Raw genomic sequence first — 144,179 nt, 5'->3', positions numbered from 1 at the left:
TTGCACCGCATCTACAGAGGTGTGGAGCTCCTGCTCTCTTCCTTAAGCGCCAGGCACACACCTTTGCACCGCATCTACAGAGGTGAGGAGCTCCTGCTCTCTTCCTTAAGCGCCAGGCACACACCTTTGCACCGCATCTACAGAGGTGTGGAGCTCCTGCTCTCTTCCTTAAGCGCCAGGCACACACCTTTGCACCACATCTACAGAGGTGTGGAGCTCCTGCTCTCTTCCTTAAGCGCCAGGCACACACCTTTGCACCGCATCTACAGAGGTGGGGAGCTCCTGCTCTCTTCCTTAAGCACCAGGCACACACCTTTGCACCGCATCTACAGAGGTGTGGAGCTCCTGCTCTCTTCCTTAAGCGCCAGGCACACACCTTTGCACCGCACCTACAGAGGTGCGGAGCTCCTGCTCTCTTCCTTAAGCGCCAGGCACACACCTTTGCACCGCATCAACAGAGGTGTGGAGCTCCTGCTCTCTTCCTTAAGCGCCAGGCACACACCCTTGCACCACATCTACAGAGGTGTGGAGCTCCTGCTCTCTTCCTTAAGCGCCAGGCACACACCTTTGCACCGCATCTACAGAGGTGTGGCGCTCCTGCTCTCTTCCCTAAGCGCCAGGCACACACCTTTGAACCACATCTACAGAGGTGTGGAGCTTCTGCTCTCTTCCTTAAGCGCCAGGCACACACCTTTGCACCACATCTACAGAGGTGTGGAGCTCCTGCTCTCTTCCCTACCACTGGCGCCAAGCACACACCTGTGCACCGCATCTACAGAGGTGTGGAGCTCCTGCTCTCTTCCTTAAGCACCAGGCACACACCTTTGCACCACATCTACAGAGGTGTGGAGCTCCTGCTCTCTTCCTTAAGCGCTAGGCACACACCTTTGCACCACATCTACAGAGGTGTGGAGCTTCTGCTCTCTTCCTTAAGCGCCAGGCACACACCTTTGCACCACATCTACAGAGGTGTGGAGCTCCTGCTCTCTTCCCTACCACCGGCGCCAAGCACACACCCTTGCACCACATCTTCAGAGGTGTGGAGCTCCTGCTCTCTTCCTTAAGCGCCAGGCACACACCTTTGCACCACATCTACAGAGGTGTGGAGCTCCTGCTCTCTTCCTTAAGCGCCAGGCACACACCTTTGCACCACATCTTCAGAGGTGTGGAGCTCTTGCTCTCTTCCTTAAGCGCCAGGCACACACCTTTGCACCACATCTACAGAGGTGTGGAGCTCCTGCTCTTTTCCTTAAGCGCCAGGCACACACCTTTGCACCGCATCTACAGAGGTGTGGAGCTCCTGCTCTCTTCCTTAAGCGCCAGGCACACACCTTTGCACCGCATCTACAGAGGTGTGGAGCTCCTGCTCTCTTCCTTAAGCGCCAGGCACACACCTTTGCTTCACATCTACAGAGGTGTGGAGCTCCTGCTCTCTTCCTTAAGCGCCAGGCACACACCTTTGCACCACATCTACAGAGGTGTGGAGCTCCTGCTCTCTTCCTTAAGCGCCAAGCACACACCTTTGCACCACATCTTCAGTGGTGTGGAGCTCCTGCTCTCTTCCTTAAGCGCCAGGCACACACCTTTGCACCACATCTACAGAGGTGTGGAGCTCCTGCTCTCTTCCTTAAGCGCCAGGCACACACCTTTGCACCACATCTTCAGAGGTGTGGAGCTCCTGCTCTCTTCCTTAAGCGCCAGGCACACACCTTTGCACCGCATCTACAGAGGTGTGGAGCTCCTGCTCTCTTCCTTAAGCACCAGGCACACACCTTTGCACCGCATCTACAGAGGTGTGGAGCTCCTGCTCTCTTCCTTAAGCGCCAGGCACACACCTTTGCACCGCATCTACAGAGGTGAGGAGCTCCTGCTCTCTTCCTTAAGCGCCAGGCACACACCTTTGCACCGCATCTACAGAGGTGTGGAGCTCCTGCTCTCTTCCTTAAGCGCCAGGCACACACCTTTGCACCGCATCTACAGAGGTGTGGAGCTCCTGCTCTCTTCCTTAAGCGCCAGGCACACACCTTTGCACCGCATCTACAGAGGTGGGGAGCTCCTGCTCTCTTCCTTAAGCGCCAGGCACACACCTTTGCACCGCATCTACAGAGGTGTGGAGCTCCTGCTCTCTTCCTTAAGCGCCAGGCACACACCTTTGCACCGCATCTACAGAGGTGCGGAGCTCCTGCTCTCTTCCTTAAGCGCCAGGCACACACCCTTGCACCACATCTACAGAGGTGTGGAGCTCCTGCTCTCTTCCTTAAGCGCCAGGCACACACCTTTGCACCGCATCTACAGAGGTGTGGTGCTCCTGCTCTCTTCCCTAAGCGCCAGGCACACACCTTTGCACCACATCTACAGAGGTGTGGAGCTTCTGCTCTCTTCCTTAAGCGCCAGGCACACACCTTTTCACCACATCTACAGAGTGTGTGGAGCTCCTGCTCTCTTCCTTAAGCGCCAGGCACACACCTTTGCACCACATCTTCAGAGGTGTGGAGCTCCTGCTCTCTTCCTTAAGCGCCAGGCACACACCTTTGCACCGCATCAACAGAGGTGTGGAGCTCCTGCTCTCTTCCTTAAGCGCCAGGCACACACCCTTGCACCACATCTACAGAGGTGTGGAGCTCCTGCTCTCTTCCTTAAGCGCCAGGCACACACCTTTGCACCGCATCTACAGAGGTGTGGCGCTCCTGCTCTCTTCCTTAAGCGCCAGGCACACACCTTTGCACCGCATCTACAGAGGTGCGGAGCTCCTGCTCTCTTCCTTAAGCGCCAGGCACACACCTTTGCACCGCATCAACAGAGGTGTGGAGCTCCTGCTCTCTTCCTTAAGCGCCAGGCACACACCCTTGCACCACATCTACAGAGGTGTGGAGCTCCTGCTCTCTTCCTTAAGCGCCAGGCACACACCTTTGCACCGCATCTACAGAGGTGTGGCGCTCCTGCTCTCTTCCCTAAGCGCCAGGCACACACCTTTGCACCACATCTACAGAGGTGTGGAGCTTCTGCTCTCTTCCTTAAGCGCCAGGCACACACCTTTGCACCACATCTACAGAGGTGTGGAGCTCCTGCTCTCTTCCCTACCACTGGCGCCAAGCACACACCTGTGCACCGCATCTACAGAGGTGTGGAGCTCCTGCTCTCTTCCTTAAGCACCAGGCACACACCTTTGCACCACATCTACAGAGGTGTGGAGCTCCTGCTCTCTTCCTTAAGCGCTAGGCACACACCTTTGCACCACATCTACAGAGGTGTGGAGCTCCTGCTCTCTTCCTTAAGCGCCAGGCACACACCTTTGCACCACATCTACAGAGGTGTGGAGCTCCTGCTCTCTTCCCTACCACCGGCGCCAAGCACACACCCTTGCACCACATCTTCAGAGGTGTGGAGCTCCTGCTCTCTTCCTTAAGCGCCAGGCACACACCTTTGCACCACATCTACAGAGGTGTGGAGCTCCTGCTCTCTTCCTTAAGCGCCAGGCACACACCTTTGCACCACATCTTCAGAGGTGTGGAACTCTTGCTCTCTTCCTTAAGCGCCAGGCACACACCTTTGCACCACATCTACAGAGGTGTGGAGCTCCTGCTCTCTTCCTTAAGCGCCAGGCACACACCTTTGCACCGCATCTACAGAGGTGTGGAGCTCCTGCTCTCTTCCTTAAGCACCAGGCACACACCTTTGCACCGCATCTACAGAGGTGTGGAGCTCCTGCTCTCTTCCTTAAGCGCCAGGCACACACCTTTGCTTCACATCTACAGAGGTGTGGAGCTCCTGCTCTCTTCCTTAAGCGCCAGGCACACACCTTTGCACCACATCTACAGAGGTGTGGAGCTCCTGCTCTCTTCCTTAAGCGCCAAGCACACACCTTTGCACCACATCTTCAGTGGTGTGGAGCTCCTGCTCTCTTCCTTAAGCGCCAGGCACACACCTTTGCACCACATCTACAGAGGTGTGGAGCTCCTGCTCTCTTCCTTAAGCGCCAGGCACACACCTTTGCACCACATCTTCAGAGGTGTGGAGCTCCTGCTCTCTTCCTTAAGCGCCAGGCACACACCTTTGCACCACATCTACAGAGGTGTGGAGCTCCTGCTCTCTTCCTTAAGCACCAGGCACACACCTTTGCACCGCATCTACAGAGGTGTGGAGCTCCTGCTCTCTTCCTTAAGCGCCAGGCACACACCTTTGCACCGCATCTACAGAGGTGAGGAGCTCCTGCTCTCTTCCTTAAGCGCCAGGCACACACCTTTGCACCGCATCTACAGAGGTGTGGAGCTCCTGCTCTCTTCCTTAAGCGCCAGGCACACACCTTTGCACCACATCTACAGAGGTGTGGAGCTCCTGCTCTCTTCCTTAAGCGCCAGGCACACACCTTTGCACCGCATCTACAGAGGTGGGGAGCTCCTGCTCTCTTCCTTAAGCACCAGGCACACACCTTTGCACCGCATCTACAGAGGTGTGGAGCTCCTGCTCTCTTCCTTAAGCGCCAGGCACACACCTTTGCACCGCACCTACAGAGGTGCGGAGCTCCTGCTCTCTTCCTTAAGCGCCAGGCACACACCTTTGCACCGCATCAACAGAGGTGTGGAGCTCCTGCTCTCTTCCTTAAGCGCCAGGCACACACCCTTGCACCACATCTACAGAGGTGTGGAGCTCCTGCTCTCTTCCTTAAGCGCCAGGCACACACCTTTGCACCGCATCTACAGAGGTGTGGCGCTCCTGCTCTCTTCCCTAAGCGCCAGGCACACACCTTTGAACCACATCTACAGAGGTGTGGAGCTTCTGCTCTCTTCCTTAAGCGCCAGGCACACACCTTTGCACCACATCTACAGAGGTGTGGAGCTCCTGCTCTCTTCCCTACCACTGGCGCCAAGCACACACCTGTGCACCGCATCTACAGAGGTGTGGAGCTCCTGCTCTCTTCCTTAAGCACCAGGCACACACCTTTGCACCACATCTACAGAGGTGTGGAGCTCCTGCTCTCTTCCTTAAGCGCTAGGCACACACCTTTGCACCACATCTACAGAGGTGTGGAGCTTCTGCTCTCTTCCTTAAGCGCCAGGCACACACCTTTGCACCACATCTACAGAGGTGTGGAGCTCCTGCTCTCTTCCCTACCACCGGCGCCAAGCACACACCCTTGCACCACATCTTCAGAGGTGTGGAGCTCCTGCTCTCTTCCTTAAGCGCCAGGCACACACCTTTGCACCACATCTTCAGAGGTGTGGAGCTCTTGCTCTCTTCCTTAAGCGCCAGGCACACACCTTTGCACCACATCTACAGAGGTGTGGAGCTCCTGCTCTTTTCCTTAAGCGCCAGGCACACACCTTTGCACCGCATCTACAGAGGTGTGGAGCTCCTGCTCTCTTCCTTAAGCGCCAGGCACACACCTTTGCACCGCATCTACAGAGGTGTGGAGCTCCTGCTCTCTTCCTTAAGCGCCAGGCACACACCTTTGCTTCACATCTACAGAGGTGTGGAGCTCCTGCTCTCTTCCTTAAGCGCCAGGCACACACCTTTGCACCACATCTACAGAGGTGTGGAGCTCCTGCTCTCTTCCTTAAGCGCCAGGCACACACCTTTGCACCACATCTTCAGAGGTGTGGAGCTCCTGCTCTCTTCCTTAAGCGCCAGGCACACACCTTTGCACCGCATCTACAGAGGTGTGGAGCTCCTGCTCTCTTCCTTAAGCACCAGGCACACACCTTTGCACCGCATCTACAGAGGTGTGGAGCTCCTGCTCTCTTCCTTAAGCGCCAGGCACACACCTTTGCACCGCATCTACAGAGGTGAGGAGCTCCTGCTCTCTTCCTTAAGCGCCAGGCACACACCTTTGCACCGCATCTACAGAGGTGTGGAGCTCCTGCTCTCTTCCTTAAGCGCCAGGCACACACCTTTGCACCGCATCTACAGAGGTGTGGAGCTCCTGCTCTCTTCCTTAAGCGCCAGGCACACACCTTTGCACCGCATCTACAGAGGTGGGGAGCTCCTGCTCTCTTCCTTAAGCGCCAGGCACACACCTTTGCACCGCATCTACAGAGGTGTGGAGCTCCTGCTCTCTTCCTTAAGCGCCAGGCACACACCTTTGCACCGCATCTACAGAGGTGCGGAGCTCCTGCTCTCTTCCTTAAGCGCCAGGCACACACCCTTGCACCACATCTACAGAGGTGTGGAGCTCCTGCTCTCTTCCTTAAGCGCCAGGCACACACCTTTGCACCGCATCTACAGAGGTGTGGCGCTCCTGCTCTCTTCCCTAAGCGCCAGGCACACACCTTTGCACCACATCTACAGAGGTGTGGAGCTTCTGCTCTCTTCCTTAAGCGCCAGGCACACACCTTTTCACCACATCTACAGAGTGTGTGGAGCTCCTGCTCTCTTCCTTAAGCGCCAGGCACACACCTTTGCACCACATCTTCAGAGGTGTGGAGCTCCTGCTCTCTTCCTTAAGCGCCAGGCACACACCTTTGCACCGCATCAACAGAGGTGTGGAGCTCCTGCTCTCTTCCTTAAGCGCCAGGCACACACCCTTGCACCACATCTACAGAGGTGTGGAGCTCCTGCTCTCTTCCTTAAGCGCCAGGCACACACCTTTGCACCGCATCTACAGAGGTGTGGCGCTCCTGCTCTCTTCCCTAAGCGCCAGGCACACACCTTTGCACCGCATCTACAGAGGTGTGGAGCTCCTGCTCTCTTCCTTAAGCGCCAGGCACACACCTTTTCACCACATCTACAGAGTGTGTGGAGCTCCTGCTCTCTTCCTTAAGCGCCAGGCACACACCTTTGCACCACATCTTCAGAGGTGTGGAGCTCCTGCTCTCTTCCTTAAGCGCCAGGCACACACCTTTGCACCACATCTACAGAGGTGTGGAGCTCCTGCTCTCTTCCTTAAGCGCCAGGCACACACCTTTGCACCGCATCTTCAGAGGTGTGGAGCTCCTGCTCTCTTCCTTAAGCGCCAGGCACACACCCTTGCACCGCATCTACAGAGGTGTGGAGCTCCTGCTCTCTTCCTTAAGCGCCAGGCACACACCTTTGCACCACATCTACAGAGGAGTGGCGCTCCTGCTCTCTTCCTTAAGCACCAGGCACACACCTTTGCACCACATCTACAGAGGTGTGGAGCTCCTGCTCTCTTCCTTAAGCGCCAGGCACACACCTTTGCACCGCATCTACAGAGGTGTGGAGCTCCTGCTCTCTTCCTTAAGCGCCAGGCACACACCTTTGCACCGCATCTACAGAGGTGTGTAGCTCCTGCTCTCTTCCTTAAGCGCCAGGCACACACCTTTGCACCACATCTACAGAGGTGTGGAGCTCCTGCTCTCTTCCTTAAGCACCAGGCACACACCTTTGCACCACATCTACAGAGGTGTGGAGCTCCTGCTCTCTTCCTTAAGCGCCAGGCACACACCCTTGCACCACATCTACAGAGGTGTGGAGCTCCTGCTCTCTTCCTTAAGTGCCAGGCACACACCTTTGCACCACATCTACAGAGGTGTGGAGCTCCTGCTCTCTCCCTTAAGCGCCAGGCACACACCTTTGCACCACATCTACAGAGGTGTGGAGCTCCTGCTCTCTTCCTTAAGCGCCAGGCACACACCCTTGCACCACATCTACAGAGGTGTGGAGCTCCTGCTCTCTTCCTTAAGCGCCAGGCACACACCCTTGCACCGCATCTACAGAGGTGTGGAGCTCCTGATCTCTTCCTTAAGCGCCAGGCACACACCTTTGCACCGCATCTACATAGGTGTGGCGCTCCTGCTCTCTTCCTTAAGCGCCAGGCACACACCTTTGCACCACATCTACAGAGGTGTGGCGCTCCTGCTCTCTTCCTTAAGCGCCAGGCACACACCTTTGCACCACATCTACAGAGGTGTGGCACTCCTGCTCTCTTCCTTAAGCGCCAGGCACACACCTTTGCACCACATCTACAGAGGTGTGGAGCTCCTGCTCTCTTCCTTAAGCGCCAGGCACACACCTTTGCACCACATCTACACAGGTGTGGAGCTCCTGCTCTCTTCCTTAAGCCCCAGGCACACACCCTTGCACCACATCTACAGAGGTGTGGAGCTCCTGCTCTCTTCCTTAAGCGCCAGGCACACACCCCTGCACCACATCTACAGAGGTGTGGAGCTCCTGCTCTCTTCCTTAAGCGCCAGGCACACACCTTTGCACCACATCTACAGAGGTGTGGAGCTCCTGCTCTCTTCCTTAAGCGCCGGGCACACACCTTTGCACCGCATCTACAGAGGTGTGGAGCTCCTGCTCTCTTCCTTAAGCGCCAGGCACACACCTTTGCACCGCATCTACAGAGGTGTGGAGCTCCTGCTCTCTTCCTTAAGTGCCAGGCACACACCTTTGCACCGCATCTACAGAGGTGTGGAGCTCCTGCTCTCTTCCTTAAGCGCCAGGCACACACTTTTGCACCACATCTACAGAGGTGTGGAGCTCCTGCTCTCTTCCTTAAGCGCCAGGCACACACCTTTGCACCGCATCTACAGACGTGTGGAGCTCCTGCTCTCTTCCTTAAGCACCAGGCACACACCTTTGCACCACATCTACAGAGGTGTGGAGCTCCTGCTCTCTTCCTTAAGCGCCAGGCACACACCTTTGCACCACATCTACAGAGGTGTGGAGCTCCTGCTCTCTTCCTTAAGCGCCAGGCACACACCTTTGCACTGCATCTACAGAGGTGGGGAGCTCCTGCTCTCTTCCTTAAGCGCCAGGCACACACCTTTGCACCACATCTACGAAGGTGTGGAGCTCCTGCTCTCTTCCTTAAGCGCCAGGCACACACCTTTGCACCACATCTACAGAGGTGTGGAGCTCCTGCTCTCTTCCTTAAGCGCCAGGCACACACCTTTGCACCACATCTACAGAGGTGTGGAGCTCCTGCTCTCTTCCTTAAGCGCCAGGCACACACCTTTGCACCGCATCTACAGAGGTGCGGAGCTCCTGCTCTCTTCCTTAAGCGCCAGGCACACACCTTTGCACCGCATCAACAGAGGTGTGGAGCTCCTGCTCTCTTCCTTAAGCGCCAGGCACACACCCTTGCACCACATCTACAGAGGTGTGGAGCTCCTGCTCTCTTCCTTAAGCGCCAGGCACACACCTTTGCACCGCATCTACAGAGGTGTGGCGCTCCTGCTCTCTTCCCTAAGCGCCAGGCACACACCTTTGCACCACATCTACAGAGGTGTGGAGCTTCTGCTCTCTTCCTTAAGCGCCAGGCACACACCTTTGCACCACATCTACAGAGGTGTGGAGCTCCTGCTCTCTTCCCTACCACTGGCGCCAAGCACACACCTGTGCACCGCATCTACAGAGGTGTGGAGCTCCTGCTCTCTTCCTTAAGCACCAGGCACACACCTTTGCACCACATCTACAGAGGTGTGGAGCTCCTGCTCTCTTCCTTAAGCGCTAGGCACACACCTTTGCACCACATCTACAGAGGTGTGGAGCTCCTGCTCTCTTCCTTAAGCGCCAGGCACACACCTTTGCACCACATCTACAGAGGTGTGAAGCTCCTGCTCTCTTCCCTACCACCGGCGCCAAGCACACACCCTTGCACCACATCTTCAGAGGTGTGGAGCTCCTGCTCTCTTCCTTAAGCGCCAGGCACACACCTTTGCACCACATCTACAGAGGTGTGGAGCTCCTGCTCTCTTCCTTAAGCGCCAGGCACACACCTTTGCACCACATCTTCAGAGGTGTGGAGCTCTTGCTCTCTTCCTTAAGCGCCAGGCACACACCTTTGCACCACATCTACAGAGGTGTGGAGCTCCTGCTCTCTTCCTTAAGCACCAGGCACACACCTTTGCACCGCATCTACAGAGGTGTGGAGCTCCTGCTCTCTTCCTTAAGCACCAGGCACACACCTTTGCACCGCATCTACAGAGGTGTGGAGCTCCTGCTCTCTTCCTTAAGCGCCAGGCACACACCTTTGCTTCACATCTACAGAGGTGTGGAGCTCCTGCTCTCTTCCTTAAGCGCCAGGCACACACCTTTGCACCACATCTACAGAGGTGTGGAGCTCCTGCTCTCTTCCTTAAGCGCCAAGCACACACCTTTGCACCACATCTTCAGTGGTGTGGAGCTCCTGCTCTCTTCCTTAAGCGCCAGGCACACACCTTTGCACCACATCTACAGAGGTGTGGAGCTCCTGCTCTCTTCCTTAAGCGCCAGGCACACACCTTTGCACCACATCTTCAGAGGTGTGGAGCTCCTGCTCTCTTCCTTAAGCGCCAGGCACACACCTTTGCACCACATCTACAGAGGTGTGGAGCTCCTGCTCTCTTCCTTAAGCACCAGGCACACACCTTTGCACCGCATCTACAGAGGTGTGGAGCTCCTGCTCTCTTCCTTAAGCGCCAGGCACACACCTTTGCACCGCATCTACAGAGGTGAGGAGCTCCTGCTCTCTTCCTTAAGCGCCAGGCACACACCTTTGCACCGCATCTACAGAGGTGTGGAGCTCCTGCTCTCTTCCTTAAGCGCCAGGCACACACCTTTGCACCGCATCTACAGAGGTGTGGAGCTCCTGCTCTCTTCCTTAAGCGCCAGGCACACACCTTTGCACCGCATCTACAGAGGTGGGGAGCTCCTGCTCTCTTCCTTAAGCACCAGGCACACACCTTTGCACCGCATCTACAGAGGTGTGGAGCTCCTGCTCTCTTCCTTAAGCGCCAGGCACACACCTTTGCACCGCATCTACAGAGGTGCGGAGCTCCTGCTCTCTTCCTTAAGCGCCAGGCACACACCTTTGCACCGCATCAACAGAGGTGTGGAGCTCCTGCTCTCTTCCTTAAGCGCCAGGCACACACCCTTGCACCACATCTACAGAGGTGTGGAGCTCCTGCTCTCTTCCTTAAGCGCCAGGCACACACCTTTGCACCGCATCTACAGAGGTGTGGCGCTCTTGCTCTCTTCCCTAAGCGCCAGGCACACACCTTTGCACCACATCTACAGAGGTGTGGAGCTTCTGCTCTCTTCCTTAAGCGCCAGGCACACACCTTTGCACCACATCTACAGAGGTGTGGAGCTCCTGCTCTCTTCCCTACCACTGGCGCCAAGCACACACCTGTGCACCGCATCTACAGAGGTGTGGAGCTCCTGCTCTCTTCCTTAAGCACCAGGCACACACCTTTGCACCACATCTACAGAGGTGTGGAGCTCCTGCTCTCTTCCTTAAGCGCTAGGCACACACCTTTGCACCACATCTACAGAGGTGTGGAGCTCCTGCTCTCTTCCTTAAGCGCCAGGCACACACCTTTGCACCACATCTACAGAGGTGTGGAGCTCCTGCTCTCTTCCCTACCACCGGCGCCAAGCACACACCCTTGCACCACATCTTCAGAGGTGTGGAGCTCCTGCTCTCTTCCTTAAGCGCCAGGCACACACCTTTGCACCACATCTACAGAGGTGTGGAGCTCCTGCTCTCTTCCTTAAGCGCCAGGCACACACCTTTGCACCACATCTTCAGAGGTGTGGAGCTCTTGCTCTCTTCCTTAAGCGCCAGGCACACACCTTTGCACCACATCTACAGAGGTGTGGAGCTCCTGCTCTTTTCCTTAAGCGCCAGGCACACACCTTTGCACCGCATCTACAGAGGTGTGGAGCTCCTGCTCTCTTCCTTAAGCGCCAGGCACACACCTTTGCACCGCATCTACAGAGGTGTGGAGCTCCTGCTCTCTTCCTTAAGCGCCAGGCACACACCTTTGCTTCACATCTACAGAGGTGTGGAGCTCCTGCTCTCTTCCTTAAGCGCCAGGCACACACCTTTGCACCACATCTACAGATGTGTGGAGCTCCTGCTCTCTTCCTTAAGCGCCAAGCACACACCTTTGCACCACATCTTCAGTGGTGTGGAGCTCCTGCTCTCTTCCTTAAGCGCCAGGCACACACCTTTGCACCACATCTACAGAGGTGTGGAGCTCCTGCTCTCTTCCTTAAGCGCCAGGCACACACCTTTGCACCACATCTTCAGAGGTGTGGAGCTCCTGCTCTCTTCCTTAAGCGCCAGGCACACACCTTTGCACCGCATCTACAGAGGTGTGGAGCTCCTGCTCTCTTCCTTAAGCACCAGGCACACACCTTTGCACCGCATCTACAGAGGTGTGGAGCTCCTGCTCTCTTCCTTAAGCGCCAGGCACACACCTTTGCACCGCATCTACAGAGGTGAGGAGCTCCTGCTCTCTTCCTTAAGCGCCAGGCACACACCTTTGCACCGCATCTACAGAGGTGTGGAGCTCCTGCTCTCTTCCTTAAGCGCCAGGCACACACCTTTGCACCGCATCTACAGAGGTGTGGAGCTCCTGCTCTCTTCCTTAAGCGCCAGGCACACACCTTTGCACCGCATCTACAGAGGTGGGGAGCTCCTGCTCTCTTCCTTAAGCGCCAGGCACACACCTTTGCACCGCATCTACAGAGGTGTGGAGCTCCTGCTCTCTTCCTTAAGCGCCAGGCACACACCTTTGCACCGCATCTACAGAGGTGCGGAGCTCCTGCTCTCTTCCTTAAGCGCCAGGCACACACCCTTGCACCACATCTACAGAGGTGTGGAGCTCCTGCTCTCTTCCTTAAGCGCCAGGCACACACCTTTGCACCGCATCTACAGAGGTGTGGCGCTCCTGCTCTCTTCCCTAAGCGCCAGGCACACACCTTTGCACCACATCTACAGAGGTGTGGAGCTTCTGCTCTCTTCCTTAAGCGCCAGGCACACACCTTTTCACCACATCTACAGAGTGTGTGGAGCTCCTGCTCTCTTCCTTAAGCGCCAGGCACACACCTTTGCACCACATCTTCAGAGGTGTGGAGCTCCTGCTCTCTTCCTTAAGCGCCAGGCACACACCTTTGCACCGCATCAACAGAGGTGTGGAGCTCCTGCTCTCTTCCTTAAGCGCCAGGCACACACCCTTGCACCACATCTACAGAGGTGTGGAGCTCCTGCTCTCTTCCTTAAGCGCCAGGCACACACCTTTGCACCGCATCTACAGAGGTGTGGCGCTCCTGCTCTCTTCCCTAAGCGCCAGGCACACACCTTTGCACCGCATCTACAGAGGTGTGGAGCTCCTGCTCTCTTCCTTAAGCGCCAGGCACACACCTTTTCACCACATCTACAGAGTGTGTGGAGCTCCTGCTCTCTTCCTTAAGCGCCAGGCACACACCTTTGCACCACATCTTCAGAGGTGTGGAGCTCCTGCTCTCTTCCTTAAGCGCCAGGCACACACCTTTGCACCACATCTACAGAGGTGTGGAGCTCCTGCTCTCTTCCTTAAGCGCCAGGCACACACCTTTGCACCGCATCTTCAGAGGTGTGGAGCTCCTGCTCTCTTCCTTAAGCGCCAGGCACACACCCTTGCACCGCATCTACAGAGGTGTGGAGCTCCTGCTCTCTTCCTTAAGCGCCAGGCACACACCTTTGCACCACATCTACAGAGGAGTGGCGCTCCTGCTCTCTTCCTTAAGCACCAGGCACACACCTTTGCACCACATCTACAGAGGTGTGGAGCTCCTGCTCTCTTCCTTAAGCGCCAGGCACACACCTTTGCACCGCATCTACAGAGGTGTGGAGCTCCTGCTCTCTTCCTTAAGCGCCAGGCACACACCTTTGCACCGCATCTACAGAGGTGTGTAGCTCCTGCTCTCTTCCTTAAGCGCCAGGCACACACCTTTGCACCTCATCTACAGAGGTGTGGAGCTCCTGCTCTCTTCCTTAAGCGCCAGGCACACACCTTTGCACCACATCTTCAGAGGTGTGGAGCTCCTGCTCTCTTCCTTAAGTGCCAGGCACACACCCTTGCACCACATCTACAGAGGTGAGGAGCTCCTGCTCTCTTCCCTACCACCGGCGCCAAGCACACACCTTTGCACCACATCTACAGAGGTGAGGAGCTCCTGCTCTCTTCCCTACCACCGGCGCCAAGCACACACCTTTGCACCACATCTACAGAGGTGTGGAGCTCCTGCTCTCTTCCTTAAGCACCATGCACACACCTTTGCACCACATCTACAGAGGTGAGGAGCTCCTGCTCTCTTCCTTAAGCGCCAGGCACACACCTTTGCACCACATCTACAGAGGTGTGGAGCTCCTGCTCTCTTCCTTAAGCACCAGGCACACACCTTTGCACCACATCTACAGAGGTGTGGAGCTCCTGCTCTCTTCCTTAAGCGCCAGGCACACACCCTTGCACCACATCTACAGAGGTGTGGAGCTCCTGCTCTCTTCCTTAAGTGCCAGGCACACACCTTTGCACCACATCTACAGAGGTGTGGAGCTCCTGCTCTCTCCCTTAAGCGCCAGGCACACACCTTTGCACCACATCTACAGAGGTGTGGAGCTCCTGCTCTCTTCCTTAAGCGCCAGGCACACACCCTTGCACCGCATCTACAGAGGTGTGGAGCTCCTGCTCTCTTCCTTAAGCGCCAGGCACACACCCTTGCACCGCATCTACAGAGGTGTGGAGCTCCTGATCTCTTCCTTAAGCGCCAGGCACACACCTTTGCACCGCATCTACATAGGTGTGGCGCTCCTGCTCTCTTCCTTAAGCGCCAGGCACACACCTTTGCACCACATCTACAGAGGTGTGGCGCTCCTGCTCTCTTCCTTAAGCGCCAGGCACACACCTTTGCACCACATCTACAGAGGTGTGGCACTCCTGCTCTCTTCCTTAAGCGCCAGGCACACACCTTTGCACCACATCTACAGAGGTGTGGAGCTCCTGCTCTCTTCCTTAAGCGCCAGGCACACACCTTTGCACCACATCTACACAGGTGTGGAGCTCCTGCTCTCTTCCTTAAGCCCCAGGCACACACCCTTGCACCACATCTACAGAGGTGTGGAGCTCCTGCTCTCTTCCTTAAGCGCCAGGCACACACCCCTGCACCACATCTACAGAGGTGTGGAGCTCCTGCTCTTTTCCTTAAGCGCCAGGCACACACCTTTGCACCACATCTACAGAGGTGTGGAGCTCCTGCTCTCTTCCTTAAGCGCCGGGCACACACCTTTGCACCGCATCTACAGAGGTGTGGAGCTCCTGCTCTCTTCCTTAAGCGCCAGGCACACACCTTTGCACCGCATCTACAGAGGTGTGGAGCTCCTGCTCTCTTCCTTAAGTGCCAGGCACACACCTTTGCACCGCATCTACAGAGGTGTGGAGCTCCTGCTCTCTTCCTTAAGCGCCAGGCACACACTTTTGCACCACATCTACAGAGGTGTGGAGCTCCTGCTCTCTTCCTTAAGCGCCAGGCACACACCTTTGCACCGCATCTACAGACGTGTGGAGCTCCTGCTCTCTTCCTTAAGCACCAGGCACACACCTTTGCACCACATCTACAGAGGTGTGGAGCTCCTGCTCTCTTCCTTAAGCGCCAGGCACACACCTTTGCACCACATCTACAGAGGTGTGGAGCTCCTGCTCTCTTCCTTAAGCGCCAGGCACACACCTTTGCACCGCATCTACAGAGGTGGGGAGCTCCTGCTCTCTTCCTTAAGCGCCAGGCACACACCTTTGCACCACATCTACGAAGGTGTGGAGCTCCTGCTCTCTTCCTTAAGCGCCAGGCACACACCTTTGCACCACATCTACAGAGGTGTGGAGCTCCTGCTCTCTTCCTTAAGCGCCAGGCACACACCTTTGCACCACATCTACAGAGGTGTGGAGCTCCTGCTCTCTTCCTTAAGCGCCAGGCACACACCTTTGCACCGCATCTACAGAGGTGCGGAGCTCCTGCTCTCTTCCTTAAGCGCCAGGCACACACCTTTGCACCGCATCAACAGAGGTGTGGAGCTCCTGCTCTCTTCCTTAAGCGCCAGGCACACACCCTTGCACCACATCTACAGAGGTGTGGAGCTCCTGCTCTCTTCCTTAAGCGCCAGGCACACACCTTTGCACCGCATCTACAGAGGTGTGGCGCTCCTGCTCTCTTCCCTAAGCGCCAGGCACACACCTTTGCACCACATCTACAGAGGTGTGGAGCTTCTGCTCTCTTCCTTAAGCGCCAGGCACACACCTTTGCACCACATCTACAGAGGTGTGGAGCTCCTGCTCTCTTCCCTACCACTGGCGCCAAGCACACACCTGTGCACCGCATCTACAGAGGTGTGGAGCTCCTGCTCTCTTCCTTAAGCACCAGGCACACACCTTTGCACCACATCTACAGAGGTGTGGAGCTCCTGCTCTCTTCCTTAAGCGCTAGGCACACACCTTTGCACCACATCTACAGAGGTGTGGAGCTCCTGCTCTCTTCCTTAAGCGCCAGGCACACACCTTTGCACCACATCTACAGAGGTGTGGAGCTCCTGCTCTCTTCCCTACCACCGGCGCCAAGCACACACCCTTGCACCACATCTTCAGAGGTGTGGAGCTCCTGCTCTCTTCCTTAAGCGCCAGGCACACACCTTTGCACCACATCTACAGAGGTGTGGAGCTCCTGCTCTCTTCCTTAAGCGCCAGGCACACACCTTTGCACCACATCTTCAGAGGTGTGGAGCTCTTGCTCTCTTCCTTAAGCGCCAGGCACACACCTTTGCACCACATCTACAGAGGTGTGGAGCTCCTGCTCTCTTCCTTAAGCGCCAGGCACACACCTTTGCACCGCATCTACAGAGGTGTGGAGCTCCTGCTCTCTTCCTTAAGCACCAGGCACACACCTTTGCACCGCATCTACAGAGGTGTGGAGCTCCTGCTCTCTTCCTTAAGCGCCAGGCACACACCTTTGCTTCACATCTACAGAGGTGTGGAGCTCCTGCTCTCTTCCTTAAGCGCCAGGCACACACCTTTGCACCACATCTACAGAGGTGTGGAGCTCCTGCTCTCTTCCTTAAGCGCCAAGCACACACCTTTGCACCACATCTTCATTGGTGTGGAGCTCCTGCTCTCTTCCTTAAGCGCCAGGCACACACCTTTGCACCACATCTACAGAGGTGTGGAGCTCCTGCTCTCTTCCTTAAGCGCCAGGCACACACCTTTGCACCACATCTTCAGAGGTGTGGAGCTCCTGCTCTCTTCCTTAAGCGCCAGGCACACACCTTTGCACCACATCTACAGAGGTGTGGAGCTCCTGCTCTCTTCCTTAAGCACCAGGCACACACCTTTGCACCGCATCTACAGAGGTGTGGAGCTCCTGCTCTCTTCCTTAAGCGCCAGGCACACACCTTTGCACCGCATCTACAGAGGTGAGGAGCTCCTGCTCTCTTCCTTAAGCGCCAGGCACACACCTTTGCACCGCATCTACAGAGGTGTGGAGCTCCTGCTCTCTTCCTTAAGCGCCAGGCACACACCTTTGCACCACATCTACAGAGGTGTGGAGCTCCTGCTCTCTTCCTTAAGCGCCAGGCACACACCTTTGCACCGCATCTACAGAGGTGGGGAGCTCCTGCTCTCTTCCTTAAGCGCCAGGCACACACCTTTGCACCACATCTACAGAGGTGTGGAGCTCCTGCTCTCTTCCTTAAGCGCCAGGCACACACCTTTGCACCACATCTTCAGAGGTGTGGAGCTCCTGCTCTCTTCCTTAAGCGCCAGGCACACACCTTTGCACCACATCTACAGAGGTGTGGAGCTCCTGCTCTCTTCCTTAAGCGCCAGGCACACACCTTTGCACCGCATCTACAGAGGTGTGGAGCTCCTGCTCTCTTCCTTAAGCGCCAGGCACACACCTTTGCACCGCATCTACAGAGGTGTGGAGCTCCTGCTCTCTTCCTTAAGCACCAGGCACACACCTTTGCACCGCATCTACAGAGGTGTGGAGCTCCTGCTCTCTTCCTTAAGCGCCAGGCACACACCTTTGCACCGCATCTACAGAGGTGAGGAGCTCCTGCTCTCTTCCTTAAGCGCCAGGCACACACCTTTGCACCGCATCTACAGAGGTGTGGAGCTCCTGCTCTCTTCCTTAAGCGCCAGGCACACACCTTTGCACCGCATCTACAGAGGTGTGGAGCTCCTGCTCTCTTCCTTAAGCGCCAGGCACACACCTTTGCACCGCATCTACAGAGGTGGGGAGCTCCTGCTCTCTTCCTTAAGCGCCAGGCACACACCTTTGCACCGCATCTACAGAGGTGTGGAGCTCCTGCTCTCTTCCTTAAGCGCCAGGCACACACCTTTGCACCGCATCTACAGAGGTGCGGAGCTCCTGCTCTCTTCCTTAAGCGCCAGGCACACACCCTTGCACCACATCTACAGAGGTGTGGAGCTCCTGCTCTCTTCCTTAAGCGCCAGGCACACACCTTTGCACCGCATCTACAGAGGTGTGGCGCTCCTGCTCTCTTCCCTAAGCGCCAGGCACACACCTTTGCACCACATCTACAGAGGTGTGGAGCTTCTGCTCTCTTCCTTAAGCGCCAGGCACACACCTTTTCACCACATCTACAGAGTGTGTGGAGCTCCTGCTCTCTTCCTTAAGCGCCAGGCACACACCTTTGCACCACATCTTCAGAGGTGTGGAGCTCCTGCTCTCTTCCTTAAGCGCCAGGCACACACCTTTGCACCGCATCAACAGAGGTGTGGAGCTCCTGCTCTCTTCCTTAAGCGCCAGGCACACACCCTTGCACCACATCTACAGAGGTGTGGAGCTCCTGCTCTCTTCCTTAAGCGCCAGGCACACACCTTTGCACCGCATCTACAGAGGTGTGGCGCTCCTGCTCTCTTCCCTAAGCGCCAGGCACACACCTTTGCACCGCATCTACAGAGGTGTGGAGCTCCTGCTCTCTTCCTTAAGCGCCAGGCACACACCTTTTCACCACATCTACAGAGTGTGTGGAGCTCCTGCTCTCTTCCTTAAGCGCCAGGCACACACCTTTGCACCACATCTTCAGAGGTGTGGAGCTCCTGCTCTCTTCCTTAAGCGCCAGGCACACACCTTTGCACCACATCTACAGAGGTGTGGAGCTCCTGCTCTCTTCCTTAAGCGCCAGGCACACACCTTTGCACCGCATCTTCAGAGGTGTGGAGCTCCTGCTCTCTTCCTTAAGCGCCAGGCACACACCCTTGCACCGCATCTACAGAGGTGTGGAGCTCCTGCTCTCTTCCTTAAGCGCCAGGCACACACCTTTGCACCACATCTACAGAGGAGTGGCGCTCCTGCTCTCTTCCTTAAGCACCAGGCACACACCTTTGCACCACATCTACAGAGGTGTGGAGCTCCTGCTCTCTTCCTTAAGCGCCAGGCACACACCTTTGCACCGCATCTACAGAGGTGTGGAGCTCCTGCTCTCTTCCTTAAGCGCCAGGCACACACCTTTGCACCGCATCTACAGAGGTGTGTAGCTCCTGCTCTCTTCCTTAAGCGCCAGGCACACACCTTTGCACCTCATCTACAGAGGTGTGGAGCTCCTGCTCTCTTCCTTAAGCGCCAGGCACACACCTCTGCACCACATCTTCAGAGGTGTGGAGCTCCTGCTCTCTTCCTTAAGTGCCAGGCACACACCCTTGCACCACATCTACAGAGGTGAGGAGCTCCTGCTCTCTTCCCTACCACCGGCGCCAAGCACACACCTTTGCACCACATCTACAGAGGTGAGGAGCTCCTGCTCTCTTCCCTACCACCGGCGCCAAGCACACACCTTTGCACCACATCTACAGAGGTGTGGAGCTCCTGCTCTCTTCCTTAAGCACCATGCACACACCTTTGCACCACATCTACAGAGGTGAGGAGCTCCTGCTCTCTTCCTTAAGCGCCAGGCACACACCTTTGCACCACATCTACAGAGGTGTGGAGCTCCTGCTCTCTTCCTTAAGCACCAGGCACACACCTTTGCACCACATCTACAGAGGTGTGGAGCTCCTGCTCTCTTCCTTAAGCGCCAGGCACACACCCTTGCACCACATCTACAGAGGTGTGGAGCTCCTGCTCTCTTCCTTAAGTGCCAGGCACACACCTTTGCACCACATCTACAGAGGTGTGGAGCTCCTGCTCTCTCCCTTAAGCGCCAGGCACACACCTTTGCACCACATCTACAGAGGTGTGGAGCTCCTGCTCTCTTCCTTAAGCGCCAGGCACACACCCTTGCACCGCATCTACAGAGGTGTGGAGCTCCTGCTCTCTTCCTTAAGCGCCAGGCACACACCCTTGCACCGCATCTACAGAGGTGTGGAGCTCCTGCTCTCTTCCTTAAGCGCCAGGCACACACCCTTGCACCGCATCTACAGAGGTGTGGAGCTCCTGATCTCTTCCTTAAGCGCCAGGCACACACCTTTGCACCGCATCTACATAGGTGTGGCGCTCCTGCTCTCTTCCTTAAGCGCCAGGCACACACCTTTGCACCACATCTACAGAGGTGTGGCGCTCCTGCTCTCTTCCTTAAGCGCCAGGCACACACCTTTGCACCACATCTACAGAGGTGTGGCACTCCTGCTCTCTTCCTTAAGCGCCAGGCACACACCTTTGCACCACATCTACAGAGGTGTGGAGCTCCTGCTCTCTTCCTTAAGCGCCAGGCACACACCTTTGCACCACATCTACACAGGTGTGGAGCTCCTGCTCTCTTCCTTAAGCCCCAGGCACACACCCTTGCACCACATCTACAGAGGTGTGGAGCTCCTGCTCTCTTCCTTAAGCGCCAGGCACACACCCCTGCACCACATCTACAGAGGTGTGGAGCTCCTGCTCTCTTCCTTAAGCGCCAGGCACACACCTTTGCACCACATCTACAGAGGTGTGGAGCTCCTGCTCTCTTCCTTAAGCGCCGGGCACACACCTTTGCACCGCATCTACAGAGGTGTGGAGCTCCTGCTCTCTTCCTTAAGCGCCAGGCACACACCTTTGCACCGCATCTACAGAGGTGTGGAGCTCCTGCTCTCTTCCTTAAGTGCCAGGCACACACCTTTGCACCGCATCTACAGAGGTGTGGAGCTCCTGCTCTCTTCCTTAAGCGCCAGGCACACACTTTTGCACCACATCTACAGAGGTGTGGAGCTCCTGCTCTCTTCCTTAAGCGCCAGGCACACACCTTTGCACCGCATCTACAGACGTGTGGAGCTCCTGCTCTCTTCCTTAAGCACCAGGCACACACCTTTGCACCACATCTACAGAGGTGTGGAGCTCCTGCTCTCTTCCTTAAGCGCCAGGCACACACCTTTGCACCACATCTACAGAGGTGTGGAGCTCCTGCTCTCTTCCTTAAGCGCCAGGCACACACCTTTGCACCGCATCTACAGAGGTGGGGAGCTCCTGCTCTCTTCCTTAAGCGCCAGGCACACACCTTTGCACCACATCTACGAAGGTGTGGAGCTCCTGCTCTCTTCCTTAAGCGCCAGGCACACACCTTTGCACCACATCTACAGAGGTGTGGAGCTCCTGCTCTCTTCCTTAAGCGCCAGGCACACACCTTTGCACCACATCTACAGAGGTGTGGAGCTCCTGCTCTCTTCCTTAAGCGCCAGGCACACACCTTTGCACCGCATCTACAGAGGTGCGGAGCTCCTGCTCTCTTCCTTAAGCGCCAGGCACACACCTTTGCACCGCATCAACAGAGGTGTGGAGCTCCTGCTCTCTTCCTTAAGCGCCAGGCACACACCCTTGCACCACATCTACAGAGGTGTGGAGCTCCTGCTCTCTTCCTTAAGCGCCAGGCACACACCTTTGCACCGCATCTACAGAGGTGTGGCGCTCCTGCTCTCTTCCCTAAGCGCCAGGCACACACCTTTGCACCACATCTACAGAGGTGTGGAGCTTCTGCTCTCTTCCTTAAGCGCCAGGCACACACCTTTGCACCACATCTACAGAGGTGTGGAGCTCCTGCTCTCTTCCCTACCACTGGCGCCAAGCACACACCTGTGCACCGCATCTACAGAGGTGTGGAGCTCCTGCTCTCTTCCTTAAGCACCAGGCACACACCTTTGCACCACATCTACAGAGGTGTGGAGCTCCTGCTCTCTTCCTTAAGCGCTAGGCACACACCTTTGCACCACATCTACAGAGGTGTGGAGCTCCTGCTCTCTTCCTTAAGCGCCAGGCACACACCTTTGCACCACATCTACAGAGGTGTGGAGCTCCTGCTCTCTTCCCTACCACCGGCGCCAAGCACACACCCTTGCACCACATCTTCAGAGGTGTGGAGCTCCTGCTCTCTTCCTTAAGCGCCAGGCACACACCTTTGCACCACATCTACAGAGGTGTGGAGCTCCTGCTCTCTTCCTTAAGCGCCAGGCACACACCTTTGCACCACATCTTCAGAGGTGTGGAGCTCTTGCTCTCTTCCTTAAGCGCCAGGCACATACCTTTGCACCACATCTACAGAGGTGTGGAGCTCCTGCTCTCTTCCTTAAGCGCCAGGCACACACCTTTGCACCGCATCTACAGAGGTGTGGAGCTCCTGCTCTCTTCCTTAAGCACCAGGCACACACCTTTGCACCGCATCTACAGAGGTGTGGAGCTCCTGCTCTCTTCCTTAAGCGCCAGGCACACACCTTTGCTTCACATCTACAGAGGTGTGGAGCTCCTGCTCTCTTCCTTAAGCGCCAGGCACACACCTTTGCACCACATCTACAGAGGTGTGGAGCTCCTGCTCTCTTCCTTAAGCGCCAAGCACACACCTTTGCACCACATCTTCATTGGTGTGGAGCTCCTGCTCTCTTCCTTAAGCGCCAGGCACACACCTTTGCACCACATCTACAGAGGTGTGGAGCTCCTGCTCTCTTCCTTAAGCGCCAGGCACACACCTTTGCACCACATCTTCAGAGGTGTGGAGCTCCTGCTCTCTTCCTTAAGCGCCAGGCACACACCTTTGCACCACATCTACAGAGGTGTGGAGCTCCTGCTCTCTTCCTTAAGCACCAGGCACACACCTTTGCACCGCATCTACAGAGGTGTGGAGCTCCTGCTCTCTTCCTTAAGCGCCAGGCACACACCTTTGCACCGCATCTACAGAGGTGAGGAGCTCCTGCTCTCATCCTTAAGCGCCAGGCACACACCTTTGCACCGCATCTACAGAGGTGTGGAGCTCCTGCTCTCTTCCTTAAGCGCCAGGCACACACCTTTGCACCACATCTACAGAGGTGTGGAGCTCCTGCTCTCTTCCTTAAGCGCCAGGCACACACCTTTGCACCGCATCTACAGAGGTGGGGAGCTCCTGCTCTCTTCCTTAAGCGCCAGGCACACACCTTTGCACCACATCTACAGAGGTGTGGAGCTCCTGCTCTCTTCCTTAAGCGCCAGGCACACACCTTTGCACCACATCTTCAGAGGTGTGGAGCTCCTGCTCTCTTCCTTAAGCGCCAGGCACACACCTTTGCACCACATCTACAGAGGTGTGGAGCTCCTGCTCTCTTCCTTAAGCGCCAGGCACACACCTTTGCACCGCATCTACAGAGGTGTGGAGCTCCTGCTCTCTTCCTTAAGCGCCAGGCACACACCTTTGCACCGCATCTACAGAGGTGTGGAGCTCCTGCTCTCTTCCTTAAGCACCAGGCACACACCTTTGCACCGCATCTACAGAGGTGTGGAGCTCCTGCTCTCTTCCTTAAGCGCCAGGCACACACCTTTGCACCGCATCTACAGAGGTGAGGAGCTCCTGCTCTCTTCCTTAAGCGCCAGGCACACACCTTTGCACCGCATCTACAGAGGTGTGGAGCTCCTGCTCTCTTCCTTAAGCGCCAGGCACACACCTTTGCACCGCATCTACAGAGGTGTGGAGCTCCTGCTCTCTTCCTTAAGCGCCAGGCACACACCTTTGCACCGCATCTACAGAGGTGGGGAGCTCCTGCTCTCTTCCTTAAGCGCCAGGCACACACCTTTGCACCGCATCTACAGAGGTGTGGAGCTCCTGCTCTCTTCCTTAAGCGCCAGGCACACACCTTTGCACCGCATCTACAGAGGTGCGGAGCTCCTGCTCTCTTCCTTAAGCGCCAGGCACACACCCTTGCACCACATCTACAGAGGTGTGGAGCTCCTGCTCTCTTCCTTAAGCGCCAGGCACACACCTTTGCACCGCATCTACAGAGGTGTGGCGCTCCTGCTCTCTTCCCTAAGCGCCAGGCACACACCTTTGCACCACATCTACAGAGGTGTGGAGCTTCTGCTCTCTTCCTTAAGCGCCAGGCACACACCTTTTCACCACATCTACAGAGTGTGTGGAGCTCCTGCTCTCTTCCTTAAGCGCCAGGCACACACCTTTGCACCACATCTTCAGAGGTGTGGAGCTCCTGCTCTCTTCCTTAAGCGCCAGGCACACACCTTTGCACCGCATCAACAGAGGTGTGGAGCTCCTGCTCTCTTCCTTAAGCGCCAGGCACACACCCTTGCACCACATCTACAGAGGTGTGGAGCTCCTGCTCTCTTCCTTAAGCGCCAGGCACACACCTTTGCACCGCATCTACAGAGGTGTGGCGCTCCTGCTCTCTTCCCTAAGCGCCAGGCACACACCTTTGCACCGCATCTACAGAGGTGTGGAGCTCCTGCTCTCTTCCTTAAGCGCCAGGCACACACCTTTTCACCACATCTACAGAGTGTGTGGAGCTCCTGCTCTCTTCCTTAAGCGCCAGGCACACACCTTTGCACCACATCTTCAGAGGTGTGGAGCTCCTGCTCTCTTCCTTAAGCGCCAGGCACACACCTTTGCACCACATCTACAGAGGTGTGGAGCTCCTGCTCTCTTCCTTAAGCGCCAGGCACACACCTTTGCACCGCATCTTCAGAGGTATGGAGCTCCTGCTCTCTTCCTTAAGCGCCAGGCACACACCCTTGCACCGCATCTACAGAGGTGTGGAGCTCCTGCTCTCTTCCTTAAGCGCCAGGCACACACCTTTGCACCACATCTACAGAGGAGTGGCGCTCCTGCTCTCTTCCTTAAGCACCAGGCACACACCTTTGCACCACATCTACAGAGGTGTGGAGCTCCTGCTCTCTTCCTTAAGCGCCAGGCACACACCTTTGCACCGCATCTACAGAGGTGTGGAGCTCCTGCTCTCTTCCTTAAGCGCCAGGCACACACCTTTGCACCGCATCTACAGAGGTGTGTAGCTCCTGCTCTCTTCCTTAAGCGCCAGGCACACACCTTTGCTCCTCATCTACAGAGGTGTGGAGCTCCTGCTCTCTTCCTTAAGCGCCAGGCACACACCTTTGCACCACATCTTCAGAGGTGTGGAGCTCCTGCTCTCTTCCTTAAGTGCCAGGCACACACCCTTGCACCACATCTACAGAGGTGAGGAGCTCCTGCTCTCTTCCCTACCACCGGCGCCAAGCACACACCTTTGCACCACATCTACAGAGGTGAGGAGCTCCTGCTCTCTTCCCTACCACCGGCGCCAAGCACACACCTTTGCACCACATCTACAGAGGTGTGGAGCTCCTGCTCTCTTCCTTAAGCACCATGCACACACCTTTGCACCACATCTACAGAGGTGAGGAGCTCCTGCTCTCTTCCTTAAGCGCCAGGCACACACCTTTGCACCACATCTACAGAGGTGTGGAGCTCCTGCTCTCTTCCTTAAGCACCAGGCACACACCTTTGCACCACATCTACAGAGGTGTGGAGCTCCTGCTCTCTTCCTTAAGCGCCAGGCACACACCCTTGCACCACATCTACAGAGGTGTGGAGCTCCTGCTCTCTTCCTTAAGTGCCAGGCACACACCTTTGCACCACATCTACAGAGGTGTGGAGCTCCTGCTCTCTCCCTTAAGCGCCAGGCACACACCTTTGCACCACATCTACAGAGGTGTGGAGCTCCTGCTCTCTTCCTTAAGCGCCAGGCACACACCCTTGCACCGCATCTACAGAGGTGTGGAGCTCCTGCTCTCTTCCTTAAGCGCCAGGCACACACCCTTGCACCGCATCTACAGAGGTGTGGAGCTCCTGATCTCTTCCTTAAGCGCCAGGCACACACCTTTGCACCGCATCTACATAGGTGTGGCGCTCCTGCTCTCTTCCTTAAGCGCCAGGCACACACCTTTGCACCACATCTACAGAGGTGTGGCGCTCCTGCTCTCTTCCTTAAGCGCCAGGCACACACCTTTGCACCACATCTACAGAGGTGTGGCACTCCTGCTCTCTTCCTTAAGCGCCAGGCACACACCTTTGCACCACATCTACAGAGGTGTGGAGCTCCTGCTCTCTTCCTTAAGCGCCAGGCACACACCTTTGCACCACATCTACACAGGTGTGGAGCTCCTGCTCTCTTCCTTAAGCCCCAGGCACACACCCTTGCACCACATCTACAGAGGTGTGGAGCTCCTGCTCTCTTCCTTAAGCGCCAGGCACACACCCCTGCACCACATCTACAGAGGTGTGGAGCTCCTGCTCTCTTCCTTAAGCGCCAGGCACACACCTTTGCACCACATCTACAGAGGTGTGGAGCTCCTGCTCTCTTCCTTAAGCGCCGGGCACACACCTTTGCACCGCATCTACAGAGGTGTGGAGCTCCTGCTCTCTTCCTTAAGCGCCAGGCACACACCTTTGCACCGCATCTACAGAGGTGTGGAGCTCCTGCTCTCTTCCTTAAGTGCCAGGCACACACCTTTGCACCGCATCTACAGAGGTGTGGAGCTCCTGCTCTCTTCCTTAAGCGCCAGGCACACACTTTTGTACCACATCTACAGAGGTGTGGAGCTCCTGCTCTCTTCCTTAAGCGCCAGGCACACACCTTTGCACCGCATCTACAGACGTGTGGAGCTCCTGCTCTCTTCCTTAAGCACCAGGCACACACCTTTGCACCACATCTACAGAGGTGTGGAGCTCCTGCTCTCTTCCTTAAGCGCCAGGCACACACCTTTGCACCACATCTACAGAGGTGTGGAGCTCCTGCTCTCTTCCTTAAGCGCCAGGCACACACCTTTGCACCGCATCTACAGAGGTGGGGAGCTCCTGCTCTCTTCCTTAAGCGCCAGGCACACACCTTTGCACCACATCTACGAAGGTGTGGAGCTCCTGCTCTCTTCCTTAAGCGCCAGGCACACACCTTTGCACCACATCTACAGAGGTGTGGAGCTCCTGCTCTCTTCCTTAAGCGCCAGGCACACACCTTTGCACCACATCTACAGAGGTGTGGAGCTCCTGCTCTCTTCCTTAAGCGCCAGGCACACACCTTTGCACCGCATCTACAGAGGTGCGGAGCTCCTGCTCTCTTCCTTAAGCGCCAGGCACACACCTTTGCACCGCATCAACAGAGGTGTGGAGCTCCTGCTCTCTTCCTTAAGCGCCAGGCACACACCCTTGCACCACATCTACAGAGGTGTGGAGCTCCTGCTCTCTTCCTTAAGCGCCAGGCACACACCTTTGCACCGCATCTACAGAGGTGTGGCGCTCCTGCTCTCTTCCCTAAGCGCCAGGCACACACCTTTGCACCACATCTACAGAGGTGTGGAGCTTCTGCTCTCTTCCTTAAGCGCCAGGCACACACCTTTGCACCACATCTACAGAGGTGTGGAGCTCCTGCTCTCTTCCCTACCACTGGCGCCAAGCACACACCTGTGCACCGCATCTACAGAGGTGTGGAGCTCCTGCTCTCTTCCTTAAGCACCAGGCACACACCTTTGCACCACATCTACAGAGGTGTGGAGCTCCTGCTCTCTTCCTTAAGCGCTAGGCACACACCTTTGCACCACATCTACAGAGGTGTGGAGCTCCTGCTCTCTTCCTTAAGCGCCAGGCACACACCTTTGCACCACATCTACAGAGGTGTGGAGCTCCTGCTCTCTTCCCTACCACCGGCGCCAAGCACACACCCTTGCACCACATCTTCAGAGGTGTGGAGCTCCTGCTCTCTTCCTTAAGCGCCAGGCACACACCTTTGCACCACATCTACAGAGGTGTGGAGCTCCTGCTCTCTTCCTTAAGCGCCAGGCACACACCTTTGCACCACATCTTCAGAGGTGTGGAGCTCTTGCTCTCTTCCTTAAGCGCCAGGCACACACCTTTGCACCACATCTACAGAGGTGTGGAGCTCCTGCTCTCTTCCTTAAGCGCCAGGCACACACCTTTGCACCGCATCTACAGAGGTGTGGAGCTCCTGCTCTCTTCCTTAAGCACCAGGCACACACCTTTGCACCGCATCTACAGAGGTGTGGAGCTCCTGCTCTCTTCCTTAAGCGCCAGGCACACACCTTTGCTTCACATCTACAGAGGTGTGGAGCTCCTGCTCTCTTCCTTAAGCGCCAGGCACACACCTTTGCACCACATCTACAGAGGTGTGGAGCTCCTGCTCTCTTCCTTAAGCGCCAAGCACACACCTTTGCACCACATCTTCATTGGTGTGGAGCTCCTGCTCTCTTCCTTAAGCGCCAGGCACACACCTTTGCACCACATCTACAGAGGTGTGGAGCTCCTGCTCTCTTCCTTAAGCGCCAGGCACACACCTTTGCACCACATCTTCAGAGGTGTGGAGCTCCTGCTCTCTTCCTTAAGCGCCAGGCACACACCTTTGCACCACATCTACAGAGGTGTGGAGCTCCTGCTCTCTTCCTTAAGCACCAGGCACACACCTTTGCACCGCATCTACAGAGGTGTGGAGCTCCTGCTCTCTTCCTTAAGCGCCAGGCACACACCTTTGCACCGCATCTACAGAGGTGAGGAGCTCCTGCTCTCTTCCTTAAGCGCCAGGCACACACCTTTGCACCGCATCTACAGAGGTGTGGAGCTCCTGCTCTCTTCCTTAAGCGCCAGGCACACACCTTTGCACCACATCTACAGAGGTGTGGAGCTCCTGCTCTCTTCCTTAAGCGCCAGGCACACACCTTTGCACCGCATCTACAGAGGTGGGGAGCTCCTGCTCTCTTCCTTAAGCGCCAGGCACACACCTTTGCACCACATCTACAGAGGTGTGGAGCTCCTGCTCTCTTCCTTAAGCGCCAGGCACACACCTTTGCACCACATCTTCAGAGGTGTGGAGCTCCTGCTCTCTTCCTTAAGCGCCAGGCACACACCTTTGCACCACATCTACAGAGGTGTGGAGCTCCTGCTCTCTTCCTTAAGCGCCAGGCACACACCTTTGCACCGCATCTACAGAGGTGGGGAGCTCCTGCTCTCTTCCTTAAGCGCCAGGCACACACCCTTGCACCACATCTACAGAGGTGTGGAGCTCCTGCTCTCTTCCTTAAGCGCCAGGCACACACCTTTGCACCACATCTACAGAGGTGTGGAGCTCCTGCTCTCTTCCTTAAGCGCCAGGCACACACCTTTGCACCACATCTACAGAGGTGGGGAGCTCCTGCTCTCTTCCTTAAGCGCCAGGCACACACCCTTGCACCACATCTACAGAGGTGAGGAGCTCCTGCTCTCTTCCCTACCACCGGCGCCAAGCACACACCTTTGCACAACATCTACAGAGGTGAGGAGCTCCTGCTCTCTTCCCTACCACCGGCGCCAAGCACACACCTTTGCACCACATCTACAGAGGTGTGGAGCTCCTGCTCTCTTCCTTAAGCGCCAGGCACACACCTTTGCACCACATCTACAGAGGTGTGGAGCTCCTGCTCTCTTCCTTAAGCGCCAGGCACACACCCTTGCACCACATCTACAGAGGTGAGGAGCTCCTGCTCTCTTCCTTAAGCGCCAGACACACACCCTTGCACCACATCTACAGAGGTGTGGAGCTCCTGCTCTCTTCCTTAAGCCCCAGGCACACATCCTTGCACCACAGCGCAAAGGTGTACAGCATAGGTGCTGTGCTGGAAGGTGTAATACTGTGCTTGGACAAACTTTGAATGTGTGCTGCACAGTGCGGCACACACACAAAGCTTGAAAAGTTTAGAGAAATTAAAACATTTTTCCTTTAGAACGGCGGCTTCATAGATGTTCTATTTTTTGTTGCAAAGTCCTGTCTACACATACTAATAAGTAGGGGTTGGTGTCATAAACCGTGGGAGGCTGCACGGAAACACCCTTGTACCCTCCCTGGTATGTCCCCCCCCCCCCATGATGCAAGCAGTACTAGGATTACTTTGTGTTACTTTAGGGATGATTTCCAGCGCAAATAATGTTTTGAGCTGGAAAGTAAATCCCAAATAAAGATTTTGCGCCAGATTACATCACTTTTGTGACACAAACCAGTACAAAATGTTACTATCTGTGCCCCTAAGACTGATCCTTAGTGTGGCTGGTGCGCGGTGTGACACAAAGAAATGTGTATGCAGGATGGTGGTGTGGTGTGAAACACAGAAATGTGTGTGCAGGGTGCAGGCGCAGTGTGACACGTGGAGAATGCATACCCAAGTTGCGTCAGAGGACTGGGCTTGAATACTAGCCTTAGAAGTGACGTCATTTCTAAGATCCATGGGCCTTATTTATGAAGGCCTTGCGCCGCCGGTGCGTCACTTTTAACATGGGAAAAAGTGACGCACCAGCGCAGCAAGGCCTTCATAAATAAGGCCCCATGCCTCCTTCGATCACCGGGTGTTGAAATTGTGGTATCTGATGGCTTTAGGAGACGAAAAGGCGGGAAGAAACATGTTCTCATTTTTATATCCGGTCCGGAAGACCCTTTATTTTAAAGATATAGGGTGCCATCAGATAAGTGTGATTGTTCAGTTCATTTTTCAGTTTATCTACCTTCAGCTGCACTAATGCATCCACTGTAGGGGCCTGTGTTCGACCTCATGGTCACAGGTTCTAATCCCGGCTGGTCCACTCAGCCTTTCATCCATCTGAGGTCAATAAAATGAGTACCATTGAGTTGGGTAACAATATACATCTGTTATTGAACACCTTGAGTCCCTTGAGTGATACATGCGCTTTACAAATACACGTTATGTTTATGTTTAATAGATGACTCTTGCTGTGTGAGGGTGTGTAGTTTACATTGCTGGTGCGTCATGCATCCATCATATGGAATCCATTCAAGAGCTTGTTTCTTCTTTGGCTTTTGTCAAATCCGGCTGAGGTAAAGAGGGTGAAGCATCGGCTTGTACTCGACTAGTTGGTAAAAGCGATGACGCTGATCTGATGATGCGACTTTTTTTCGTTCTTTGGTTTCTCAAGTTTGCTTTTGTGGCCTCTATTTGTCTCCCCTCCGACTCAGATCTCATGGATGACTGGTGTTTTGTTTTTCTATGGAGATTAAAATCACTTTTATATCTGAAGGTGCGCGGGCACTCCGGACACGTGTATGGGCGCTCTGGACACGTGTATGGGTGCTCTGGACACGTGTATGGGTGTTCCGGACACGTGTATGGGCACTCCGGACACGTGTATGGGCACTCTGGACACGTGTATGGCGCTCCGGACACGTGTATGGGTGCTCCGGACACGTGTATGGGCGCTCCGGACACGTGTATGGGCGCTCCGGACACTTGTATGGGCGCTCCGGCCACGTGTATGGGCGCTCCGGACACGTGTATGGGCGTTCCGGACACGTGTATGGGCACTCCGGACACGTGTATGGGCACTCCGGACACATGTATGGGCGCTCTGGACACGTGTATGGGCGCTCCGGACACGTGTATGGGCGCTCCGGACACGTGTATGGGCGCTCCGGACATGTGTATGGGCGCTCCAGACACGTGTATGGGCGCTCCGGACACGTGTATGGGCACTCCGGACACGTGTATGGGCGCTCTCCAGGATGTGTTCGCATGTGAATGGTCAGGTGTTTTTTTACATTGTATCTTTTGCTGCAGATGGAGCACGCTTGTGGGTTTTCACCCGTATGTGTTCTGTAATGATCGACAAGTTTTGTCTTGGAGCAGAAGCTTTTGTCACTGTCAGTACAGGCGTAAGGCTTCGCTGGTGGAGGTTTCTCTAGACTCACTCTGTGGAAGGCTGCCCAGATTACGTTTCTGTGGTGCTTGAGTTTTTTGCAGGCTTAGCAGACTATTGATAAACTCTGAATTCTCCAGATCACTCTTAGGTTCATTATCCTTTCCTGACATCTTCCATTTACCACTTTCTTGACGTGCTCGTAAGTATTCTATGTGGCTTCGGACACTTTCACATTGAGTAACTTTCTCTCCTCTTGTTGCCAAATAACTTCCTGACCAGCGAGTTGTTCTGGAATTTGGATTCTCGAACGATCTCTGGAGCAACCTTGGGAGTTTCTTGTCCACAGGGCCTTCCTTTTTTCTGCACGTCGTGGCCTCAATGACATTCTTTTGAATCTTTATTCTTCTATCACCTGTTAAATTTAAAAGGGTGAAACAACAATTTACACATTTCTAGAATGTGGATCTTCTGAGGGACTCACAACTGATTTACCTGCAAAAAAAATTCACAGCATTTTACCACTTTTGATCAATTCCATACTTTATGAATATGGAAATAACATACACGGGCAGTAAAAGCTACACATTTCTTGATACTAGAAAACAATTTGAAGTTAGGTTGAGGTCAGAGGTCAAAGGTCTACAGGCCGAACCAGAGTCTGCCATCAAAGCTGGCGTCTCACTCATTTTGTGGAGTATAATGAACTTTCTTCTATCGTTTTAGAGAAAAATACAAAATATTTTATCAGTGAACACAATAAATTTGCTTTAGAAAATAAAACGGAATATAGGTTTAGACATAGGCCACCTGCTGATACATCAGAATGACCTGCTGCTCCCTGGAGAGACTCACGTACCATCGGTTCTCAACCCATTCCGCCTGACCACCAGGATGGACAGACGTCACGCAGGAGAACAAGCAACACTGTTGTACTTATAAACTATGGTAAGAGTTGGGGCATGGGTCAAACACAGTCTGCCTTGACCTGGTCTGCTTTTACTAGATGCCCACCAGGGATCACTGTGCCTTCTTACAGGCCTGCATAATACAGAAAAAGGAAAGAGGCCTGGAAGGTAGCCTGTGCAGCGGAGGGTGGAGTGAGAACATATTTAATGGTGAGTGACAGCCCGGGTCCTCAACTTATCCATTAGAAACGAGCACAGAGCTGCTGGAGTAGTAAAGTGTTGGAGTGCACAGCAGATCTATACACCACAGATCTATGCAGGACATGTCTATGCACAGCACATCTATGCACAGCAGGTTTATGCACCACAGATCTTTGCTCTGCAGATCTATGTACCACATATCTATACATTGCAGATCTACGTACTGCACTGCAGATCTGTGCACCACAGATCTATGCACCACCTCTATGCTACGCAGATTCATGCACTGCATATTTATGCACCACAGATCTAATCACTGCAATGCAGATCCATACACTGCCCGCAGATCCTTACACCATAGATCTATGCACAGCAGATCGATGCTCCTCAGTTCTATGCACTGCACCACAGCTCCATGCACTGCAGATTTATATACAACAGATCTATGCACTGCAAATCTATACACCACAGAGCTATACACTGCACAGCAGAGCTATACACTACAGATCTATACACTGCACCACAGATCTATGCTCTGCAGATCAATGCAATGCACTGTACAGGTTTACACCACAGATCTATGCACCGCAGGTCTATGAATTGCAGCACATATCTATGCACCGCAGATATGTGCTCCACAGAGCTATGCACTGCTCAGCTATACACAACAGATCTATGCACTGCACCACGTATCTATACACCATATATCTATGCACTGCAGATTTATGCTCAACAGATCCATGCACTTCACCTCATATCTATACACTGCAGTTCTATGCGCCGCAGATCTATGCTCCACAGATCCATGCACTGCAGATCTATGCACCACAGATCTATGCACTGCAGATTTAGGCACAGTAGAGCTATAACTTGGAGATCTATATCCTACACATATATGCCCCACAGATGCAGGCACTGCAGATCTATACACCACAGATCTATGCATTGGAGATCTATACACCGAGGAGTTATACACCGCAGATCCATAGACTGCAGATCTATACACTGCACTGCAGTTCAATGCAATACAGATCTATACACTACAAATCTACGCTCCGCAGAGCAATGCACTGGACAGCTATACACCGCAAATCTATGCATCGCAGATCTATGCACTGCACCACATATCTATACACCATATATCTATGCACCGCAGATCTATGCACTGCACCACATATCTATACACCATATATCTATGCACTGCAGATCTATACACTGCAAATCTATACACCACAGATCTATGCACCGCATATCTATGCACCACAGATCTATTTAATGCACCACAGATCTATGCACTGCAGATCTATACACTGCACAGCAGACCAATGCACTGCAAATATATACACCATAAATCTGTGCCTCACAGATCTATACATTGCACCGCAGAGCTTAACACTACAGATCTATACACTGCACCACAGATCTATACACTGCACCACAGATCTATACACTGTACAACAGATTTATACACAACAGATCTATGCACTGCACAGATCTATGCTCTGCAGTTCAATGTACTGCACTGCATAGCTATACACCACAGCTTTATGCACTACAGATCTATACACTGCAGATCACACACCACAGATCTATGCACTGCAGATCTATGCACTGCAGATCTATGCACTGCAGATCTATGCACTGCAGATCTATGCACCACAGATCTATGCACCACAGATCTATGCACTGCAGATCTATACACCACAGTACTATGACCTGCACCACAGATCTATGCAGCACATGTCTATGCGCCGCAGGTCTATGCACTGCACCACATATCTGTACACCACATATCTATGCTCTACAGATCCATGCACTTCACAGCATATCTATGCACTGCAGATCTACACACTGCAGATCTATGCACAGCAGGTCTAGGAACTGTAGATCTATACACCGCAGATCTTTACATCGAGGATCTATACACCGCAGATCTGTACACCACATCTATGCTCCGCATCTATGCTTCACAGATTCATGCACACCAGATCTATACACCACAGATCTGTGCACGCATATTTATGCACCACCAATCTATTTACTGCAACGCAGTTCTATGCACTGCAGATCTATTTACTGCAACGCAGACCTACGCACCGCAGATCAATACACTGCACAGCAGATCCATACACCACACATAAATGCACCACAGAGCTATACACTGCACCACAGATCCATACACTGTAGATCTATACATTGCAGGTCTATGCTCAGCAGATCTATACACCACAGATCTATGCACTGCAGAGTTATACACTGCACCGCAGATCCATGCACTGCACATCTATGCACCACAGATCAATGCACTGCAAATCTATATACCACAGATCTACGCACCACAGATCTATGCACTGCAGATCTGTACACCACAGATCTATGCACTGCAGAGTTATGCACTGCACCGCAGATCTATGCACCTCAAATCTATACACTGCACCGCAGATCTATGCTATGCAGATCAATGCACTGCATAACTATACACAACAGATCTATGCACTGAAGATCAATGCACTGCACTGCATAACTATACACAAAAGATTTATGCACCGCAGATCTATCCAATGCAGATCTATGCAATGCAGATCTATACACTACAGATCTATACACCACAGATCTATACAGATGCAGAGGGGGACCCCACTAGGTAGGTCGCTCCCCCTCCGCACAGCCCGCCTGTGTCTCCCTGCCACAGCTGCCACAGCTGCCGCTGCTGAGGAAGTTCGAGGCCCTCCACCACCCGCAGGCTACCACCAGCGCCTCATCCCTGGTGGCCAGTGGTAGGCAGTAGGTAGGTTTGTTCATCCTCCGCTTTATTGCTTTTATTGTATTGCCTGTATTTTCATTGTTGTATCTGTGACTGCTGTTGTCTGTCTTTACCCGCTGCCTGTACGTGGTCCGTCCCCCTTTTTCTTCCCTCTGTCCCCCTCTGTGTCCCCGTGCTCTCTGTGCCCGGTCTTTCCTTCTGTACCCCTCGCTGCCCCCGTGTCTCTGCCCGGTTTTCCCTTCTGTTCCCCTCGCTGCCCTCGTGCCTCTCTGCCCGTTCTGCCTTCTGTTCTTAGCTGCCCCTGTATTTCTGTATTCTGTATTTTGCTTCTGTGCCACTTGTTTTTCTGGTATTTCTGTGCCCTTTTTGCCTTCTGTGCCACTCGTTTTTCCCTCGTTTCTGTGCCCCTTTTACCTTCTGTTCCACCCCTTTTTTGTGCCCTTTTGCCTTCTGTGCCACTTGTCCTTTCCCTCGATTTTGTGCCCCCTTTTCCTTTTATTACCTTCGTTGTCCCTCACGGCCCTCGCCAATGCGTCCCCTGCAGCCCCGCCCCCCTGACTGCCCACTGCCCATTCACTGCCCCCGCCTCCCAGCTGCTCCTCCCTCCCACTTCCGCGCAGTGGGCGTGCCTAAGGCAAGCTCGTCTGCACCCGTCCACGCCCTGCTTCAGAACCCCTGGCCCCCGCACCTGCAACGCCGACCGCCGCCACTATGATGCCAGCACTTTGCACGCTCTCAACTCCGGACAGAGCTACACCTGTTTCAAGGCTGCCCCGAAACGCACACACGGCCCCTTCACCTGCCAGAACTAAAGCTACACCAGCCTCAGAGCCGACGAACCACACGCCAAGAAAGACCTCAACCACCTCCGATGCATACTACTGAACACCCGCTCCGCATGCAACCATGCCGTTGCGCTCTGGGACCTGCTAGACACAAAGTCCCCGGAGGTCGCCTTCCTGACAGAGACCTGGTTTAATGACTACTCCGCACCTGACATCGCCATAGCCATCCCAGTCGGCTACAAGATCACCCGCAGAGACCGCACCAACGGAGTTGGAGGAGGAATCGCTATCATCCACAAGAACAGCATCAGGGTCTCGACTAGCACCGACGACGCGCTCAGCACCGCCGAACACATGCATTTCCAGGTCCACACAGACCCTAACTCCACCCTTAGAGACACCTTCATCTACTGACCCCCCGGACCCTGCCCCCAGTTCAGCTACTCCATCGCCGACTTCATCAGCACGCATGCCCTGACCTCCAACTACATCCTCCTCGGAGACCTGAACTTTCACCTTGAGAGCAACGACAACAACTCCACAACCCTGATCAATAACCTCGCCAACCTCGGACTGAAGCAACTCGTCACAACGCCAACCAACTCCGCCGGCCACACGCTCGACCCAGTCATCTCCTCAAGCCCACACATCTCCGTCAGCCACACCACTAAACTCCTCTGGATCGATCACCGCTGCATCCACTTCGCCTTCCAGAAACCCACCACACACCACCGCACCCAACAGATCCCCCGCCGCTGCTGGAGCAAAATCACAGAAGACCAACTACACGCAAACCTCGCTCTCAGCCCACCCACCGGACCTTCCAACACCAACGACGCTGCCCACAGCCTCAGACGCTGGATCGAGGACTGCGCCAACACCCTCGCCACGCTGAAGAAACCCCCCGACAGAGACACCAGCAAGAGGGCCAGCTGGTTCATCCCAGAACTCCTAGCCTCCAAGCAAGTCTGCCGGAAACTAGAGAAGAAATGGCACAGTGAACAAACTCCGGACAGCAACGCAGCACACAAGGACGCCATCCGCAACCACCAGCACCTCATCAGGGTAGTCAAGAGGACCTCCTTCAAAGACCGCCTCGACAACAATGCACACAATAGCTAGGAGCTCTTCAACATCGTGAAGGAACTCTCCAACCCCAGCTCCAACACGAATGACATCCCGCCGTCGCAAGCCCTGTGCAACTTCCTCGCCACCTTCTTCCACTGCAAGATACCAGACATCCACGACAGCTTCAACACCCAGACAGCCTCACCAGACAGCAACACAACAGACCCTCCGCACACCATCGACCACGACCCCCTGCTAGCCTGGGCCAGCGTGAGCATCGATGACACCAACAAGACCATGCGCACAATCCACTACGGCTGTCCGTCAGACCCTTTCCCGCACCACGTCTTCAACAGAGCAGGCAGCTCCATCGCACCCCACCTGTGCAACGTCTTCAATCTCTCCCTCGAGACCGCGACCTTCCCAGAGATCTGGAAAAACGCAGAGATCAACGCCCTACTAAAAAAACTTAAGGCAGATCCAAGAGACCTCAAGAACTTCCGGCCCATCTCTCTGCTCCCCTTCCCGGCCAAGGTCATCGAGAAAACCGTCAACAGACAGCTAACTCGATACCTCGAAGAAAAAGAATCCTGGACCCTTCCCAGTCAGGGTTCCGCAGCAACCACAGCACCGAGACTGCCCTCATCGCCGCCACCGATGACATCAGGACCCTGCTGGACAGACCCATTCCCGCACCACGTCTTCAACAGAGCAAGCAGCTCCATCGCACCCTACCTGCGCAACGTCTTCAATCTCTCCCTCGAGACCGGGACCGAAACATGCCAAAATCAACGCCCTACTCAAAAAACCTAAGGCAGATCCAAGAGACCTCAAGAACTTCCGGCCCATCTCTCTGCTCCCCTTCCCGGCCAAGGTCATCGAGAAAACCGTCAACAGACAGCTAACCCGATACCTCGAAGAAAAAAGATTCCTTGACCCTTCCCAGTCCGGGTTCCGCAGCAACCACAGCACTGAGACTGCCCTCATCGCCGCCACCGACGACATCAGGACCCTGCTGGACAACGGCGAGACCCCAGCACACTCCTCCTCCTAGACCTCTCTGCTGCCTTCGACACGGTCTACCTACGCACACTACGCGCATGCCTCCACGCCGCAGGGATCCGAGACAAGGCTCTGGATTGGACCACCTCCTTCCTCTCCGGCAGAACCCAGAGCGTCCGCCTCCGCCCATTCCGTTCCAAAGCCTCCGAGATGATCTGCGGCGTACCCCAGGTATCCTCCCTCAGCCCGACGCTGTTCAACATTTACATGGCCCCGCAGCACGACGTCAACATAATCTCCTACGCCGACAACACTCAGATGATCCTCTCCCTCACCAAGGACCCTATCACCGCCAAAGCCAACCTCCACGGAGGAATGAAGGCCGTCGCCGACTGGATGAAGACCAGCCGTCTGAAGCTGAACTCGGACAAGACGGAGATCCTTATACTCAGCTCCAACTCTTCAGCCTGAGACGACTCCTGGTTGCCGACGGCACTGGGGGCAGCCCGACACCCACCGACCACGCACGCAACCTGGGAATCATCCTCGACTCAACAATCTCAATGACCAAGCAAGTCAACGCCGTCTCCTCCTCCTGCTTCAACAACTTCTGCATGCTCTGCAAGATCTACAGATGGATCCCGACAGATACAAGAAAGACAGTCACCCATGCCCTCGTCAGCAGCAGACTAGACTACCGAAACGCCTTCTACGCGGGAGCTCCTACCAAGCTCATCAAACAACTACAACACATCCAAAACGCCTCTGCACGACTGATCCTCGTCGTACCATGCCACGGCCACATCACCCCCCACCTGAGAAACCTGAACTGGCTCCCCGTTAACAAGAGGATATCCTTCAAGCTCCTCACCCATGCACACAAGGCACTCAACAAGACTGCCCAGCCTACCTCAACAGATGGCTCTCCTACATCCCCAACCGCCAGCTACGCTCTGCCGACCTCGAACTCGCCACCGTCCCGCGCATCCGAAGAACAACCACCGCTGTTCGATCAGTAGCGCCCCCCCAGCGCCTTGAGACCCCCGCGGGTATGTAGTGCGCTTTACAAATGATTGATTGATTCACTATACAGCAGATTTAAAAACAGATCTATGCACCGCAGATCTATGCACTGCAGATCTATGCACCGCAGATCTATACACTGCAGATCTATACACTGCAGATCACAGATCTATACACTGCAGATCACAGATCTATACACTGCAGATCTATACACTGCAGATCTATGCACTATACAGCAGATTTAAACATAACAGATCTATACACCGCAGATCTATACACCACAGATCTACTCACTGCAGATCGATACACTGCACCACAGATCTATACACTGCAAATCTATATACTGCAGATCTATACACCACAGATCTATACAGCAGATTTAAACACAACACATCTATACACTGCAGATCTATACACCGCAGATCTATACACCGCAGATCTATAGACTACAGATCTATACACTATACAGCAGATCTATACACTGCAAATCTATACACTACACAGCAGATTTAAACACAACAGATCTATGCACTGCAGATCTATACCCCACAGATCTATGCAGCACGTCTATGCGCCACAGGTCTCTGCACTACACCACATATCTATACACCACATAACTATGCACCGAAGATCTATGCACCACAGATCTGTGCACCACTGATTTATACACAACTGATCCATGCAACGCAGATCCATGCACTGCAGATCCATGCACTGCACTGCAGATCTATGCACTGTAGAACTATGCACTGTAGATCTAGGCACAGTAGAACTATCCACCACAGATCTATACACTGCAGAGCCAAACACCGCAGATCTGTACCCCGCACATCTATGCTCCACAGATCTATGCACCACAGATTCATGCACTGCAGATCTATACACTGCACCACAGATACATGCACTGCAGATCCATGCACTTCACAGGATATCTATACACTGCAGGTTTATGCACCGCAGATTTATACACCGCTGATCTATGCACCGCAGATCCATGCACTGCAGATCCATGCACTGCACTCGAATATCAAACGGACCCTTAATGGCCGTCACATGTCGTGGTGTATACAGGTCAATGGAGGGCCCGGGCATCCGTACGTGTGCATTTGTTGTGTATCTGTGTGTGTGAGATAGAAGAACAGGAGTCATTATTAACTGCCTCTTTCACTGGATTCACTGTTTAATAAAGTTGGTGGAAGAATTATCTGCGTTGCTGTAACGTCAATACAGTGTGTTAGTACTCAGGAACAAGATCAAACGATAGATACAGAGCAAATAATGATGAATAAACACACACAACTAAAGCCTTGAAAAACGTTCAAATTTTAATAATAGTTCAAATAATTTAGTGACAGTAAAAATTAGATGAGCACATCTAAATTCCCTGCCAAAGTTAATTGCTATTTTTGTTGAGTTTATCTTTAAGCGCCTCGTGTAGCTTTCGCAGCAGCGATGCTTTAAGACTGAAAGGTATTGCGGCACCGTCAGGGTGCAGCCTTCAGTATCCTCTGAGATGCCCTGCGTCACAAGACGCAACATGAATGTGGCGGAGAAGAAGGAAACTAAGAAAAGAATGCTCCTTTTAAACTATACATACATGGAGTGTTTCACTAATATTCTAAAAAGGATGGACCAGTGGGTGCCAAAATGTAGAAAGGGGGTTAGTTGTTCAATAATAGTCAGACATTTTGGGTTTAATTAAAAGTCAGCATTTTTCTTCACAACACAAATGGCTGCATACAAAGAAGAGGTAGATTATATTAGTCATTTCAATATTTGGATTTTGAAAGGCATTTTTCAGCATTGAGTAATGAAAATATTAACATTAGCCAATTAGACTGAGATATTCGCTATACATGTCTGTGCTGCACAAAAACATCCATCAGACCACATCCACAGTTTTCATTTTCAAGCATTTACGTGACCGCTCCTTATGATGTCCGCCGTTTGCACAGCTTTGCACATTTTCTTTTCTGCGCACAGACTCGTTAATTATTTTTTTGTCTTACAGCTTTATGTTAACTACTATTAGAGCTCAGAGTTCAGGCCAAAAACCATTTGAGATGAGTGTCGAAGATCTGTAGCAGGAATGGACTCTGGTGCTGGCCTTAAACGTGACATCATGCCTACGTCTGTTCTCAGGAACTGGACTTATGGTTTATCACAGCTTCGGACGATGAAAGGTGGAGACACCTCATGTATTTTTTATGCACCTGACCCAGTTAACAATTCTTCCAAAGGAGGGGGCTAACTCAGGAATCTTGTTGGCAATTGTGTAACTTACATTTTCTTTTTAGGGCATTTATAGCTGTTATATGGCCATGGTTTTGAGACTGGCAATGCTTTTCTTGTGGGTGCACTATTTAATGACATATTTACGTCTAGTGATTCAAGGAGTCTGGAAAGTTATCAGAATCACGCTTGCTTGTGTTTCCTGCTACCATGTGTACAGCTTTCATGGATTCGATCAGGTGTAGCTGCAATAGATAAGAAGATATTTCTGGTTCTAATGGGCTACTTTTGGGGTAACTCCGCTCTGATGATGCGATTGCATGTCCATCCTGTCTCCTCTGTTTGTTTCCTCCTGCCGTCGATTAGCATCTCAGAGTCCGTGTTTTTTTCTTCGATGGGAATTAAAATTACTTTTATATATGAAGGTTTGCTGACACACCGGGCATGTGTGTGGTCTCTCTCCAGTATGTAGTCGTATATGTTCTTTCAGATGATGACTTCTGCTGTATGTTTTCTTTGATGTAAATTAAAATTACTTTTATATATGAAGGTTTGCTGACACACCGGGCATGTGTGTGGTCTCTCTCCAGTATGTAGTCGTATATGTTCTTTCAGATGATGGCTTCTGCTGTATGTTTTCTCACAGAAGGAACATATGTGTGGTCTTTCGCCCGTATGCGTTCTACAATGATACATAAGTGATGACCTGCTAAAGAAGCTTTTCTCACAGCTCAAACAGGGAAACGCCCTCACTCGTGGGCGTTTTGCTACACGCCGAGTCTGGGGATTATACTCAGGAGGGTTGTGTGATGCGTCTTTGTTTGTCAGGCACAGCACACCATTGAGGACCTGTGAGTTCCACTTATCACACTCACTTCCATTTTCATTTGGGGACGTCTGCGCTTTTGCAATTTCTTGTTGTTCTCCGATATACTCTGTGTGGCTTGCATCGCTTTCAAATTGTGAACCTTGGTCCTCTCCAACTTCAATGCAATTATCTGCCCAAGGTGGGCTTCCAGAGCCCTCGTAGGAGTTCTGAAACATATTGAAGTGCGTCCTCATTAAAAGAGCTTTTTCGCTTGCTTCTGTTGTGCAGCAGGCCAAGGACTCGCCAGCTTCCTTTGGACTGTTCATGCGTTCATCACCTATTGGGTTTAAAAGTTTGTTATTTCTGTTTAGCAGCAAGACATTTTTACATTTCTAGAATATCGATCTTCTGAGCTTTTCAAATCTGGAAAGTGAAAACCTGTTTTTCCGCGGTAGTTATTAATTTTTATTCAATTTGTCTTTTGTTGACATTTTGCACATACTTACATTTAATAAAAAAGTAGAAAGCCATACAAGAACATAGCAAGCTATACATTTCTAGAAACAAGATGGGATTCTATATGTAGGTGTGGATACAGGTCTTTGTTTGCCAACGACTTACTGAGTCTGCAACTGAAGCAGGCATCTCGCTCATCTTTCACTATATGATGAACAGCCTTTACTTCATTTGGCAAAGAAAGGAAAATGCTACTTACCAGTATGCATCTGTTCTTGGCATGTAGAGCTGCAGATTCGTACACTATGCATTAGATCGCCACCTGGTGTTGGGCTCGGATTATTGCAGGTTGTTGTCTTCTTGGAGAAGTCTTTGTAGTCACGATATAGGTGACTCCTCCCTTGGACAATACTGCGCATGGGCATCAGCTCCATCCTTAGATTGTTTTTCGCCATGATGGGAAATGATGGAGTTAGTATAAGCGAAGAGAAAAACGGGGATGTCCATGCGTTTGCATCTAAGTAAGATGAGAAGTGGAATGGATACAAGTCTGGGGAGGCAGGGGGCGTGTACGAATCTGCAGCTCTACATGCCAAGAACAGATGCACACTGGTAAGTAGCATTTTCCGTTCGAGGCATATGAGCTGCAGATCGTACACTATACATCAATTGTACAGCAGTGTCTCCCCTAGCGGTGGTCGCTTGTACCATTGCATAGTCTGAAATAGTGTTACAAGGACAGCCTGGCCTACTGCAGCTTGCTGCTTGGCTTGCACATCAACACAATAGTGTTTAGTGAAGGTGTGTGGTGTAGACCATGTTGCTGCTTTACATATGTCCTTCAATAGTATATTTCCTAAGAAAGCCATAGAGGCTCCTAGTTTGCGAGTGGAGTGTGCTCTAAGAGTAACTGTTAGTGTGCGTTTAGCTTTTTGATAGCATATCTGTATACACTTTACAATCCACCTGGCAATCCTACCTTTAGAGATAGGGTTGCCTTTGTGTGGAGGAGAGAAAGATACAAACAATAGTTTTGTCTTTCTAAAGGATTTAGTTCTATCTATCAGAGCTCTTTTAACATCTAACGTGTGTAAGGCCCTTTCTGCTACAGAGTCTGGGTTTTGGAAAAACACAGGTAACTCTACAGATTGGTTTAGGTGAAAAGGTGACATAACCTTTGGGAGAAATGTTGGATTAGATCTGAGAACCACTTTATTAGGATGTATTTGGAAAAATGGTTCCTGTATAGTGAACGCTTGTATTTCACGTACTCTTCTGAGAGAGGTGATGGCAACAAGGAAAGCAGTTTCCATGTGAGAAATTGCAGTTCACATTTATGTAGAGGCTCAAAAGGGGGTCCCATGAGACAAGATTTAGGTTCCATACTGGAGAAGGTGTGGGTTTGTATGTTGCTGTAGAGTACATGTGAATGAATGAGGATGCATTGGTGTGTTTGAATGCAAGTTATGTTTATTCATCAATGTCTTTGATTTGCTTTGGACTTTGTATGATAAATATAATGTAATTTATAATTTATGCATGTGTCCAGCTCCTGTGGGGGTAGGCTCTTGCAGTGTGTATATTTAGATTAGTGACGAATAGCACATTCAATATTATCGGGCAGTGGGGTTTGCCCTGTTGGTCTTATAATGTTCTACTCTTTCCAGAAGCATGGGGTAGACAACTGCAAATATGTTAGCAATGCTAATACATGTTTCAATAACTTCTGATATTTTAGATTATTCAGCTCCTCGATTAATCACCAACAGTGCGTCCCTGAGGTGCGCGTGTCGGTATGTATTGTGTGTGCGTCCGTTTTATCACCACTACAGGGACCAGGTGAACATGGGGATTTAGTCAAAAAACTATTCTGTGAAGACCCTCCTCAATGAGCTTCTGTAGATTTTCCCTATTAAAAGTCTGCTTTTTTTCAATGCTTTTGTGCAAGAATGTTCACTTTATTTTTTTATAACTGTCTTGGTGATCCATGTGGACTTGGAGTTCGAATATCAAACGGACCCTTAATGGCCGTCTCATGTTGTGGTGTTTACAGGTCAGTGGAGGGCTGGAGCACCCATACATGTGCATTTGTTGTGTATCTGTGGTGTGTGTGAGATAGAAGAATAGGAGTCATTATTAACTGCCTCTTTCACTGGATTCACTGTTTAATAAAGTTGGTGGAAGAATTGTCTGCATTGCTGCAACGCCAATACAGTGTGTTAGTACTCAGGAACAAGATCAAACTATAGATACAGAGCAAATAATGATGAATAAACTCACTACAACCAAAGCCTTGAAAAACTTTCAAATTTTAATAGTTCAAATAATTTTGTGACAGCAAAAATGAGATAAGCACATCTAAATTCCCTGCCAAAGTTAATTGCTATTTTTGTTGAGTTTATCTTCAAGCGCCTCGTGTAGCTTTCGCAGCAGCAATGCTTTAAGACTGAAAGGTATTGCGGCACCGTCAGGGTGCAGGCTTCAGTATCCTCTGAGATGCCCAGCGTCACAAGACGCAACATGAATGTGGCGGAGAAGAAAGAAACTGAGGAAATAATGCTCTTTTTAAACTATACATACATGGAGTGTTTCACTAACATTCTAAAAAGAATGGACCAGTGGGTGCCAAAATGTAGAGTGGGTGTTATTTGTTCAATAATAGTCAGACATTTTGGATTTAATTAAAAGTCAGCATTTTTCTTCACAACACAAATGGCTGCATACAAAGAAGAGGTAGATGATATTAGTCATTTCAATATTTGGATTTTGAAAGGCATTATTCAGCATTGAGTAATGGACATATTAACATTAGCCAATTAGACGGAGACATTTGCTATACATGTCTGTGCTGCACAAAAACATCCATCAGAACACATCCACAGTTTTCATTTTCAAGCATTTACGTGATAGCTCTTTATGATGTCCGCTGTTTGCGTGGCTTTGCACGTTTACTTTTCTGCGCACAGACTCGTTAATTTTTTTTTTGTTCTTACAGCTTTATATTAACTACTATTAGGGGTCAGAGTTCAGGACAAAAACCATTTGAGATGTGTGTCCAAGATCTGTGGCAGGAATTAACTTGGGTGCTGGCCTTAAACGTGACATCATGCCTACGTCTGTTCTCAGGAACTGGACTTATGGTGTAAATCAAAGGTGGAGGCACCTCGTGTTTTTTTTTTATGCACCTGACCCAGTTAACAATTCTTCCAAAGGAGGGGGCTAACTCAGGAAGCTTGTTGGCAATTGTTTTGTAACTTAAATTTTCTTTTTAGGGCATTTATAGCTGTTATATGGCCATGATTTTGAGACAGGCAATGCCTTTCTTGTGGGTGCACTATTTAATGACATATTTACGTCTAGTGATTCATGGAGTCTGGAAAGTTATCAGAATCACGCTTGCTTGTGTTTCCTGCTACCATTTTTACAGCTTTCAGGAATGTAACAGGCTATGTTCTGCTCATGGATTCGATCAGGTGTAGCTGCAATAGATAAGAAGATATTTCTGGTTCTAATGGGCTACTTTTGGGGTAACTCCGCTCTGATGATGCGATTGCATGTCCATCCTGTCTCCTCTGTTTGTTTCCTCCTGCCGTCGATTAGCATCTCAGAGTCAATGTTTTTTTCTTCGATGTAAATTAAAATTACTTTTATATATGAAGGTTTGCTGACACACCGGGCATGTGTGTGGTCTCTCTCCAGTATGTAGTCGTATATGTTCTTTCAGATGATGGCTTCTGCTGAATGTTTTCTCACAGAAGGAACATATGTGTGGTCTTTCGCCCGTATGCGTTCTATAATGATACATAAGTGATGACCTGCTAAAGAAGCTTTTCTCACAGTTCAAACAGGGAAATGCCCTCACTAGTGGGCGTTTTGCTACACGCCGTGTCCGGGGATTATACTCAGGAGGGTTGTGTGATGCGTCTTTGTTTGTCAGGCACAGCACACCATTGAGGACCTGTGAGTTCCACTTCTCACACTCACTTCCATTTTCATTTGGGGACGTCTGCGCTTTTGCAATTTCTTGTTGTTCTCCGATATACTCGGTGTGGCTCGCATCGCTTTCAAATTGGGAACCTTGGTCCTCTCCAACTTCAATGCAATTGTCTGCCCAAGGTGGGCTTCCAGAGCCCTCGTAGGAGTTCTGAAACATATTGAAGCGCGTCCTCATTAAAAGAGCTTTTTCGCTTGCTTCTGTTGTGCAGCAGGCCAAGGACTCGCCAGCTTCCTTTGGACTGTTCATGCATTCATCACCTATTGGGTTTAAAAGTTTGTTATTTCTGTTTAGCAGCAAGACATTTTTACATTTCTAGAATATCGATCTTCTGAGCTTTTCAAATCTGGAAAGTGAAAACCTGTTTTTCCGCTGTAGTTATTAATTTTTATTCAATTTGTCTTTTGTTGACATTTTGCACATACTTGCATTTAATAAAAAAGTAGAAAGCCATACAAGAACATAGCAAGCTATACATTTCTAGAAACAAGATGGGATTCTATATGCAGGTGTGGATACAGGTCTTTGTTTGCCAACGACTTACTGAGTCTGCAACTGAAGCAGGCATCTCGCTCATCTTTCACTATATGATGAACAGCCTTTACTTCATTTGGCAAAGAAAGGAAAATGCTACTTACCAGTATGCATCTGTTCTTGGCATGTAGAGCTGCAGATTCGTACACTATGCATTAGATCGCCACCTGGTGTTGAGCTCGGATTATTGCAGGTTGTTGTCTTCTTGGAGAAGTCTTTGTAGTCACGATATAGGTGACTCCTCCCTTGGACAATACTGCGCATGGCCATCAGCTCCATCCTTAGATTGTTTTTCGCCATGATGGGAAATGATGGAGTTAGTATAAGCGAAGAGAAAAACGGGGATGTCCATGCGTTTGCATCTAAGTAAGATGAGAACTGGAATGGATACAAGTCTGGGGAGGCGGGGGGTGTGTACGAATCTGCAGCTCTACATGCCAAGAACAGATGCACACTGGTAAGTAGCATTTTCCGTTCGAGGCATATGAGCTGCAGATCGTACACTATGCATCGATTGTGCAGCAGTGTCTCCCCTAGCGGTGGTCGCTTGTATCCACTGCAGTAGTCTGAAATAGTGTTACAAGGACAGCCTGGCCTACTGCAGCTTGCTGCTTGGCCTGCACATCAACACATAGTGTTTAGTGAAGGTGTGTGGTGTAGACCATGTTGCTGCTTTACATATGTCCTCCAATAGTATATTTCCTAAGAAAGCCATAGAGGCTCCTAGTTTGTACTCTAGGAGGAACTGTTAGTGTGCGTTTAGCTTTTTGATAGCATATCTGTATACACTTTACAATCCACCTGGCAATCCCACCTTTAGAGATAGGGTTGCCTTTGTGTGGAGGAGAGTAAGATACAAACAATTGTTTTGTATTTCTAAAGGATTTAGTTCTATCTATCAGAGCTGTTTTAACATCTAACGTGTATAAGGCCCTTTCTGCTACAGAGTCTGGGTTTTGGAAAAACACAGGTAACTCTACAGATTGGTTTAGGTGAAAAGGTGAGATAACCATTGGGAGAAATTTTGGATTAGATCTGAGAACCACTTTTTTAGGATGTATTTGAAAAAATGGTTCTTGTATAGTGAACGCTTGTATTTCACTTACTCTTCTGAGAGAGGTGATGGCAACAAGGAAAGCAGTTTCCATGTGAGAAATTGCAGCTCACATTTATGTAGAGGCTCAAAAGGGGGTCCCATGAGACAAGATTTAGGTTCCATACTGGAGAAGGTGTGGGTTTGTATGTTGCTGTAGAGTACATGTGAATGAATGAGGATGCATTGGTGTGTTTGAATGCAAGTTATGTTTATTCATCAATGTCTTAGATTTGCTTTGGACTTTGTATGATAAATATAATGTAATTTATAATTTATCCCTGTGTCCAGCTCCACTGGGGGTAGGCTCTTGCAGTGTGTATATTTAGATTAGTCACGAATAGCACATTCAATATTATCAGGCAGTGGGGTTTGCCCTGTTGGTCTTATAATGTTCTACTCTTTCCAGAAGCATGGGGTAGACAACTGCAAATATGTTAGTAATGCTAATAAATGTTTCAATAACTTCTGATATTTTAGATTATTCAGCTCCTTGATTAATCACCAACAGTGCGTCCCTGAGGTGCGCGTGTCGGTACGTATTGTGTGTGCGTCTGTTTTATCACCACTACAGGGACCAGGTGAACATGGGGATTTAGTCAAAAAACTATTCTGTGAAGACCCTCCTCAATGAGCTTCTGTCTGCTTTTTTTCAATGCTTTTGTACAAGAATGTTCACTTTATTTTTTTATAACTTTCTTGGTGATCCATGTCGACTTGGAGTTCGAATATCAAACGGACCCTTAATGGCCGTCTCATGTTGTGGTGTTTACGGGTCAGTGGAGGGCTGGAGCATCCATACGTGTGCATTTGTTGTGTATCTGTGGTGTGTGTGAGATAGAAGAATAGGAGTCATTATTAACTGCCTCTTTCACTGGATTCACTGTTTAATAAAGTTGGTGGAAGAATTATCTGCGTTGCTGCAACGTCAATACAGTGTGTTAGTACTCAGGAACAAGATCAAACGATAGATACAGAGCAAATAATGATGAATAAACTCACTACAACCAAAGCCTTGAAAAACTTTCAAATTTTAATAATAGTTCAAATAATTTAGTGACAGCAAAAATGAGATAAGCACATCTAAATTCCCTGCCAAAGTTAATTGCTATTTTTGTTGCGTTTGTCTTCAAGCGCCTCGTGTAGCTTTCGCAGCAGCGATGCTTTAAGACTGAAAGGTATTGCGGCACCGTCAGGGTGCATCCTTCAGTATCCTCTGAGATGCCTAGCGTCACAAGACGCAACATGAATGTGGCGGAGAAGAAAGAAACTGAGGAAAGAATGCTCCTTTTAAACTATACAGACATTGAGTGTTTCACTAACATTCTAAAAAGGATGGACCAGTGGGTGCCAAAATGTAGAGTAGGGGTTATTTGTTCAATAACAGTCAGACATTTTGGATTTAATTAAAAGTCAGCATTTCTCTTCACAACACAAATGGCTGCATACAAAGAAGAGGTAGATGATATTAGTCATTTCAATATTTGGATTGTGAAAGGCATTTTTCAGCATTGAGTAATGGACATATTAACATTAGCCAATTAGACGGAGATATTTACTATACATGTCTGTGCTGCACATAAACATCCATCAGACCACATCCACAGTTTTCATTTTCAAGCATTTACGGGATAGCTCTTTATGATGTCCGCTGTTTGCGTGGCTTTGCACGTTTACTTTTCTGCGCATCGACTCGTTAATAATTTTTTTGTTCTTACAGCTTTATGTTAACTACTATTAGGGGTCAGAGTTCAGGACAAAAACCATTTGAGATGTGTGTCTAAGATCTGTAGCAGGAATTAACTTGGGTGCTGGCCTTAAACGTGACAGAATGCCTACGTCTGTTCTCAAGAACTGGACTTATGGTGTAAATCACGGCTTCGGACGATGAAAGGTGGAGACACCTCATGTTTTTTTTATGCACCTGACCCAGTTAACAATACTTCCAAAGGAAGGGGCTAACTCAGGAAGCTTGTTGACAATTGTTTTGTAACTTAGATTTTCTTTTTAGGGCATTTATAGCTGTTATATGGCCATGGTTTTGAGACAGGCAATGCTTTTCTTGTGGGTGCGCTATTTAATGACATATTTACGTCTAGTGATTCATGGAGTCTGGAAAGTTATCAGAATTACGCTTGCTTGTGTTTCCTGCTACCATTTTTACAGCTTTCAGGAATGGAACAGGCTTTGTTCTGCTCATGGATTCGATCAGGTGTAACTGCAATAGATAAGAAGATATTTCTGGTTCTAATGGGCTAGTTTTGGGGTAACTCCGCTCTGATGATGCGATTGCATGTCCATCCTGTCTCCTCTGTTTGTCTCCTCCTGCCGTCGATTAGCATCTCAGAGTCCGTGTTTTTTTCTTCGATGGGAATTAAAATGACTTTTATATATGAAGGTTTGCTGACACACCGGGCATGTGTGTGGTCTCTCTCCAGTATGTAGTCGTATATGTTCTTTCAGATGATGGCTTCTGCTGTATGTTTTCGTACAGAAGGGACATACGTGTGGTCTTTCGCCCGTATGCGTTCTATAATGATACATAAGTGACGACCTGCAAAAGAAGCTTTTCTCACAGTTCAAACAGGGAAACGCCCTCACTCGTGGGCGTTTTGCTACACGCCGACTCTGGGGATTATACTCAGGAGGGTTGTGTGATACGTCTTTGTTTGTCAGGCACAGCACACCATTGAGGACCTGTGAGTTCCACTTATCACACTCACTTCCATTTTCATTTGGGTACGTCTGCGCTTTCGCAATTTCTTGTTGTTCTCCGATATACTCTGTGTGGCTTGCATCGCTTTCAAATTGTAAACCTTGGTCCTCTCCAACTTCAATGCAATTGTCTGCCCAAGGTGGGCTTCCAGGGCCCTCGTAGGAGTTCTGAAACATATTGCAGCGCGTCCTCATTAAAAGAGCTTTTTCGCTTGCTTCTGTTGTGCAGAAGGCCAAGGACTCGCCAGCTTCCTTTGGACTGTTCATGCCTTCATCACCTATTGGGTTTAAAAGTTTGTTATTTCTGTTTAGCAGCAAGACATTTTTACATTTCTAGAATATCGATCTTCTGAGCTTTTCAAATCTGGAAAGTGAAAACCTGTTTTTCCGCGGTAGTTATTAATTTTCATTCAATTTGTCTTTTGTTGACATTTTGCACATACTTGCATTTAATAAAAAAGTAGAAAGCCATACAAGAACATAGCAAGTTATACATTTCTAGAAACAAGATGGGATTCTATATGTAGGTGTGGATACAGGTCTTTGTTTGCCAACGACTTACTGAGTCTGCAACTGAAGCAGGCATCTCGCTCATCTTTCACTATATGATGAACAGCCTTTACTTCATTTGGCAAAGAAAGGAAAATGCTACCTACCAGTATGCATCTGTTCTTGGCATGTAGAGCTGCAGATTTGTACACTATGTATTAGATCGCCACCTGGTGTTTGGCTCGGATGATTGCAGGTTGTTGTCTTCTTGGAGAAGTCTTTGTAGTCACAATATAGGTGACTCCTCCCTTGGACAATACTGCGCATGGGCATCGGCTTCATCCTTAGATTGTTTTTCACCATGATGGGAAATGATGGAGTTAGTATAAGCGAAGAGAAAAAAAGGGATGTCCATGCGTGTGCATCTAAGTAAGATGAGAACTGTAATGGATACAAGTCCGGGGAGAAGGGAGGGCGTGTAAAAATCTGCAGCTCTACATGCCAAGAACAGATACATACTGGTAAGTAGCATTTTATGTTTGAGGCATACGAGCTGCAGATCGTACACTATGCATATGTGCAGCAGTGTCTCCCCTAGCGGTGGTCGCTTCTATCCATTGCTGTAGTCCGAAATAGTGTTACAAGGACAGCCTGGCCTACTGCAGCTTGCTGCTTGGCTTGCACATCAACACAATAGTATTTAGTGAAGGTGTGTGGTGTAGACCATGTTGCTGCTTTACATATGTCCTCCAATAGTATATTTCCTAAGAAAGCCATAGAGGCTCCTAGTTTGCGAGTGGAGTGTGCTCTAGGAGGAACTGTTAGTGTGCGTTTAGCTTTTTGATAGCATATCTGTATACACTTTACAATCCACCTGGCAATCCCACCTTTAGAGATAGGGCTGCCTTTGTGTGGAGGAGAGAAAGATACAAACAATTGTTTTGTCTTTCTAAAGGATTTAGTTCTATCTATCAGAGCTCTTTTAACATCTAACGTGTGTAAGGCCCTTTCTGCTACAGAGTCTGGGTTTTGGAAAAACAAAGGTAACTCTACAGATTGGTTTAGGTGAAAAGGTGAGATAACCTTTGGGAGAAATTTTGGATTAGATCTGAGAACCACTTTATTAGGATGTATTTGAAAAAATGGTTCTTGTATAGTGAACGCTTGTATTTCACTTACTCTTCTGAGAGAGGTGATGGCAACAAGGAAAGCAGTTTTCCATGTGAGAAATTGCAGTTCACATTTATGTAGAGGCTCAAAAGGGGGTCCCATGAGACAAGATGTAGGTTCCATACTGGATAAGGTGGCAGCCTGGGAGGGATTATTCTCTTTAATCCTTCCATAAATGCTTTGATTGCAGGTACCTTAAAAAGAGACATGTGTTGCCTGTTTTGTAAATAGGCTGCAATTGCTGCAAGATGTAGGCGTATGGAAGAGTATGCCAAATTAGACCCTTGTAGATGTAAAAGGTAACAAATGATATTTTGGATGGAAGCATCCAGTGGATCAATTTGATTATGTTTGCAATAAATTGCAAATCTTTTCCATTTAGCGGCATAACACGCTCTGGTAGTAGGTCTCCTAGCCTCTTTAATGATATCATGCAGTCTGGTGGTAGGTTGAAATAACCAAACTCTAAGACTTCAGGAGCCAGATCGCCAAATTCAGTTGGTTTGGGTCTGGGTGTCTGATTTCTCCATGGTTCTGTTTTAACAGCGAGGGTGTGAGCTTTAACTTTTGATGTGGAACCAGAGAGAGGTCTAGTAGTGTGGTGAACCACGGCTGGCGTGCCCATGTGGGAGCTACTAGTATGAGCTTGAGAGACTGTTGTTTGAGCTTCTGCCCTACTAGTGGAATGAGGGGGAGAGGCGGAAAAGCGTACGCAAATCTGCCTGACCAGTTCATCCATATTGCATTGCCCTCGGACTGTGGGTGTGGGAACCTGGCGGCGAAGGTTGGGCATTTTGCATTTTCGTGGGTGGCAAACAGGTCTATGTGTGGGTGCCCCCACTGTTGGAAGAATGGCTGAAGAACTTGTGGATGTAGTTCCCATTCGTGAATCTGTTGTGACTGCCAACTTAACAGATCCACTATCTGATTGTGAACCCCTGGAAGGTGTTCCGCTAACAGATATAGGTTTTGAGGAATAGCCCATCTCCAAATGTTCTGTGCGAGCTGGGACAGCTGCAGAGAGTATGTCCCCCCCTGTTTTTGTATATAGTACATTGCTGTCATATTGTCAGTCCGGATTAAGACAGCTTTGTTTTGTACTTGAAGTTGAAAAGTTTTGAGTGTAAGAATATCGCTAGCAGCTCTAGATGGTTGATATTGAACAGCTTTTGTTGGTTGTTCCATCGACCTTGAGTAGTATGGTGTAAGAGATGGGCTCCCCATCCTGTGAGGGATGCGTCTGTTGTGAGCACTATTTGTGGAACAGGCTCGAGGAACGGCCGTCCTCTTGTCAAGTTTTTGGTGTTCCACCATTGCAGAGAGCGATGCGTACGGCTGTCCACCAACACCAGGTCTGAGAGCTGACCCTGAGCCTGATTCCACTGTTGTGCCAGACATTCTTGTAATGGACGCATTTGCAGTCTTGCATGTGGTACTATGAAGATGCAGGATGCCATCATGCCTATTAATCTCATGAACACTCTGGCTTGGAGAGACTGTTGGTGTTGAAAGGTGTAGACTAAGGTCTGAATGCTCTGTATCCTGGCTGGACTGGGATACACTAGAGCTGTAGATGGGTCTATGGTAGCTCCTAGATACTGATGCACGTGCGAAGGCTCTAGGTGCGACTTGGTGTAGTTGATCGTAAACCCTAAGTTGTGCAACAGTTGAATTGTCTGCTGAGTGTGTTGTACACATTGGTGGAATGACTTGGCTTTTATGAGCCAATTGTCCAGATAAGGGAAGACGTGTATCTGTTGTCTTCTGAGATGTGCTGCTACTACTGCTAAGCACTTTGTGAACACCCGTGGTGCTGTTGTGACACCAAACGGAAGGACTTTGAACTGATAATACTGTCCTTGTATTACAAACCGTAGGTACTTCCTGTGAGCAGGATGTATTGGGATGTGAAAATAGGCGTCCTTCAGGTCTAGTGTTGAAAGGAAATCGCCTTGTTGCAGTAGTAGGAGCACTTGTTGCAGAGTGATCATATGGAAATGATCTGATTGTATGTAATGATTGAGGGGCCTGAGGTCGAGAATTGGTCTCAGTGTCCCGTCCTTTTTGGGAATTAGAAAATACAGCGAGTAAACCCATGTTCCTTGTTCTTCTAATGGGACTAGTTGAATAGCATTTTTTTGTAGAAGTGCTAGAACTTCTTGTTGAAGCAGAGTCAGGTGATCTGTAGACATGGGACGCTGCCTGGGTGGTATGTTTGGGGGGGTTGCTGTAAGTTCTAGGCAGTAGCCATGTTGGATAATCTGTCTCACCCACCTGCCGGTTGTGATGCAGTTCCAGACCGGCAGGAACTGTGTTAATCTGCCCCCCACAGCAGTGGAATGCTGTTGGGGGAGCAGAGGGAAGTCACTGTTTAGTTGTGGAGGAGGAGCGATTGTTGTTGTTACCGCGACCTCTTCCCTTGTTATTATTGCCCCTGTATCCTCCTCTAAAATACCCTTTGTTAGAGGATGTTTGTGTTTGCGTCTTGAAAGATGTTGTTGCGTCTGCTCCAGTTTGTTTGGAGCCTCCTCTATTAAAGGAGCGACGAAAGGAGCCTCTATTCTGTGTGGATTGTAGCGCTCCCATAGACTTTGCAGTGTCCGTGTCTTTTTTCATTTTCTCCAGTGTAGTGTCTACTTCTGGGCCAAATTATTGGTTTTGGTTAAAAGGCTGGTTCAAAATTGTGGTTTGCACCTCTTGTTTGAAGCCTGAAATGCGCAACCACACATGACTTCTGAGTATGACACTGGTATTTACAGCTCTAGCAGCTGTGTCTGCGACAAATAGTGCACATTTCATTGAGGCATTTTAAATTAGTTTGCCTTCTTGTATGAGCTCTGTTGCCTGATCTTTATACTGATCTGGGAGATGTTGTAGTAGTGTCTCTAATTGATCGTAATGAGCTCTGTCATAACGTGAGAGAAGGGCTTGCGTATTTGCAATGCGCCATATATTTGTAGCTGAAACTGAACTCAGACAAGACGGAAGTCCTCATCCTGGGACCATCGCCCTCCGCCTGGGACGACTCCTGGTGGCCCCCTGCCCTGGGCAGTGCACCCAAGCCGACAGACCACGCGCGCAACCTGGGCTTCATCCTGGACTCCTCCCTCTCGATGACCAGACAAGTCAACGCCGTCTCCTCATCATGCTTCAACACCCTACGCATGCTCCGCAAGATATTCCGATGGATCCCGACCGAAACCAGGAAGACGGTCACCCAGGCACTCGTCACCAGCCGACTGGACTACGGAAACACCCTCTACGCCGGAACCACAGCCAAGCTACAGAGGAGACTCCAACGCATCCAGAACGCCTCTGCACGACTCATCCTGGACATCCCCCCGACGCAGCCACATCTCCGGCCACCTGAGGGACCTGCACTGGCTCCCCATCAACAAGAGGATCACGTTCAGGCTCCTCACCCACGCACACAAGTCTCTCCACGACCTGGGCCACAAGTACCTCAACGACCGCCTGACCTTCTACACGCCCACCCGCCAGCTACGATCTACTAGCCTCGCCCTCGCCGCCGTACCACGCATCTGAAGAGCCACCGCCGGAGGCAGATCGTTCTCCTACCTGGCGGCCAAGACATGGAACTCCCTCCCCATCCACCTTCGGCTGACCCAAGACCATCTCGCCTTCAGGAGACAACTCAAGACCTGGCTGTTCGAGCAGTAGTGGACCCCTTCCCCCAAGCGCCTTGAGACCCTCCCGGGTGAGTAGCGCACTATACAAATGTTATGATTGATTGATTGATTGCAGCTATTCTTTTACCTGACACATCAATAACCTTGGATTCCTTGTCAGGTGGGGGCGTTTCACCAGAAGTCTGTGAACTCGCTCGTTTTCTCGCATTGGACACCACTAAAGAGTCCAGTGGAGGATGTCCTTTAATATAGGTTGGATCAGAGGGTGCAGGCCTATATTTATTTTCTATTCTTGGATTTAGTACCCTAGTGCGTACAGAATCTTTGAATATTTCTGGAGCGTGCTTAATGACTCCTTTGATCATGGGAAGAATTTGAGTAGATCTGTGTGATGGCTCAAAAGTATCTAACAGAAAATCCTCCTCAATGTCATCAGAATTCATTGTAACATTGTGGTAGATAGCAGCTCTGTGTAAGAGGTGATTAAAGCCAATGCTGTCCTCAGGAGGAGAAGGCCCCCGCACCTGCGTGCTGGTAATATTTGGCAGCACGCAGAAGATGGCCTAATACCTGCTGATGAGGGGTAAATACCCCGAAACACGTGTACAGGGATGGCGAAGACTTGAAGATACTCGAGAATTCGAAAGAAGATGCATCGCAGAAAACGGTACTACAATTACCATGGTCCTTAGGGGCGATCCCGCTGGTGTATAAGCAGTGTGCGATCCCATTTGGTGAATGTTTATGCTCCTTGGAGCTGTGGGCTGACGAGCTCGGGACCCCGCACCTGCGTGCCTTTGTGTGGTACTATACCGGGTAATATTTGGCAGCACGCAGCAACCCCAGAAGAAGGCCTATTCCCTGCTGATGAGGGGTAAATACCCCGAAACACGTGTACAGGGATGGCGAAGACTTGAAGATACTCGAGAATTCGAAAGAAGATGCATCGCAGAAAACGGCACTACAATTACCATGGTCCTTAGGGGCGATCCCGCTGGTGTATAAGCAGTGTGCGACCCCATTTGGTGAGGGTATAACTGTGGATCAGGGACATCAGGCACATTGTGTGGTGGAAAAGTATATATATCCTCATCTAAAGGATATGTATCTGGGTCTGCATGTGGATCCTCCCCACCACCTAAGTCATACTCCTCATCAGTCTGTGGTGAATGTGATGATGCAGGAGAGATTTGAGGTGATATGTAAGGAGGGATAGGAGAGGAAGGAGATACAGGAGAGGGAGGGTGCACAGGAGAAGTTGCACAGTCCTTTTTGGCAGGAACCACAGGTGGAGGTGTTGTTTCTGCTGGCCTCTTTTTATGAGGTGTAGCCCCTACATGTCCAGTCTTTGGATTTATGTAGATCTTCTTTTGTTTAGGATCTGGTCTAAACAGTTCTTCTTCCTCTACAACCTTCTTCGGCGTCAACTTTTTTGGTTCCAACAGAGGTTGTTTTTGGCGTTTTGCCTTGGGAGGTGTTACAGCGTCCTGTGGCAAAGTTCTCGGTGCCGAAGGTGTTGTTTTCTGAGAACTAAGAAACCTCGGAATCAGGCTTAGTGGGTGTTCGCACCGAAGCGGGAGTCTTCGGAGTGGAAGCTGGCCTCGTCGACTTTGTGGCGTCGGCGCTGGCTTTCCCTCTTTAGTTTTGGAAGTAGACGGCTTCGGAGCCGGAGCTTCTTTCGGTGCCTGTACCTCTTTAGGCTTCGCTGTCGAAGGATCTTTCGCCTCGGCGCAGAAGCATCTTTCGCTTTCGGTGCCAAAGGGTCTTTTCGCTTTTGGTGCCGAAGGGTCTTTTGGCTCCGGTGCCGATGGAGGTGGTGGGATCGGCACGTGTGGTTTGCTTGGTGCCGAAGCACCTGAAGGCGTAGTTGTTTTCCTTGGAGCCGAGCTCGAAGGCTGGGCATTAGGAGAAGTACTTGGTCTCAACTGGGCCCCTTGGGCGGAGTGCTGACCTTCGCCTTTGGCTTGGGCAGTGCATGTGGTGCAGGGGCAGAAGTACTCACGGGTTGACGTGATGGAATCGAGTCATCTGTGTCCTCTGCCTCTGATATGATCTGGAAATCAGGCGAATCCTCTTCCGGAACGAGCGGAATCTCGTCGAAGATATTCTCCGGTGCTGGGGCTGATCTCCTCATTTCTTGTCGACGGGCCCTCCGATCCCGGATGGTTTTTTATCGATCGGAAGGATGCACAAGCTGTGCAGGTCGACTTGTCGTGATCCGGCGATAGACAGAGGTTGCAGACCTCGTGATGATCGCTATGTGGAAATTTTGCTCGACATACCGGGCATTTCTTGAACAGAGTTCTTTCCATGTGGCGTCGATATGCTCGGCGGCCCACGTCGATGAACCGGAATCGAGTCGATGGCGTCGAAAGTTGTATATTCGATGTCGATATTAGTTATAGGAAGTTTTTGCGCTTCGAAGTTGCTGTAAAAGTTTTTCTAGCCAGAGCGGAGAAACTTTCATCCGAACCCAGTGGCGGAAAAAAACAATCTAAGGATGGAGCGAATGCCCATGTGCAGTATTTTCCAAGGGAGGAGTCACCTATATCGTGACTACAAAGACTTCTCCAAGAAGACAACAACCTGCAATCATCCGAGCCCAACACCAGGTGGCGATCTAATGCATAGTGTACAATCTGAAGCTCATATGCCTCGAACATTAATATGCCCTAGGAAAAGAATATATTTTAAAATATTTCTATGAATGTTGACATAAGCCACTTGTACACCGATTAAAAGAAACATGTTGCTTAATGGAGCCACCAATTTACTGGAAACACTAGCCTTCCTCCCCTACACCCAGAGTAGGTCTGAACCAGTTGTAGAAAAACAAGCAGTATTTTTGTTCAGCATAAAATAGGTTAACGTTGGAAATCCGAAACGAGCTCAGTTCACCTCACCATAGCTTTCGTCTCCTGGATGCTAACCATCTTCTTCCACCTGATGCTTCTCAAAAACTCAGAGTGTACAGAAAAGAGATACGAAAGATGGTGAACTGTTACTCGCCAGCTCCTGCGTCTTTTTTCTGCACTTTCTGAATCCTTTGCCCACGGATTTAGAGATGAGAGATATAGACAGATGTGTGTGTTAAAGCTGCTGACGATAGCTATTTTAAACCACAAATCAATGAGCCACACAAATCTATGAGCCACACTGGTCTATGCACTAGAAACCTAGTCACACCAAACCTGTGTGCCACATAGTCAAAAGAAATGGCATTACATTATTTGGATCTTAGAAGCAGTAGTAAGTAATCAGGAATAAGTAGAACGAACGAGCGTGTACACTTCGATCTTTTGAATTCGACCTTCATATGAGATCAGGAGTGGTTTGGTATGGTAAATACCGAAGACAGGGACAGGGAGACTACCATGAGACCTTCATGATCCTCACTTCAGGGTCACTCCACTTTGGCAATACTCGTCTTCTCTCCTCTGCGCCTTCGTCTCAGACTCTGGATTCTCTTAGGACTGGAGCTAGTCATGGCATTTCTCGGTCGAGTGAGAGGTAAAAAGATAATGCGCGGTTTCTTGTGTCATACAAGAAATAGTTCTTTACTCACAAGAGTCTATTAGTCATTGTTTGACTCCGTGCACGAGCAGCATTACAGAGTGGTAGTCAGTGACAACCCAGGACTGCTGCTGGCACCATCCTGAAGCAGTGTCTCTGGTGTGTAATCTCTTCCCCAGGTTCCTATCTGACATTAATCTATACTTCAGATGAAACAGGAGGACCATAGGAACTGCTGGCTCTATTCTTTGGGGAGTCCATTTGAGACATAGAGCTGCCATACGATTGTTGAAATGGCACTTCATGGCTACCTTTTCAATTTGGATATAGAACACCTTATGAGAAACACTAATTAAATAAATGGCAAATGAAGGAGTTCAAAGTAATGAAAACAAATGGAATCTATCTTCTAGGTAGGTCAAATAAACGGCCTTGCTCTAGAAAGGGAGCGGAGAAAAAAATACTCAGCCTAACAATAATGAGTCATCTAAAGCTCCAACTCCCCTACTAAGCAAGTGAGGTGGAGTGAAAACAAAAGAGACAGCGAGAGAGAAAGAAAGGGGGCACGCGAAAGGGGGAGAAATATACAGATAGCAAATGAGAAGAGAGAGAAAAAGAGACAGAGAGAGTAAGAGAGAGAGAGGAGGCTAGGGAGTGGAGTATGAGAGAGACAGAAAGAGAGATCGGCAGAGGGATAGAGAAAGGAAAGAGAGCAAAAGAGAGAAGGGGATGAAGAGAGGGGTGAGGGAGTGAGATGGGGAGAGAGAAAAGGGGAGAAATAAAAAGATAGCAAGCGAGAAGAGAGAAAGGGGAGGGTGAGAGAGAGAGGAGAAAGAGACAAAGAGGGGTAAGGGAGAGTGAGAGTGTGAGCGAGAGGGTGACAGGGGGAGACAGAGAGGGGGTAAGAGTGAAAGAGAGAGAGAGAAAAAAATACAAAGCTAGCATATGAGAGAGGGAGAAACTGGAAGAGAAATAGACAGTGAAAATGAGACGGAGGGGGAGACGGACAGAAAAAGAGGTAAAAGGAAGAGTGCCATGAAAAAGGTGATAGCTGGACCTAGGCCTCAACGGTGAGAGAGAGAGGACACTTCCTAAATTCAACTGAAAAAGAAGACTGACAGACATTGAGTACACGGTCTATTCTTTAGTAAAGCATAAGGCAGCTTAGAACAGCCCGAGATCTGTAACCTGCATCACCAATGCCCTTAACGTCGTCACGACAAAACTCAATTACAAACCTAAATGAACTCGTCCATCTTATTCAGGGTTCTCAGACTCTCTTGGAGACGGGAGACAACTATGCAAAAAAAGTACAATGTAAATGGAGGCTCGCGTTCAGGGATTAGGATAATAACAATCAGAGAGGCTCTTCAAAGGTACAAATCTCAGATGAAATCCGCAAAAGCCGGCTGTTTCAGTTATTTTCAATTCAGAAAATCCTGCTTGAGAGCTTTTTTCCATTGTGAATGAGCTAGGTAATCCTGAAGCAGGGAAAAGTACAGCACCTGTCTCACAAACTCCCTACTCCATAGTCACTATTTTTTCAAGGGGAAAAATACTGAAAAAAAGCTATGCTTCTTTTCCCAGAACAAAGAGAATGATCCGAATGTAACACTGACAATTCACCTTGAACACCGACACCCACCGACCATGCACGCAACCTAGGATTCGTCCTCGACTCCTCCCTGTTCATGTCTAAACAGGTCAACGCCATCTCCTCCTCCTGCTACAATACCCTCTGCATGCTCTGCAGGATCTACAAGTGGATCCCGACCGAACCAAGAAGAACGGTGACACAGGCCCTCGTCAGCAGCAGACTGGACTATGGCAACGCACTCTACGCAGGAATCCCAGCCAAACACCTACGACGACTACAACGCATCCGAAACGCCTCCGCCCGACTGATCGTCAAAGTCCCCCGCCGCAGTCACTTCACCCCCGCCGCAGTCACATCACCCCCCACCTCAGAGACCTACATTGGCTCCCCGTCAACAAAAGGATCACCTTCAAGCTCCTCACCCACGCACACAAAGCACTCCACAACTCCGGACCAGCCTACCTGAACAGCAGACTCAGCTTCTACACCCCCACCCGCCAGATCCGCTCTGCCAGTCTCGCCCTAGCCGCTGTCCCCCGCATCCAAAGAACAACCTCCGGCGGTAGATCCTTCTCCTACCTCGCCGCCAAGACCGGGAATACCCTCCCTACCCACCTACGTCAGACCCAAGACCTACTAGCCTTCTGAAGACTCCTCAAGACCTGGCTCTTCGAGCAGTAGCGGCACCCCCTCCACTCAGCGCCTTGAGACCCTCACAGGTAAGTAGCGCGCTTTACAAATGTTCTGATTGATTGATTGAACAATAAGGCGACGGTCAGGGACTTCTCTCCCATAACTAGATCTCAAGGAGAGAAGTTTCTTATAGAAACAAAATCAGGATCCCCTCTATATTCTTGCCCACCAGCTATTCTCAAGTTAGCACAGAAAATGTAACACCACTTCCCATCAGCATTTGTAATACATCTCTTACGTCTGGGATTGACCTCGTAATTGGAAGAAGGTGATAAATCCAGTATTTGTAAAGCGCTAACAATTACCTGACGGCATCAAGGTGCTGGGGGACGTCGGGAAGATTAATCGAGCTACTGCCCAGAGTCACATGGTGCTCGGCTGACCTGCTGCCGGCGATCGAACTGTGACCCCCCGTGTTCCGGTATCAGTCGCCCTGGGGCTGCGCCACACCTTTCCCTCATCATTAGACAACTGCTACAAAAAACAAATTCTTTCAAACTACAGTCCCATTTTGGTACTTCACTGCCAGCTAAGATGCTGGAAAAAAGGGCCAATATGCAAATCTCCAAATATTTGGAAGACAATCTCTTCCTTGACCTTAGACAGTCTGAATGTAGACCCCATCATAGCACGGAGTCAGCAACAGAGGCATTTACCAATGAGCTCAGAGAAATTCTAGACCAGGGTGGAGCTGCACCTTAGTCCTGCTGGATCTTAATGCAGCTTTTGACGCGGTTTCTTACGCCAAACTTTTTCTTAAAAAACAAACAGAAAGAGTCCAATGTGTAGTTTGCCCCTCCCTTATGAATCCCCCTTTTTCATCAGTTGTGCGGAGCCACAGGGGTCTTCACGCAGCCGTATCCTGTGCTAAATACACACGTTCTATTTGCCAAAATAGTAAGAGCTCATGGATTTAGTTTGATATTATATATGGACCACGCCCAAACAGTGGTGTTCATATCTCAAAATGAAATATTTCACTGCTTGGATGACTGACATATCCGACTGGATGCAGCAAAACTGCTTGAAATGTAACAGTGAAAAGATGGGGGTTCTGTTGCTCGGTAAGCAAACGCCGCCACGGTCCACTTTAGGGTGGCCGAAACAGCTCGGAGAAACACCTACTTCGGTAACATCTGTGAGAAGCTTAGGAATGTTTTCGGAAAATCAACTGTCTTTTCCCTAATTAGTAAGAAAGTTGCACGCACCCGATTTTCATTCCTATACATGCCGTATAAAATATGTTGCTCCCGGCTACATCCAGGAGGATCGTAGTCCAAGCTGCGATTACCTCCAGGTTGGAGAACGGTAATGCCCTGCATTTTGGGTCTTCCTCAAAGTCTTCTGCAGCGGCTTCAGATCATTCAAAGTGGGGCAGCAAGAATGACTTTAGGTTCGACAAAGTGCGCATCAGTATCCACTCACTTGGGAAAACTTCACTGGCTCCCGTGAAAGAAAGAAATTGGTTCTAAATCCAGTGCTTTACTCATAAAGTCCATTACAATTCAGGACCTGGCTATCTAAGCTTCAAAATTCACAAAAATAGCCCCCTTAGAGGTCTGTGATCATCACACAAATCTTAATCCATGATTTCAAAGATAAAGTACACCAGACAGGATTTCAGGTCGTTCTTTTTCACGGTACACACTCTCTGGAATGCACTTCAGAGAAAATAATGATCATAACTCCTTCCGGAAACAGCTGAATTGCACAAAATGCTGAGTTGGAAATAACTAAATACCTAAATATTGTGTTAAGAATATTGGTATTGTAACATAGAATATCGATGTCATGAATATAGATTTTTAGGTACATAATATTGTTGTAAATAACATCATTTTATTTATCATTTACTTAAATGCAGTTATAAAAATATGTGTTTTGATTAAGTTAATATGTGTCAATTAAAATATGAAATTAAGTTAGTATTGTAAGTTTAATTGTTCATTTTTAAGGTAAAGTTTAAAATGTAAATAAAAAAACTTAAATTAGTAATTTATGATGTAGTTGCGAGTGTTGGGTTTTTAGGGGAATGCAGTGGGCAGTTAATACAATTATAATTAATTTTATTATTTTGCATTGTGCAATAAATATTTTATTGGTTAATACTTGTTATTTTTTAATAGTAATGTATTTAAGCAAAAGTTTGTTTAAAGTATATTTACAATTCAAATTTTTGCTAAATATTTTTTAGTAGTGCGTTGATGGGTTTGTAGGGTTAGAGTAGGAAGTTAATTACATTTAACAAATATATATGTGAATGTTAATACATTTTTTATTTGTTATGTAGTTGTTTAATAACTATGCAAACAAAATAGTTTAATTTGTTTGAATTTTTATAGTATATTCATAAGTTGAGATTTTTTATTAGAAATTGATATTTTAGTAGTGGATTGTTTGTTTTGTAGGGAAGTTAAGTAATTGATTAAACTAGGTCACTAGTGTTATATTTAAATATAATAATATTTTAAATATTTTACTTTATAGTGTATTTTTAATAAAAACGATATCCTTACCTTATTTTGGAGTATATTCCCTTCCACAACTTCCACAATATTCTTGACTCTATATTTTTATCATTCCTGTTATAAAGTATAGGAAGACTGTATTAAGGTTACCAATATTTAAAAAAAAAAAAAGATATTAGTGTGTTTCTATATTTGTGGTCTCGATACGTTGTCATACAACCAAATTTTCCTTACTGATAGGTCTTAGCGACAAACACCTTGGGTAGCTGTGCACTTTAAAAGTCTCATTTCATTTAATTGATTTCATTGAACAGACTTCGATGACAATGGCCAAGGGTCTGCCATGAGCAATGCGGACCAGAGTCAGTATTGCATGGTCATTTCAAAGAGGGGTCAAAGTCACGGAAAGCGGAGCTGGGGAGGCTACCTTCAGAAGGATTAGCAGAGCTCGGCCACACTACAGAGTACCCACCTGCTTACATCACCGGAGTATCCTTGGCAATTGCTTCTTCAGCCTCGGTGGGAAGATGGGGAGGAGATGAAATCCAAGGAGAGACAAAATGTTATGTAATGTCCGTTTTTTGTAAAGCGCGAACAATTACCCGAAGGTGTCAAGGAGCTGGGGTTCCTCGGGAAGATTAAGTAAGCTATTGCCCATAGCCACATGGTGCAGGGCTGATCTGGCGCCAGTGATCGAACCGTGAGCCCCCGGGTTCCAGAGTCCGATGCCCTGGCTGCTGAGCCACATGTCTTCCATTACCTCCTTATAAAAATAATTTGTAAAGCGCAAACAATCACACGTAAGGGTCTCCAGGCACTGGGGGCCGTCGGGAAGATTAAGCAATTTATTGCCCAGAGTCACATGGCGCTGGGTTAATCTGCCGTCGGCGCCGGGGATCGAACTGTGATCCCCAGATTCCAGTGTCAGTCGCCCTGGCCGCAGCGCCACACCTCTCTCCTTGAAAGCATCGAGTGAACTAACCCCAGAAGAATAACGGGGAAGAGTTGTTAAATTGTAACAGAGTTCACAACCTAACACTGCTGGAAAGTGAATGAAAAAAATAACTTGTTGATTTGAATATTGTAATCCTTCGGCTGAATATATTTTTAATTATAAACTTAGTAGTACACAGAATTATATAAATTGTGCTGTGAAGAAGAGGTCACTTAGTGTTATAAGTCGCAAAACATGTTTTTTAAACATCACAAGAGGTGGTATGCACTCCATGTTCATCCATATAGTCCGTTATTTTAACAACTTTACGCGTTGCGTGCCAAACCGGGCTGTGCATTTTGCCCTGAGTGCACCTTAAATTGAATAATAATACAGTGGGGAGCGCTGATCTGCACTCCACTCTCAGTCGCGCTGCTAATTGGATACTAGATCCTAAATTATTTGACCTAAAGGCCAAGTATTATTTAGTTTGACATTTGAGCAAAAGTGGGATTTTACACGGGTGGTATTATACATTTTGGCCTCCATAGGGGAGGGAGTTAATAACGGGATGTTTCACATTTGTTTTGGCAGAATTTTAAAGATAAAATTACTCGGTATATATTGATGTGTACACTGGTAACTTTGCGAATCAGAGGATGTAATGGTAATGATGGTTTTTTTTTTTGCAATTGTCATTTCAACAGCTACTCCTGACGAAGGGCAGGAAATTTGCCCGAAATGCATTGGGTTTTAATAAAGAATGGCTGCTCTGAATTATTTTGTGCATCGAGTGATCGTTTTTGCCCGAAGAGGCCCGGATGGGCACACGTGATAATGTGAAGCAGAACAGAATGCACTTTACGATATATGTGGATTTGTAACAAACGGTTGAAGCGGAGATAACTTGATAATGACACTGTGGACTATAAAAAAGAGGATTAACCTTGAAATCAAGTGAAAGGTCAATTAATTTAGGATCTAGTATCCAATTAGCAGTGCGACTGGAAGTGGAGTGCAGATCAGCGCTCCCCACTGTATTATGCAAAACATGTTTTGGCAACATTTTGTGTGCCTTGATTTCCAATTTATATTTACAAGTTAGTTTGAGTATTCAATCAAGCACTGAAAATAAAAGCGCTTAAAATTATAACAAGGATCTCAACTTGTCACTTTGTTTGTGGAAAAAAAGGTAGGTGATGAGGGACCAACTCTCAAGACAACCCCATCATTGAATGAATGAATGAATGAATACAGTACTTTTAGAGTGCACGATCACTCAAACATGAGCATCCTGGCACTAACTCAAACAAACGTTCTGCAATGAAAAGAACAGGAAAGAAACAAGAAAGGAAAAGAGAAAATACAGAAGGGGACGAAGGAGAGAAAGACTCCTTGAAACTGGCTTTGTTCGCAATGAACCAAAGCAGTCCTGGAAGTTGCTTCAAGGCATTCGATCCTAGGACCATGAAGGATTTGACTCCTAGGGATTTAAATCTCAAAAAGGCAAGTTGTAGCAGAGTCTCTGAAGACCAGAACAAGAGTTTTGAAGAAGACCCTCGTGTGCACAGGTAGCAAATGCAACTCCTGTGGACGAAGAACTATATCTAGGGAGTTTAAGCATCAAAATGGCGACTGGCGGCTGACTTTTGAACCAACTGGAGTCTATGAAGCAATTCCTTTGATTCCCTGCATACAAGCTGTTGCAATGATGCAGCCTCAAAGTTATCAGAACAAAGGCCACTGTTCACTTTGCGGCTAGAGGGAGCAAGTCAAAGATTGTTTTTAAATATTTAATCAATGAAAAGCACATCCCGGCTACTGATAGTACTTGTGGCTGAAAAGACAGTGCATTGGCAAATTTCACTCCCAAATTTGTTGCAACTTCTATTGTGGATGGAGGAGGAGGCACAGAATCCGACCATCACATCGTGGGGGAGAGCGAGTTAGACTTCACGAACAAAAGAATTTCTGTTTTATTAGTGTTACATTTTAAGTGATTATTTTCTATCCACTGAATAATACTTGTAAAACATTTCTCAAAAGTTATGTTTGGACCCCAAGGAATTCTCGTACAGAAATAGAATCAATGTTGTGTGGTCAGCATTGGAAGTGGTTGAAATTCCACAGGAAATAATCTAAGTTTTCAAAGGGGCAAGCCAATGTTAAATAGAGATTGACTAAGTGATGAGCCCTGAGGGATACCAAAGGCTAACAATCTTTCTTACGATGTGAACTGTCCAATGGACACTAATTGTTTCCTGTTAGTCAAAAGATTTAAACCAAGCCCAGGCCTTGCCGGTGATACCAATATCCAGAAGAGGCCGAAGAAGTACAGGACGAGAAATCAGATCAAACGCTGCTGTTAGATCTAATAGGATCAAAACAGCGTTGTTGCAGTTGTCCAGCGTTATCTTGATAGTCTCAGCAGAGACTTTGAGCAGGGCAGACTCTGTAGAGTGCCTCGGTCTCTACCCAGATTGACAAGAATGTAAGGCTTTAAAATTTTCCAATCAAATGGTCAGTTGAACATTCACAATCTTCTCTAAGATTTTAACCAGCAAAGGAAGTAGCGAAATAGGCTGAAAACTGGCCAGAATCGAGGGGTCCGCCAGAGATTTCTTTAAGAGTGGTTTGACGACTGCCACGTTCCAAGGCCCTGGGGCTTCAGCCAGAGAAATTGAAGTATTTCGAATCTGACTTATGACTGGGTTCACAATATGAACGGCCAAATGCAAAATGACAGGTGGCATGGGTCCGGGGGAGCCGGATTTACAAGCAAGGATAGCTCTCTGCAATTGCAGCAAGGCAATCGACTGAAACGTGGATTGGGTAAGTGGACTTGCCTCTCCTGGCTGGCTTGGTTCGGAATGTTTGGCATCAAAGCCATGTTGAGTTGTTAACATCTTTTCTTCAAAGAAGGTAGACAACCTGCCACACAGGGCCAGTAATGGGGCTTCATGCTGTAATAAAGACTTTGAGATTTAAAAATATGGTGAACTAGTCGTTGGAGGGTGATATTCTCGAAGGCTATACCTAAATATGATCAACAAGAACAAAGAGCCTTACAGCGAGCCCTTTTTAAAAGTGTGATCCCCATGAAGGTCTCACATAAGTGTGATGAAAGATGGAGCTAAAATGGGTATTTTTCAAAGATGCTAGGAAACAAACTACTGACAGTAAATGGAAAAGGACCCCCAACCCACAGAACAAATAGTAGAAGACCAGCTGATTATTAAATGAGTCTCCACCTAGAAAATCTGTCATCATTTATAGTGAAAAGGCTTGGTGTAAACGTTTCTGCTTTTTTAAAGGTGTTTGCCTTATTGTGAGCTTTCCTCTCATCACCTTTTGTGTATTTGATGTGACGCCCTATGTGGCAGGGCAAGTCCAGGAGTGGGTCCAATGGTCACTGTTAGAAGGTGTGGTCTAACGGCTAGAGCGGTCGACCTCGTAGCTGGGAAAGCGGGTTTGAGTCTCCACAGGGACGCTCAAATTCCTGTGATTCTGGCAAATCACTTAATCTCCCTGCGCCTAAAAAATAAATCTGCCCGTCTGTAACGCAACTGGTGCTCATGTAAAACGCCCCGATACCTTTGGGCCGAGTTCGTGCTATATTAAACTCAACAACAACTGTGCCAATGTAACCGAACTGCACCCGCCTGAAGAACCCCAATCAGGGCGAAACCAGTGCTTGGGTTCTAGTGCTGGATTGACCCCATTCAACAAAATCGTTTGATATTTCCTGTTTGCTCTCTGCTAAAAAGTTCTATTCCTGGAAGAGGTACTGACCAATCCGAAATCTCAGACGGGATAAGAGTGTGGCCCTAGAGACATTTCGCACAGGGTGTCTCTGGTCCCTTTCGGGCCTAATTGGGGGTGTGGAGTCTGTATCAAGGCATGTCCGTTTAGACAAAAGAAAGGAATTACAGGTGGGAAGGGGGGAGTGACCGCACCAGAGGCTAACAGGTTTTAAAGGGGTTCATAACATGAACTCACCTTCTGAGGCACTGATGTCGATAATCTCGCAGTCCTGCTCAATGAAACAGTCATCGTTCTCTTCCTCTATGTTTGATGAAACCACATCAGATATAGCCGTGCGTCCTGGTAATGAAAAGATGAAGCCAAGTATTATTGTATATAATTTATTGAAACAGAATATAGACAACAGGAATCGTGTTCAGTCACCAAACAAAATTCTCTCAAAAAGCTCTGCAGTTTCCCGTGCAAGTTTGAATATCAAACAGCTGCGTCCGGGTCCATCAGCGGCCCTGGGGGGATCAGGGATGACGTTAAATACAGAATACCTGTGTCCGGCACAGTGGAAGGAGGGGCGGACCAAGTCTGATATAATAATAAATATCTAACTGTGTTTGGTCTTTAGTCTCTTTCCTGTGACCCTGGCAGCTCAGTCACTTGCCGCTTAAAATTCCTCACAACGAACTGTCCTTTGATATCAGTGAACCCAGCGCTCCCAGCTACTCCTCCTTCCGAGTCCTTCATATCCAAACACCACTTCAAAACAACTTACCTGGAGCAAAGGAGCCTCTACAGCAGGAAGAGAGCACCTCTCCCCGAGCAAACTTGCTTAAATATAGTTTGTGACTGTAGAGCGCTTTAACAGAGGACCAGCATCACCAACCCTTCTCAATCCAAATAACTGACTAACATATCCACCACGCCAACTACTTTCATGTTTCACTATACTGATTCAACACTAATCCTATGGGTTCCGAAGTAATGTGCTACTCGCCAAAAAAGCGTTTCAAAACGCCATCACGGGTAACAAGATCGATATAAATGCAAACTTTTTTCCCTCTTCTATCCCTCCGTTATCCTTCTCACTCCAAATAATTGACTAACCTATCCACCACTTATATCACTTTCATATTTCACTACACTAATCCTTTATGGGTTCCAGAGTAGTGTGCTACTCGTCGAAACAGCGATTTGACGCCTTGTCAGGGGTAATAGGCGCTATATAAATGCAATTACAATACAAAATCGCATATTGGGGGGGATTTGAGAGTCTGCCAGATTATTAAAAATCTTAGCTTTGAGTACAAGCACTTATCACAGAGGTGGTAAATGGTGTGCACCCACATATCAAGGAGGGAGTACAGGATCCGGCAGAACATTGCATATCAAATAGCTATGCAGAGGCACGGATGAGGCGCCTGGCACAGGGTCAGGTAGGAGTTCACATGCCTGAGCTCTATGCACAGCACGGATGAGGTGCCTGGCACAGGGTCAGGTAGGAGTTCACATGCCTGAGCTCTATGCACAGCACAGATGAGGTGCCTGGCATAGGGTCAGGTAGGAGTTCACATGCCTGAGCTCTATGCAGAGGCACGGATGAGGTGCCTGGCATAGGGTCAGGTAGGAGTTCACATGCCTGAGCTCTATGCACAGGCACGGATGAGGTGCCTGGCAGAGGGTCAGGTAGGAGTTCACATGCCTGAGCTCTATGCAGAGGCATGGATGAGGCGCCTGGCACAGGGTCAGGTAGGAGTTCACATGCCTGAGCTCTATGCACCGCACGGATGAGGTGCCTGGCATAGGGTCAGGTAGGAGTTCACATGCCTGAGCTCTATCCAGAGGCACGGATGAGGTGCCTGGCACAGGGTCAGGTAGGAGTTCACATGCCTGAGCTCTATGCAGAGGCACGGATGAGGTGCCTGGCACAGGGTCAGGAAGGAGTTCACATGCCTGAGCTCTATCCAGAGGCACGGATGAGGTGCCTGGCATAGGGTCAGGTAGGAGTTCACATGCCTGGGCTCTATGCAGAGGCATGGATGAGGTGCCTGGCATAGGGTCAGGTAGGAGTTCACATGCCTGAGCTCTATGCAGAGGCACGGATGAGGTGCCTGGCACAGGGTCAGGTAGGAGTTCACATGCCTGAGCTCTATGCAGAGGCACGGATGAGGTGCCTGGCATAGGGTCAGGTAGGAGTTCACATGCCTGAGCTCTATGCACAGCCATGGATGAGGTGCCTGGCATAGGGTCAGGTAGGAGTTCACATGCCTGGGCTCTATGCAGAGGCATGGATGAGGTGCCTGGCATAGGGTCAGGTAGGAGTTCACATGCCTGAGCTCTATGCAGAGGCACGGATGAGGTGCCTGGCACAGGGTCAGGTAGGAGTTCACATGCCTGAGCTCTATGCACAGGCACGGATGAGGTGCCTGGCACAGGGTCAGGTAGGAGTTCACATGCCTGAGCTCTATGCAGAGGCACGGATGAGGTGCCTGGCACAGGGTCAGGTAGGAGTTCACATGCCTGAGCTCTATGCACAGGCACGGATGAGGTGCCTGGCACAGGGTCAGGAAGGAGTTCACATGCCTGAGCTCCATGCACAGCACGGATGAGGTGCCTGGCACAGGGTCAGGTAGGAGTTCACATGCCTGAGCTCTATGCAGAGGCATGGATGAGGCGCCTGGCACAGGGTCAGGTAGGAGTTCACATGCCTGAGCTCTATGCACAGGCACGGATGAGGTGCCTGGCCGAGGGTCAGGTAGGAGTTCACATGCCTGAGCTCTATGCAGAGGCACGGATGAGGTGCCTGGCATAGGGTCAGGTAGGAGTTCACATGCCTGAGCTCTATGCAGAGGCATAGATGAGGCGCCTGGCACAGGGTCAGGTAGGAGTTCACATGCCTGAGCTCTATGCAGAGGCATGGATGAGGCGCCTGGCACAGGGTCAGGTAGGAGTTCACATGCCTGAGCTCTATGCACCGCACGGATGAGGTGCCTGGCATAGGGTCAGGTAGGAGTTCACATGCCTGAGCTCTATGCACAGCACGGATGAGGTGCCTGGCATAGGGTCAGGTAGGAGTTCACATGCCTGAGCTCTATGCACAGCACGGATGAGGTGCCTGGCACAGGGTCAGGTAGGAGTTCACATGCCGGAGCTCTATGCAGAGGCACGGATGAGGTGCCTGGCACAGGGTCAGGTAGGAGTTCACATGCCTGAGCTCTATCCAGAGGCACGGATGAGGTGCCTGGCACAGGGTCAGGTAGGAGTTCACATGCCTGAGCTCTATGCAGAGGCACGGATGAGGTGCCTGGCACAGGGTCAGGTAGGAGTTCACATGCCAGAGCTCTATGCACAGCACGGATGAGGTGCCTGGCACAGGGTCAGGTAGGAGTTCACATGCCGGAGCTCTATGCACAGCACGGATGAGGTGCCTGGCACAGGGTCAGGTAGGAGTTCACATGCCTGAGCTCTATGCAGAGGCACGGATGAGGTGCCTGGCACAGGGTTAGGTAGGAGTTCACATGCCTGAGCTCTATGCACCGCACGGATGAGGTGCCTGGCACAGCGTCAGGTAGGAGTTCACATGCCTGAGCTCTATGCACGGGCACGGATGAGGTGCCTGGCACAGGGTCAGGTAGGAGTTCACATGCCGGAGCTCTATGCACAGCACGGATGAGGTGCCTGGCATAGGGTCAGGTAGGAGTTCACATGCCTGAGCTCTATGCACAGCACGGATGAGGTGCCTGGCACAGGGTCAGGTAGGAGTTCACATGCCTGAGCTCTATGCAGAGGCACGGATGAGGTGCCTGGCATAGGGTCAGGTAGGAGTTCACATGCCTGAGCTCTATGCACAGCACAGATGAGGTGCCTGGCATAGGGTCAGGTAGGAGTTCACATGCCTGAGCTCTATGCACAGCACGGATGAGGTGCCTGGCACAGGGTCAGGTAGGAGTTCACATGCCGGAGCTCTATGCACAGCACGGATGAGGTGCCTGGCATAGGGTCAGGTAGGAGTTCACATGCCTGAGCTCTATGCACAGCACGGATGAGGTGCCTGGCATAGGGTCAGGTAGGAGTTCACATGCCTCAGCTCTATGCAGAGGCACGGATGAGGTGCCTGGCATAGGGTCAGGTAGGAGTTCACATGCCTGAGCTCTATGCACAGGCACACGTCAGGAGCGGACGAAGGGCCTGGCACAGCTTTACAAATGATGTACAGGCACAGATGTGTGCTGAGGTACCCGTCGGGGGGCACTTCACTGGCAGGGGTACAGAGCCACACGCCTGATAAGGAGGACGGATGAAGTAGGTAGGAGAGAAATATTGATTATTATGCACAAGCTAATGACTTAGAATATCCGATATTAGTAGATTTGAATGATGATTGAGTGGCTTGGACTGGCAGACGCACAGGTCAGAACGGGTTTAGTGCCCATTTCTGCACCCCGCGCAAGGCGGGCACAAACACACATCTGTGCTTGTTTGTTTTCACTGGATCTTCCACCCATGAAGAAGGAGCTAAATCACAAATGATGCTTCTGAAGAAGGGGGTAACTATGACTAAACCGTGGGCAACGGATTAACGCAAACAGAGAGGAGCTTGTTGCTAAGTAGTTACTCATTACCTCTGTCATAACAAGTACTTTTCCTTACCTGAGCTGGGCTCCGCGTGGCTCTCTTTGCCTGCGTAGGGGAAACCCTTGGAAGTCAGGATTGACTTGTCCTCATTTTCCAAAGAAACTGCTCTTTCCCAGACAGGAAATCCAGCTGTATAAGACGAAAAACATTACCTTTAGTTCTAAAAGTGGTGAGCTGCAAAACACAGTTTAAAAAAACAGGAGTTAATCAAACAGAGATGAGGAGTGTGAATAGTCTTGAAGGGGGTACTGCCTGCACTGAACGGTGGAGCCTTTTTCATGATGGATGAGAGTAGACGTTACTTCCTCATCAACCCTACTGGTCACCGTCCTCTCACACTGACAGAACCCTTCAGGCTTCGGCTGCAGTGTAGGCACCGGGGACGCCTGGAATCGGGCACGAAACCAGCAGACACTACCATGATTTCCACGAAAGTTCTGACGAGTGTATTTTTTGATAGAGAAACAGTCATAAGTCACATACTGAACCCTGAGAGAGTGTACACACGCTCATGGGCCAACGCTAGGATTCCTCAGGGTTATTACTGGTGCATCAGGAGTGACGGGGTCACAGCTGAGGCTTGTTGGGTTCCGTCAATCTTGCCGCTCCAAATCTCTAATGAGCTGGTCTTTGAGCTGGGGGCTCTGCCAGCAGGAAACAGAGGACTGTTTACATGCCAGACGGTCTCGCGGCTTCTTTTCCTGGGTTGCTGCAGCTTAGTCTTGACCACAGTGAACTGGTATCATTTCTACTCCTCTGGGGGGTGTCAAGCAAAGCTTCCAGCCTCCTTCACGCATGCGCACCATGCTAATCATGCACAGGGGGCGCTGTCACTCTCAGGCCGCGCACTGGGAACCAGAATCTGTCCAATCAGATACCGGTGGCGGGTCGTGGCTTCTCTAACACGAGACAGGCTTCGGGGTTGGCAGGAAGCCCGTCTCTGTAAGATGTGTGGCTTTGGCCCACAGTATCCGTGCAAGTGTCGCTGCGCTCAGACCACATGATGGCTCGGTTGACAAGGCCTGGCCTCTGGGTCAGGTGAGTACAAGGGACCCTTCCTGTTACCTTCAATGCATGCGAATTCAAACGAGACACAAGCCAGGCTCGGCTTTGATGTGGCTTCTGCACAGAGAGGAAAGGCAAATAGCCGAGCCAGGGCATAGGCAGGAAAGGGAAGACAGCAACCGCGATACCCATGGGACTTATGAGGCATCCTATAATATTATTACAAATACAAGTACAGAGGGCACCCCCTTAATGGAACCCCCCACCTCTCATGTACCTATGATTTACTGCATTGGTTTCATGAAACACTTGACAACACCAAAGCTTTCGCTGGAATCTACAGTGCGCTTAAAGCGAAGGTGACTAAACCACACAGGCCCTCAGTTCGACTGACCTGATAATTACAATGCGGCCCTATAGGCATTGTAAGTATAGTGGAAATATCGCTGCTCCATGGAGTTTCACCCAGACATTTCACCTGCTGCAAACAGCCTCAATGTGAAATACCCGGGAAAGCAGCTGGAGCCAGCAGGGCGCGTTCCTTTCCCACATATCCCCCAAATACTCACAATTTTGAGCTATTTCACCCCTCCCAGGAAAACGGGGACTCCCGGTAACAGAACTCCAGGGGAGCGAAATTACAGGGATTATTCTAGACCATTTGAAGTGACAGCCATTGTGAGACTGGAATAAAATATGTTTGTCTTTGAAACCCCAGACTCCACCAACAACCTACAGTGCTACTGACATGCTCTTGTTGTGCAACAAGCAGTTACTTAAACAAAACAAGGGAACCCAGGGCGCAATATGCTAAGGACCTTGGGTAGGTACTTATTTTTAAAGACAGTGGTCCTTAGACAGGAGGGAAATTTTGGGAGAGAATGAATATACAACAAATGGAACTATATTTTTTAAGGAAATGTCCAGCCGGACAATTTATTATCTTGATGAAAGTAATCACAAAGCAATAATATACAGAGTGTGATAGAAGTGGGACACCAGCCAATGTCCGACTAACACACTGGGGAAACACAAACAAAAAGGAACAAGCACTGGCGTTGCCAATAGGTCTCGCAGTAGGAAAGTTGGAGCTGTTGGTTTTGTAAATGACAAAGCCCTTTAATTTTTAAAAAAGAAAACAAAAATAAAAGGCATTGTTATTTGCAATTGTAATAGCTCCAACTTTCCTACTGCGAGACCTATTGGCAACGCCAGTGCTTGTTACTCTTGGTTTCCCTGATATTTCAGCTAGCATTGTCTAGAGCCAGCCCAAATTAATGCGTTCTCATACCTTGCAAAACTATTATACTCGGTTTCTTTAAAAGTTGAAACTGTCACAATTTGCCAACATGGGCCACTTTTTCCGCTCTCTGATTAACTAATGAGGGCAACTTTTGCTCTAGGCCTATTTTCTGACACAGCCCATCAGTAGCGACTTGGAGGTGGAGAGGTGCACACTTTGCAAGTATCATTTCCATTGTTTAATAGTCATACTGGATTCGCGCATCGCAGCGCATTCTCGTCACTTCTCCGCTCTTTTTCTGCAGGCCCCTGCCAGTGACTCACTGTGAAGTGTTGTGACCTTCTGCTAGTGTTGAGTGTATGGCAGCCGGGTGTTATGGCCCAACAACCCCTCTCTAATCACCCTCCCCCGGCGTGTCAGCTGCTTCCCTGGCAGTGCACCATGCCGCGCCTGGTTACAGCAGCGTTAACTCCTTTTAGCAGTACCCTTTCAGATCGCTAAGACTTTGGCAATGTCACATATGCCAACTGCTCAGACAATTCCAGCAATTTCAGTTTTGCGCAGGGCCCAGGGTCAACTTTTCCCTGCGGTGCGAGGCTCTGGCGAACAGTGCCATGCTAGTATCAAATAACTAGGACACAGAGAGAGTGTCTTCTAGCAGTTCCATCCTCTCGTTGACGACAGTGCCGTCTGTATATATTGAGTCACTGCATTAGGAGCTACTATATTTTATTATAATCGTCAGTCTTTAACCTGGACTGAGAGAGGTAGAAGCAGTAAAGAGAGACAGAAGAAAGAGACAACTGGAAAAAAGTAAAACATTGAGAAAACAGGAATGAAAAGCAATAAGCAAGAGAACGAACAAATGATAGATGGGACAACGGGAAGCAAAGAGAGGACGCACGAAGGGAAGCTGAGCGAAAGGATAAACGGGCAGAGGAGGCAAAAGAGAGGACAATGGGTATGAAGAGAAACAAGCGTTAAGAGCGGCCGGCCGGGAAACTGAAAGTACGGCCGGCCTGCGGCCGGCCATGATTCAATTGAGGGAAGGGAGAAAGGAGGCGGATGGCGCCGCTGCGTCATAGTTTCCCGGAAGCCCGTGAACCTTCTGTTCCTCTAGGCCTGACACAGCGTGGTAAGTCTCAGATTTGGCTCATGGTGGCTGGGACCAGTGTCGGAGGCGGGGGGTGGGGGGGGGGAATGCTGTGGTATGAGAGTGAGAATAAACAACTAGGACCTGGCAGGGGTGTTTGCTCTCTTCCTGTATTCTGAACGTGGTGTCTCTTGGCGCGGGCGCGAGAACAAACCTGAGGAAAGGCTCACGGGTTCACTGTGAGAAGAGAATGACGATGGGTGAGAGAATAAATAGAACGTGTGGGGTAAATTAAGGAGAAAGGACTGAGGGGCTGATGTAAAAGAGGGGCCAAGGAACACAGGAGCTGGAGGCAAAGACACAAAGGACAGTGAGACAATGAATAAGGGGACGATGAAGGAGGAGTAGAGAAAAGATGAGAAAGAGAAAAGAAAACGCGAGGAAGTGATAGAACGAACAAATGATAGATGGGACAACGGGAAGCAAAGAGAGGACGTGAGACGATGGGTGAGAGAATAAATAGAACGTGTGGGAAACTGAAAGTACGGCCGGCCTGCGGCCGGCCATGATTCATTAGGGGAGGAGAAGCCGCAGAGCGCACGCTGGGCGAAGCCCTTTGATGTGCTGTGCGGCCGTGAATGCGCGTGCTTGTTTTGTCACGTGATTCACGTGAACTCTAAGAAAACCGCAGCGCAAGAAGCCCTTGGTTTGACGAGGATTTCGAGCACTTGAATTCTCGCTCCCTCAATGCGCTTGCGCGCATTGTAGGTCACGAGACCTAAAAATGGTAGGCAATATCGGGTCATCTGAATATCACAAATCATAACACAGATAATCCACAATATACACATATGCAAGAACAATTCGTGTCAGCTATGCATTTAGTGCATTTAAGGTCGACGACGTTTCGAACCATACAAAATATCGGTTCATCCTCAGGACAGAGAATAGTTGCCTAAAGAATTAACAATCACAGTTGTGCCCACAGTGGGGTGTAGCTGAAAAGTTCAGTGCAAACGTAATGTTTGAGCAATAATCAATGAATAGGTCCAAGGCAATTGTTAAGGTAATCAGCGGTCGTCACGCCTGCAAGGACCCCCATTGCGGACCTGCTTTTGCATATTGTCAGATTTTTCATCGAGGGCATTTTCCCGCTGATTACCTTAACAATTGCCTTGGACCTATTCATTGATTATTGCTCAAACATTACGTTTGCACTGAACTTTTCAGCAACACCACACTGTGGGCACAACTGTGATTGTAAATTTTTTAGGCAACTATTCTCTGTCCTGAGGATGAACCGATATTTTGTATGGTTCGAAACGTCGACCTTAAATGCACTAAATGCATAGCTGACACGAATTGTTCTTGCATATGTGTATATTGTGGATTATCTGTGTTATGATTTATGATATTAAGATGACCCGATATTGCCTACCATTTTTCCTTTTTGTTTGTGTTTCCCCAGTGTGTTAGTCGGACATCGGCTGGTGTCCCACTTCTATCACACTCTGTATTATTGCTTTGTGATTACTTTCATCAAGATAATAAATTGTCCGGCTGGACATTTCCTTTAAAAATATAGTTCCATTTGGTCTATATTCATTCTCTCCCAAAATTTCCCTCCTGTCTAAGGACCACTGTCTTTAAAAATAAGTGCAACAAGCAGTGGCATTGTTCGCCTGGTGCTCAGCTTTCCTGGTGAGCTGGAGCTGCGTAAAGGAGGCCAGTATCGGGGTCATGCGGACTGAGCCAGGCACATTCAGATGGTTTCCTGCCACAGCTGGATCCCCACCAAAAGAGTTAAATTTAAGGCCTTTTGGGATTGTGGGGAGGGGGCTGCGATGGGGAGAGGGTGCAGTTTCAGACAAGGTTCCCAGCAAGTTAACAGTAAATGTAAATATTTTGATAACATTGAGCTGCTTGGACTTTACGAGCAAGTAAAAGTATAAGGATTTGTGTCGTCAGCCCAGATTAAGGTGCTACATAATTAACTGAATAATAGGATTTGTTCTTTCTACTGCCTGTGTGAGTGAAAACTCAATGTAATAGTAGGCCAAGCCTAGGATTCTAGTCCACATGCATTAGGAAGGGTTCATAGATACACTCTGTGGCCACCACTGTCACTCACTCGGGGCACGGTCGCGGTTCTCTCTGCGCTGAGACTTCTGCTGGTGCATGGGATACAGCTGTAACTCTTGTTCCTTTGTTAATGAGAAGGCAGCAGTCACAACTGGAAAACCTGTTGATAAGGCAGACATATGAGGTGTTAAAGATGGTATTGTTGACCAAAGTGTAGGGCGAGAACGCAGATCTCTAACAGCGCCTAGCGATAAGGCCAAGCGCTGCTACCGGCCTAATGAGATTGCTGCGATGCCTGGAAGGTTGACTGCATTCTTGTACGAATATCAAACTCACATGAACTGGAACTGATGCCGCCTCCTGGATCATCCAAGTGTTGTCGTGCTCCACAGTCTGACCCCTCCTTGTACGAGATCCTGAATAAAACATCAGGAATGGCGTCCGGGTGAGATGCTGCACAGATAAACAGACAGGGTTACACACAACAGCTGAAACCAGCCTGAACCGGACAGCAGCATTCAACCTCTTCATGTTCGTGCACCAGCTACTGGAAACATTCAGCCAGATTGGTTGGTGCAAATGACGTAGATTGTGACAGCCTGCCACGAGCACCTTCCTGCAGAGGTCAACAACGCAGTTTGTTTTGGAAATAAGCTGCTGTCACGTCTCAGGGTGCAGAAAACGACCAGTCATCAATCCCCCAAACATGCAGTCTGCACCTGGTGGGTTTCCGCCATTAGGAGGGTAGAGACCCCCAATGAAGCACAATGCACAACTAATCACACAGGATACTCCCTTACAGTGAGGGCACTCTATAGTCTCCAAGGAGTACAAAACTGCTCCAGTCAGAATGTGGTGTATCAGAACATCCTATTGAATCTGGGTCAAAGGGATTAGTCACATGAACGCCAAACTGCTGAAACATACCACTGTTTCAGCCAGTCTGACATATTGCAGGCACCCACTCAGAAGTGGCCCCTGACTTCTGGCCAATCAGACATGCTGAAGTCCCTGATACCTTTCCAAGAATACCATGTGCTCCTCAGCGCAGGTAAGAACACTCTCCTGTGGTTTTGCAATCAAGTTCAAAACCACTCCATTTCCACCCCGCTCTCTGGAATGCATAAAAAGTTAGTTTCAGCCACTCACTCAGACTTTCATGAATTCAGGTCAACCTTGAGAGCGTTTAGACAGAGGCTTCTGTACAGAAGTAAAGTAACTTTTCAAGTATCCCCATCCTTTAAAGACAAATCCAAAGAACGCTAGAGGAAAACCAAAAACGAAACCATGACATTTATTTATTTATTTAATGGCATTTATAGAGCGCATGCAATTACCCGTAGGCGTCTCGGCGCAAGTTAAAATTCACTGCACGAGAAGCAGGTACATGGGCCGCGCGGGCCTTGCCCTCTCTACCACAAGCATGATCTACACAGACCAACTTACACAATCCGGGCTCCAGCACCACATGCATGATCTACGCAGACCAACTTACACCATCCAGGCTCCAGCACCACATGCATGATCTACGCAGACCAACTTACACAATCCAGGCTCCAGCATCACATGCATGATCTGCGCAGACCAACTTACACAATCTGGGCTCCAGCACCACAAGCATGATCTACGCAGACCAACTTACACAATCCGGGCTCCAGCACCACATGCATGATCTACGCAGACCAACTTACACCATCCAGGCTCCAGCACCACATGCATGATCTACGCAGACCAACTTACACAATCCAGGCTCCAGCACCACATGCATGATCTACGCAGACCAACTCTCACAAACCAGGCTCCAGCACCACATGCATGATCTACGCAAACCAATTTACACAATCCAGGCTTCAGCACCACATGCATGATCTGCGCAGACCAACTTACACAATCCAGGCTCCAGCACCACATGCATGATCTACGCAGACCAACTTACACAATCCAGGCTCCAGCATCACATGCATGATCTGCGCAGACCAACTTACACAATCCAGGCTCCAGCACCACATGCATGATCTACGCAGACCAACTTACACAATCTGGGCTCCAGCACCACATGCATGATCTACGCAGACCAACTTACACAATCCAGGCTCCAGCACCACATGCATGATCTGCGCAGACCAACTTACACCATCCAGGCTCCAGCACCACATGCATGATCTACGCAGACCAACTTACACAATACAGGCTCCGGCACCACATGCATGATCTACGCAGACCAACTCTCACAAACCAGGCTCCAGCACCACATGCATGATCTACGCAGACCAACTTACACAATCCAGGCTCCAGCACCACATGCATGATCTACGCAAACCAATTTACACAATCCGGGCTCCAGCACCACATGCATGATCTACGCAGACCAACTTACACAATCCAGGCTCCAGCACCACATGCATGATCTACGCAGACCAACTTACACAATCCAGGCTCCAGCACCACATGCATGATCTACGCAGACCAACTTACACAATCCAGACTCCAGCACCACATGCATGATCTACGCAGACCAACTTACACAATCCAAGCTCCAGCACCACATGCATGATCTACGCAGACCAACTTACACAATCCAGACTCCAGCACCACAAGCATGATCTATGCAGACCAATTTACACAATCCAGGCTCCAGCACCACATGCATGATCTACGCAGACCAACTTACACAATCCAGACTCCAGCACCACAAGCATGATCTGCGCAGATCCAACTTACACAATCCAGACTCCAGCACCACATGTATGATCTACGCAGATCAACGTACACCATCCAGGCTCCAGCACCACACGCATGATCTACGCAGACCAACTTACACAATCCAGGCTCCAGCACCACATGCATGATCTACGCAGACCAACTTACACAATCCAGACTCCAGCACCACATGCATGATCTACGCAGACCAACTTACACAATCCAGACTCCAGCACCACAAGCATGATCTGCGCAGATCCAACTTACACAATCCAGACTCCAGCACCACATGTATGATCTACGCAGACCAACTTACACAATCCAGGCTCCAGCACCACATGCATGATCTACGCAGACCAACTTACACAATCAAGACTCCAGCACCACAAGCATGATCTGCGCAGATCCAACTTACACAATCCAGACTCCAGCACCACATGTATGATCTACGCAGATCAACGTACACCATCCAGGCTCCAGCACCACATGCATGATCTACGCAGACCAACTTACACAATCCAGGCTCCAGCACCACATGCATGATCTACGCAGACCAACCTACACAATCCAGGCTCCAGCACCACATGCATGATCTACGCAGACCAACTTACACAATCCAGACTCCAGCACCACATGCATGATCTACGCAGACCAATTTACACAATCCAGGCTCCAGCAGCTCATGCATGATCTACGCAGACCAACTTACACAATCCAGGCTCCAGCACCACATGCATGATCTAAGCAGACCAACTTACACAATCCAGGCTCCAGCACAACATGCATGATCTACGCAGACCGACTTACACAATCCGGGCTCCAGCACCACATGCATGATCTACGCAGACCAACTTACACAATCCGGGCTCCAGCACCACATGTATGATCTACGCAGACCAACTTACACAATCTGGGCTCCAGCACCACAAGCATGATCTACGCAGACCAACATACACAATCCAGGCTCAAGCACCACATGCATGATCTACGCAGACCAACTTACACAATCCAGGCTCCAGCACCATATGCATTATCTGCGCAGACCAATTTACACAATCCAGGCTCCAGCACCACATGCATGATCCATGGAGACCAACTTACACAATACGGGCTCCGGCAGGTTAGTGTTCTCTGCATCCCGGGAAACCGGCACATACGCATCCTTTGCTTTGTAAATCTGGAGTAAATTATCAGGGTGGACGATCTGATAGCCTGTAATGAAAGACAGAAGAGATCAGCAGTCTTTTTTTTAATTTTATTTCTATCTAGTCAACTCGAATTCATCTGCACACATTCAACTCAACTGTCAGCACGTAAGCCAAGTGACTTTGAAATCTTTGCAATACATTGAAATTTCATACAGTGGCACTGCATGTTGCAGGAGCTTTGTCCAGATCGGCTCAATTTTTTTTTACTTCACCCGCAAATGTTCACCGGGGACAGGGGGAGACCTGTGCCCGGTCGGAAAAGGAGCCCGGCTTATCTCGACTTCGCCGACTTCACCGGTGAGTGCGGTGACAGCAACAGAGGGAAGTGTGGCTGCTGTTAGACGGTGGCTGCGGAGAGCCTGCCCCAGGGGAAAAGGAGGCAGCTCGGTTAGTACCGAGTGTGGCCTGCGCGCACCTGTAGGGCCCCACTCCCCTGGTGAACCAGTGAAGCAGCGTGAGCACAGAGGGACGTTGGTGCTGCTCTGCACTGTACTTTTTCGCTGACGTCCTCCATCTGCATTCACTCCCGCCATGCCGTACCGCATCCAGCGGCAGCAGTTATAATTAGAGGGCTGCATGCGAAGCTGAAAGACGGTAAGGTGGCAGAGCGGTGGCGGGACTTAAAGACTAGAGGCAGCCGCTGAGCACAGAACCCTTGCAGAAACCACAGTAGCGGCCCAATTCACTCTAGTAAAATTACTGGGGGTCTCTGTGGGTCAGGAGCACCATGGACCATTCTCCACTCTCCCACTTCACTTTTCAGATACACACCTCACAGACCCTACTTGCCATCCACTAGCTGCTGCTGCAACTTAGGGCGATTCGGTGTGCTTAAAGCTTGCGTCGTGCAGGGACCCTCGTGGCCTACCGGACCATTGGTAGGGGCTCATTCTTGAACGGTGCTACAACAGCTATCAAAATCTCCCAGAACAACTGCACAGACCCCCCTCGCCAGGAGCAAGCGGAGGGGCAAGTCCTTTGATCCTCCCTTATACCAGCACCACTTGAAGAGCGAGCAAGGTGGACAAGCACATTAAAATATATAAAACTAAATATAACAAACTCATCAAGCGCACTTGCCAGCAGCAAACATTCGATCAGAAGGCCTAAAAGGATTAGAAGGGAAGCCAAAGGAATGGCCAAGGAAATAGAAAAATGCAAACCAGGAGGACATGAGGTCAGGCAGAATCAGGAGGTCTGCAATTAAACACATTTATTTATTTATTTATTTTAAACATTTCTAAAGCGCAACAAATACCCGTGGGTGTCATCCCAAAAGCACAGCATCTCTGACATATTTCAATATAGCATTACATAACAAACGTTCTCATCAATTGACAATGCCACAAATAAGTGCAAAATCTATTGCACACAAAACAAAACACTATTTGGCGTCTTTCCACTTTATCTCACTTAAACAACTCACATATCTAAAATGTAACCATCTGGAGTAGATACAATCGCTGAAAATCACAAGAGGCTCTAGAGAACTTCCATCAAGATACGCACAATCCTTGTGTACGTTTGCCTATCTCCGTTCTGCACCTCCTGAATCGAGGGACCACCTTTTGCTCCTCTTTCCCCTTTCCGATCCTTCCCATGACATTCTTCGGGAGTGAGTTGGTGTCCAATGCACCTTTACCACAGCAACTAGCTATGTCTGTGCAATGACATTATCCCCTTAAGATACTCTTGGTTGGGGCTTCAACCACAGTCTCTCCCAGAAAATAAATCTTTTTAGGGCAACAATTTTGTAAAGAAGATTAATGTTGAATGTGAAACGTTGAATGATGGAGCTTCTTCACCCATGTACCACACATATGCCAACATTAAGATAAATATAAGAAATTACTTTGTGCCACTTCATATACAATCATGTTAAACAGGTTGTGTTTTACAACCTCTTATCTTAATCCTGTTTCACAGGAATGCATCATGCGACTGCAGAATGTAGTACTTGTTGTGCAAAGCTCACAGCTCTTCATTAAACTGGATTTTCCTCTTTAAAACACACATGTCACATACAGTGGCGGTTCCTTTGTGGGGGCGTTTGGGCGTTGCCCCACTGATTATTTTGCCCCATGGGTCCAGCCCAGCACTTAGTAAATTTCAGCCCACGGCACGCACAGCAGCAGTCACCTCAGCTGTCTCACAGCCGCAGGCATGCCATTACTGTGACGTCACTGAGGCCGGGGGATCCGGGGGAGCAACTCGGCATACCGGCAATGGCATTCCCGGAGTCAGACCAGTGAGTGCAGCATAAATGAGAATGTCGGGTTGGCAGGGTGCCTTACCCTGGCTAACCTGACCTATGCAGTCTCTGCAATCTTGCCACTCTCACTATAGTAAATTGCATAGGGGGGCGGGGGGGATGGGTCGAAGCCGCAGCCCTACGGCCTCCCAGGGAGCGGCATGGTCTCCTGCCCCAGGCCAATCCAAGCGCTGCTTTAGGCTTAGCAGTGCCTGAGTTGGCTGCTTAGTTACAAGGCAGAGTCTGGCCATGTCCAGGAGCATGCAGGGGTATATTGACCAATCACTGCATGGCTTTATTGTAAGGCCGTGCAGTGATTGGTCATGGTCCTCACCTCAGCCCCGCTCTCTCGGCTCTGGGAAGTCAGAGTGCTCCCCCTCCTCTGTGCGTGGTACGTCACATGGCGCGCCACCCATGATCCACCTCGTTGCACACACAGTCAGAGTCAGTGTGTGAGCGTCTGGTGACGGACTCAAAGCGCGAGTCATGAGTGTGAGAGAGTCAGCCTGCCCAGTACTGAGCCTGCCTGGACTAGCACTGGCACACGGACCCCACCGTGAGACTAAGTACCTCGTTGCGACGTTGCCCAATGGCTGCCTGGGAGGCCTACTAACTGTGAGTGAGAGTGAGTACGAGACCGACAAGAGTCAGTCTTAGTCTACACGAGCCTGCGCAGCACTGCATGTTTAAATTATGCATAATATGCATCATGTTGTTGTGGCCCGTGGAAAATTACGGCGGCGCGGGCCATGATGACTGTGTCACCACCAGGACCTACCAGTAACATCATGATGACGCAGTTCTGCCCTGCCATTATTACGGCGGGCCATGATCATCATGGTGAGTCACTGTCTAATATGTGCTGTGTGACGCTGCGCAGTGCAGCACATATTAGACAGTCCTCGTCATGGCCCCCCATAATAATGTAATAATGCCAGGGCAGAACTGCGTCATGTTACTCTAGTACTGGTAGGCCCCAGTACTGAAAGGCCCTGGCATGGCCTCCAGGCCTGCAGTGCTGCAGGCTGTGCGCAGTTATATTATAATTAAGGTTCCCGGTTTTCCGGTTAAACGGATTTTTACATATAAATACAGACGGAAAAATATTTTCCTTCCGACTGTATTTATAAAATGAAAGCGGAAAAATACGACCAAATCAGATTCCGAGAATTGTTCGGCAATCCGTGTTCCAGCCCTGGCATGCCCCTCTTCCTAACTGCGGGGTATGCAGTCTCTGTGTTTCAGCCCTGGCATGCCCCTCTTCCTAACTGCGGGGTATGCCCCTCTTCCTAACTGCGGGGTATGCCCCTCTTCCTAACTGCGGGGTATGCCCCTCTTCCTAACTGCGGGGTATGCCCCTCTTCCTAACTGCGGGGTATGCAGTCTCCGTGTTCCAGCCCTGGCATGCCCCTCTTCCTAACTGCGGGGTATGCAGTCTCTGTGTTTCAGCCCTGGCATGCCCCTCTTCCTAACTGCGGGGTATGCCCCTCTTCCTAACTGCGGGGTATGCCCCTCTTCCTAACTGCGGGGTATGCCCCTCTTCCTAACTGCGGGGTATGCCCCTCTTCCTAACTGCGGGGTATGCAGTCTCCGTGTTCCAGCCCTGGCATGCCCCTCTTCCTAACTGCGGGGTATGCAGTCTCTGTGTTCCAGCCCTGGCATGCCCCTCTTCCTAACTGCGGGGTATGCAGTCTCTGTGTTCCAGCCCTGGCATGCCCCTCTTCCTAACTGCGGGGTATGCAGTCTCCGTGTTCCAGCCCTGACATGCCCCTCTTCCTAACTGCGGGGCATGCCTGCCCACATACAGACACAATGACAAAAAAAAACCCTAAACATGGATAAATACAGACGGAACTGTTAAAAAAAGAAATACCATAAAACCGGGAGCTCTAATTATAATTCATCAGTCGACGGGGGTGGGGGGGGACTGTCCGACTGAGGAGGGAGCCTGAGAAAAGTCAAACGGAAAGTCGGCAGCAGTCTCTGTGTTTGTTTAAGATCTCACCAATTGGAGTGTGTCTGTTGTTGGAGTGTGAGGGGCAGGCTGAGGCCAGGGGTGAAACTAAAGCAAGCAACGCAGGCTGCAGGGCAGGCGGTGCCAGGACGGACATTTGTTGAGGAGGAGTGATGCGTTCCTTCACACTCTATAAACACTAACACTCTGAAATGCAGAGTACTCATTTTTTCATTTCGAATTCTTGAAAATTCATAAAAGCACATATATAATATTAAGATTCATAAAAATCCATGACAATAATAATAATATTCATAATCAGACACTGGTAAGTCGAATTTAAGCATTTTCCATCATCTTTCAAGCGCAAACTGCAGTTTTTAAGAAAGTGCAGGTACGACAAATTATCTCCTCATTATCCAGTGAAAGCAGCAACTGGTAGGATTCATCCAGGGTGATTGGTCTATGTTTTTAAAAAAAGGGGATCAAAAGCCATTTAGCATATTTCAAATAATAATTACATAAAAAGAAAAAATGTAAGTCATTTTGGTCGCTTAGCCCATTACAGGGACAGCTTATTTTGTTCGAGCTTAGGTGGTGCCCCAAGGGAAAGTTTAACAGATATCTAATGGATCCAGCCCTTAATCGGAATAAAAGACTTCTTTCCCAATGTGTCATCGGTAAAATTAAGTACAATGCTAAGGGATGTCTATTTAGTCCCATATCCATGTACTTTACACCTGTAGGTTTTCCTGATTCTGTCCTAATTCTACCCGTTGTATAAAGTGCAAAAAGTGCTTCCTTCAATTCAGTTTTGTTCACAGTGTTAACATTGCTGGGATTGATGAAGATGTTATCTTTCCCTATCTTACACAAGCTTTTGTGGACAGATGACAACCATGGGATCTCCATCCCCCTTTCACAACTCAAACAGTCAGATATAATTTCTTGGGTCAAAGTGGCCGAGTTGTTCCTCCATACCGAGTGCCAAAATAGCACTGGTCGGGCTTTAATAAAATCCGAAACAAAGGGTAAGTTTAATTCGCTGTGCACGATATAGTTAGGTGTAGAAATAGGTGTGCCTAACAGCTTCCTGCAGAACCGGTTTTCTTCCCACTGTATGTGACAGTTATCTCCAGTACCCCATACTTCTGCCCCGTAGGTAGCTACGGGTACGCATTGTAATTTAAAACTGTTGACAATTGCTTTAGTGGCGCCTGATTGTTTAGGTCTGGGGATGCTTAACAATGAGTTAATAGCCTTTGAGAATTTGCTCGTGGCCTGGGCCAAATGCCTAGACCACGAGCCATTCGCAGCAAAGGCCACTCCCAGGTATAGGAAAATATGAGTGGCAATGAGTCTTTCATCCCCCACCTGTATAGAGCTCAATTGTCTTTTCCCTGGGCCACATGACATTACAAAAGATTTTTTTAAATTAACCCTCAGATCTAAATCATCCATAAATTCCGTAAAACATTTTACTAAAATACGCAGCGAGTTAGGTATGCGGCCAATTAGGACCGCATCGTTTGCGTAAAGGAGGGCGGGTAACAGTTTACCATTTATTTTCGGGACATCCGGGGTGGAGTTTTCAAGATGTTTACTGAGACCATTAATATAAATAATAAAAAGCAGAGGTGCTAAAACGCACCCCTGCCTAACTCACCTTTCTATTTTAATTGGCCCAGATAATTCCCCTCCCATCCCTATTCTCACTCTTGATTTTAGATCGGTGTGTAAAAAGTCTAAAACATAAACCAAGGTGTCATCTAATCCATAATCCAATAAAATAGACCAAAGCTTGGACCTGTTAACAAAATCAAAAGCAGATGACAGGTCCATAAATGCTGAATAAATAGGAGCAGAGCGAGCAATGTTATACTTGTCAATAATTAATTTAAGATTTAAACATTGTTCGACTGTGCCAACCCTGCTTCTGAATCCCATTTGACATGGTGATAAAATGCCGCTTTCCTCTGTCCATTCCATTATCCTATTATAAATAATGCGGCCCAAAATCTTTAAAGTGTTGACTAGAAGCGAGATCGGTCTGTAGTTTACAGGGTCAGACCTATCTCCCTTCTTGTATATAGGAACAATTATACTAGTTCCCCAAGTTTCAGGCATCGTTGCTTGGGGCAAGCTATTAAAAACGTTCACAAGCATTGGGGCCCAGAGGTCAGGTTTCCATTTAATGAGATCTATGGGCAACCCGTCAGGTCCGGGTGCCTTATTGCCGAGACTCTGGGAATTGCCTCTTTCACTTCCCCCAAGGTTATCTGTATGTTACTAAACTGGTCTGGAGCTTCAAAAATTGGGCTATTTAATGGTAGGGCGTAGGTTTTTGCAAAATGTAGTTCCCAAACGCTACTGGCGATGGTGAAACTTATTGGTGTTAGTTGTTGGCCCATGATCCGGAGTTCTTTTACCGCGGGTCAGAATAGGTTGCTGCATTTCTCACCAGCACTCTGAAATGCAGAGTGACTCACTCTGCACTTCAAAGAGTGTAGACGGTAGTAGTGTTTAGAGTGAGAACGTCAACGTAGACTGGTGCAGTCATTCACAGTGTAACAGCAGCCTTGTTAAGGAGCAATTTTTTGCTGGTAATGAAGCGCGAGACCCGGGGTGCACTTTGGTGCACATTTGTCCAATGGATATGACTGAAGTAGGGTGTCCTAGGGTTCCGGATTTACACAGGGCACATTTCCGTAGAAAAGGAATCTTGAAGTGGCTCCTACCTTTGCCTCGGCCATGCAGGTTTACGGCTAAACGGAGGCGCGACTACAATGACGTGGAAATCGGATTGCCGACCATTATTTATCCTTGATGCGTCATGCAAGGAAAGTGTTTAACTGGTTCTAAATCTAACTAATGCTAATTTACATGTTTGTTTCAAGCACACTCCAGTCTCCAGAATTATAAAAAAAACACAATGCCCCTCATTGCAACTTTTCATACTCTAATACATTTTGAAATAATTGGAACGTTCATTACATGATGATGATGCATGTATTCAAAAATGTAAAATGTGGCTGCCGCAGCGCCGCCTGCCTTAGGCAGCAACCCATCGCCAGGATTCGGAATGCGCTCACTGCCTTGTGCCAGCCAACCCTCAATGGTCTCTCTCACACACACAGGCACACACACACACACACACTGTCTTTTTCTCTCTTCTAACAGTCTAACTCCTGTCTTTTAACTGCATAAATTCAACAGGCAGTAAGATTCTAAAATGGCTCTGGCTGGCCATTCGATCAGATAACAGTCATGCAAGCTATGCGAAAGCAGGGCTTTCATCTCAGTGCTGTAAAAGCGAACTGCTGTCTCTAAATTGCACACTGAAACAGCATAAAGGGGCATATGTAGGTAGCCGTTTGCGATTCGCAAACGCCGAAATTTGGTGAATTTCGGCGTTTGCGAAACGCAAACGGGGTATTGATATGTAGGTGCATATTAGCAAAATAAGGAATCTCAAAAGTTGCGATTCCTTATTTTGCTCAAGCATTTAAGGAATCGCAATTTTGCGATTCCTTAAATGATATGTAGGAGTCAATTAAAAAATGCGATTCAGGCTTAAGGAATCGCAAAATACCACCTACTCCAAGTAGATGGTATTTTGCGATTTTCTTTAAAAATGCATTTTTTTTTAAAAATTCAAATTGCCATGTGGCGCACATACATGCCCTTAGGGTATGTCTGTGCACCACATGTACTTTCAGGCACATTCCAGGGGTGCAACAGGTGTCCTTTGGACACCCTGGCACCCTTGGAATTGCGATTCTCAAATTGCAATTTTCTCATAGAAAATCGCAATTTGAGAATGTATACCCCTAGGAATGAATGGGACACTCATTCCTTAATTGTGATTCACAATTTGCTAATCGCAATTAAGGAATATTAGGTAATCGCAAAAAAATTGTGAATTATTACCTACATTCCATTTTGCGATTCTCAAATAGCGATTCCTTAAAAATCGCTATTTCAGAATCGCAAAATGGAGATTACCTACATATGCCCCTTAGTTGTTTGCAGTTTAAATTTAAAAAATCTGTGTGGTTCTCAGCTTTGTATCTTGAAGTCTGTTATGAAGCTCTGTGGTGATACTGAATAAGCAGCTACCATGTTGTTATATGACATCCTTTTATTAATGTAATAATTGCACTTTCACAATTGTTTTATTAGCCTTCTTGCTTCTCAAATTTGCTTGAAAATGCACCATTTGCCCACTCATTTTCACAAATTTTCGGTGCTCTCCCACGGAATGTTTCGCCACACCACTTTCAAATCTCACCAGCCACCACTGGTCACATATGTAAACCTTGCTCCACCAACCATAGTCTTCCGTTCGCTGGAGTTCACGTAGACACAGACTACCAGAAAAAGGGAGGCTGAAGAGCTGTCTTTCCACTCACTCAATGTGGGAGAGGACAGGTGCCGTGTGGGTTGGCGAGGGGATATGAACACAGAGGGTGGTATGAGATATTGGCTGCATGCTAAATATTTCTTTCTGTATGCGAGGAGAGGGTGAGGGTTAGGTATTGGCACGAGTGGATTGTGAGGGTGACGAGGCACCAAGAATCTTTTTTTCGGGCTGAGTGAGAAAGAGGAGGGATTGCCTGCGGGCGGTGTCGTACAGGGCAGGTCAACAGGTAGAGGAGCTAGCAGATGTAATGTTGCACATGGCTTTCAGTGATTAGTCTCTTTCTGCTGCCAATCTGTACATGGAGAAAGAAATTTGGGATGGACATAAGATAAAACTGGAGATTGATAGGTGTCAATATGTGGGGTTTTCTACAAAGTAAGCAACAGTTTCTATTTTGTAAAAAGCAGGGGTTAGTTGAACACATTCGAAAATCAGAACAAAGGCCTGGATGTGAAGGAGACTTTTGATTTTTTTCTAGTAGTTTTCCCACCATTTGGTAAGTTTCCTGATCCCTGGTAAGTAAATGATTCCAGTCTCTACAGTTTGGCTTCACTCTGTGGGGCATTATAAGACAATTTTTGTTTTATGGTCTCTTCCGGGAAAGTCACACAGCGAGCCTTGATCAATATGACAGAATTAGCAAAATGACATCAAAACGTGTTTTAAGAAACAGGACACTTGAAACAATGACTGTAAAACCATTTGCAGTAGAACGCAATCAGCAAATAGTTACCCATCAAGAACAAGGCCTGGTGAATTTCCTTCATCACATTCTGGTAAAAGTCCTTCTGCCACTGATCTAAAGTCTTCCATTCCTCTTCGGAGAAACAGGCAGAGACATCCCGGAATTTTACCTGCTCCTAAAACGATATGTTTATATCAAAGGTTAGCAACTTCATTGAAGTAAATACGGCAGGAAGGTAAAACTGTGTGGGTGAGGAAAATGCCTTCCTTTCACTTCTCCCATCACCGGGCCAGAATAGCTGCAGAGCCACCGGCAGGCCTGTTTCTTAGTAAGACTAATGAGTGTACTAAATAAAAAGACTTCAAACAAAACAAGTATCCATTCGAGAGCCAACCTGGCTCCATGGAAACGACAGAGGTCGGGGACCACTGGTACACCGATTAACAGCACACCCATTATTGTGGGAGGGAAGGGAAAGAGACCCTTTTCTTTATAGAACCCTCACCCACTCTAGTAGTGGCATGCTTCATCGGACTCACCCCAACTCCTAAAAGTCAGGGTGGGCTCGACCATATTCCAGTGAGCACTTATGGAGATAGGGTGTATGGGGGCGTAACTTTAAAATATAAAATTCCTCCCCCACTCTATAAGTTTCCTTTATTAGAAGAGTGGGAGGGGGGGGGAAGGTTAAAAAATTATGTATGTAGGGATATGAGGATGTGGTGGTCCTATGACCTTAAAGCACCAACATGTTTCAGCCCTGTTCTAGCAGCCTGAAAAAGGTCCTGGGCTTCCGTTAGGGTAGGTAGAAAAGAAGTCACTCCCCCAAAGACATGACAAACGTGTGCTGTGGGGGTCTTTGCATGGGGTCGGGGGGGGGGGTCTTTGCATGGGGTCGGGGGGGGGTCTTTGCATGGGGTCTGGGGGGGTCTTTGCATGGGGTCGTGGGGGGGTCTTTGCATGGGGTCTGGGGGGGTCTTTGCATGGGGTCTGGGGGGGTCTTTGCATGGGGTCTGTGGGGGGGGTCTTTGCATGGGGTCTGTGGGGGGGGCCTTTGCATGGGGTCTGTGGGGGGGCCTTTACATGGGGTCTGTGGGGGGGCCTTTGCATGGGGTCTGGGGGGGGTCTTTGCATGGGGTCTGGGGGGGTTCTTTGCATGGGGTCTGGGGGGGGTCTTTGCATGGGGTCTAGGGGGGGTCTTTGCATGGGGTCTGGGGGGGTCTTTGCATGGGGTCTGGGGGGGGTCTTTGCATGGGGTCTGGGGGTCTTTGCATGGGGTCTATGGGGGTCTTTGCATGGGGTCTGGGGGGGTCTTTGCATGGGGTCTGGGGGGGGTCTTTGCATGGGGTCTGGGGGGGGGTCTTTGCATGGGGTCTGGGGGGGTCTTTGCATGGGGTCTATGGGGGTCTTTGCATGGGGTCTGGGGGGTCTTTGCATGGGGTCTGGGGGGTCTTTGCATGGGGTCTGGGGGGGGTCTTTGCATGGGGTCTGGGGGGGGTCTTTGCATGGGGTCTGGGGGGGTCTTTGGATGGGGTCTGGGGGGGTCTTTGCATGGGGGTCTCTGGGGGGTCTTTGCATGGGGGTCTCTGGGGGGTCTTTGCATGGGGTCTGGGGGGGTCTTTGCATGGGGTCTGGGGGGGGTCTTTGCATGGGGTCTGTGGGGGTCTTTGCATGGGGTCTGTGGGGGTCTTTGCATGGGGTATCTGGGGGGTCTTTGCATGGGGTCTCTGGGGGGGTCTTTGCATGGGGTATCTGGGGGGTCTTTGCATGGGGTATCTGGGGGGTCTTTGCATGGGGTATCTGGGGTCTTTGCATGGGGTCTGGGGGGGTCTTCGCATGGGGTCTGTGGGGGGTCTTCGCATGGGGTCTGGGGGGGGTCTTTGCATGGGGCCTGGGGGGTCTTTGCATGGGGTCTGGGGGGGTCTTTGCATGGGGTCTGGGGGGGGTCTTTGCATGGGGTCTGTGGGGGTCTTTGCATGGGGTCTGTGGGGGTCTTTGCATGGGGTCTGTGGGGGTCTTTGCATGGGGTCTCTGGGGGGTCTTTGCATGGGGTCTCTGGGGGGTCTTTGCATGGGGTCTGGGGGGGGTCTTTGCATGGGGCCTGGGGGGTCTTTGCATGGGGTCTGGGGGGGTCTTTGCATGGGGTCTGGGGGGGGTCTTTGCATGGGGTCTGTGGGGGTCTTTGCATGGGGTCTGTGGGGGTCTTTGCATGGGGTCTGTGGGGGTCTTTGCATGGGGTCTCTGGGGGGTCTTTGCATGGGGTCTCTGGGGGGTCTTTGCATGGGGTCTGGGGGGTCTTTGCATGGGGTATCTGGGGTCTTTGCATGGGGTCTGGGGGGGTCTTCGCATGGGGTCTGTGGGGGGTCTTCGCATGGGGTCTGGGGGGGGGGGTCTTTGCATGGGGCCTGGGGGGTCTTTGCATGGGGTCTGGGGGGGTCTTTGCATGGGGCCTGGGGGGGTCTTTGCATGGGGCCTGGGGGGGTCTTTGCATGGGGCCTGGGGGGGTCTTTGCATGGGGTCTCGGGGGGGTCTTTGCATGGGGTCTGGGGGGGTCTCTGGGGGGGTCTTTGCATGGGGTCTGGGGGGGTCTTTGCATGGGGTCTGGGGAGGTCTTTGCATGGGGTCTGGGGAGGTCTTTGCATGGGGTCTGGGGAGGTCTTTGCATGGGGTCTCTGGGGGGGTCTTTGTGTTGGGTCTGGGGGGTCTTTGCATGGGGGTCTGTGGGGGGTGTTTGCATGGAGGTCTGGGGGGGGTCTTTGCATGGGGTCTCTGGGGGGTCTTTGCATGAGGGTCTGGGGGGGTCTTTGCATGGGGTCTCTGGGGGGTCTTTGCATGAGGGTCTGGGGGGGTCTTTGCATGGGGTCTCTGGGGGGTCTTTGCATGGGGTCTCTGGGCGGTCTTTGCATGGGGTCTCTGGGGGGTCTTTGCATGGGGTCTCTGGGGGGTCTTTGCATGGGGTCTCTGGGGGGTCTTTGCATGGGGTCTGGGGGGGTCTTTGCATGGGGTCTGGGGGGGTCTTTGCATGGGGTCTGGGGGGTCTTTGCATGGGGTCTGGGGGGTCTTTGCATGGGGTCTGTGGGGGGGTCTTTGCATGGGGTCTGTGGGGGGGTCTTTGCATGGGGTCTGTGGGGGGGTCTTTGCATGGGGTCTGTGGGGGGGTCTTTGCATGGGGTCTGGCGGAGTCTTTGCATGGGGTCTGGGGGGGGTCTTTGCATGGGGTCTGGGGGGTCTTTGCATGGGGTCTGGGGGGTCTTTGCATGGGGTCTGGGGGGTCTTTGCATGGGGTCTGTGGGGGGTCTTTGCATGGGGTCTGGCGGAGTCTTTGCATGGGGTCTGTGGGGGGTCTTTGCATGGGGTCTGGGGGGTCTTTGCATGGGGTCTGGGGGGTCTTTGCATGGGGTCTGGGGGGTCTTTGCATGGGGTCTGGGGGGTCTTTGCATGGGGTCTGGGGGGTCTTTGCATGGGGGTCTGGGGGGGTCTTTGCATGGGGGTCTGGGGGGTCTTTGCATGGGGGTCTGGGGGGGTCTTTGCATGGGGGTCTGGGGGGTCTTTGCATGAGGGTCTGGGGGGTCTTTGCATGGGGTCTCTGGGGGGTCTTTGCATGGGGTCTCTGGGGGGTCTTTGCATGGGGTCTGGGGGTCTTTGCATGGGGTCTGGGGGGTCTTTGCATGGGGTCTGGGGGGTCTTTGCATGGGGTCTGGGGGGTCTTTGCATGGGGTCTGGGGGGTCTTTGCATGGGGTCTGGGGGGTCTTTGCATGGGGTCTCTGGGGGTCTTTGCATGGGGTCTCTGGGGGTCTTTGCATGGGGTCTGTGTGGGTCTTTGCATGGGGTCTGTGTGGGTCTTTGCATGGGGTCTGTGGGGGGTCTTTGCATGGGGTCTGGGAGGTCTTTGCATGGGGTCTGGGAGGTCTTTGCATGGGGTCTGGGAGGTCTTTGCATGGGGTCTCTGGGGGTCTTTGCATGGGGTCTCTGGGGGTCTTTGCATGGGGTCTCTGGGGGTCTTTGCATGGGGTCTGTGGGGGGGTCTTTGCATGGGGTCTGTGGGGGGTCTTTGCATGGGGTCTGGGGAGGTCTTTGCATGGGGTCTGGGGGGGTCTTTGCATGGGGTCTGTGGGGGTCTTTGCATGGGGTCTGTGGGGGTCTTTGCATGGGGTATCTGGGGGGTCTTTGCATGGGGTCTCTGGGGGGGTCTTTGCATGGGGTATCTGGGGGGTCTTTGCATGGGGTATCTGGGGGGTCTTTGCATGGGGTATCTGGGGTCTTTGCATGGGGTCTGGGGGGGTCTTCGCATGGGGTCTGTGGGGGGTCTTCGCATGGGGTCTGGGGGGGGGTCTTTGCATGGGGCCTGGGGGGTCTTTGCATGGGGTATCTGGGGGGTCTTTGCATGGGGTATCTGGGGGGTCTTTGCATGGGGTATCTGGGGGGTCTTTGCATGGGGTATCTGGGGTCTTTGCATGGGGTCTGGGGGGGTCTTCGCATGGGGTCTGTGGGGGGTCTTCGCATGGGGTCTGGGGGGGGGTCTTTGCATGGGGCCTGGGGGGTCTTTGCATGGGGTCTGGGGGGGTCTTTGCATGGGGTCTGGGGGGGGTCTTTGCATGGGGTCTGTGGGGGTCTTTGCATGGGGTCTGTGGGGGTCTTTGCATGGGGTCTGTGGGGGTCTTTGCATGGGGTCTCTGGGGGGTCTTTGCATGGGGTCTCTGGGGGGTCTTTGCATGGGGTCTGGGGGGTCTTTGCATGGGGTCTGGGGGGGGGGTCTTTGCATGGGGCCTGGGGGGTCTTTGCATGGGGTCTGGGGGGGTCTTTGCATGGGGTCTGGGGGGGGTCTTTGCATGGGGTCTGTGGGGGTCTTTGCATGGGGTCTGTGGGGGTCTTTGCATGGGGTCTGTGGGGGTCTTTGCATGGGGTCTCTGGGGGGTCTTTGCATGGGGTCTCTGGGGGGTCTTTGCATGGGGTCTGGGGGGTCTTTGCATGGGGTATCTGGGGTCTTTGCATGGGGTCTGGGGGGGTCTTTGCATGGGGGTCTGGGGGGTCTTTGCATGGGGGTCTGGGGGGGTCTTTGCATGGGGGTCTGGGGGGGTCTTTGCATGAGGGTCTGGGGGGTCTTTGCATGGGGTCTCTGGGGGGTCTTTGCATGGGGTCTCTGGGGGGTCTTTGCATGGGGTCTGGGGGTCTTTGCATGGGGTCTGGGGGGTCTTTGCATGGGGTCTGGGGGGTCTTTGCATGGGGTCTGGGGGGTCTTTGCATGGGGTCTGGGGGGTCTTTGCATGGGGTCTGGGGGGTCTTTGCATGGGGTCTGTGGGGGGGTCTTTGCATGGGGTCTGTGGGGGGGTCTTTGCATGGGGTCTGTGGGGGGGTCTTTGCATGGGGTCTGTGGGGGGGTCTTTGCATGGGGTCTGTGGGGGGTCTTTGCATGGGGTCTGGCGGAGTCTTTGCATGGGGTCTGGCGGAGTCTTTGCATGGGGTCTGGGGGGTCTTTGCATGGGGTCTGGGGGGTCTTTGCATGGGGTCTGTGGGGGGTCTTTGCATGGGGTCTGGCGGAGTCTTTGCATGGGGTCTGTGGGGGGTCTTTGCATGGGGTCTGGGGGGTCTTTGCATGGGGTCTGGGGGTCTTTGCATGGGGTCTGGGGGGTCTTTGCATGGGGTCTGGGGGGTCTTTGCATGGGGGTCTGGGGGGGTCTTTGCATGGGGGTCTGGGGGGGTCTTTGCATGGGGGTCTGGGGGGGTCTTTGCATGAGGGTCTGGGGGGTCTTTGCATGGGGTCTCTGGGGGGTCTTTGCATGGGGTCTCTGGGGGGTCTTTGCATGGGGTCTGGGGGTCTTTGCATGGGGTCTGGGGGGTCTTTGCATGGGGTCTGGGGGGTCTTTGCATGGGGTCTGTGGGGGGGTCTTTGCATGGGGGTCTGGGGGGGTCTTTGCATGAGGGTCTGGGGGGGTCTTTGCATGAGGGTCTGGGGGGGTCTTTGCATGAGGGTCTGGGGGGTCTTTGCATGGGGTCTCTGGGGGGTCTTTGCATGGGGTCTCTGGGGGGTCTTTGCATGGGGTCTCTGGGGGGTCTTTGCATGGGGTCTGGGGGTCTTTGCATGGGGTCTGGGGGGTCTTTGCATGGGGTCTGTGGGGGGGTCTTTGCATGGGGTCTGTGGGGGGGTCTTTGCATGGGGTCTGTGGGGGGGTCTTTGCATGGGGTCTGTGGGGGGGTCTTTGCATGGGGTCTGTGGGGGGGTCTTTGCATGGGGTCTGTGGGGGGGTCTTTGCATGGGGTCTGGGGGGTCTTTGCATGGGGTCTGGGGGGTCTTTGCATGGGGTCTGGGGGGTCTTTGCATGGGGTCTGGGGGGTCTTTGCATGGGGTCTGGGGGGTCTTTGCATGGGGTCTGGGGGGTCTTTGCATGGGGTCTGGGGGGTCTTTGCATGGGGTCTGGGGGGTCTTTGCATGGGGTCTGGGGGGTCTTTGCATGGGGTCTGGGGGGTCTTTGCATGGGGTCTTTGCATGGGGTCTGGGGGGGTCTTTGCATGGGGTCTGGGGGGTCTTTGCATGGGGGTCTGGGGGGGTCTTTGCATGGGGGTCTGGGGGGGTCTTTGCATGGGGGTCTGGGGGGGTCTTTGCATGGGGGTCTGGGGGGGTCTTTGCATGGGGTCTGGGGGGGTCTTTGCATGGGGTCTGGGGGGTCTTTGCATGGGGTCTCTGGGGGGTCTTTGCATGGGGTCTCTGGGGGGTCTTTGCATGGGGTCTCTGGGGGGTCTTTGCATGGGGTCTCTGGGGGGTCTTTGCATGGGGTCTGGGGGTCTTTGCATGGGGTCTGGGGGTCTTTGCATGGGGTCTGGGGGGTCTTTGCATGGGGTCTGGGGGGTCTTTGCATGGGGTCTGGGGGGTCTTTGCATCGGGTCTGGGGGGTCTTTGCATCGGGTCTGGGGGGTCTTTGCATGGGGTCTTGGGGGGGTCTTTGCATGGGGTCTCTGGGGGTCTTTGCATGGGGTCTCTGGGGGGTCTTTGCATGGGGTCTCTGGGGGGTCTTTGCATGGGGTCTCTGGGGGGTCTTTGCATGGGGTCTCTGGGGGGGTCTTTGCATGGGGTCTAGGGGTCTTTGCATGGGGTCTGGGGGGTCTTTGCATGGGGTCTGGGGGGTCTTTGCATGGGGTCTGGGGGGTCTTTGCATGGGGTCTGGGGGGTCTTTGCATAGGGTCTGGGGGGTCTTTGCATGGGGTCTGGGGGTCTTTGCATGGGGTCTGGGGGGGTCTTTGCATGGGGTCTGGGGGGGTCTTTGCATGGGGTCTGGGGGGGTCTTTGCATGGGGTCTGTGGGGGGGTCTTTGCATGGGGTCTGTGGGGGGGTCTTTGCATGGGGTCGGGGGGGTCTTTGCATGGGGTCGGGGGGGTCTTTGCATGGGGTCGGGGGGGTCTTTGCATGGGGTCGGGGGGGTCTTTGCATGGGGTCGGGGGGGTCTTTGCATGGGGTCGGGGGGTCTTTGCATGGAGTCTGGGGGGTCTTTGCATGGGGTCTGGGGGGGGGTCTTTGCATGGGGTCTGTGGGGGGTCTTTGCATGGGGTCTGGGGGGTCTTTGCATGGGGTCTGGGGGGGTCTTTGCATGGGGTCTGGGGGGGTCTTTGCATGGGGTCTGGGGGGGTCTTTGCATGGGGTCTGGGGGGGTCTTTGCATGGGGTCTGGGGGGGTCTTTGCATGGGGTCTGGGGGGGTCTTTGCATGGGGTCTGGGGGTCTTTGCATGGGGTCTGGGGGTCTTTGCATGGGGTCTGGGGGAGTCTTTGCATGGGGTCTGGGGGAGTCTTTGCATGGGGTCTGGGGGAGTCTTTGCATGGGGTCTGGGGGAGTCTTTGCATGGGGTCTGTGGGGGGTCTTTGCATGGGGTCTGTGGGGGGTCTTTGCATGGGGTGTGGGGGGTCTTTGCATGGGGTGTGGGGGGTCTTTGCATGGGGTCTTGGGGGTCTTTGCATGGGGTCTTGGGGGGTCTTTGCATGGGGTCTGGGGGGTCTTTGCATGGGGTCTGGGGGGTCTTTGCATGGGGTCGGGGGTCTTTGCATGGGGTCTGTGGGGGGGTCTTTGCATGGGGTCTGTGGGGGGGTCTTTGCATGGGGTCTGTGGGGGGGTCTTTGCATGGGGTCTGTGGGGGGGTCTTTGCATGGGGTCTGTGGGGGGGTCTTTGCATGGGGTCTGTGGGGGGGTCTTTGCATGGGGTCTGTGGGGGGGTCTTTGCATGGGGTCTGGGGGGAGTCTTTGCATGGGGTCTGGGGGGGTCTTTGCATGGGGTCTGGGGGGAGTCTTTGCATGGGGTCTGGGGGGTCTTTGCATGGGGTCTGGGGGGTCTTTGCATGGGGTCTGGGGGGTCTTTGCATGGGGTCTGGGGGGTCTTTGCATGGGGTCTGGGGGGTCTTTGCATGGGGTCTGGGGGGTCTTTGCATGGGGTCTGGGGGGGGTCTTTGCATGGGGTCTGGGGGGGTCTTTGCATGGGGTCTGGGGGGGTCTTTGCATGGGGTCTGGGGGGTCTTTGCATGGGGCCTGTGGGGGTCTTTGCATGGGGTCTGGGGGGGGGGGTCTTTGCATGGGGTCGGGGGGGGTCTTTGCATGGGGTCTGTGGGGGTCTTTGTCTGGGGGTCTTTGCATGGGGTCTCTGGGGGGGTCTTTGCATGGGGTCTGGGGGGTCTTTGCATGGGGTCTGGGGGGGTCTTTGCATGGGGTCTGGGGGGGTCTTTGCATGGGGTCTGGGGGGGTCTTTGCATGGGGTCTCTGGGGGGGTCTTTGCATGGGGTCTGGGGGGTCTTTGCATGGGGTCTGGGAGGTCTTTGCATGGGATCCCTGGGGGGGTCTTTGCATGGGGTCTGGGGGTCTTTGCATGGGGTCTGGGAGGTCTTTGCATGGGGTCTCTGGGGGGGTCTTTGCATGGTGTCTCTGGGGGGGTCTTTGCATGGGGTCTCTGGGGGGGTCTTTGCATGGGGTCTGTGGGGGGTCTTTGCATGGGGTCTGTGGGGGGGTCTTTGCATGGGGTCTGTGGGGGGGTCTTTGCATGGGGTCTGGGGGGTCTTTGCATGGGGTCTGGGGGGGTCTTTGCATGGGGTCTGGGGGGGTCTTTGCATGGGGTCTGGGGGGTCTTTGCATGGGGTCTGGGGGGTCTTTGCATGGGGTCTGGGGGGTCTTTGCATGGGGTCTTTGCATGGGGTCTGTGGGGGTCTTTGCATGGGGTCTGTGGGGGTCTTTGCATGGGGTCTGGGGGGGGTCTTTGCATGGGGTCTGGGGGGGGGTCTTTGCATGGGGTCTGGGGGTCTTTGCATGGGGCCTGTGGGGGTCTTTGCATGGGGTCTGGGGGGGGTCTTTGCATGGGGTCTGTGGGGGTCTTTGCATGAGGTCTGGGGGTCTTGGCATGGGGTCTGGGGGTCTTTGCATGGGGTCTGGGGGGTCTTTGCATGGGGTCTGGGGGGGTCTTTGCATGGGGTCTGGGAGGTCTTTGCACGGGGTCTCTGGGGGGGGTCTTTGCGGGGGTCTTTGCATGGGGTCTGGGAGGTCTTTGCATGGGGTCGGGGGGGTCTTTGCATGGGGTCGGGGGGGGTCTTTGCATGGGGTCGGGGGGGGTCTTTGCATGGGGTCGGGGGGGGTCTTTGCATGGGGTCGGGGGGGTCTTTGCATGGGGTCTGGGGGGGTCTTTGCATGGGGTCTGGGGGGGTCTTTGCATGGGGTCGGGGGGGGTCTTTGCATGGGGTCTGGGGGGGTCTTTGCATGGGGTCTGGGGGGTCTTTGCATGGGGTCTGGGGGTCTTTGCATGGGGTCTGGGGGTCTTTGCATGGGGTCTGGGAGGTCGTTGCATGGGGTCTGGGAGGTCGTTGCATGGGGTCTCTGGGGGGGTCTTTGCATGGGGTCTGGGGGGTCTTTGCATGGGGTCTGGGGGGTCTTTGCATGGGGTCTGGGGGGGTCTTTGCATTGGGTCTGGGAGGTCTTTGCATGGGGTCTCTGGGGGGGTCTTTGCATGGGGTCTGGGGGGTCTTTGCATGGGGTCTGGGGGGTCTTTGCATGGGGTCTGGGGGGTCTTTGCATGGGATCCCTGGGGGGGTCTTTGCATGGGGTCTGGGGGTCTTTGCATGGGGTCTGGGAGGTATTTGCATGGGGTCTCTGGGGGGGTCTTTGCATGGGGTCTCTGGGGGGGTCTTTGCATGGGGTCTGGGAAATCTTTGCATGGGGTCTGGGGGGGTCTCTGGGGGGTCTTTGCATGGGGTCTGGGGGGTCTTTGCATGGAGTCTGGGGAGGTCTTTGCATGGGGTCTCTGGGGTGGTCTTTGCATGGGGTCTGGGGGGTCTTTGCATGGGGTCTGGGAGGTCTTTGCATGGGGTCTGGGGGGGTCTCTGGGGGGTCTTTGCATGGGGTCTGGGGGGGTCTTTGCATGGGGTCTGGGGAGGTCTTTGCATGGGGTCTGGGGAGGTCTTTGCATGGGGTCTCTGGGGGGGGTCTTTGCATGGGGTCTGGGGGGTCTTTGCATGGGGTCTGGGAGGTCTTTGCATGGGGTCTGGGCGGTCTCTGGGGGGTCTTTGTATGGAGCCTGGGGGGGTCTTTCCATGGGGTCTGTGGGGGTCTTTGCATGGGGTCTGGGGGGGTCTTTGCATGAGGTGCATATGTGAGGGGGGTTGATGGGGTCTGGGGGGTCTTTGCATGGGGTCTGGGGGGGTCTTAGCATGGGGTCTGGGGGGGTCTTTGCATGGGGTCTGGGGGGTCTTTGCATGGGGTCTGGGGGGTCTTTGCATGGGGTCTGGGGGGTCTCTGGGGGGTCTTTGTATGGAGCCTGGGGGGGTCTTTGCATGGGGTCTGTGGGGGTCTTTGCATGGGGTCTGGGGGGGTCTTTGCATGGGGTCTGGGGAGGTCTTTGCATGGGGTCTCTGGGGGGGTCTTTGCATGGGGTCTGGGGGGTCTTTGCATGGGGTCTGGGAGGTCTTTGCATGGGGTCTGGGGGGTCTCTGGGGGGTCTTTGTATGGAGCCTGGGGGGGTCTTTGCATGGGGTCTGGGGGGTCTTTGCATGGGGTCTGGGGGGTCTTTGCATGGGGTCTGGGGGGTCTTTGCATGGGGTCTGGGGGGTCTTTGCATGGGGTCTGGGGGGTCTTTGCATGGGGTCTGGGGGGGTCTTTGCATGGGGTCTCTGGGGGGGTCTTTGCATGGGGTCTCTGGGGGGGGTCTTTGCATGGGGTCTCTGGGGGGGGTCTTTGCATGGGGTCTGGGGGGGGTCTTTGCATGGGGTCTGGGGGGTCTTTGCATGGGGTCTGGGAGGTCTTTGCATGGGGTCTGGGGGGTCTCTGGGGGGTCTTTGTATGGAGCCTGGGGGGGTCTTTGCATGGGGTCTGTGGGGGTCTTTGCATGGGGTCTGGGGGGGTCTTTGCATGAGGTGCATATGTGAGGGGGGTTGATGGGGTCTGGGGGGGTCTTTGCATGGGGTCTGGGGGGGTCTTTGCATGGGGTCTGGGGAGGTCTTTGCATGGGGTCTGGGGGGTCTTTGCATGGGGTCTGGGGGGTCTTTGCATGGGGTCTGGGGGGTCTTTGCATGGGGTCTGGGGGGTCTCTGGGGGGTCTTTGTATGGAGCCTGGGGGGGTCTTTGCATGGGGTCTGTGGGGGTCTTTGCATGGGGTCTGGGGGGTTCTTTGCATGGGGTCTGGGGAGGTCTTTGCATGGGGTCTGGGAGGTCTTTGCATGGGGTCTGGGAGGTCTTTGCATGGGGTCTGTGGGGGGTCTTTGCATGGGGTCTGGGAGGTCTTTGCATGGGGTCTGGGAGGTCTTTGCATGGGGTCTGGGAGGTCTTTGCATGGGGTCTGGGAGGTCTTTGCATGGGGTCTCTGGGGGTCTTTGCATGGGGTCTCTGGGGGTCTTTGCATGGGGTCTGGGGGGGTCTTTGCATGGGGTCTGGGGGGGTCTTTGCATGGGGTCTGGGGGGGTCTTTGCATGGGGTCTGGGGGGGTCTTTGCATGGGGTCTGGGGGGTCTTTGTATGGAGCCTGGGGGGGTCTTTGCATGGGGTCTGTGGGGGTCTTTGCATGGGGTCTGGGGGGGTCTTTGCATGAGGTGCATATGTGAGGGGGGTTGATGGGGTCTGGGGGGGTCTTTGCATGGGGTCTGGGGGGGTCTTTGCATGGGGTCTCTGGGGGGGTCTTTGCATGGGGTCTGGGGGGTCTTTGAATGGGGTCTGGGGGGTCTCTGGGGGGTCTTTGTATGGAGCCTGGGGGGGTCTTTGCATGGGGTCTGTGTGGGTCTTTGCATGGGGTCTGGGGGGGTCTTTGCATGGGGTCTGGGGAGGTCTTTGCATGGGGTCTGTGGGGGTCTGTGCATGGGGTCTGGGAGGTCTTTGCATGGGGTCTCTGGGGGTCTTTGCATGGGGTCTGTGGGGGGTCTTTGCATGGGGTCTGGGAGGTCTTTGCATGGGGTCTCTGGGGGTCTTTGCATGGGGTCTCTGGGGGGTCTTTGCATGGGGTCTGTGGGGGGTCTTTGCATGGGGTCTGGGGGGGTCTTTGCATGGGGTCTGGGGGGTCTTTGCATGGGGTCTGGGGGGGTCTTTGCATGGGGTCTGGGGGGTCTTTGTATGGAGCCTGGGGGGGTCTTTGCATGGGGTCTGTGGGTGTCTTTGCATGGGGTCTGTGGGTGTCTTTGCATGGGGTCTGGGGGGGTCTTTGCATGGGGTCTGGGGAGGTTTTTGCATGGGGTCTGTGGGGGTCTTTGCATGGGGTCTGTGGGGGGTCTTTGCATGGGGTCTGGGAGGTCTTTGCATGGGGTCTCTGGGGGTCTTTGCATGGGGTCTGTGGGGGGTCTTTGCATGGGGTCTGTGGGGGGTCTTTGCATGGGGTCTGGGAGGTCTTTGCATGGGGTCTGGGAGGTCTTTGCATGGGGTCTGGGAGGTCTTTGCATGGGGTCTCTGGGGGGTCTTTGCATGGGGTCTCTGGGGGTCTTTGCATGGGGTCTGTGGGGGGTCTTTGCATGGGGTCTCTGGGGGTCTTTGCATGGGGTCTGGGGGGTCTTTGCATGGGGTCTGTGGGGGGTCTTTGCATGGGGTCTGTGGGGGGTCTTTGCATGGGGTCTGTGGGGGGTCTTTGCATGGGGTCTCTGGGAGGTCTTTGCATGGGGTCTCTGGGGGTCTTTGCATGGGGTCTGTGGGAGGTCTTTGCATGGGGTCTGGGAGGTCTTTGCATGGGGTCTCTGGGGGTCTTTGCATGGGGTCTGTGGGGGGTCTTTGCATGGGGTCTGGGAGGTCTTTGCATGGGGTCTGGGAGGTCTTTGCATGGGGTCTGGGGGGTCTCTGGGGGGTCTTTGTATGGAGCCTGGGGGGGTCTTTGCATGGGGTCTGTGGGGGTCTTTGCATGGGGTCTGTGGGGGTCTTTGCATGAGGTGCATATGTGAGGGGGGTTGATGGGGTCTGGGGGGTCTTTGCATGGGGTCTGGGGGGGTCTTTGCATGGGGTCTGGGGAGGTCTTTGCATGGGGTCTCTGGGGGGGTCTTTGCGTGGGGTCTGGGGGGTCTTTGCATGGGGTCTGGGGGGTCTCTGGGGGGTCTTTGTATGGAGCCTGGGGGGGTCTTTGCATGGGGTCTGTGGGGGTCTTTGCATGGGGTCTGGGGGGGTCTTTGCATGGGGTCTGTGGGGGGTCTTTGCATGGGGTCTCTGGGGGTCTTTGCATGGGGTCTGTGGGGGTCTTTGCATGGGGTCTGTGGGGGGTCTTTGCATGGGGTCTGGGAGGTCTTTGCATGGGGTCTGGGAGGTCTTTGCATGGGGTCTCTGGGGGTCTTTGCATGGGGTCTGTGGGGGGTCTTTGCATGGGGTCTCTGGGGGTCTTTGCATGGGGTCTGGGGGGGTCTTTGCATGGGGTCTGGGGGGGTCTTTGCATGGGGTCTGGGGGGGTCTTTGCATGGGGTCTGGGGGGTCTTTGCATGGGGTCTGGGGGTTCTCTGGGGGGTCTTTGTATGGAGCCTGGGGGGGTCTTTGCATGGGGTCTGTGGGGGTCTTTGCATGGGGTCTGGGGGGGTCTTTGCATGGGGTCTGGGGAGGTCTTTGCATGGGGTCTGTGGGGGGTCTTTGCATGGGGTCTGTGGGGGGTCTTTGCATGGGGTCTCTGGGGGTCTTTGCATGGGGTCTGTGGGGGGTCTTTGCATGGGGTCTGGGAGGTCTTTGCATGGGGTCTGGGAGGTCTTTGCATGGGGTCTCTGGGGGTCTTTGCATGGGGTCTGTGGGGGGTCTTTGCATGGGGTCTCTGGGGGTCTTTGCATGGGGTCTGTGGGGGGTCTTTGCATGGGGTCTCTGGGGGTATTTGCATGGGGTCTGGGGGGTCTTTGCATGGGGTCTGGGGGGTCTTTGCATGGGGTCTGGGGAGGTCTTTGCATGGGGTCTGTGGGGGGTCTTTGCATGGGGTCTGGGAGGTCTTTGCATGGGGTCTCTGGGGGTCTTTGCATGGGGTCTGTGGGGGGTCTTTGCATGGGGTCTGGGAGGTCTTTGCATGGGGTCTGGGAGGTCTTTGCATGGGGTCTGGGAGGTCTTTGCATGGGGTCTGGGAGGTCTTTGCATGGGGTCTCTGGGGGTCTTTGCATGGGGTCTGTGGGGGGTCTTTGCATGGGGTCTCTGGGGGTCTTTGCATGGGGTCTGTGGGGGGTCTTTGCATGGGGTCTGGGAGGTCTTTGCATGGGGTCTGGGAGGTCTTTGCATGGGGTCTCTGGGGGTCTTTGCATGGGGTCTGTGGGGGGTCTTTGCATGGGGTCTGTGGGGGGTCTTTGCATGGGGTCTGTGGGGGGTCTTTGCATGGGGTCTCTGGGGGTCTTTGCATGGGGTCTGGGGGGTCTTTGCATGGGGTCTGGGGGGGTCTTTGCATGGGGTCTGGGGGGGTCTTTGCATGGGGTCTGTGGGGGGTCTTTGCATGGGGTCTGGGAGGTCTTTGCATGGGGTCTCTGGGGGTCTTTGCATGGGGTCTGTGGGGGGTCTTTGCATGGGGTCTGGGAGGTCTTTGCATGGGGTTGTGGAAAAGTAAATTTTGCCATGTTCTGTGTCCCTACGTGTCATCCATCATATGTTATGTGTGCATGATTAAATATGCATATGTATTCCCCATGTTCAATTAATGACGCAATTATAGTTGTGTCCACCTCTAGTATGCTAGTTTCCAGTCCTCGTGAATACTACGAATATCAGGCCTATGCAAAGCTACGTTGCCACGTTTCCCAGTGTGCACGTTATTTCATTGTAAAGTCCCCGTCTCTAGGCCTCAAAAAGGGCCCGGACACCAGATTCAGCTCCTGTCTCCTGAAGCCTCGCTGAGGAGCGATCCAGCCCCCACCTGTATCCTCGACCCTTCACTTACTTCCTGCCTCGCAGTGCCCGGTTCAGCTGGCTCTGCCTCTGAGTCTGCCAAAAATATGTTATGATTCCAGTTATCAGTTCAGTCCTCCTTCTCTGCATTCCTAAACTACTGAATCGCATCAATAGTTTCCGTCATTGTCTAGCCTATACGGCTCCATGTAAGAGAAATACTGTATTTAATGGTCATTTCGTATTCCTCATCACGCACTACATGTAGAATAATGCATGCTCCAGTCTTAGTGTCTGTTATCCTTTCCCCTCCTGACTTCTAGTTTATATCAATATGTTCTCTAAACATCAGATACTAGATACTGTTTAGGTACATGTCGCCCTGACTCTCCAGACTTCAGTCTCTGCTCCTAGCACAAAGTTCATAGCCCCAGCTTCTCCTAGTAACACGTCATTGTCAGTTTGCGCGCACCATCAGGTTAGAGGTCCCGGCTCCTTAGGTAGCCCCCTCCATGGTTTCCGCCCCATTCATGACATATTCTGTTACGTTTGCATCACATGTCTATGTATACGCCCTGTTACACCCACTTTCACCTTTATCTTTCGCGACTGCTACGCGTCATGCCTTCTGCTCCACCCACTGCTACGCCCACTGCAATGTAATGCTATGTGTTTGCGTTATGTATATATGCTGATGTACTGTTATTAAAAGTTGTCCTTATCCTTTTCCTGCCCCAGGCAAGCGCTTGCCATCCTATTCCTGTGCAGGTTGTCCTGTTCCTGTCCTTATGCTGTATTAAACCTGCATAACTCCTACTACCTCGAATCTTGACTCTTATTTTATTGAGCTATCTGTTATTCATTTATATATTCAAAAATAGGGTATTATTTATTTATTTACCACATAATGGCGCCCGAACAGGGACTTGCCCTTTCCCCACGCGCCGGTGAAGCCACGCCGGCCCCCTGACCCTCTGCAGCCGTGACGGAACCATACCGTGCACCGGCAGATATTTCTGCTTCAAGTATCCCTCAGGCCCACGGAGGAGACGGAGGAGGCGGTCCAGCATCCAAACGAGACGGTGGAGGAACGCGGCGAGTCCCGACCAGAGCCCAAGCCGAGAGTCCAAGGTCCGAGGTATCCGGAGGTCCACCCGTAACTGAAGTCCGAAGTTCGTCGTCCGTCGTCGTAGCAGTCCAGTCCGATCCGAGGCTTTCCGTTCTTGCTGCCCGGTGAGTACCATTACTGGGGTAGTATCTAGACAGGGTCAATCTAAATTGACTCTGGTCCGTGGGTTGGTGGTACACAGACTCACAAACGAAGTGTTCACCTAGGTGGATACGGGTCTTGATGCGTCCCTTTATGGGACCGGTATGTTCCGTACTGTTTCAGCAGTGCATCCAGTAACTCTAGTCTGTTCCGTTCTCGAGAAATTCTTGTATTTCTGTTCTCAGTATTCCAGGTAATATTCTGTCCGAACTGTTATGTTATGATGTTGTTCAATGTATTTCCAATGTCGTGGTATGCCTGAATTGTTCTCCCAATTGTTATTGTTCCTCGTCTATTGTATTGTGTTCCGATTCAAGTTTACAATGTCTCTCTTTTCGAGATTACGTCAGCTAAAAACTAGAAAGGGTTTGTTAGAAGAAGCAGTTCCAGTTCCGCCTAGGGACAGTCCAGGTCATTTTATGTATCAGAAACATGGCATAAGCGCCATTTTGTATCTAGATTTATGGGTAGAGTATACCAAACAGTTAGAAGAAAAATATAGATGGCCCGTATCGGGTACATGGGATGCCGAGTGCATCATGCGAGTAGAAGAAGCATTATGGAAAAAGAAAGCCAGACAGTCACAGAAAGATGCCATTGAGTTATGGCGCAAAGAATCTCATAAAAGAACCGAAAAAGAAATCAGAAAGTCAGAATTAAGTAGAGAATCCTTAGAACGAGCACAAGAAAAATAATTAATCGAGATAGGTGAACAAGTCAAAGCCGAACAGTCAGACAGACAGAGGCATGCCCTTAATAGGGGTATGTATCCTCTTCTTGCCGAGGGCTTGCCAAAAGCGACCCCAGAGGCATCCAGTAATTTCCCGCCACCATTAGTTCCGACCAAGCTACGTCACAAACAGACCGCAGCTGATATTTTTATTTCGTCCTATTTGGACGACACAGTCCCGGAATATGCAAATCCTGTTCCTGTTCCGCCTGTCCCTGTAAACCAGGCACTTCCTGCTCCTCCAGACACCGGAGTACCTGTTACGGTACCCCCGGTCCAGCCGCCATACAAGTCCAGCCCGCATTTCCATTTCCCACTCTGCCAGCACGAAAAGCATCAGTTGATGATTCTAGTCTAGGGGCCGCAGGAGGAGGTCTTCCTCAAACCCCGCCGCCACGAAAACGTTTAACGGCAGCCGAATTACATATGCAAGCGTCACAACGTACGCCCAGACTGTCTGTTGCAGAAATAAGAAAATCCCTTGCCGAATGCTGTTATGACCCAGTCCCAGGTGAAGATGATATGGTTTTATATTCATTACGCGTAAGAAATGTGGCCGAGTATCTAGTCACCCTACCAGATATGAAGGAAGATCTAGACAGAATATATTGTTTCATCCGTACAGGGGAAGATCCAGAAAGTATTGGTGACGTCATGTCCCACAGGAAAGCTGAGACCCAGCTCATGATATTAAAGTTCCTGATTAATTGTCTAATAAGAGAACAAGATTACCCGTCCACGAATCAGGCCGAAATGAAAGCCCTGATGAAGTGGAGTAATAGTATAGCCGAGGGTAAGCACAAGACTATCAGTGCTATGGAGAGTATGTACAAGAAAATCCGTAGAGAAATAATAAAGATACACGAACAACGTAAAGCAGCACAAGTAAGCGAGAAAGAAAGTAACTCTGATACTGAAGAGGTAGAGGACGAGAATCCCGCCAGAATAGCGTATGTAGGAAAACCCAGATTTCCAGATCGCCATTTACGCCTAGAACACAAGTCTATTTTTCATCATCCAGCACCAGAACAAGGTTCTCTAGAACAAGTGTTTCAAGCTACCGATCACATTCTGAAATCACGAATCGGTTACAGTGAGTTAAGCACCATGCATGAACAAGAATTAGCCCGATCAGCAGTCCGATGGATTACTGATTCTACCACTTTTCCAGACGAAATAGTGGCACAAATGTTTCTGAAAATGCCCCCAGCCGAGCAACGACTGGTGGGTATGTATATGATCCAGCACCTCATTACATTGTATGAGGGTCAACATTCTGATCCAGGTCCGTTACACGATATCCTGAACGAGTTACTCCAGTATAGATGGAGAGGTCTAGGTACCGATTTAATTAGTGTCATTCTAGAACAGCGCCACAAATATAGAACGTTTCTGAACCCGCATTTTGTTCATGTCTCACCCCCAGAAAGTAAACCATTTTACATAGACAGACAGAATCCGTTACGAGAAGTCCACCCAGTTAGAGGAACGGGTGGCGAAATGCAACGAGTGTTTGTATACACTCCGATCACAAAGATGGAACTTCTTGAGATGAAGAAATTAATTCCCTGTCATGATAAAGATCCAGCAGGGTTCCATAGAGAATTAAAATACATGCTCCGTATGGGAGAATACACGTATCCAGATATAATTAAAATGTTAAAAGTTCTGCTGCCCGCAGGGGTGTATGAAAAGCTCAAGGAAAAAGAATGGGAGGTGGGAGAGAAAAAGATCGATTGGGCAGTTCTAGAAGCTGAAGACAAGATACGAGTACCAGGTACCGGTCTTGGAGATAAATGTAAAGAATTACCTGAATTATTAATACAAGTTTTACCCAGATTATTGACAACTAGAAAAGAAGACTGGGATGCAATCTCAGCCTGTAAACAGAAACAAGACGAAGATATCAGTGATTTTTATTCTAGATTTGAAAAATGTTTCAGCATCAACAGTGGCCTCAAGACAAGTAGTGAGTCATACCCTCACCTTTTTGTTACTAAATTAGTCGAGAATTCAAGTCCACAAATTAAAAATCGAGTTTTGAAAGTCGAAAGTACCTGGCAAGCTAATACCCCGTCCCAGATGTTGCAACCACCAGAATAGAATCAGGGAAGAGCAAGAACATGAAAGGAAACGTATGAAAGACACGAAAATGAAAGTACTAGTTGCACAATCTGTTCCTCAAGACAGTCAGAAGAAGGGTCCGAATCAAGCCAGTCATCCAGCAGCTCCTGCTAAAGGGAACTGCAATTATTGTAAACAACCAGGTCATTTTATAAACGAGTGTGCAGTTCTGAAACACAACATAGCTACCGGTAAGACTAAAGAAAGACCACGTCCGCCTAGACAAGAACAAGTTTCACAGATTCCTCAGCCACAGAATGCACCACAGACAGTTACAGCACCGCAGCCTATTGCTGCAACACAGCATGTCACATCGCAGATGTACCAGTATGCACAGTCTGAGTATCCAGAGTACCAGCAGTATTCATGAAACAGCCTAGAGAGGGAGGTAGGCTTGCCTCTCATCGAGATACCTGTAGATCAAGAAGGTCCCTATGTTCATAGTCAAGTATTAGGGAAAGACAGAAAGTTTCTGATTGATACAGGGGCAAGTAGGACCACCATCAGTCACGCCGAAGTTCCAGGGGCTCCGCTCTCAGGCTCAAGAAATGTTTCCCTTGGATTTTCAGGAAAACCTATCGTAAATGAAATTTCAAACCAGTTTCTCTAGAAGTAGGTCCATTGTCCCGTACTACTGATCTGTTACTTACTAAGTCATGTCCAGAAAACCTGTTAGGCATTAGGACACTGAAAGAGTTAGGTGCAGTTATATGCTGTTCCCCAGAGGGAATACGATTGTTCCTACGTGACTTCAAGGGTCACTATGTATTATGAGATTTTGATCCCAGATTGTCTAATGTTCCACAGCATCTATGGGCGCAAGGTCCAACTGATGTTGGTTATATGCAAATCACACCCTATCGTGTGACTCTCAAGCCAGGTGTAGTGTTACCACGAATCAGACAGTACAGATTGCCACCTGAGGCTGTAGCAGCCTTATCCAAAATTATTGACGAGCTCATGGCTCAGGGGTGTGGAATTTAATAAAATATGTACTTGTCCATGGGACAAGTAGCTTCATAAATCTACATGTCCTGTAACAAAATCCACTTGTCCCTTTGGTGCCATGTAGTGCGCCGTCAAATAATGGCTGCAATCTATTTATAGAAGAGCTCTGATAAAAGCCTCTCTGGTTATGTCAGGCAAATACTATAGAAGGATTTGAATTTTTGAGTTTTTCACCAGCTCTTCTCTAATCTTTTCCCATACTGAGAAAGGTTGGCAATTTACCCCTTGCAATGGCAGAAGTAAAGTTTCTTCCAGGGCTGGGAAAAATGTGGTTGGAGAAAAAGTGAACTTATAAACACTCAACAGATTTCCGCTGGGGCATATTCATATTTGCTCATGCTAAGATGCAATTCACAAATATTTTCTAGGACTACGGGTTCCTGGCCTACTTGAGGAATTTCATGTGAATACATGAAAAACGTAAATCTGCATTAATACAAGGACATATATCATGGGTGCACTTTTGTGACTTTCACATGGAGCCCCTAATTAAATCTGAGTTAACCAAGACCTTTTGTTTTTATTAAAATGCTATCTCTGCCTATCTGTGAGCTGGCATCCTTGTGTGTAACAGCATTCTGCTCTTTTACAAAGTAGTTTTGTTCAGTGCCAGGAATTTCTATGGCAATGTGGCCTTTATGAGACCAAATACTAGCAGTCTAGTATGAACGCGCTGGCATACAGCAACACGCCTACCTGATAATCCCACAGTAGAGAAAGGAGAATAGTGTAGGCCAAGTGAGTAACCAGAAAATTAAAATACCCCCCACGTTGATCCAAAGTTCTTATGACACCAAGCAAGCGAAAAAAGTAATTGGAATCCTCGCCAACATAGCCCTCTTGTCTCTTCCATCTCAGCATCTATCCCATTCATCCTTTCACCCACTGATATCTAGCATTTCACCTTTACATTGGCACCCATTCCTTCTTTTATCCATTATCCTTTCACCAATCTGTTCGTCCATCTGTTAATCTGTCAGTCCATCTGCTTATCCATATCCAAACCTACCCATCCATCTCCAAACCTATCCATTTCAACCATCCTGCCATCCTTTTGCTCATCCATAAACCCTCCCTTTCACTCATCTATCCACCCTCCCTTTCACTCATCCTTCCACCCTCCCTTCGACCCATCCATCAATCCATCCTTCCACTCATCCATCCATTTATCCTTTACACTCGTCCATCCTTTTGCTCTCTAATCCTTACACCCTGTAACCCATCCACTCATTCACCCTTTCCTTCATTATAACATCCTTTGTCCATCCACCAACCCCGTCACTCAACCATCCCGGTCACTCAATCATCCATCCATCCGTCTAGCCAGCCACACTTCCACTCACTCATCCTTTCACCCAAACATCCATTCATCTTTTCACATTAATTACAAATCTTTGTCTGCCGAGCTGCAGACAGAAGAGGCCCATCAAGAGCTCCACCTCTACTGTAGCTACTAAAGGGGGCGTTCAGGAAGCCCCTGTTCAAACCTATCCTGCCATCTCCAAACCTATCGATCTAACTGATCCATCCCGCCTTCCTTTTACTCATCCATCCTTTCACTCCACACATCCTCCTTTTCACTCCTATTCATCCACCCTTTCACTCATCCTTCCATTCATCCTTCCACTCATCCATCCACCCACCCCATCAATCCTCCTTTTCACTCACCTATCCACCTACCCTTTCACTTCCTCTATTTATGCTTTCGCTCGTCCATCCACCCTTTCACCCGTCCAGCTTCCGTTTCCATCATATATCCATCCACCCTTTCAATAATCCCTCCATCCACCTTTACACTCAACTGTCCACCCATCCATCCATCAACCCTTCCACCCAGCCACCAACCCATCCATACATCCCCACCCACTCAGCCATCTATTCATCTACTCTCTCGCCCATGAATCCACCCGTTCAATACGCCATCCATCCTTTCACTCATCAATCCACTTTCAACCTATCCATCCACTCACCCATCCCTTCATTCACCCTTATCCTACCATTCTTTCACACTTCCATACTTACATCCATCCACTCATTCATCCATGCATCTACCCTTTCACTCCACTCATTCATCCATCTATCCATCCAGCCTTTCACTCATTCATCTATGCATCTATCCATTCACCCTTTCACTCATTAATGTATGCATCTATCATCCACTCTTGCACGTATTCATCCATGCATTCTATACATCCACCCTTTCACTTATTCATACATGCATCTATCCATCCACTCATTTATCCATACACCTATCGAACCACCCTTCCACTTATTCATTCATGCATGCATCTAAACATCAACCCTTTCACTCCTCTCATTCATCCAACTATACATCCAGCCTTTCACTCATTAATTTATGCATCTATCATCCATTCTTGCACGTATTCATCCATGCATTTATACATCCACCCATTCACTTATTCATACATGCATCTATCCATCTACTCATTCATACATGCACCTATCCATCCACCCTTTCACTCATTCATTTATGCATCTAAACATCCACCCTTTCACTCCACTCATTCATCTAACTATACATCCAGCCTTTCACTCATTCATCCATGCATCTATCCATTCACCCTTTCACTCATTAATTTATGCATCTACCATCCACTCTTGCACGTATTCACCCATGCATTTATACATCCACCCATTCACTTATTCATACATGCATCTATCCATTCACCCTTTCACTCATTAATGTATGCATGCATCTACCATCCACTCTTGCACGTATTCCTCCATGCATCTGTACTTCCACCCTTTCACTTATTCATACATGCATCTATCCATCCACTCTTTCACTATTCATCCATGCATCTATTCATCCACCCTTTCACTCACTCTCCCACCCACCCTTTCAAGTCCATTATGGGCATTTGTCTGCGGACCTGCAGATTGAAGAGGCCCATCAAAAACTCTACAGCTGCTGCAGTTGCTACAGCGGTGTGTTCACAATGCCCCTGGTGCAGGCACAAAGTGAGATGAGAGGCCTAGTGCAAGGACAGAATTAGGGGTGGCCTTAGGCCTGCATGAAGGCCCATGTGGAAACTAATGAGCTTTAATGTAAGCCCTCGATGACGTAAGAAATGAGAGGCCAAGGCGAGTGGGTCAGGGATGTCAGAGAGGGCGGCGGAGGGTGGTGGGTTAGCAGGTTTTGGCACCAGGTGTAAGATAAGGTGTACAGGAAATGCAAAGTGTCAAGGAGGGGGTGCATGAGAAGGGAAAGCAAAGTGATTTGAAGATGAGCAGGGATATTGGAGCCCTATGAGGCCCAGGAGTGGAGCAGAGAATACAAGACAGGGAGGGGTCATACAGTTCAAGTCAGAGCAAGGGGCCAAGAGGCAGAAAAAAAGCAGCCTCTTACATGCCATTGCTGGAGTGTACTGGAGCTGCAAAAGCTTGATGTGCGTCTCGTGCTTGATGAAAATAAAAGGACCAGGGGAGGGCCTGGAAGTCAAACAAGCTTTTGTTGTTCAGCTCTGGGGAAATTAAAGTGCAGGCCCCAGCTTTTACATTGACCCTTTCGCTGCCAATAAACTGCTCAGAGCAACTTATTTACTGGCTGTGACCTACAGGGTTGAACAGCTGTGTATCGTTTTGCCATAAATCTGTCTACTTGTCCTTTGGACAAAATGCAAATTTAAACCTCTTGCCCTCCTAAGAAATCTAGATGTCTCGGGCGTCGGGAGATAGGAATTCCCCACCCCTGTGGCTCAAGGAGTAGTTGTAGAAACCGACTCAAATGTATGTAATTCTCCGATCATTCCAGTCATGAAACGTACTGATCCAAATGCACCCCCAGTATATCGATTAGTGATTGACCTACGAGAGCTTAATAAATGTATTATTCCTCAGTACCCAGTTGTCCCAGACATCTCTTCCCTATTAACAGCCATTGATTCCGAAGCCTCATTTTTCACAGTCATAGACCTCAAGAATGCGTTTTTTAGTGTTCCCATTCATCCAGACAGCCAGTTCCTTTTCGGATTTTGTTTAAATGGAAGGAGCTATATGTTTACACGAGCTCCTCAAGGTTTCACAGAAAGTCCTAGTATTTACAGTCAAGCACTCAAGAGACAACTAGACAACATTCACATGCCAACTGACACCGCCCTGCTCCAGTATGTCGATGATCTCCTGATCACAGCCCGTTCTGAACGTGCTTGCGAGCGAGCATCCCTTACAGTCTTGTATTTCCTAGCCGAGATGGGGCACAAGGTGTCCCCTTCTAAGCTTCAATTCTGTGTCCAGCAAGTGGTATACTTAGGACACTTACTGTCCAAGAGGGGTAGGCAGTTGACACCAGACCGTATCCAGTTAATAGCGAGTCTTCCTCAGCCCAAGACCCAGAAGGAGGTACGTGCTTTTATCGGCCTTACTTCTTATTGCAGACAATGGATTCCTCAGTATGCATTTCTAGCTAAGCCACTGATACAGTTAACGACACAGGAGGCAGCCGTATCGACTGTCCTCCCTTGGACATCTGAACATACACTTAGTTTCAATGAGTTAAAGAAAGCCCTATGCCAAGCTCCAGTTCTAGCGACACCGAACTACAGTAAGCCTTTTACACTTTTCGTTACTGAACGCGAAGGTACAGCATTATCTGTTCTCACACAAGATCAAGCAGGACAATACAAGCCCTGTGCTTATTTTTCGAGCACATTAGATCCTGTAGCCCAGGCTCTGCCTGCGTGCCTCAAGTCAGTTGCAGCCACAGCCCTAGCTATCAGACAAAGTGATTCCATAGTCTTAGGACATACCTTGACAGTACAAGTTCCACATTCCGTGGAAGTTCTTTTAAACCGAACACAGACTCAGCACTTGACAATTGCACGTTTAACTGGTTATGAATTGACACTGTTCCAGCCACACATAGAAATCAGACGCTGCAACATCCTGAATCCTGCTACACTGTTAACATCAGTTAATTCGAATTCCGTCACACATGATTGTGTGGAAGTAGTTAACATTACGACAAAACCAAGACAAGATCTGACAGATATTCCGTTATTAGATCCCGACCTGACACTTTATGTGGATGGTTCATGTATGAGAACCAGTACAGGAGAACTAGTCGTCGCGTATGCAGTGACTACTGACACTGAAGTTATAGAGACACACCGCATTGACACTCTGTCCGCTCAAGCAGCAGAGCTAGTTGCTCTGACACAAGCCTGTATACATGCCAAGAACCAGAAAGTTAACGTTTACACAGATTCACGCTACGCATTTGGAGTCGTACACGACTTCGGAGTGCTCTGGCAGGAGAGAGGTTTCATGACTTCTCATGGAACCAAGATTCAGCATGGTCTCCTTATTCAAGCTCTGTTAGATGCCATACATTTACCGACATCTATCGCTATCATGAAATGTAAAGCACATACGAAAGTTACTGACATTATTTCCCAAGGTAATGATCTAGCAGACCGCACAGCCAAACTTACAGCACAGACTCCAGACATTCCAGTTAATCAGACACATACTCCAGATCCGACTACATGTATGACAGTTAAGGACCCTACACAAGATGTCATAGACATACAGTCACATGCTACTCCCGAAGAAATCAAGAAATGGTCCGAACAAGGAGGGGTCCAGACAGATCAAGGATGGTTAACAAAGGGTAGAGCCACATGGTTTCTCCCCGACTCTATGGTTCAAGTCATTATTAATACCGCACATAGTCCAGCACATTTAGGAGAAAAAGCTATGTTAGACAGTATCCAGAACATTTGGTTCAACAAGCATTTACGAGCTGCAGCCAAGCAGAAAGTCCGTACCTGTATGATATGTTGTCAGTTTAATCCAGGTAAAAGTGTCCCGGTGGAACAAGGTGGATTCCAGCCTCCTGACCACCCTTTTGAAGTCCTCCAGATGGATTATATTCAGATGGAGCGATGTCGAGGTTTCAAGTATGTCCTTGTAGTTGTATGCGCTTTGTCCAGGTGGACAGAAGCATATCCAGTCCCAGATTACACAGCCGCGACCACTGCCAAGCAGTTGGTTCGTGAGTTCTTCCCCCGTTATGGACTCCCTAGAGTCGTATATTCTGACAACGGCCAGCCATTCTCATCTGAACTCATGAAGCATGTTTCCCTTCTGTTAGGGTACCAGTGGAAGTTTCATTGTGTACGCCATCCTGAAGCAGCCGGTCTCGTAGAGAGACATAATCAGACTCTGAAAATCCGAATCGCCAAAGTATGCAAAGAAAAAGGTGTGGACTGGCTAGTAGCTCTGCCAGTCGCTTTATTTTATATGCGCATGGTCGCACATTCCAGATCAGGTCTGTCCCCGTACGAGGTCGTATTCGGCCACCCCCCAAATATGTGGGGTACTCCTAGACCCCGAAGTATTACCGATGTTTCAAGTAATATGTTGACAGATTACCTAGCTTCCTTGATGTCTGCCCTCAACTCATGTCGTTCACAGGTTGCCGCCGCATTTCCAGACAATACCGAGGTGGCACCACATGAAATCGTTCCAGGATCCATGGTGATGGTCCGCAACTTTGACAGATCAAGTCCGCTGGAGCCTCGTTGGAAAGAGCCCCGACAGGTCCTCCTCACCACCCGTACAGCCGTGAAGTTGGAAGGTCGCAAAGGCTGGGTGCACCTTTCTCATATAAAACAATTTAATGGATTGAAACCCGTCTTAAAGAACATTTCCCAGGATTTGAAGGATTGCCAAAATATTGTTCTCAAGGACTGTCCCGCAAAAGACATTGCTACAACCCCTCCCCTGTTAGAGAAAACTCCGCAACAGGAGTATAAGCTAAAACTCCGGTCTAGTAAAATAAGTCAGTCAGTTTGATTGTCTAAGTCCTCCCCTAGGTGAAACGGTTAGACTGTTTCTGACATGTATAAAATAGACCCCCATAGTGAGAGAGTTAGTCAAAACTCAATTCGATGTATCATTTTTCTATGTTTCATATTATTTCTCAGCATTATGACTTCCTGCACCAGTTATGCATTTTACCTGTATTTCCCAGTTTCTCATGTAAATATGTCTGCTAATGCTACAGTAGAGCACATGTTTAGTGATCTGCCTCCTCATGAACTCTCTTACCGCCTCGCTATGCGAAACAACTCATTTATCCGTATGTTACATTACTCACACCAGACCAGCAATGCCACTAATTGTTGGGTGTGTGGTCGACTCCCCCCTTTCCAGACACCGAAGGGAGTCCTGCCACTTTTTCCTTATCCATTTTCACATATTGGTTCGTGTGGAGCATGGTCCACGTTAACGTTATCCTCAACAGATATGTCTTTTCTTAACAGTACATGTTTTCCAGACAAGCAAGGTCTCCCCCACAGAACAGGTTTAGATCTAGAAAATGAAGTGTACAATTTAGGTAATTGTTCGTCGAATTTTATGGTCCTGAATGTCCAGTCTGATTCTACTCCAGTCTTACCTGCTATTTCAGTACTACCAGTTAAAGGCGAATTATGTGTCCGAAATAATGGTTCCGTACATGTAGGACATAGTGAATGTACTACTATTGTCAAGTATAGTGACAGTGGGAAATCTATTTTCAAAGCCTCACGTCATTCTTATTTTATTTGTGGTCTAACTGCATATGTTCGTCTGCCCCTCGATTGGGAAGGAACCTGTTACATTGCCTTCCTACTGCCACCTGTTTTTCTAGCCCCATCTGATTATCATAGGAATACACATCTAGTACACATTAGACATAGAAGGGAGTCCCCAATTGTCGATTATACTGAAACTGCTCTAGAACAGTATACAGATTTCAACAGAGGTTTCTTCTTCTTTATAGGACCTATCCAGAATAGTAAACTGATCCGTAGGTTAACAAGAACCCTTGAAGCTGTAGTAAATGAGACTGCCTCTGCTCTAGGTAATTTAACTGAAGAGCAATCTGCTATGAGATTTGTCGTTTTACAGAATCGTCTCGTCCTTGACGTCATACTGGCCGATAGGGGCGGGGCCTGTAGAGTCATCGGATCTAGTTGCTGCATTTTCATTCCAAATAACGCGCCGTCTGTTTATTCAGCTATAACCAGACTCCATAAAATTGCCCATCTGTTACACCAAGATCCAGGCACCTGGACATGGTCCGGTTGGTTCTGGAATATAATTTCCGCGTGGGGATGGAAAGTCTTGTCCTTCCTAGGTATTGCAGTAGCGATCATATTCAGCTGCTGTCTCTGTATACAATGTGGCCCTGCGATTTGCGGCATTTGTGCTACCTCTTGTATTCCTAGTCCCAAGCCCCGTTCTAGATCCCGTTCCAGGATAATTCGAGACGAGCAAATGATACTGTATGAAATGATAGATGGTATCATGAAAATTGATGTTTCCTGATGGAAACGTAGTGACAAGGAGGGAATGTGGAAAAGTAAATTTTGCCATGTTCTGTGTCCCTACGTGTCATCCATCATATGTTATGTGTGCATGATTAAATATGCATATGTATTCCCCATGTTCAATTAATGACGCAATTATAGTTGTGTCCACCTCTAGTATGCTAGTTTCCAGTCCTCGTGAATACTACGAATATCAGGCCTATGCAAAGCTACGTTGCCACGTTTCCCAGTGTGCACGTTATTTCATTGTAAAGTCCCCGTCTCTAGGCCTCAAAAAGGGCCCGGACACCAGATTCAGCTCCTGTCTCCTGAAGCCTCGCTGAGGAGCGATCCAGCCCCCACCTGTATCCTCGACCCTTCACTTACTTCCTGCCTCGCAGTGCCCGGTTCAGCTGGCTCTGCCTCTGAGTCTGCCAAAAATTGTTATGATTCCAGTTATCAGTTCAGTCCTCCTTCTCTGCATTCCTAAACTACTGAATCGCATCAATAGTTTCCGTCATTGTCTAGCCTATACGGCTCCATGTAAGAGAAATACTGTATTTAACCCCTTCGACGCTCATGACGAGCCCAGCTCGTCATGTAGGGCCCATTGATTTCAATGGAAAGTCAATGGACCTACATGCATACCCCTTAGCAGCCAAGTGGTTAATGGTCATTTCGTATTCCTCATCACGCACTACATGTAGAATAATGCATGCTCCAGTCTTAGTGTCTGTTATCCTTTCCCCTCCTGACTTCTAGTTTATATCAATATGTTCTCTAAACATCAGATACTAGATACTGTTTAGGTACATGTCGCCCTGACTCTCCAGACTTCAGTCTCTGCTCCTAGCACAAAGTTCATAGCCCCAGCTTCTCCTAGTAACACGTCATTGTCAGTTTGCGCGCACCATCAGGTTAGAGGTCCCGGCTCCTTAGGTAGCCCCCTCCATGGTTTCCGCCCCATTCATGACATATTCTGTTACGTTTGCATCACATGTCTATGTATACGCCCTGTTACACCCACTTTCACCTTTATCTTTCGCGACTGCTACGCGTCATGCCTTCTGCTCCACCCACTGCTACGCCCACTGCAATGTAATGCTATGTGTTTGCGTTATGTATATATGCTGATGTACTGTTATTAAAAGTTGTCCTTATCCTTTTCCTGCCCCAGGCAAGCGCTTGCCATCCTATTCCTGTGCAGGTTGTCCTGTTCCTGTCCTTATGCTGTATTAAACCTGCATAACTCCTACTACCTCGAATCTTGACTCTTATTTTATTGAGCTATCTGTTATTCATTTATATATTCAAAAATAGGGTATTATTTATTTATTTACCACAGGGTCTGGGAGGTCTTTGCATGGGGTCTCTGGGGGTCTTTGCATGGGGTCTGTGGGGGGTCTTTGCATGGGGTCTGGGAGGTCTTTGCATGGGGTCTGGGAGGTCTTTGCATGGTGTCTGGGGGGTCTCTGGGGGGTCTTTGTATGGAGCCTGGGGGGGTCTTTGCATGGGGTCTGTGGGGGTCTTTGCATGGGGTCTGGGGGGGGGGTCTTTGCATGAGGTGCATATGTGAGGGGGGTTGATGGGGTCTGGGGGGGTCTTTGCATGGGGTCTGGGGGGGTCTTTGCATGGGGTCTGGGGAGGTCTTTGCATGGGGTCTCTGGGGGGGTCTTTGCATGGGGTCTCTGGGGGGGTCTTTGCATGGGGTCTGGGGGGTCTTTGCATGGGGTCTGGGGGGTCTCTGGGGGGTCTTTGTATGGAGCCTGGGGGGGTCTTTGCATGGGGTCTGTGGGGGTCTTTGCATGGGGTCTGGGGGGGTCTTTGCATGGGGTCTGTGGGGGGTCTTTGCATGGGGTCTGGGAGGTCTTTGCATGGGGTCTGGGAGGTCTTTGCATGGGGTCTCTGGGGGTCTTTGCATGGGGTCTCTGGGGGGTCTTTGCATGGGGTATCTGGGGGTCTTTGCATGGGGTCTCTGGGGGTCTTTGCATGGGGTCTGGGGGGGTCTTTGCATGGGGTCTGGGGGGGTCTTTGCATGGGGTCTGGGGGGTCTCTGGGGGGTCTTTGTATGGAGCCTGGGGGGGTCTTTGCATGGGGTCTGTGGGGGTCTTTGCATGGGGTCTGGGGGGGTCTTTGCATGGGGTCTGGGGAGGTCTTTGCATGGGGTCTGTGGGGGGTCTTTGCATGGGGTCTGGGAGGTCTTTGCATGGGGTCTCTGGGGGTCTTTGCATGGGGTCTGTGGGGGGTCTTTGCATGGGGTCTGGGAGGTCTTTGCATGGGGTCTGGGAGGTCTTTGCATGGGGTCTCTGGGGGTCTTTGCATGGGGTCTCTGGGGGGTCTTTGCATGGGGTCTGTGGGGGGTCTTTGCATGGGGTCTGGGGGGTCTTTGCATGGGGTCTGGGGGGGTCTTTGCATGGGGTCTGGGGGGGTCTTTGCATGGGGTCTGGGGAGGTCTTTGCATGGGGTCTGTGGGGGGTCTTTGCATGGGGTCTGGGAGGTCTTTGCATGGGGTCTCTGGGGGTCTTTGCATGGGGTCTGTGGGGGGTCTTTGCATGGGGTCTGGGAGGTCTTTGCATGGGGTCTGGGGGGGTCTTTGCATGGGGTCTGGGGGGTCTTTGCATGGGGTCTGGGGGGGTCTTTGCATGGGGTCTGGGGGGGTCTTTGCATGGGGTCTGGGGGGTCTTTGCATGGGGTCTGGGGGTCTTTGCATGGGGTCTCTGGGGGGGGGGTCTTTGCATGGGGTCTGGGGGGGTCTTTGCATGGGGTCTGGGGGGGTCTTTGCATGGGGTCTGTGGGGGGGTCTTTGCATGGGGTCTGTGGGGGGTCTTTGCATGGGGTCTGTGGGGGGTCTTTGCATGGGGTCTGGGAGGTCTTTGCATGGGGTCTCTGGGGGTCTTTGCATGGGGTCTGTGGGGGGTCTTTGCATGGGGTCTGGGAGGTCTTTGCATGGGGTCTGTGGGGGGGTCTTTGCATGGGGTCTGTGGGGGGTCTTTGCATGGGGTCTGGGAGGTCTTTGCATGGGGTCTGTGGGGGGGTCTTTGCATGGGGTCTGTGGGGGGGTCTTTGCATGGGGTCTGTGGGGGGTCTTTGCATGGGGTCTGTGGGGGGTCTTTGCATGGGGTCTTTGCATGAGGTCTCTGGGGGTCTTTGCATGAGGTCTCTGGGGGTCTTTGCATGAGGTCTCTGGGGGTCTTTGCATGAGGTCTCTGGGGGGGTCTTTGCATGGGGTCTGGGGGGGTCTTTGCATGGGGTCTCTGGGGGTCTTTGCATGGGGTCTGGGGGGGTCTTTGCATGGGGTCTGTGGGGGTCTTTGCATGGGGTCTGGGGGTCTTTGCATGGGGTCTGGGGGTCTTTGCATGGGGTCTGGGGGTCTTTGCATGGGGTCTGGGGGGGTCTTTGCATGGGGTCTGGGGGTCTTTGCATGGGGTCTGGGGGTCTTTGCATGGGGTCTGTGGGGGGTCTTTGCATGGGGTCTGGGGGGGTCTTTGCATGGGGTCTGGGGGGGTCTTTGCATGGGGTCTGTGGGGGGTCTTTGCATGGGGTCTGGGGGGTCTTTGCATGGGGTCTGGGGGGGTCTTTGCATGGGGTCTCTGGGGGGGTCTTTGCATGGGGTCTGGGGGGGTCTTTGCATGGGGTCTGGGGGGGTCTTTGCATGGGGTCTGGGGGGGTCTTTGCATGGGGTCTGTGGGGGGTCTTTGCATGGGGTCTGGGGGGTCTTTGCATGGGGTCTGGGGGGGTCTTTGCATGGGGTCTCTGGGGGGTCTTTGCATGGGGTCTGGGGGGTCTTTGCATGGGGTCTGGGGGGGTCTTTGCATGGGGTCTCTGGGGGGGTCTTTGCATGGGGTCTGGGAGGTCTTTGCATGGGGTCTGGGGGGGTCTCTGGGGGGGTCTCTGGGGGGTCTTTGCATGGGGTCTGGGGGGGTCTTTGCATGGGGTCTGTGGGGGGTCTTTGCATGGGGTCTCTGGGGGGTCTTTGCATGGGGTCTGGGAGGTCTTTGCATGGGGTCTGGGGGGGTCTCTGGGGGGTCTTTGCATGGGGTCTGGGGAGGTCTTTGCATGGGGTCGGGGGGGGTCTTTGCATGAGGTCTCTGGGGGTCTTTGCATGAGGTCTCTGGGGGTCTTTGCATGGGGTCGGGGGGGGTCTTTGCATGGGGTCTGGGGGGGTCTTTGCATGGGGTCTCTGGGGGGTCTTTGCATGGGGTCTCTGGGGGTCTTTGCATGGGGTCTGTGGGGGGTCTTTGCATGGGGTCTGTGGGGGGGTCTTTGCATGGGGTCTGGGGGGTCTTTGCATGGGGTCTTGGGGGGGTCTTTGCATGGGGTCTGGGGGGGGGTCTTTGCACGGGGTCTGGGGGGTCTTTGCATGGGGTCTCTGGGGGTCTTTGCATGGGGTCTCTGGGGGGGTCTTTGCATGGGGTCTCTGGGGGGGTCTTTGCATGGGGTCTGGGGGGGTCTTTGCATGGGGTCTGTGGGGGGGTCTTTGCATGGGGTCTGGGGGGGTCTTTGCATGGGGTCTGGGGGGTCTTTGCATGGGGTCTGGGGGGTCTTTGCATGGGGTCTGGGGGGTCTTTGCATGGGGGTCTGGGGGGGTCTTTGCATGGGGGTCTGGGGGGTCTTTGCATAGGGTCTGGGGGGTCTTTGCATGGGGTCTGGGGGGTCTTTGCATGGGGTCTCTGGGGGTCTTTGCATGGGGTCTCTGGGGGGGTCTTTGCATGGGGTCTCTGGGGGGGTCTTTGCATGGGGTCTGGGGGGGTCTTTGCATGGGGTCTGTGGGGGGGTCTTTGCATGGGGTCTGGGGGGGTCTTTGCATGGGGTCTGGGGGGTCTTTGCACGGGGTCTGGGGGGTCTTTGCATGGGGTCTGGGGGGTCTTTGCATGGGGGTCTGGGGGGTCTTTGCATGGGGTCTGTGGGGGGTCTTTGCATGGGGTCTGGGGGGTCTTTGCATGAGGTGCATATGTGAGGGGGGTTGATGGGGTCTGGGGGGGGGTCTCCAGTCCCTGCGCTGTGGGGGGGGGGGGGTTCAAGGCCGGGGTCGCAGGTCATGAGGGATCCTCCTCAGAGGCAGGTCAAGCACCGGTGTCTGGGGGGGGGGGGTGCGGGGGTCTCACCTCTTCTAACGGCCTCTGCGTCATGTCTCCCCTCCGTTCCGGGGGCTCCTCGAGGGCGGGTGCGGGGCCGTGCAGCGGCGGAGCGCCTCGACGCGCAGGCTCCGGGCTCCAGGCGCTAGACTCGGCGGAGATCAGGAGACACCACACAGCACCGGCGGAGCGCGGACTGAGCACGCCCCGAGGGGAGACACTGATCACTGGCGCATGCGCAGTTAACCGCCAAACTAGATACTGGCGCATGCGCAGACTCACCACTCTGCGATGCAGAAATCACGGCGCAGATGGAGCGTCCTCCGAGATGAAAATACTGATCCTTAACACATGCGCAGAAAGAGCGCCTTACGGGACGGGGAAACGTATCGAACGGCGCATGCGCAGACGGAGCTTTCTGCATCAGTGATTTGCATTACTCGCGAAATAGCATACTGAGCATACCCTTAGGAAATATGTGATAACCTGCGCATGCGTAGAGCGAGGGCCCTCAGAGGCGAGAGACTACTCACCCGCGCAGCCGCAGAAGGAGCACACGCCGCCATGACCTTTAGTTTAGAATGTTCCCAGAATGCAATGTGTTGCAGGCTAAAAAGGCGGAACTCGCAGGAGTCTCACATGGCATGGACATACTGAGCAGATATGTGCATAGCAGAAAATAGTTCCTGAAGGAGCATTGGTCTTAATTTCGGTAGTGCGTCATCCTAGGAGAGGATGGGCATTTAAACAATTTTAACAACATTATTTAATGAAGTACCTTTTTTTTTTTTTAAATATATTTATTGATATATCTGGTGCATAAAAATTCAAACATTACAAAAATAGTCTCCAGAACTTTTCAATGTGTAGCTTGGATTCCTGGGCAAGTTTGCATCATTCCCATTCAAGGCACTTCACTCACCATTATGGAAAGAAACAACAGATTACTACACAAAACTCTTTCTTGAAGCAGAAATAAAGCAGGACTGCATTTAAAAAAAAAAATCTATTTACAAAAAGATATACCCTTTCCGGACAGTAGTACCTCATCATAGAGATACCTAGGCAAAATTGTTAAAACAACCTGAAACACGTTGTGACGGTTTTTGAAACAAAGTGAAGCACGTCGTATAGGCAGGGTGTCGGCAATAGTTATAACTGCCTTAAAAGCTTGTGACTATAAAGGATAATAAACATGTTCATAGAATTTTTTTTGTGCAGAAGCCCACATTTACATGACACAAATACTGGGCTTGGCTCGTTTTAAGAGATTTGAACACCACGTGGTTTCTATCAAAGGTTGAGAAACAAAAAAATGTCCCAAGGTATCCCTTATGGATATGTAAGTACAGTTCTAACAAAAGACATGTATATGTAACGACAGTCCTGCAATGAGAAAAACTAAACATTCATTGTGTCAGCCAACACTGGAATAATACACAAGTATCCAAAAGTTTGATTTATCAAAGTATACAACTCATTTATTTATACATACAAGTTTAAAAACAATGTACTGATTAAAAACCATAAAAAAACTTTAATCAGTTAAAATGTATTTCATTACAGAAAACAAAAGTCGACGCAGCGTTTCGGTGATATGTGCTTGTTGGACTTTGGCCCTTAGGGCAGGTTCACCCCGAGACTTTTTGCTTGAAATGGTGACCTGGAGATGGTGATTTTGGGATTCTGCGCACTTTCACTGTGTCCCAGTGGAAAGTGCGTGCGCACTCTGAGTGCATGTGCTGAGCTAGGCCTGCCCGCCCATAGGAATGCATGGGGAATGTATGTGTCCCTGGTAGTTCCTGATGCGTGGGGTGTACAGGCTTGAGTCTGGTATGTGTGAACTCGTGTGAGTGAATGCTGCGCAACGGTGTATGCAGCATGTATGTGTCTAGTAGCGAAGCGCCATTTCTAGACATGGCTGTACGTGTGCTGTGAGGGTGCTGGCGTGTGATTGGCTGGAGCTGGCTGGCATGCCAGGCTCCAGGAAGTCTGGATGGGTCTGCCCGGTGGTGAGTGGGAGATCTGCATGAGTAATGTGTGGGAGGAGTGTACCTGTGTCCTGGATGGGCTGGGTTTTCCCCACACAATGCTGGCTCCGCCCCCCTGTGGTGTGTCTAATGACCCAAGCCCTGCCAGTGAATAGAGAGGGTGGTTGAGGTAAACAGAGTACTCAAGAACCAGCTGCGACTGGTTCCGCCCCCACTCTGCACCCTCAGACAAAGGAATGCACTGTATAAAAATGGGGCTGTGTCCCCACTGAAGTTGTTCTCTTCCAGGATCCTGAGGGGGCTGTTGCTGCTGCTGGGCCAGAGGACCGCCACTTGGGCTGTCTCCCTGCCTGGAGACCCAGTGTGCTGGCTCTGGGCCCAGCCCTGCCCCCCTGCCTTGCTGAAGGACTCTGCTGGACCTTTATTTTACTTATAGCGCCTGGGAGCGCTCTATTTTTGGTCCTCTAGCGCTTGAGAGCGCTGTATTTGGCATTTAGCGCAGGGAGCGCTGTAAATTGCCTTTTAGCGCTGAGGAGCGCTTTGCCTGCCTAGCGAGTGCCCACCTCGCTTATTTTGGTTAATTTGCCCCCTGGCAGGTGCCCACCCTGCCAGGGACCTTGCCTCTATATTTTAAGTTTACCTCGAGGGAGCCCACTCCTCGGTAAACTCATCCCCCGCCTACGAGTGCCTGGAACGGGCCGCCGCGCTGCCCGCGACAACCCGGAAGTGCAGGGCCCGTCGGCCAATCACAGCGCGGCCCCGGGGGAAGCGACCGGAAGTCCCGCCCCGCAGCCGCGACCTGGAAGTCAGGCAGGCCGGGGGCAGGAGCGAGGAAACCAGAAGCAGACGGGAGGCCACCCCGTGCTCCGGTGAGGGGAAAAGCCGGCGTCTTTCCTTGTCCCCCCCAGGCTCCCAAAGCGAGGGAGAGCCCGGGGGAGAAGTCTGAGGAGAGCCCCGGGACCAGCGGGAGAGACCCGCCTCCGCTGGAGACCAGCCGGTGAGTGAGGCCGTTCTGGAGGGAGGGGCGCCGGGACACATTGTCGGTGTCCGCCCCCCCCCCCCCTGCCGCCCTCGGCAGCGCGACCTCGCGCCCACGTGTTTAGAGCCTGAGAGAGGCTCTGGGGGCATTTTCTGTGGGCAAGCCTTGCGAGGCTCGATTGCCGGCACCGCGTCCCGAGCCTAAGAGAGGCTCCAACGAGTGGGAGCGTTCCCATTGAGCCACGAGGTGCCCCGGGGGCACCAGTTGAGTTGGGGCCAAGCGAGGCTCTTGGCAAACTTCATCCCTTTGGGTCCCCAGAGAGGGGGACCCCGCAGCCCAGCGAGGCTGCACCTTTTTGTTGCTGGAGCCCTGAGAGGCTCAGCAGCCCCCCCCTTACTTGTGTAAGAGAGCCTGAGAGAGGCTCACCAGTGCCACAGTGGTGGTTCTTCGAGCCCAGAGAGGCTCCAACGTTGCCCTAACTTCCCCTGCTCCAGTTGCCCAGCACTTTGTGGGCAACTGCCACGTTTAGGCCCTGACATTGGGACACATGGACAGTCACAGGTGGTGACTTGTGAGTGGGGCGCAATGGTATTTTCTCTGCACCTCTGAATGTATTGTGATGCATCATGTGTTTTCCTCTTACACCCCTACAGGTATTGTGATACATAGGTGGTTGTTTTCTCCCTAGTACAGGTGGTGCTAGTGAGATCCTGGTTACCAGTAGATACTGGTTGTGTGCTATTTTGTGCTAAAGATTTTACATGCAAAAGTGCTATTTCTGAAAGTGCTACTTCTGATTCCTGACAGTGGTCCAGGTGGCCCTGTTGTACATATCCCCTGTAAATTCTGCCCGTGCCTCTGGCACATTGTAAAGTGTGTGTTTTACCTAATGTGTTTTGGTGTAATACAAAGGCTATTTTTATATAACCTTGTGTGGAGTTTCCTTTGTGGTGGGCCTTATGTTGTTGCTGGGGTGCGTGCGCAAATACTTAACTTACATCGCCTCCAAGTTTAGCCTTGCTGCTCGCGCCACGTTACCTAGAGGGTGAGTAGGGGTTATCTTGGCGTGTAACTCCCTTGCCCTGACTTGGGTGTGGTGGTCTCTGACTGACTTTGGCGAAAGCCCTGGCCAGCCGGGGATCCCATTTCCAACATTGGCGGCAAGCGGCGGGATAAGGATTTGTGTTTGCCTTGTACCTTAGTAGCAGCTGGCTGCACCACAAAACTCTGCATTTTAGATGACCACATTTTAAGGGGATTGTGTTTTTGAAATTCCATTGTTTCTTCTCCTGAAGAGTGTCATTTGATTGTGTTCAGTACATTTGTCCCCCGCCCTGCTTCCAGAGTTTGGTACCTGTGTCGCTTTTGGTCAGGTTGAGAAGTCAGGGGTGGTAGAAACTGCCTTACCGATCCGAGGGGAGGGTGTGTGTGGATGAATGGTGTGTTTTCCTGGACGCATGAGTATGAGTTCTCTTTGATAAGGAGATTGTTGAAGTTTTGGAATTGTGTCCTCTTACTTCAGATTGTTCCGTCCCCTGTGTTGCACGTGTCTGTGAGCATCTTGCCAAGATGGAGTCTGCTTTTAATGTCTGGGGTCTGTTTTTGCATGAACTGAGAGAGTTTTGCGAAGAGAGAGACATTGCAGTGAATGAGTCAGACACCCAGTCCCAACTTAGGGGTAACCTGATCCAATGGCAGAAGGATGACTGGGAGCGTGAGCACAGTGCGGAGAGGGCCCGGGTCTCACACCATGAGGGTGGTGGGTCAGAGGGGAGCCCTGAAGAGTCTGAGGAGGAAGAAGATGATAGCACAGGGACGCCAGCAGAGAGTGAGGACCCCATAGATAGGGAGTCCCTTGCTGGGTCCAGTTTAGGAGGCAGCGCCTCATCCCTTTCCCTGTCCCCAGAGGAGCTGGAAGATAGGAGGAGAGAAAGGGAGCACCAGCTGGCTTTAGAGAGGCTCAGGTTGGAGCATGCCCAGGCTATGGCACAGCTGGGCATTAGAAAGCAACAGCTGGAGGTTAAGAAGCAACAGCTGGAGACCGAGAGGGTCTTAGCGCAGGACAGGATAGAGGAGGCTGAGAGGGCCGCCACCAGAGGCAAAGTAGCTCTGGAGGGTAGACTATCCCCTGCGCGCAGTGTTGAGTTTCTGGATCCCCCAGGGAGGGTTGGGTCCAGTGGTGGCAGCTATTTAAATCTCAGTCTAGAAAGTCCCAGTTCCCAGAGTATGGTTCCTGTTTCCCCAGAGGAGGAGAATAGGTTGAGGTTTAGGAACCTTAGGAAACCGTCTCATCAGTCTTGGGAAGACTTTGAGGATGACTGTTGTGAAGCCCTGTGTGATTGGGTACGGGAGCCCACGAAATGTGATTGGGACCTATTGTTCGATATGGTTCTCAGAGAGCAGTTGCTCAGTTGTTGTTCACCAGGGTTGCGCCAACACCTGTTAGGGTGTGGATTGTCTGAACCATGTGAGCTGGCAGAGGAAGCAGACCGCTGGGAAGGGACCAGAGGTTCTGTAGAGTCATTGGTGAGTGACTCCAAAAGTAGTGGGTCAGGGATCTTCCAGCCCAGCGTGGTGGAAGAGGCTCAGTGTAGCCCAGCTAGGTCCCAGTATAGTGAGAAGGGTGTAGGGGCTGACTGCCTGGCTCAGTGGAGCAGGAGTCAGTGGGTGGCTGAGAGCCCCCAGAGGCCCGAAGCCCTGTCTCAGAACCTGGGTGGTTTCTTGAGGGAACACCAGGTTGGGGACCTAGGCTGTCCTGTTAGCCCATTTGAGGAGGATCTCCTAGTGAGTAGAGGACCTGGAGCGTCTGTAACCAGAGCTCCTGTGGTTCTAGAGTCTGGCAGTACCGCTCCGGTAGGGAGGGTACAGGAGTCCAGAGTGAGGAGTGATTGGGGGAGTTCCCCAGTGGAAGGACCAGTGGGTCAGGGACTACCCAGTTGGGCTAGGTTCCCGTGTAGTGACCATGGTAACAACACTTCTGGTCTGGGGGATCGTCACGCACTGTCAGGTGGACAGAGGGCGGGAGATCTGCGCCAGACAGACAGTCACACAACAGATGTGACATTTGTTAGCCTCAGGGGGATGGAGTGTAAGTCCCCAGAAGTCCTGGAGTGCCAGGCAATTGTTCCACCGAAGGTTTTAGACCAGAGGTTGGAAGGCCAGGTTCAGGGGCAGCCTGACCTGAAGGGTAGGACGACTGTAACCAGTGTCCTGACCGGTTCTTCGTCCAGAGGAACTTCTCCAGGTGGGAGAGGGCAGACCTCTGGAAGGGGGTGCAGAGGGTGGGAGAGCCCACCTCTGACCCCGGTGCAACCTGAGTGGATAAGTCCTGGGTTGGAATGGCGTTCTAGGGGTACCCCTCGCAGAGGGAGGAGGAACCCTAGGAGAAGAGGTAGGGGGAGGAGAGCCTTCCCCGAGACTCCTGGTCCACCTGAGGTTGTAGGCCTTAGGCTGGAGAACCAGTGGCAGTCTAGTCCTGTCTTGCAGACAGGAAGAGTGGAGAATGGCTCCTATGTGCCAGGGGTTACTACCCCCCGCTCTGCGAATTGGCATGGACCAGTGGCACCTGGGTGGCCCAGGGCCTGGTCCTGGCCGCGGACAACTTGGGAGTACCAGTGGGGTAGCCCAGTTGGTCCAGACAGTGTGTTTAGAGGGAATCCCATGGGTTCACCGTGGCGTAGAACAGGAGGGTGTCCCTGCAGTTGCGGGCCTGCGTCCGTGTTCTATCGCCCCAAGCAGGGAAGTCCATCACGGTGGTGATTGGTCTCCCCTGCGTTTTGGCTGGAAGGGGGTTATGTTGGACTTTGGCCCTTAGGGCAGGTTCACCCCGAGACTTTTTGCTTGAAATGGTGACCTGGAGATGGTGATTTTGGGATTCTGCGCACTTTCACTGTGTCCCAGTGGAAAGTGCGTGCGCACTCTGAGTGCATGTGCTGAGCTAGGCCTGCCCGCCCATAGGAATGCATGGGGAATGTATGTGTCCCTGGTAGTTCCTGATGCGTGGGGTGTACAGGCTTGAGTCTGGTATGTGTGAACTCGTGTGAGTGAATGCTGCGCAACGGTGTATGCAGCATGTATGTGTCTAGTAGCGAAGCGCCATTTCTAGACATGGCTGTACGTGTGCTGTGAGGGTGCTGGCGTGTGATTGGCTGGAGCTGGCTGGCATGCCAGGCTCCAGGAAGTCTGGATGGGTCTGCCCGGTGGTGAGTGGGAGATCTGCATGAGTAATGTGTGGGAGGAGTGTACCTGTGTCCTGGATGGGCTGGGTTTTCCCCACACAATGCTGGCTCCGCCCCCCTGTGGTGTGTCTAATGACCCAAGCCCTGCCAGTGAATAGAGAGGGTGGTTGAGGTAAACAGAGTACTCAAGAACCAGCTGCGACTGGTTCCGCCCCCACTCTGCACCCTCAGACAAAGGAATGCACTGTATAAAAATGGGGCTGTGTCCCCACTGAAGTTGTTCTCTTCCAGGATCCTGAGGGGGCTGTTGCTGCTGCTGGGCCAGAGGACCGCCACTTGGGCTGTCTCCCTGCCTGGAGACCCAGTGTGCTGGCTCTGGGCCCAGCCCTGCCCCCCTGCCTTGCTGAAGGACTCTGCTGGACCTTTATTTTACTTATAGCGCCTGGGAGCGCTCTATTTTTGGTCCTCTAGCGCTTGAGAGCGCTGTATTTGGCATTTAGCGCAGGGAGCGCTGTAAATTGCCTTTTAGCGCTGAGGAGCGCTTTGCCTGCCTAGCGAGTGCCCACCTCGCTTATTTTGGTTAATTTGCCCCCTGGCAGGTGCCCACCCTGCCAGGGACCTTGCCGCTATATTTTAAGTTTACCTCGAGGGAGCCCACTCCTCGGTAAACTCATCCCCCGCCTACGAGTGCCTGGAACGGGCCGCCGCGCTGCCCGCGACGACCCGGAAGTGCAGGGCCCGTCGGCCAATCACAGCGCGGCCCCGGGGGAAGCGACCGGAAGTCCCGCCCCGCAGCCGCGACCTGGAAGTCAGGCAGGCCGGGGGCAGGAGCGAGGAAACCAGAAGCAGACGGGAGGCCACCCCGTGCTCCGGTGAGGGGAAAAGCCGGCGTCTTTCCTTGTCCCCCCCAGGCTCCCAAAGCGAGGGAGAGCCCGGGGGAGAAGTCTGAGGAGAGCCCCGGGACCAGCGGGAGAGACCCGCCTCCGCTGGAGACCAGCCGGTGAGTGAGGCCGTTCTGGAGGGAGGGGCGCCGGGACACATTGTCGGTGTCCGCCCCCCCCCCCTGCCGCCCTCGGCAGCGCGACCTCGCGCCCACGTGTTTAGAGCCTGAGAGAGGCTCTGGGGGCATTTTCTGTGGGCAAGCCTTGCGAGGCTCGATTGCCGGCACCGCGTCCCGAGCCTCAGAGAGGCTCCAACGAGTGGGAGCGTTCCCATTGAGCCACGAGGTGCCCCGGGGGCACCAGTTGAGTTGGGGCCAAGCGAGGCTCTTGGCAAACTTCATCCCTTTGGGTCCCCAGAGAGGGGGACCCCGCAGCCCAGCGAGGCTGCACCTTTTTGTTGCTGGAGCCCTGAGAGGCTCAGCAGCCCCCCCCTTACTTGTGTAAGAGAGCCTGAGAGAGGCTCACCAGTGCCACAGTGGTGGTTCTTCGAGCCCAGAGAGGCTCCAACGTTGCCCTAACTTCCCCTGCTCCAGTTGCCCAGCACTTTGTGGGCAACTGCCACGTTTAGGCCCTGACATTGGGACACATGGACAGTCACAGGTGGTGACTTGTGAGTGGGGCGCAATGGTATTTACTCTGCACCTCTGAATGTATTGTGATGCATCATGTGTTTTCCTCTTTACACCTCTGAATGAATGTTATGCATTGCATCATGTGTTTTCCTCTTACACCCCTACAGGTATTGTGATACATAGGTGGTTGTTTTCTCCCTAGTACAGGTGGTGCTAGTGAGATCCTGGTTACCAGTAGATACTGGTTGTGTGCTATTTTGTGCTAAAGATTTTACATGCAAAAGTGCTATTTCTGAAAGTGCTACTTCTGATTCCTGACAGTGGTCCAGGTGGCCCTGTTGTACATATCCCCTGTAAATTCTGCCCGTGCCTCTGGCACATTGTAAAGTGTGTGTTTTACCTAATGTGTTTTGGTGTAATACAAAGGCTATTTTTATATAACCTTGTGTGGAGTTTCCTTTGTGGTGGGCCTTATGTTGTTGCTGGGGTGCGTGCGCAAATACTTAACTTACATCGCCTCCAAGTTTAGCCTTGCTGCTCGCGCCACGTTACCTAGAGGGTGAGTAGGGGTTATCTTGGCGTGTAACTCCCTTGCCCTGACTTGGGTGTGGTGGTCTCTGACTGACTTTGGCGAAAGCCCTGGCCAGCCGGGGATCCCATTTCCAACAGTGCTCAATAGTTCACCTTCTTCAGGACAGTTTTCTCACTGTATTTGTGAAGATTTTACAGTGTTTCTTATGAGGGACTCCTTTCTGATGGCAGAATACCTCGTTTAGGATATCGGTTATAACACTTTGTGGGGACTTTGGATGTAGCCACGGTGACTTAAATTCTTTTATTTAATATGATAAAAATTCTATGGATGTATGCTAAATGACGCTCTAATTTCAAGAAGCCTGATGGGGTCTATCGTCACCCCCAACTCGATATATGTTTTTGGTATCTTCTTTATGGCTCTTTATATATTCCTCTTGAGTCGGCCTTTACTAAAAATTCCGGCCTCCCTGCATCCATCCAAGGTCCCGATTTTCCTCTGAGGAAAATCGGGACCTTGGATGGATGCAGGGAGGCCGGAATTTTTAGTAAAGGCTGACTCAAGAGGAATATATAAAGAGCCATAAAGAAGATACCAAAAAACATATATCGATTTGGGGGTGACGATAGAAAGAAAACACTCAGACAATCAAGCTGACTATTGTCAAACCCTTGAGACGTCCCGAGGATTGGAGGTTTCTAATTGCGACTGTCAAGTAGACCCCATCAGGCTTCTTGAAATTACAGCGTCATTTAGCATACATCCAGAGAATTTTTATCATATTAAATAAAAGAATTTAAGTCACGGTGGCTACATCCAAAGTCCCCACAAAGTGAAAAGATTATAACCGATATCCTAAACGAGGTATACTGCCATCAGAAAGGAGTCCCTCATAAGAAACACTGTAAAATCTTCACAAATACAGTGAGAAAACTGTCCTGAAGAAGGTGAACTACTGAGCACATATCACCGAAACGCTGCGTCGACTTTTGTTTTCTGTAATGAAATACATTTTAACTGATTAAAGTTTTTTTATGGTTTTTAATCAGTACATTGTTTTTAAACTTGTATGTATAAATAAATGAGTTGTATACTTTGATATATCAAACTTTTGGATACTTGTGTATTATTCCAGTGTTGGCTGACACAATGAATGTTTAGTTTTTCTCATTGCAGGACTGTCGTTACATATACATGTCTTTTGTTAGAACTGTACTTTCATATCCATAAGGGATACCTTGGGACATTTTTTTGTTTCTCAGATTCTACCCAGTCCCTATTACACATAGTAGGGTTCCTCCCTTTTGTTTGAATTCTAGCAAAGGTCCAAAGGTTTTTTTATTTGCATAATTAGTTAAAATTGTTACAAAATTCGCATGATAAAATAACAATACAAAATGTATTAAAACTAGAATTATTGACTCTCGGCATCTATTAAAATTGGGGTCAATACGTGTAAGTTCCTCAGGTTAGGGTGTCTCTAATGGCCCACCGACTGAGTGTTCCCCCTGTTCAATTTGTCCTAAGCGTTTTCTTACTTCTGCCAGGAATTTGACTCCGCGGCATGCCAGGATTATGGAGGAGCCTCCGAGCCAACTTGTGACTGCATGTCTGCAAGAGCGAATGTTTAGCGCGTTAAAGATGGGTTTCAATAAAAGACGCCTCTGTCCTATCAGCGCCGGACATACACAAAAAAGGTGGGCAAGGGTTTCAGTTGTATACCCACAGAGGCGACATTGCTCCTTCTGGTCGGAGGATTTCCAGGACGGTAGTAGGTCCTTCGAGACATGCATCCCCATCCGATAGTCTGTAAAAGCCTTTTTTCGATGACCACTGAAGTGGGATAATAGATATGCAAGTGGATTTGAGGTTGTGAAGGAGTTCATAATAGTCCAGCCATGACGGCGTTTTGCCAGTGTCTCTTTATCTTCCAGAAAGTATTTCCTTTTTACTGCGGCATTGGCTAGTTTGCTTAGACTTGCTTTGTCTGTCCCAGATTTCCAGACTGATTCCAGATCCAGCTTTTCCAAACAGGATTTCAGAAACTTTCCCCAGGTGTTCGGGGTTTCGGTACCCGCCCGTTTTTTAATTTCCTCCCAGCTCAGCCAGTCCAATGTGTCTGGGTCTGCAGATCGAAGTTTATAACAGAGTTTCACGAAGCCGCTCATGCTCCGGAGCTTCTGGTTTTGCAGTCCAAATTCAAGCCTAACTTGTGAAGCTGAGGCGGATTTTGGCAGGTTGAAGACCGCTTTATAAATTTTAATCTGTAGTTCATTTAAAAGTTCAGCCTCCTTGCCACACCACGTAACTAGGCCATAAGATAGGGTGGGCATGATCTGCGCTGCCATTACTTTTAATAGATGGTTATAATTAGGGCAATCCATTTTTTCTTTTAACGAACGGTACGCAAAGATTAAAGATTGTGCTTTTGCTCGTAATGCTGTTTTGTGGTCCTTGTGGTTTACACCTTTTGTTATTGTTTTTCCCAGATATTTGTAATGCCCTTGTTCTGTCACTGTTGCCCCTTGGGCCATCCATTTGTACTTTAACTTATGCGGATCTACTAGACGGACCACTTTGGTTTTTTCTTTATTTAGTTCCAAGCTTTCCCGTTCTAAGTACGATGTTAATTTGTTTATAGCTCTTTGTAGGCCGATTGGTGTTTTATTCAGCAATACAATATCATTGACATATTGTAGGTAGTGTATTGGTTTGTTAGCCAAAGATGGTGGGTGGCTGTCTGCCGATTCCAGCGCGCTTGTGAGGTCAGAGAGAAAAAGCTTGAAGAGGGTGGGAGCTAATACGCAGCCCTGTTTTAGGCCTTGGTGCGTCGGGATGCTCCTGGGTGTTCTGCCTCCGTTTCCCAGTTTCACTCTTGCCCAGGTGTGTTGATGTAGGGCTTTGATGGCTGTTAGGAGTTGGTGTGGCAACCCCCAGCTCTTTAGTTTCCTCCACAAACGCTCTCTATTCACTCGATCGAAAGCGGACTTAATGTCTATAAAACAGGCATACAAGCGGGATCGCTTTGCTACCGCTAGATCAATTAGGATGGACAGGCAAGTTAAGTTTGTTATTGTTCCCATTCCTTGCCTGAATCCTGTTTGAAATTTAGGCATTATCTTTGTTTCTGCTATCCAGGCTTGTAGTTCACGTAGAATGCAAGAAGCATAGAGTGGGGTTACAATGGTCACCATGCTTAAATATAGGAAGGATAATGCTGCCTTTCCAGGAGGGGGGTAACTCTGCTTGTTTGTATATTTGGTTGAACAGAGGCGTTAGGGTCACTGACCACAAGTCCGGGTCATGCTTAAAGATCGCATTTGGCAGCCCATTTGGGCCTGCTGCACCTTCTGACTTTAGTCTTGATATTGTCGTCCTCAGTTCTTTTTTGGTGGTTAGGTCGTCTGACTCTGTTGGCCCCTTCTGAACATTTTCCCGCTCGGAGGCTCTAGTTTCCTTGTTCTTGGCTCCTTTTAGTTCCTCTGTGTTTTCCTGTGTTGTCCCTGAACCATTAATGGGATCTAAATCTGTGTTGCAGTATAAGGTTTGCACGTGTCTGATCCAAGTTTCTGCTCCAACCCCGGCTTCCTGTTGGAGTTTTACTCCTTGATTTAGCTCGTTTATAATGCCCCAAAAATCCCAGCTATTAGGATGTTTACCCGCGATTAGCAGTTTGTTCCAGATGGTTTCTTTGTACGAGTACTTTGCGACCCTCAGTGCCTTCCTATAGATGCTCCTGGCTCCATTCAGGTTAGATTTATTTGTCACTGACCCCAATGTTTTTTGTCTTGCAAAAGCTCGGACTTCCTTGGCGACTTTTCTTTTTTTTACTCTTAGGTCCATGTTGAACCAAGGCTCCTTCTTGATGTTAAAATAACTCTAGTTCCCTGGCCTTGCTGGGAACTTTTGCTGAAGGACCTGAATCGTTTGCTCCCAGTTGGATACTAGCTCCTCCTCTTTTTGAGTCCCAAGGTTGACCATATGGGCTTTGACTGAGTCCGTGATTTTACCCAACCCATCACCACGCCATTTTAATTTTCTTAGGTTAAATTTTGATGCGTGGTGGAGAAGGGAGGTTGTAGCTGGCGCCGTACTTGGTACAATGTTCAGTCTTATTATTTGGGGGAAATGGTCACTTTCTACTCGATGTTCTATACTAAAAGATTCGATGCTGGGAATTAACTCATCACTTACTATGGAATAGTCAATTGTTGAATGGACCTTGCCGCTCAAATATGTGACGGCTGCCGGCCTGTCCCCCTTTGTATTGCCATTCAGGATTGACAGTCCATATTCTTTTAGGCTAGAAGCTAGCTTTCTTCCGCCAGTTTGCAGTCGTCTTCGCCTTATTTTGGGCAATAAGGGCGTTGTTGAAATCCCCGGAGATATCCAGTGGGCATCTTTGCATTACCTTGATCAGTGATAGCAAAGTCACGTATTTTTCTTTTTGTGACTTTCTGTCGGGATGGATATAAACATTAAATATTAACATTTTCCATGGTTCAATCCCCGATGTCGAGGCTTCGGTAATTCTGATCACTTGGGTCCAATTCAGACCCACGTCCAACTCTTCTGATGCCCAATTAAATTTGTGGGTTACATATGTTGATAGACCACCGCGGGGATGCCCGTGCGTTTAAAGGCTTTCTCCAAATATATGGTGTTCTTTGAATCCTGGGATTGAAATCGGTTGTAATTTCCATGACTCCTGGATCAAGATGATGTCTTGTCGCAGGAAGAAAGCTAGCGTTTCGTGATCATGGGCCATTTCACGGAAACCATGCACGTTCCACGAGCAGAATGAAACATTTGATTTCTTTGTTGAATTCTGGGGAAGCTTCTTATTCCCCATGGTCCCAGAGAAGTTTGGGTCTGGGTTAGGTAGCTTTGTTACTCAGGACATTGGGTATCCAAGACCAATCCATTCTGTCTACGTGAGGGAGACTGATTGTTTGTGGTTTGCGACTAGCGCTTGGTGGCTCTGGCGAGGCGGCCCGAGCGCCGCGTAGACAAGAGGTATGTTGACCTCTGATCCCTTTTCCCTTGTTTTGGTCACATGTGTTACTTTGTAAAGGATGGGGGTACCTTGGGCGCTTATGTCGCATGATGGAAATGCCCCATGATTCAAACTGAGGTCTTGCTGAGTATATCTTTTCTACGAGATCCTTTGAGGCCCAAGTTGTAACTGTCTCCTCCATGGCCGTATTGTTTACGTTTTGTTGAAATTCAATGGAGTGAAGGTCCTGGGAAGTGATGTCTTGTAAAGCTGTGGTTTCATTGCATCATTTTAACAGATTGCCTCGATTGAGGATGTCCTGCGTCCCCCTGGTTAAATGTTCGGGGATAAAAGTTAGTTTTAAGTCAAACGGCTCTGGATGTTGACTTAGCTCTTGTGTGTTGAGTCTGCTTTGCGAGATGACGAGTTGTGAAGTTGAATACTTTCGCGAAAGGAGTGGGTCGATTGTTGTGCTCCCTCAATTGTGTTTGCTTTTTTCTGTGTTAGACCTGTGTTGGTTACCTTGATTGATGCCATACTTAACTCCCTTGGCATTAGCGAGCATTTACGGTCCTTTTCAAAAACTGTTATTCGCACGGGGGTTGGCACAGGTTTTATTTCTGGTGCTGCTACTGGTCCCTGGATTTCGTAAGCTTTTCTTTCAAATGTTGTAGGTGTTTGTTGCTCAGTAATGATGTTTGTACTATCCTTGAAACCCTCTCTGCGGATGCCTTTTGTGCCCATACTGCTTTTTGCCGGGGCTAATGTCAGTTCATTTTGCTCACATCCTCCATTTTCGAGCGCTTGCGTGGGCCTCGTTTTTTCTCGTCCAGGCTCTTGCGCTTTTAGTTGCTGATCCGATCTTATATCCATTTAACTGTTGTAACCTATAGATGGGGATGGACTCAAGTTGTCTCCTGTCCTGGGGCCTTCGACCCGTGATGTGAACGATGATTTTGACTTCTCAGATGGCTCTGCAAGAATCTCCTCACCCATTGACAACCCATTCGGTGATTTGGCTTTATTTTCATGAGGGCGGCTAGTTTTAAATATGGGAAAGATTTTGCCAGGATCTACGTTTAGTTGTTTTTTATACTTGAGCCTGGCCTTCCTTGCCCTTTTCCTTTGCCTCTTTGTTGGTTTATCATCAATGAGGGATTGTTGGGTAAGTTGTAATTCTTCAGTTTCTGAGACTGTTTTCCTGGACCAACTTCCTTTGATGTTTGTTCTTGATCCATTATTTGGTTACTTCTTGTAGGGCCGTTAGTACGCTTTCTCTTTAATGTTTGAGGCTTCTCTGGGGTCGGTTTAGTTTCTATCGCCTGGCTGTGACTGCATGATTGTTTTACCTCCCCTAAAATGTCCATCAAGATGGCCGGGAGGCTAGCTAGCTTTTCAATTATGCTTCCGCAATCCGCAATTACACTGTTGTTTACTCAAGCTGGTATTAGCCTCCAATTTCCCCTGGGTTGTTAAGAACGATGATAAGGAGTCCAGTTTTGCGTTTATTCCCGAAATGTGCCCAGCCACTAACGTGATGAGGTCAATCTGGACTTCCATTTTGTTAGATTGGTAGTTCAGCACCCTTATTGCTTGCTCTAGAGTGCTTCGTTAGGGTCGTGGACCTTGGTCAGCGGACTTGATAATTCTCGCTTCAGTGCTTACTCTAATCAGGGGTTCCACTCGGCAACTCTGGGCATTAGCTTGCCTAATCTCCACAACGGCCCCACCAATTCCGGGGATGCCTGGCTCCACCTTGGGGACTCCCAGCAAGGGACCATCCCACAGGGAAAGCCAGGACGGGTTCCCCAGAGTTATACAGCGCCGGGACGCCCCGTTGCTGGGGCAGCTGTGCGCTTTACAAGTATACTACATTTACATTTACATTTACATTTACTTAACAGGGATTGGGTCCATGACGTAGAGGGCTCATCTTTTTGGATTTTGCTTAGGTCCTTGGGCTCTAAGTCAAGCGAGCTCCCCGATGAAATTGTAATTGGTACAGAATGGTTGTGATGAGGTTGATTTATCTGCATAATGATACTGTCGTTTAAGGATACTTTTTGTTGGTCTCTTTTTGGTTCGGGGCAGCGAGGAGTTGAGACCAGCATACCCGGACTTAGATGTTGGTCATCAAAACCATATTCTGTTCGTGGTGCTCTCCCTTTTGAGTCGATATACTTCGTAATTCTCTCAGTGAGTTCCTCAAGTTGGGAATCATTTGGTAGGAAGAGGGGCTTTAACCATGGGTCCCCTTCTTGTCCGGATGAGGTGGATAGGTTTTTATAACCTGTGTTTCCCTCTTTGGCGCCTTAATTACCTTTGTGTGGTCACTGTCTTCGACGAGCTCCGTGGTTGTCACACTTATGCTCTGACTCGACCGGGTGCCCTTTACAAAGGGATTGTCTATGGTGTCCTTTACGGCTCTATCTCCCTTAGTTTTGTTTGTGGCTCCGGGAGTATTGGGACGATGCACCTGGGCGGTTACTAACGCAAGTTTGCCTTGAGGAGGGGGAGCCCAACATGATGGAGAGGGTAGACACACTAGTTCGATGCTCGTCATGTTCTGCATGCTATTGGCCCGTGGGCAGGGTACATTCAATGGCGCAATGGGGCTTGGCAGCTTGCAAGCCTCAGCAGTTGGTGCGTATATCTCCGCCATTGGGTCCTTTAAATAAAAGAATTTTAGGAGACCAGTTTTCCGTCTGGAGTGTGATGTTGGCTCAGGGGTTGGTGCTGATACCAACCTCTCACCTGGGATTAGATTCAGTCCCTGTTTCCGCTGGTGATTTAACTTCCACCGTTGACTTCCTTGATTTTTTTTGTTTTTTTTTACTTTCTGCGGGTTGGCGCATTTTCCCCGATCTCATTTTCCCAGTTGGGACCTTATGCAACTTTTAACCCTACGTGGGAATCAGGTCGTTTGAGGAAGAGAGAGGGAGGTTTTTGTCTCTTGTCTCTTAGTTAGTAAATATTGATCCTGCCCCTTGCTGGTGGCCGTCTATGGGCCTTTTCCCTCTGCCCCCCTGCCGCTGCCTCTCAGCTTCTCCTGCCTTATTAGAGGTTGTCTTCGGCAGAGAGGGGCGTGGGCTGGGACAGGAATTTGACAATTTTAAACAAAATTTGGACGATGAGCGGATGAGCTCACTTGCGCGTGTCTATGTGCACCGTGTCCTGCAGCTCCTGCCACTTTGGGGTGTGCTTTTACAAATTCAGGGAGTATTGGGTTTTTTTCTTTTTCTCAGCGGCGCCTGCCGCGTTTGGTTGCAGCAGGTTTCGCCCAGGCTGAGACGCACACCCTGAGGTTTACAAAGGGCGCTTGCCGCTCCTGCCCGCGTTGGCGCAACACGGCTTTCCTGGGCTCGATGCACGGGCTCTCTCAGGCGCTCAGAGCCCTGGGCCTTGGGCACTCTGGCAGAAAGACCCCCGTCTCCTGGCTCCTGGCTCCCGGCGGGCTT

At 50.6% G+C, this 144,179-nt stretch overlaps 1 protein-coding gene across 3 annotated transcripts; it reads right to left on the bottom strand.

Annotated features, from left to right (window-relative positions):
- Window positions 1-40,676: 40,676 nt before the first annotated feature.
- On the bottom strand, window positions 40,677-126,738 carry LOC144770960 (uncharacterized). Of its 3 annotated transcripts, none has more exons than XM_078655813.1 (8): window positions 126,560-126,725; window positions 92,796-92,922; window positions 83,328-83,438; window positions 79,863-79,979; window positions 79,576-79,686; window positions 74,119-74,232; window positions 69,712-69,816; window positions 40,677-42,743 (listed from the first exon to the last, which is right to left on the bottom strand). In XM_078655813.1, the coding sequence occupies exons 1-8, from the start codon at window positions 126,581-126,583 to the stop codon at window positions 42,085-42,087; spliced, it is 1,368 nt and encodes a 455-aa protein (XP_078511939.1). In that variant the 5' UTR covers window positions 126,584-126,725; the 3' UTR covers window positions 40,677-42,084. The 3 variants fall into 3 exon arrangements, with proteins under 3 accessions (XP_078511939.1, XP_078511941.1, XP_078511940.1); XM_078655815.1 differs by lacking the exon at window positions 40,677-42,743 and adding an exon at window positions 45,162-47,116; XM_078655814.1 differs by lacking the exon at window positions 40,677-42,743 and adding an exon at window positions 49,499-51,476 and having other exon boundaries at window positions 126,560-126,738.
- Window positions 126,739-144,179: the final 17,441 nt, after the last annotated feature.

The sequence above is a fragment of the Lissotriton helveticus genome, chromosome 7 (assembly GCF_964261635.1).
Source record: "Lissotriton helveticus chromosome 7, aLisHel1.1, whole genome shotgun sequence".
Classification (NCBI taxonomy): Eukaryota; Metazoa; Chordata; class Amphibia; order Caudata; family Salamandridae; genus Lissotriton; species Lissotriton helveticus.
The sequence above is the reverse complement of the archived record's forward strand: the minus strand, read 5'-3'. Positions and strand labels throughout refer to the sequence as shown.

What these genes read in the sequence shown, in the direction of transcription:
- LOC144770960 (XM_078655813.1), bottom strand. Translation starts at nt 126,583, where the DNA reads ATGACGCAGAGGCCGTTAGAAGAG. An exon ending in CCAGGCCTTGTTCTTGATGG is followed by an intron (nt 83,439 to 92,795) that starts GTAACTATTTGC and finishes CTTTCATTACAG; the next exon opens with GCTATCAGATCGTCCACCCT. An exon ending in CCACGCGGAGCCCAGCTCAG is followed by an intron (nt 69,817 to 74,118) that starts GTAAGGAAAAGT and finishes TTTCATTACCAG; the next exon opens with GACGCACGGCTATATCTGAT.